The sequence below is a fragment of the Nansenia antarctica genome (assembly GCF_963989245.1).
Source record: "Nansenia antarctica genome assembly, chromosome: 12".
Lineage (NCBI taxonomy): Eukaryota > Metazoa > Chordata > Actinopteri > Argentiniformes > Microstomatidae > Nansenia > Nansenia antarctica.
Genome location: NC_137682.1, coordinates 27,984,634 through 28,116,689, shown reverse-complemented (window position 1 = coordinate 28,116,689; position 132,056 = coordinate 27,984,634). Strand labels below are relative to the sequence as shown.

General features: G+C 43.2%; 4 protein-coding genes across 5 annotated transcripts; 2 read left to right on the top strand and 2 right to left on the bottom strand.

The window, feature by feature from the left end:
• Positions 1–4,095: 4,095 nt before the first annotated feature.
• sacs (sacsin molecular chaperone) lies at positions 4,096–41,024 on the bottom strand (the record flags this gene model as incomplete). The annotated part of the gene is made up of 10 exons (XM_080542969.1): positions 4,096–15,718; positions 18,931–18,961; positions 21,778–21,869; positions 22,074–23,556; positions 23,690–23,836; positions 24,334–24,445; positions 24,762–24,847; positions 25,000–25,090; positions 35,467–35,617; positions 41,002–41,024. The coding sequence occupies 10 exons, from the start codon at positions 41,022–41,024 to the stop codon at positions 4,168–4,170; spliced, it is 13,767 nt and encodes a 4,588-aa protein (XP_080399095.1). The 3' UTR covers positions 4,096–4,167.
• A 15,372-nt stretch (positions 41,025–56,396) lies between these two features.
• On the top strand, positions 56,397–71,321 carry tnfrsf19 (tumor necrosis factor receptor superfamily, member 19; the record flags this gene model as incomplete). Its single annotated transcript, XM_080543382.1, has 7 exons — positions 56,397–56,462; positions 56,730–56,843; positions 62,054–62,232; positions 62,343–62,428; positions 68,958–69,122; positions 70,950–71,075; positions 71,215–71,321. 7 exons carry the CDS (start codon positions 56,397–56,399, stop codon positions 71,319–71,321), a joined length of 843 nt encoding a protein of 280 aa, XP_080399508.1.
• A 4,050-nt stretch (positions 71,322–75,371) lies between these two features.
• Positions 75,372–125,572, bottom strand: LOC308168318 (mitochondrial intermediate peptidase-like). Of its 2 annotated transcripts, none has more exons than XM_080542866.1 (19): positions 125,318–125,572; positions 124,117–124,290; positions 122,799–122,887; positions 122,626–122,712; positions 122,330–122,393; positions 122,031–122,213; positions 120,935–121,091; positions 120,404–120,452; positions 120,012–120,072; positions 111,162–111,214; positions 105,778–105,931; positions 105,587–105,664; positions 105,041–105,248; positions 102,390–102,499; positions 102,036–102,110; positions 101,350–101,466; positions 88,220–88,341; positions 87,017–87,090; positions 75,372–76,359 (listed from the first exon to the last, which is right to left on the bottom strand). In XM_080542866.1, exons 1-19 carry the CDS (start codon positions 125,507–125,509, stop codon positions 76,259–76,261), a joined length of 2,148 nt encoding a protein of 715 aa, XP_080398992.1. In that variant the 5' UTR covers positions 125,510–125,572; the 3' UTR covers positions 75,372–76,258. The 2 variants fall into 2 exon arrangements, with proteins under 2 accessions (XP_080398992.1, XP_080398993.1); XM_080542867.1 differs by lacking the exon at positions 75,372–76,359 and adding an exon at positions 78,875–79,010.
• LOC308168497 (pre-mRNA-processing factor 40 homolog A-like) lies at positions 115,917–117,943 on the top strand (the record flags this gene model as incomplete). The annotated part of the gene is made up of 2 exons (XM_080543097.1): positions 115,917–116,985; positions 117,909–117,943. The coding sequence occupies 2 exons, from the start codon at positions 115,917–115,919 to the stop codon at positions 117,941–117,943; spliced, it is 1,104 nt and encodes a 367-aa protein (XP_080399223.1).
• Positions 125,573–132,056: the final 6,484 nt, after the last annotated feature.

The following is a 132,056-nucleotide window of genomic DNA, read 5'->3' as shown; positions in this document are numbered from 1 at the left end:
AGGGCCGTCAAGGCCCTGAACACAGAAAAGGCCTAAGTTCTGGGCCCAGGACAAGTCCGGACGGATTGTAAATGGCAGCTAGTGCTGAGGCACAAACATGTACATTTTCAAGCCTGCAAACTGTGACACTTTAAAAAAATGTGAAAAAATACTTTCTTGTGCAATATGACAACCCTAGTTGACTATCTGTGCAGTATAGTACAGTGGATTGTGTACATAGCCTCTATTGATGTAAACCAGCTCCTTATCTTCTTGTGATTTTATGCATCTATGCTTTTTCCAAAATGTGTTTCTTTTTCCTTTCTTAAACACCAGGGGAGCCTCCCCTCCTAAATTTCGTTGTTTGGTACCTGTACTGTAACAATGACAAATAAAGTCTATCTATCTATCTATCTTTTTGCCTAAAAATGTTATCTCACGAAATCAAATGCATGTTCAATTGGATTTAAATCTGAACTTTCCACTTTTTGGCCCTGAAAAACTCCCTAGTTGCTATAATGGCAGGATGTTTGATAACTAGTGGTTTGCACCTTGCAGTGAAGACAGTTGTAGTTCAGCTGGTGATGTATTCTGCGGTTGGTATTCTCTGAAACATTCACGCCTACCTCCTGGAGAGTGTTCCTGATCTGTGGGTCATTTGTTTTGGGGGTTTTCTCAATTATGGTGAGTATTCTTCAGTCATCCACTATAGACTTCTTCTTCTTCAAACAGTCGTTTGTGACTGCGGAACAGATTTTTCAGCCTAATAATGTCTCATGTTGACAGACTCCAAAGGCAAACACAAAGCCTAGAATCAATACAAGACATTAACAGCTCCCTTATGTCTGCACATGATGTCATGGAACACACCTGACTAACAAGAAACCCGTCAAGCCAATTGTCCCATTACTTATGTGCCCTGAAATAGGGGGACTATGTATAAAAAGTGTTAAATGATGAAACCAATATAACATTAAAAAATCTCTACTTTTACCTCAAGGTAATTGTTGCAATTTCAAATTCAAACTTTTGGAGTATGGAGCCAAAAAATGAAAAGATGCTTTATTGTCCCATTACTTATGCAGGGCACTGTCTGTTTGGAATGCAGCTTTGTGACTACAACCTTTCCTTTTTCACTAGAAAGCCCATAGTGAATTTCCAACTTTTTGGTTACCATAGTGTGTATTGGTGGTATACTTATACAGAAAGGATCGACACAATTCACTAAGGGGAATTTTATTTAACTACAGTATGGCACTGTGCACATCAACACAAGATATACAAGGTTTTCCTCAGCTAAGTTTTGTTAAACATATCATGGGAATTATGTTGGCTGCACACCTCTTTGACAATTACTATGTAAGAAAATAACAAAATCTGGATCAAAATCAACAGTGTACTTTTACTTTTTAAAAATCATTAATGAAAATGACGTACAAACACGTTGTAAACGTGTGTGGAAGAAACAAGCACTACTTGAGGATGCCACCTGCAATGTTCCTATAAAATGAAAAGATCAAACCAAATGAAACAGAACGTTGAATCAAATGTCTGCAAATAAAAATGTAAATCCTAAATAGAACCCCATGTTAAGAACCAGTTTTTCTCAATTGCTTAGACTCACACCGGAAGCGTTCGAATTCCAGAAATCTGAAGCCATGCTTTCTCTACTGGGTTAGATAAATACAGTTTCCCCATCGACCCTCACTGCAAATAGCCTACTGTTGGCCTCTTTAAAAATAATGGGGGAAAAAATTGAAAAAAAGCTGTTGTTGTTATTTTAATGTTTCAATAAACCTTCTCTTGTGGTTTAGGGTGTCATTATCAAAGTTGTCATCACCATCAATCACGTGGACTATAAGACAGTTGTACCTCATAGACAAACACATTGGAAAACCCCATCTGAAACCACCTCCGTACGTACCCCAGAGGTGTGGAACGCCACTATGACGTTGTCAGATTTTATTTACAAATTGACAGCTACATGATATAATGTAGGCTATTGCCCTGAGGACAATAGACTGCAATGAAGTAGGTCTAGGCCGAAGTTACGGCCAACGGAGAAGGGCGGGTTCATTTTCAATGTTCTTAATAAATATGAAGTGAATTGAAATTGCATGAGCAAAAATATGTTATTGTATGTAATAACTGAGAAAATAAAGATGGAAAATGTAAATCATTATCATAATTATCTTTAATTGTACTCAATGAAATAGTAAAAAAAAATGTCCAGAGGATATTTTCCAACTATAATGAAAGGCACTGTTTGAAAACCAGGTATACCATTAGGCCTGATATAACCTTGGTGAGACCAGCTGTTCCTAGTTTGGAAAAGCCTGGTGAAATCCATTGTAGAAAGTAGCTACAAAGGGATGGACCTCGTCACACGTCAAACCAATCAAATACCTAATGCCTTCTTCGACTACTGTGTATATAGCACACATATGGCAAAGCCAATTAAGTTTTTCCATAAGGATTTCTTCCATTTTCTTCAGTGTTGCAAGCTATAGCATCTAGCAACATCTCTATGCAAAATAGTCCTACCCGGTCAGAAAAGAGTCAAGATGACTCACATAACAACAAACATCTACATCCATATAAATGATGATGATAAATGAGATAAATGAGATGATAAATCATCTACAGCCATGTGGGGGAGGGGTTTTGGAATGTAACATCCAATGAAATTGCAAGCACATTGTCACATTGCTGTCCAGGTTCAATCCAAGCCAGATCGGTTCATATAAAACTCTCCAGACATCCAAACGACACATGAAAACAATGTGTTTTGGAGGTATGACTAAATGAGAATAAGCTTCCACTGATGTTTGGTAGCAACTGGATTATCAAATAAGGAGATGAGTCCCAGGTGTATACTAATTGATGCTCTAGTCGCAGGGGGAATAATGGTTGCAATAAGATTTACTTTCACACCTCTATCTGGTTTAACAAGAGACCTTTACAGTCATCTCGTTCAGAATGTTGGTGGCAATTAACCCCTAATGTTTAAGCACCTCTTTTGCTAAACAGATTTTACAACTCTCTACAAGACACAAAAAGTCAATTGACTCAAAAGTCAATTCATGGTTATAGATAGTAACTATTTAGTGTCATTATTAAATGAATGGTGGAAAGTGTGACATGTATTCAAAGTTTTGAGAGTTGTCATGCATTTTGAAAAACTTTTTTTTTTTTTTTTTTAAATGTCTTCATCCTTTAGGGGAACATGTTAAATGTTTTGAAAGGTTTAATACTGTTTCAAGAAATGTGCTAAAGCAATTGCTTTTCTTATCATCAACAACTCAAAAAGTACTTGCACGTGTGCTTATTAGCATACAGAGAAATACAGATATAGATATAGTGTATGGTCTTTAAAAGACACCATTCAAAGTCTGATTACTATAACTCACAGTTATATTATTTGTCCACTTATTTAAACATTATAAGTGGACAAATGATATAATCAAAAGTGTAGACATTAAACATTCTGCACTTCCCATTCACAGTCTTAATTCTCCCAATCTGCTGGGATGACACAAGCGCTCTAAGTGCAAGTGCAAGAACATGAGGTGTATTATTAAAATGCTCTGTCCATTGACAAGGCTATGATACACAAAATATTAAATAATGATGTTTGAAAAATACAAATATGATTGTAATTTTGTTGGTTCCTTTTCAGATTTTGCAAATAGGATACATTGCAGGACGACAAAAGTGACAACATGAGAGATGTCTTTAGATGGTAACAAACAAAGTACGGTCAACTGGTTGTCTATGGCAGGAACAAATATATCTTTATAAAAGGTAAAGTAAAAAAGCAGCATAGTATACTCATTTATCTGAGAGCAAATATATCCAACATGGGACTTTGGTTACAAAAGGTATTGCTGGGGCTTTCATATGTACAGCATTGCAGCTAATGATAATCTGTCTTTGTAAAAAAGCTAGAGCAAGATCAGACAGCTTATTGTTTGAATATGGAGAGCCATACATTTACACACTGTGCATGGACCACAGAACCAACATAGGTACTGCATATCTAAGCTGCCAGCTGGATACTTAATTCTGCCTCAAAACAATAACATACATCAGTTTTGCACACAGCCACTATTACCTTCTATCATTTAGAAGACCTATGCATATTTTCTTGATTGAACTCATCTTATATGTAACAGTAGTACGACAGTATTATAATTTTTGCTGCACAAAGGATTCAAGTTTAATTATAATCCGTGCTGTACATTCCATCACTCTCATTGCCACCTCAGACGTGTATCTGTCATTGGGGATCTGAGGAAAGGGCAAAAGGTCAGGATAACGAGTTCTTAGGCTGTCCACGCCATATCCCTCCAAGATGTGTACATCCTTGGCAAGTCCCGCTAGCTGTGAGTTGTACTCTTCCACTTTCTGTGCTAGTGCAGTGGGTTTCACATCCTTGTCTGATTTACCTCTCACAGAATAATCGGCAGCTATCAGTGCTAGTTTTGTGGCCAGATAACATTTGAAGCACACCCATTCATTGGCATTTTTGTGAAGGTCGTTCCGTGCAGCAGAAAAGTTGGCTCTCGCTTGCCTGAGCCACCTGCGTGCTTCCACAGGATTGCCAACAGACTTGAAGGTCGGTGGTACAAAGAAACGATTAGAATGTGATGAACCTGCATAGCTAGTGTACTGCTCCCTGAAATGTTGCTTCTCAGATTTATGACTTGTCGCCTCTTGATTCCATGACGTGTAAAACCTTTGAAATGAAGACTTCTCTGACTGGAAGCGGGAAGATGTGGAGAAAGGCCTCCTAGATGCTCTCTCTGTGTTCTGCTCTGTCAGAGACTGCTTCTCCATTCTGTTGATCTCATTCTGCAAGTGCTTGAAGACTTCTGTGGCAATGTCTAAATTATCTGCATTTTTGTCTGGATGCCACTTGAGATATAACCGGCGAATGATCTTCTTCCTTTCAGTTTCAGGAAGCTTCCAGGCTTGTTCAATGACTAAGGTCACTTCTTTTAGAATCTCTGGCAATGCATTGATTCTCATTTTTTTGGGAGATTGTTTTGCGGGAGGGGCTCTGTGATTTTCCTTTCCAGTGAAAAGAGGAGGCACCATTCGAGGACCAGGAGAGCGGGATTCTGGGGGGGTTGTTGGAGTCGATGGGGCACTGCTGTCTCGGATGTGAGTACTTTCATCTTGTCTGGAGAACTTATACAAATCAAGGGAACTTACTATTTTGTACTCACTATATCCAATGTCAATTTGGAAGCATTTCCCAAGGAAGCTTGGGTTGTCCTCCTCTTCTTTCCCCACCTCTTGAACGATGATGGCGTATGTGTAGGTTGGCTGGTAGGACCCATAAATGTCTCCTCCTTCAGAGTCCACAAGGTAACCCACATATTCTCCTGGGTAGAACACATTCATGGGATCCATGAGGAGTATATGATGTATCTCAGCTGGTATAGGTGTTCCAGGGAGGGGAAGCTCAAGTTTTGAGGGCTCTGTAGAGTCATATTTGACACCAAGGTTGTCCAGCTTCTCCGTGATTCTATAGATATCATTACAGCCCAGCATTGCAATTAGATAGGAGGTGTCAGATATCAAGTTGTCAGTTGCAGACTTCAGTGTCATTGCCAACGCTAAGAGGAAATTAATGTCTTTGCTGTCTGAGTGTTGGATGTAGAGATGAATAACAGCCGTCCCGTACCTTTTTAAAAAGGCAAGTGTTTCACTACGGCTATGTGGGATGGGACTGCAACCTTTGACTCTCAGTGTTGTCTGGAGCTTTTCGAAACATGACACTTTTAACCCCTCACAAAGTGCTTTGCACAATCTGATGGCTTTTTCCTCATTCACAAGGAAGGTGTTGTCATTTTCGTGCTTCATTATTCTTATAAGTCCTGTGATGAACTGTTCTGATGACAGTAGTAACTGTAGGCGACCTTGAAGTGAACAGAGAGCTCCGAACTGGCACATCCTGGGAGACTCTTCATCAAGCTGCTCCTCGAGAATACTACTCAGGAGTCTTGGCCTTAGCTTCTGTGGGAGCAGCATGATCAGCTTTGTATGGAAGGCATGGTCTTTGCCGAGATAACACTGACTCATGTCCACAAGCATCTGTACCCCAACATTACCCTGAATTCTGCTCTTGAAGTGTGGGGCATCATCAAACACTAAACTATTGGATTTGGCTAATCTGCCATCATGACTTGGCATGTAAAATATCAAATCTCTAAGGCCCTCAAGCTCTTTGCGTATCTGAACTGGGTCATTCTGGAGACTTTTGAATAGCCCTGAGACAGCCCTTTTCACAGTTCTCATTTCATTTGGGTCAAGCTGCTTACCCTCTGAATTTCTGTAAATACGATATAGCACTTCAACGTATTGTTTTGTTGATACAACATCTTCTGTGCCGAGAATCTTAAAAAGCTGATGAAAGGTGCCAAGCTCTAGTGGTAGTTTGTATAAGTAGGGTTTGAAGTCAGATTCATTGTCCAAGTTTATGACAACCTCCTCTGGTTTCAGAAGTTTCCAGCCCTCCTCAACCATGACAAAAGCCACCCCACGTAGTTGGTAGCGAAATTCCCTCTTATCTGCATTGAGATATTCATAGGTGGACCTCAATACTTTATTTCTAGTTTTCACCATGTCATCATCAGCATTAGATATGTTGCAGATATTTTTGCAGTTGCTTATCACTTTGTCCAAGGGTGGTTCCAAATTTACACTTAACATGGTCAACACTAAGTCCAGTTGTTCTTGGCCTGTAAGGGTGCTTCCTTCCTGGTCTTTGATGGCTGATGGTGTGGCCTTCTCTGGAAGAATGGGACATGATGTCCAAAGTAATTGAATGATATCAGTTTGCTTGAATTTAGGATTAACTTGAGACCCATTAAAACGAATCAGAGGGAGAGTGCCACTCATCTCCTGGTATTGAGAATAGAGCCGTATAAGCTCAGTGGGAGCTTGCTCAGGACACAGGAATGGTATCATGGAGAGCTCTTTGAGGAAAGCGCCAACAAAAAGATCTGTCCTCTCATTGAAAATGTGGTTAAGGAGAACATCAACAACAATTTGCGCTTTTTCTTTGGACCAATTCTCTGTTTGGGCTTTGATGCTGACTTCTTTTGCAAATTGAAGAACTTGCTGTGGAGAGACAGTGTGTTTCAGACCTATATTCCTCAGGAATGTGATCCATGAGGTGAGAAAAGATGTTCCATTCTTTGGCTTTGAAACTTGCTCAATTTTCTTGAAGAAATCATTGGGTATGAATGCTTTTGAGGGAAGCATAACATCAAACACTTTCACGGTTTGATCATAAAACATTTTAGTTGGTTTGAGTCTGTTTGTGTAATCATAGATGAATGGCAGGCCTTCCAGTTTCTCATACAGCTGGTCCTTCACCCCACATGACTCCTCTATTCCCAAAAGTCTCCCCTTCAAATAGACAAGGTGTTCAATTCTGGCATCGTATGAAAGACTGTCAAATTTTGGAAGAAGATGCTTCAGGTAGACCTCCAGATCCTCAATTGGCATGCATCCAAGAAAACTGTACAGTTCTTTCAATTGTGGATTGTCAGCTAGAAAGGCAAAGGATGTGGTATGGGCCCATTTTTCCATATCTGCAGATGGAATGCTTTTTGCCAGAATATAGCATGATGTGAAGTTTGCAATGCTGATATATCTTCCACTGACTGCTTTGAAGCATGGGAGCAACTTCAGAGTTTGAGCATCCTCTTGGGACAGGTTGATCAAGTTGGAATTGAAGTACAACAGAAGAGCCTCAAAGTCTTTGTCAGTTAAACTTCCTGTTTTGAAAGCTGATGTCTGAATCATGTACTCCAGTGCTTTCAGAATGCTGGATGGATTGTCTATGTTTGCTGTATGCTGTGCCAGAAAAGGCAGGACAGGATTCTCTTTGCTGCATATTTTGTTAACCGCAAGCTGAATGCATCCCCCTTTCATTAGGGTATGAAAGACTTTGTCATTTTGCCCATTTGGAAAGATAGCTGCATTTATCAAACTCAGGGGTAGCAGCACATCCTGCTCAGGGACAACCAATTTGTTGCTTGAAACCATGAATTTGATTCCTGGGAGCAGTGCCCAGTCTTTCAGAATGTCAAGTACTGTCTCAAAATTGGGTTTGATGTCTGCCTGGTCTTCCTTGATGGCAATGTTCTCACTGATGAAGTGCCATGCACTTTTCAGCCAAGATTCACTGGCGTAGTTGTCTCTCCATTTCACAGAGGTCCTTGTTCGATACTCTCGTGGTAGTACAGATGCTAATAGGTCCCCGAAACTGTTTATGTCAAATACCTTTGCAACACCTGATTTCATCAGGATGTTGCTGTACCTCATGTACAGTGTGTTCATGAACAGCTCTTTCCTTGAAGAGATCAGTTCATGGTGTGTGGTCAAAAATTTCTGTCGCTTCGAATCAAACACCTGGAGTATGTTGTCCATTGTCATTAGCAATGGTAGCCCCTCTATTTTGATTTCATCCTCCTCTACATCCTTAAAGCAGTAGTCAACTAGCAGCTTCAGGCTGTGGAAAAGCTTGTAATTTGACTGCTGGAGTCGACAGGGAAGTTTTCCAACTTGGCAAGATGTGTCCGGCGAGGAGAAAGTGAGAAGAAAGTTGCGCACATCCTCTGGGGTGACATAGCTCACTTGAATTCCTGCATCATCCAAACAGAAGTACAGACTGGCTGTTTCATCACAACTATGGACCAAGTTGAAGCCCACATCCAGAAGCAGGGCCTTGAGTCTGAAGACATTCTCAGCAACAGATTTGCGTGTGATGATGTTGTATTCTGTATTTTTCAGATGTTGAAGTTCGTCCTGCAATAGATTGTCAAAAAATGCTCGACCTTTATTTGCCATGGATGTGTTCACCCATGAGATGTAAATAGCAGCATGTAAATCTGCGTTGTCAATATGAGGCGCCCTGACAACAGGAAGTAGGCGTTTAAGGTCAGCATGAATGCAGTTGTACACTGCTTTGACAAGGCAGTACCAATCTGGCTGGATGTCAAGTCTGTTGACTGGGAAGAAGTACAAGAATTTCTTCAAAGTGTCTTTGACAATGTGAATCGGTGTTCCCTGTAACACAGTCATGGTGGGGTCAGGTCCTGGGAAATATCGTCGTTTCAACTGAATCAACAGCTCCACATATGCAGGAGCTATCAAAGATGTCATTAAGTTGTTGTTCCAGTCACTTCTCACTCCAACTCCATTGTCATCTCTCCATAGATTTCTCCGTGCAGAATCTAGAGCAAAATGCCCATTCACATGAAAGGGCAAACCAGTCTCCAATGAGAGGGGCAGAAAGCAGAATGCTCTGTGAGGTTTTCTGTAGTTGTGACTTATGCAGGCAGCCACACCTCCGCGTGGAAAGAGAGTTATGTCTTCATTTTTGTGGGCTGAAATCACACTTTTTGAGACTGTATCAATGTTGGAGAAGCCAGATCGGTTACAGACCATCCAAGTTGTTAGATTGCCATCAGAGTCCTCTATATCCATAGTGTAGGTTATCTGCTGGACAGGAATATTGGTGAGTGGCTTCTTTTTTGTCACACTATCCACCACTGAGGCGTGAAACTGCTTGCGTTTTAGACGATCACCATCTGTGATTTTAGCAGTCACAGAGTATAGCACTTTAAGGGCACCTGTAGCACTCTCTATTTCACAGATGGAAATTTTCTCCATGTGGTTGAGAAACATGAGGAGTTCTGCCCCATCAGTCTTCAGTTTATCAAGAAGGTTTTGCACCATTCTGTCTGATGCAGGAACAGAGCTGATCTCTGATATTTTGGCCATTTCTGAGGAGCGTATGGGGAATCTGAACATTGTGCAGCGTTCAAGCTTGAAATGAGCTCCCAGGTAAAGATTGAGGACATCAGAAAATTGGGATCTGAAGTCAGAGTCTAAGTCCCTAAACATTCTTCCAGGACTGACAGATGTTGCCCCTGGTGCATAGTGTGCATGTGGATCAAAGATGCAAAGAATGTCATTGTTTGAAATGAAAGATGGGCAGTCAGTGATATGATAAACAGAGTTGAATCCTATTCCATATTGCCCAGTTTTGCCAGGGTTGGCTTCTTTTGTTCCTCTTCCTAGGTTCTGGATTCCTCTGACATCATCATCAGTGAAAGGCTGATTATTGTAGACACAAAGTGATGGGCCTTGCATTGGCACCCATTTGTCATCAAATATTCTGTCTGTGGGGTGGGTTCTTGGATCAAACACAAAATAGATTTCAGTGGCTTTGGCATCATCTGCATTTTGTAGGAGCTCCTTCAGCATCTCTTTTTCAGATGGGTAAGCATTGAGGATACTTTTGATTCTACTTGTGAGTTTTTCTTTCTGTCCAAACTCACTTCCAAGTGTAGTAAAGCAGACATTTGAGGCATATCTCTCCAAGGCTTTATGACGTTTAGGAACTGCTCCTAATTTCACAGCAACCTCTCTTGGAATATCTGCATGGCAATATTTCACAGTTGTGTCTCTGACTTTGATCCAAGGACAGTCATTGTAGCACAGGGACTTTGATGGCTGTAGTGTCAGATCAGTGTCAGGTAGGAGAATCTCCCCATAAGTAGCTTGGCAGAATTCTTGGTTTTTGTCTCTGATTAAGCTCCATATTCCTTCACTAATTATTCTACGAGAGAGCTGAAAGTTATCCTCTGAGAGTGATCTCCGCCCACATTCATGTTTCACTACTTCGAGAACTGCTGAAAAATGTTCAACTGTGAAGCTTGACTGGACCCCAACATTCTCAAAGAGCTCTCGGCAGCTGTTTCGGTACTTGTTGGGAAGCTGGTATAGATATGGGGATGCATCAAAGTTCAGGTGGAATGAAACTTTAGAAGGATCAACATATGTGTTCTCCACAAGAATAGAGCTGAAGGTTTTGAGGTCCTCCATGATTTGTGCCTTTGCAGTGTCATCCTGTAGCATTTCCTCATGTAGATATTTGTAGCAGGCATTTGTGATATTTTCCTGATACAGAGTGACTCCATCAAATGATTTAGCAAGTTCCCTTAGTTGACTGACTACTAGTCCAACGGTTGGCTTTCTTATCAATCCAAGCGAGTCTTTTACAGCCAATGTAATTGGGCCACAACCTTTGAAAGATGGGGAATTTTCATTCAGGATGGGCTTCATCAAACACACTGTGTCCTGGTGGTCAGTTATAAAGAGCTCTCTGGCAGAGAACATGGCAGAGGGGGGAAAATTATTCCCATGCCAAGGTAGTGAAAAACCTGCAGGTTTTGTCAGAAATGGAAGGAACTGTATGCCCTTTAGCTTTTCCAAGCGCTCGACTGTTCCTGGGTCTCTCATTTTCAGCTTTTCATCAATGAGACTGAGCAGTATACTGCTACGAAAACATGCAGCATTGTGATCATTTTCATTGAGATGCAATACAGATTCAGCCCGTTCTTCTATGTCCTTCCAAGAGAGGTCATCCTTCACCATACCCAGCTGTACTAACTTGACCAAGCACACTGGATTCATGTAGTCTTTTGAGGTACCTTCTGGAAACCTTCCATCTTCAGTGTTGTACAGTTTGGCAACTCTTCCCTCTGGATGGATAAGTCTGGATGGTAAGACTAACTGCTGAGTGGGGCCAGAGCAGGGAATGCATGGAGTCTCCCTCAGAATAGATGCAAATTCATCCAATTTTTCATTGAGGACATAGTGCATCAGGGGGTCACGAAGTTCTTTGTTAATGTCTTGAACATGGGGGAAGAAGACGTCTGCAAAGAACTGTTTTTCTGTCATTGTGTTCTCCATCAGCTTTCCCTTGCATCCAGCATCATCAAAGCCTTCCTTGACCCAGTCAGGCAGCTCAACAGCACAGAGGTCTTGAGAGCCACTCTTCTTAAGGTACTTCAAGAATATTTTGAAGGCAGCAGGACCTATGTCTGGTCTACAGAGTAAGGCGTCATCTAGGAATCTGACATACTTGATTGAAACCCAGGTTTTGCCATCTGAGAAAACATTTGCCTGATCATTGTCACCCCCTTTAGCAATTTCTTGGTAAACTCCTTGGCTGATCAATGTGAAGTCATCGTGTACTACACTTGGATCAGGCCATGCTGCGTAGTAGCTATAGTTAAGCAGTTCTCCACTTTCTGCCATTGAACGCAGCATACTGAGTGCGGCTAGATAGGCTTGGACAATCACATGTCTCATGAACACTGAATTCCAGTGTCCTTTAGTGTCTGTCTTCCAGATCTCTTTGCGGTTGGACGTCACAGCAAAACAACCATTAATATGGACTGGCAATCCTGTTTTGATTCTGAGAGGTAAATAGCAAAACACCTCTCCTATTGGGTTTGTGTTTGTCTTCACTGTCCATTTTCTATTCTCCTCCTCTGAAAGCAGAACAGCTACACCCCCACAAGGCACTAGTCCAAGCCGTCTTCCACTCTCACCCAGGGAAAATTTGAGAGCTTCAGTTACATCCATACATGAACAAATGAGCCAGTTTGTGAGGTCAACTGCTTTTTGAGGCATTTCATCAGTGAGTCGTCTGGTCTGGACCCCTTTGGCAGCCATCTCGAAGTATGAAGATGGATCCTCCTCTGAACCTCTGAAGAGCGGGGACTGGAGATCAACTATGCGCTTGAACACATTGTGAAACTCCTCCACCACAATGCGTATGATGCAGCCAGACTTAGGAATGTCAGCTGGTACTCTGTTCGTGCTTGCTACCTTTTTCATGACTTTTGCAGCAGATTTCAGGATGCTCAGAGGTCCATATGCAGCTTTGGATGACCACACACTTTTGTTTATGCTGACAACATCTTGTGCAGCTGCAGGACTGGGCTCTTCATATTTCAGATACTTCAATACCATGGAGCCAACATGTTGAGTGAAAAGAATGAGCCGGTGCCCACACATGCTAAATTCATCAACAAGAGAGTAGATGTCGGTGGTGTTGTAGTAGATGCTACTGATTTCACTCATTGATGCTTCCTGCTCAGTTCTGAAGGGGAGTCTGAACAGGGTACCATTATACTTGTAAGGGGACTCCTGTGCAAGTGGAAGTTGGCAGTTGAAGACATTGATAAAAGGCTTGAACTGATTGGGAAACTTTCTCAGCCGTTTCTGTTGTTTGCTCCAGTTGATTTTGATTCCTGGGTTTGACCTGTCCCTAATATGCTTGCTAATGTGGTTGATGTTTGGATCAAACATGATCATGAACTCTCTGCTCATTATGATGGGGATGTCAGTAATGTGATAAACTGAGTTGAAACCCAGGCCAAACTTGCCAACTTTGTCTGCTTCACATCTCTTCATTGACCCACCTAACCTTGTTATGTTCAGGAAGTCAGTGTCAGAGAATACAGAGTTGTTGAAAGACCACAAGGAGGGGCCATGACATACAATCATGCCAGGGTCAAGCAGGTTCTCTCGGATGTCCGTATTCTTTCTCATATCAATAAGGAAGCTACACTCTGTAGCACTAGCATCATCTGCATTTTGAAGAAGCTCTTTGAAAATATCTGCGACAGATGGATACTCCTCTAGAATGTTCTTTATTCTCACTGTTAGAGGTTCTCGTTGGCCTGATTGTTCAAAGCCAAGGTTCTCGGGGTTTATCAGTCTCGTACTCAGACATGGCACTTTCAACCATTCTGCAGTTTTCATGGGGATGTCATCATGGACTAAGATAATGGGCTCTGACACATCATCAAGCAAATCATTTAAGTCATCCACTTTGATGTCACAGTAGGTGCATTCATGAATGGGCTTCATGGCCAGTTTGCTTGGGTCCTTGTAGCAAAGGATGGGTACATGCATGTCAATATCCACAGAAATGTGACTGTTATACAGCCATCTCAGTATATTTACCAAGAGTAGAAGATCATGCTTACTTTTCTCTTTGGTCATTTCTTGCTCACACCTTTGTCTTATGGTTTTGATTACCTCAAACACATGGCTTGGAACAACCTCTTCTACTGATCCACAAAACTTAAAAAGTTTGTGAAACTTTGCAATGGTCTTCGGCAAAGAGTACAGGTAGGGCTGTAAATCTAGATCAGCAATGGGTTTCAGAACTGTTTGGCTGGGTGAGGAAAATGTCTTGCCAGTCCAAACCCAATCAAAGGCCAATGACTTCATCGCCTCTCTTGCATCTTCAAGGTGTGCTTGCATGAATTCGTAAATCTCAAAAAGAATCTGCTGGAACTGATACCAGTCTTCTGTGGTAAATGCTTGAGATCTGTGCCAGTCATTCACTGCCTTTAAGTGCTGTAATACTTGATCAACCTGTGGCTCCATGGATAACTTCAGGGACTTCTTCATGCCTGCAGATGTGCGCTCCACTAGAGCTACTGAGGATCCCACTAGCACTGCATGAGATATATCACACATTTCAGACAATGAGCAGATATTAACAGTGTCTCCCATCCAGGCAAGGGACTTCGGGTAATTAAGAGGTCTTTCCTTGCAGACTGGCACCCATTTCAGTTTTAGCAAGGACATCTGAGCCTCAGAAGACTTAACCAACTTTGTTTGTCTGTTCAGTATTTGGAGCAGTGTTTTCGCTTTCTTTACTAATAGGTCCCACTCTGGCTCTTTGCCACCTTGTAAGTCCTCTATCTTTCGTGCCACTTGGAGGACATCTTTTTCACTGAGTTGTACTTCATTTTTAAGTCCAAGTTGTCTTAGTGAATGGAGAGTATCGGGGGACGTTGTATATGTACTTGTGGGAAACCTAATATTCTCTTCCATGTAGAACAGATTCTGCAGAATCTCCAGTTCGGGGTCAAAAAGTTCTGTGGCTGCAACAGGTTTTCCTGGAGCAGTATGAATGAACTTAAGAGTGGAAAGCCATCCAATCACAGATGGGTTTTCATTCTTTAGGAAGGACAGATGCTTTAGGGCCCAGAGCATGATTTTAGTTATCTCATCTTTTGAATAAAAACCCTTCTCAATATCTTGAACAACCAGCTTCAGACATTCTGTGGTTTTCACTTGTTCCACATTCAGCATCTTAATGAGACGAATGGATGCCTCATCACTGCAACTCACAACATTGACAGACAACTTAACATCTGGTGGAAACTTAGCTGTATGGTGTAAAGCTCTGGCTCCTTTCAGAGAGGTATATGTTGGTGTGCCTTTGTCAGAACATGGCTCAACTTTCTCAAAGATGCTCAGCTCGTAGAGAATACGCTTCTCTTTCTCTGTAACATCAGACAGCCCAGCCAGGAAGTTTCTCAATACAACCTTTTGTTTGACAGAGAAGGATGAGACCTGGCTGGCCACTCTCTGGGTTGATGTCCTGTCCATAATTTGCAGCAGCATACTGGGAGAAGATGGATGGATGTAATTCTTCAGCAGAGGATGCTGCAAGCATGAATCCAGCTGTTTAATCACTACTGCTCCAAGCTTTTTCATGATTTCAAGTAGGCTTTTAGAAAGTGGGGCCTCCTCTTCATCCACACGAATAATGGGGGATGGAGTTTTGAGACGTAGGAGGTCGATAGGTTCCTCACTTTCTTCCAGCGGCACATTTGGGATCAAGGGCATGTCTTCAAAGGTAGATAGATCATCAGAGAAATTCATATACAGATGCTTCCATACCATCTTCAGCCAAGAGAGTGTAGGATGCTTTTTCTCTCGGTTCCCTGGGTCCCATTGGACCGTGAAGTCTCTGGTAGGCCAGGCAGTGGAAAGGATCTCCTTTATGAGTCGAGCTGATCGTTCAGGTGTGAGTACTTGTACCTGAGTGCAGGGTCTACCTATAGAAAATACAAAAACACACACAAGTTATTGTTAGAACTATGATTCACTTACTTAGACAAATGTATTTGTTGTAAGTCGATTTGGATAAAGGCGTCTGCTAAATGCCCTTTTTATTTTTTATTTTATGTAATGTACTATGATTCACCATAATATAACCCAAATGAGGAGAAAGCACAGGTGAAATTATGACAGAGATTCTGATATGCATTTTGGCGTTTGTAAATATTTATAATTAGTTAATAAACAGTTAAAGACCCCCTCGAGAGGGGTGAAAATGGTTGTGTGTCACGTGGCAATCGGATCTTTTCAGGTAAATTACACTAATGAATATGTAACCCAGTGGTCGGCAACATCCCCTGATCTGTGGTCAGTGAAACAATGGTCAACAGCAACAGAGCAGCTCCAACAACAACACTGATGTAGACAGAGCAGCCTCAACAATGTTGATGTAGACTCTAATTAATGAAACTTCTCTCCTGTCATTCTGCCTGATCTATGTTTTTACATTTTAGCATTGTTAGAATTTCAAAATGACAAATAGGCCGCCAGCTTACCGCCAAGTAACTAGAACGCAAGCACACATCTAGCTCTCCTCACTGATGATAATGCTATCGAAACTAACATTGGAATGGTTAAAGAAAAACATTGCACCAATCAAGGCAGAATAGTAAGGCAGGAAGGTTTGTTTTATGCGGGCCCAGTCTGGACGTGTCTCACTAATAGGCTAGGATTTAGGAGGCCGTAGGGAGATAAGGCACAGATACCCTTCTCCCAACTTCAGCCAGGCCCCACATGGAAATTCTGTTTCTCATAAACATAATGTAATGCAGGGTACAGTAGTGTCCAATATTATGAACAAATAATTTATCTGGTTGTATAACTTATCTGTATTTAACCATATATTCCTAATTTTACACTTGTACTTGTTATCAAGTGTTATTGGTGCTTCTATTTATGCCCTGGTCAAGTGAAAAAAATTTTTGGGGACTTTTACTGAGATCAATAACTGATAAGAACACTTACAATGACCACAAAATGAACGCTTTGGGTGGCTGTGTAAACAACCAGATGAACATATCCCTTTGGCTATATGCAGTGTGTAAAGGATGGCCACATATCATTCTCCTCTTAAACCTGTTCTTCATGTAGAGTGGCAGACATGGTACAGATTTGTTCCATCACTGCTAAAATGTATTCTCCCACAACACTGTAGCATTTTTGCTTGGTGAAAGAATAGTAGGACAATGTTATATAACTGTTTCCTAATCAATGTAGGATTTTTTTTCTTGTTAGCCTATTGAAAATGTATTTTGACAAAGTAAAAAATATACTGTATATGTTAGTTCCTTTGATCAATGCCTTTCAACAAATCATTTGGTCATCTTCATAGGAATTGACTTACTGTTACAAAAACCTTAGCCACCTTAGCTGATTGTTAAAATATGGAACAAATTAAACAGACTATGAAATAACAACGCCTTGTGAGCACAGCGGTAGCTCTGTTCAGACCTTACACACTACAAACTTTGATTTGAGTGGGGTGTTACCTGTTTCCAAAAAAGAGTTAGGACGGAGCGTCCAGAGAACTCACCTGGACGACATCAGATCGATTGCACATCATCAAATAGACTAAATCTGTTAGGGCTTTCACACTGTCAAGGAACCGTTGCGGTTTGCGTTCCCGAACCTAGTCTGGAACTGGCCGGCACGTTCACACTGAAAAATTGGTTCTGAACCTGAAAAGTTGGTTCGCAGCTGGAACCTGAAAAAAGTGGTTCTCAGCGCAAACCGAAAACTAGAACCGTGACGTCGTCAGTGGGTGTATCATATTCTAGGGTGCAAAGACTAGGAAGAAGGAAGGAGACAAAATGTAATCTAATCTATAATCAAAAATTATCAAAAGTTTCATCATTCTCTCTATCTTCCTCACATGCTCAGCAAACACAGACACACGTACATGCGCGAACGCGAACTTCGTAAACCATTTCTATTCCAGTAACGGAGCAGCTGGCTAGTAAGAGAACGTGTTTAGAAAGTGTCTAGTTTTTTAAATAGAAAATAGTTTTTTTCATAGAAAATGTATTTCAGATACTGTAGTGGAAGATATTATTCTAATTTCCAGTGAAGTAGCTGCCATCTTGTTGTGACATTTTAGTTTATCCCGCCCCTTCATCACCCAATGTTGATGACGCTGATGGTTCCAGCTACACTGGTATGAACGCGGACTGGTTCACCAGACAGCACCAAGGTTCGGAGGTTCCAGAATGGGAATGGGAACGGTTCCTCGTGGTGTGAAAGCCCTATGTGAGGAGTCCTCCTTATCCTGCCACTTCCCCTTCTGGCCACCATTGGCTGCCAGAAACTCCTTATTGTTTACTTATTGTTTCATCTCTTTTAGTTAATTGACATCACCTGTGCCTAGTTATTTGGCCAGCATATAAGACTTGTTCATTTGGTACTTTGTGCTCGGTCTTTTGCTGTCTTTTAGCTGTATGAACCCTAACCCTTACTAGTCCAAGGGGTTTAAGACCAGAGAAGAGGGAACCTAATTTGCCTCTTTTAATATTGTTTATGGAGGAAGGATAGGACATTACAAATCACAATTCAATTGGCCTTATAATCAGGGAATGGAAACAATTCATTGTCCATTTCAGGACGAAAAATGTCTTGTTATTAACCTTAGATTGCAGTATTCCAAGATTCAAAGAAAAAAACAAAAAAAACATCAACACTACCATGCATGGCATGGCATGCACAACACACACTTGATTAGCTGTTAGAGTACTTAGTAGGCTTAACACACAGTCACACCACAAGACTGCCATCAAATTCTACAATATACACATTTTAGGAATTCTGAACTTGATTGTTGGAATTCCTGCAATGAGCAAAGTGCATTCCAATGACATTAAAATCACACTGCTATAAAGAATACAATTGTCAGGCAACTCACATGGTTAAACCAATACAAATGTATAAAGGGCATTATAAGTATCAGGGTTAGAATAAATGAAATACTGTAATATTCACATAGAATAGAATATGTTCTATTCAAATGTTGTGATCATTTTACTTCCCCCCTTAAATCTGTGAATGAGGTTATGTGAAACTTCTTAGGCTCCGGTTGTTATTGCCCTGGCTCTGTATTGGTTTGGGTTAATGAAAAAAAAAGAATTTAGGACACAACACTACATGTCAAAATACCTACCTGAACACCCCCAAAGAAACTGTTGCACTGCAATTCAATTTAAAATTGTTTTAGACACTTGGGCAGCACATCCTTTTCTATATCATAAAATAACCAGGTAAACCTATTTCAACTTAAATATAACTTCACCCTGAAATGTGACATATTGCATAATTTCATATATTGTGTATAAAGTCTCTTTTCAGAGATGTTTATACAGTCATGGACAAATGTTGTCACCCCTGCACTTCTGTCAAATAATAAACCACTTCTCCCAGAAAAGTGTTGCAATTACAAATGCTTTGGTATTCATGTTTATTTCTTTTGTTTGCATTGGAACAACACACAAAAGGAGACAAAAAAGCCAAATCTGATCATTCCACACAGAACTCTAAAAATGGACAAAAACATTTTTAAAAACATGTGGATTTCAAGCATGTAACACTCCTTTAATTGTCTATTCGAACTCACCTGTGGCAAGTTACAAGTGCTGACAATATAGAAATCACACTTGCAACCAGTTAAAATGGAGGAAAGTTGACACAACCTTTGTGTTGTGTGTCTGTGTGTACCACACTGTGCTTGGAAAGAAAAGAAAGAAGAGCAAAGAATTGTCTGAGGATCTGAGAACCAAAATTGTGGAAAATCATTGACAATCTCAAAGCTACAAGTCCATCTCCAGAGATTGTAATGTTCCTGTCTCCACTGTGAGCAACGTCATCAAGAAGTGTCCAGCCCCATTGCACTGTAGCTAACCTCTCTGGACGTGGACGGAAGAGAAACAATGATGAAAGATTGCAACGAAGGATTGTTCGAATGGTGGATAAAAAACCTCAATCAACTTCCAAACAAATTCAAGCTGACCTGCAGACACAGGGTACAACCGTGTCAGCTCACACTATCCGTCGCCATCTGAATGAAATGGGATGCTATGGTAGGAGATCCAGGAGGACCCCACTGCTGACACAGAGACATATATAAAAACTTGGGAAGCCAAACTCATTCTGGCAGAACATCCTGTGGACAGATGAGACCAAACTACAGCTTTTTGGTAAAGCACATCATTGTACTGTTTTCAGAAAATACAATGAGGCCTTCAAAGAAAAGAACACGGCCCCTACAGTCAAACATGGTGGAGGTTTAGGGGTTGCTTTGGGGGTTGCTTTGCTGCTTCTGGCACCGGATGCCTTGACTGTGTGCGAATGAGAGAATTTTGGGGCGCAATGTCAGAGGCCGTCAGAGGACATGGGTATTCCAGCAGGACAATGACCCAAAGCATACTTCAAAAAGCACCCAGAAATGGTTTAAGACTAAGCGCTGGAGAGTTCTGAAGTGGCAAGCAATGAGTCCAGATCGAACAGCTGTGGAGGAGGCACTGCTCAAATGTGAGAGACCTGGAGCAGTTGGCAAAAGAAGAGTGGTCCAAAATTCCTGTAGAGAGGTGTAAGAAAATCATTCATGGTTACAGGAAGCGATTGCTTTCATTTATTTTTTCCAAAGGGTGTGCTACCAAATATTAAGTTGATAATAATTGCCAATAATTGCCAATCATTTAGAGTTCTGTGTGGAATGATATCAGATTTGCCATTTTTTTCTCTGCTTTTGTGTGTTGTTCCAATGCAAACAATATAAATAAACATGTGAATACCAAAGCATTTGTAATTGCAACAGTTTTCTGGGAGAAGTGGTGCATTATCTGACAGAAGTGCAGGGGTGCCAATATGTTTATCCTTGACTGTACATGTATTTCAGTTCATTCACTAGTCGTCTGCGGTAGCAGAGCCCACTATCCATCTCCCACCAGACAGTGATGATGATGTGGCAATACTGGGGTGGAGTGGCTTGCAGCATAAAGCAGTAATGTACTGTACTGTACTGTACCAGTCAATGCTTACAACAGCCAATGCAGGGTAGCGATTATAAAACACAACTGAGGTAGGGGAATTCAAGTGTATCTCCCTACAGCTCATACATCCATCATACATACATCATGAAGTGTGATATGAATGATAGCAAACTAGATACAAGCTGTCCTTGCTGACAGACCTGCAAAGACCAGTACATTGTCATGAAAAGTATGGTTGTAGAGAAATGTAAGATGTATCATCTTGTAGAATCTTCAAAAGAAATCATTATGTACAGATATTTATGTTTGCAAATGTATCCAAAATCTTTTTCATTTTTTCATTGAACACATTTGTGAATGTAGCATAACGCCTCACCCATTTATACTAGCCTTTATACTAGACACCCCTGGCAGTCAGAGTGACGGAGTGGGTCCACTCAACGGTTTTACAGACAACTCCTAGCACAACAGACAGAATGCCTGAAAGCCATATGCCCAGGTAACACACACTGAATAAGATGTTTGATTCACACAGTGAAAAATATGTATGCTGTTTAGGCTTCCTTGGAGCCGATAACTGTATACCCCATTTTAAAAACGTGTCAAATAAATTCATTCATTCATTCAAGTGTGCTGTGCAGGATCTGATTCATTTGAGTGGAATGTACAAAACCGACTCTCCCATCTGCCGGTTCACACACACAGCAGTCATAAATTATCAGTGGACCAGGTTCAATGACCCTCTGGTGCAGGAGAGAAATGAAGTGAACAAGAGTTAATACCATGGTTATTACAACCTGGCCTCAACCCTTATATGAACTCTAAATCATCTCTATGAGGGAACCGTTCTGCTTGAATCTGTCCCATGTACTTTAAATTAATTTACCTAATCCTAACCCTATTTTGTAGAAGAAATGTTGGTAATATTAGTGAAAGTGGCTCCAATAAAAGTAAACCCCAGAATCAGTATTTTCATCTTAGTGTGAGACATTTATGTCAAATGTCAGAATGGCTTTACCTCTGCTTTTGGCTGCATCCTTCAGAGTGGTCATAACTGATGGTTTCACGTTCTCCAGTATGAATCTTCCCTCTAGTCCAGGGTACAGAGATCTTAGGAGATAAACAAACATTGACAAATTACTCCATTGCATCTCGGGCTAACTTAACAATAGATTTAATCGATCAAATCACTAACAGTAAAAAATTATTCCATCCAAATGTTCCACATAATGACATAATGAAGTGTAGATACCGGCCTTTTGTGGTGTGAGACATTGAGAAAAAGTCACAATAGGCAGGCGTTTCATTGTGTACCTGGGGTACTCGTCTGAGGCGATGTAAACAGCATCCTTATCACTGACGGAGGAGGAGAAAGGGGCGAATGTCTCGTCCTGCAAAGGCAGCAGCTCCAGACCGATGAGGTCACTGTAACAGGCGTCGCTGAGGACAAACTCCAGCAGGAGGAGCTTCTCCTGGGAGGACCTCTTGTGCTTTGCCTTCCTCATCACCTGCCGCACGAGAGAAGGAGTCACCTTCTTCACACAGCCGTTCCCAGTCACGTACGTGGCCAGGACCGCGTCCACAGCTGAGGGAACCGTGGCCACCTGCATCCCTGAGCTTTGAAGGTAGCTGATCACCGTCAGCGTGATGTCCTCATCCATATCCAACTCTGAGAAGACAGCCTCGTCCACCTGGATCCAGCAGTTACTGAGAGAGTAGATGACCGGTTGCTGCAACAAGTCGTGAAAGAGAGGCTCCAGTATCGGTCTCCAGCGCTGCCTGATCCGGCCGGGGTCTGGCCAGGCTCCGTAGGTGCCTCTGGGGGAGAGGGGGAAGTCTTGGTCTTTCTTGGTCTGGATCCTCTTGATGGCCTCCATGATGAGGGTGAAGTAGGCCCTGGGGATGACGGTAACAATGAGGAGCTCATTCCAGAGAGCTGCGGGGTCTCTCCACTGGTCCACCTCTCGCCATTTAATGCTCCTGCGGTTGTCCGTGAGGCCAAAGAAGCCGCTGACGTGGACCGGCAGCCCGGTCATGCTCTCCTCCCCGGGGGGGAGAGGGAGGAAGCAGAAGGCACTCCCTGAGAAACCAGATGTGGCCCCTTTGTCCTCGTCAATAAGTGTGAGAGGCAGTGCGATGCCGATGGTAGGGATGAACTTCAGGTCATCCGCCAAGAAGTCAAGGTCGCTGCACATGCCCCGTCCCCCCACTCCATTACAGACCAGCCAGGTGGTCCTAAGGGTCTCCTTCGCCGTCTCATCCTGGGTCTCAATGTTGACCTGGTAGGTGGCGCATGTGATGCTGCTACTGGGTACACCGTTGCTGTAGCTGTCTATGGCCAGGCCCAGGGTCTTCAACGAATTGGGTCTCTCCAGCTTGTCCTCTGGGTTTTCTCCTGCCATCACCTGGAAGAGCACGCGTTCTGTGCCATCTGACTCACGCACATGCAGGGAGACCTTCTGAACGCTCTTGAGGAAGAGAAGCACTGTGTCAGCATCAGCCTTGAAGGACTCAAATAGTTCCAGCACCTTCTCTTTGTTGTAGATGTTGGAGCTCAGCTGGGAGGGCTTAATGCGGAGGGGGAAGCGGAACAGCGTTCCAGGGAAGCTGCCGTCCTTAATGGTTTTCTCAGAGCTCCCGAATAACCCGATGTAGGGGGAAAACTGGTCAGTAAGCTCTGTTATCTCTTTTATGTCTGTTTTCAGGTTCCAACATTGCCCTGACTCATGAACTCCAAATAGAGTCTGATGAGGGTCCAGTATACCAATCTGTTCTCCACTGAATATACTGGGGACATCTGAAATGTTCAAGTGAGAACAAAGAACAATTAGCTTTAAATGTTGTAAGTCACTCTGGATAAAGACGTCTGCTAGATGCCAAAAATGTAATGTAAATGTAACTGTATTCTCTCAATTATTTAAAAGCCTTACCTGTGATGTGGTACACAGAGTTGAACCCAATCCCAAATCGTCCAACTTTCAAAGGATCCTCTCTCTTTCTACTTCTTGCAATCTCCTGAATGCCATTCCAATCTTCAGTTGTAAACACTGCATCGTTGTACACATACAAGGCCGTTCCTGAAACCAAAACAATAACATGCATATAGTAATAGCTTACATGAATTGCTTTATAATGCATAGTAATGGCATTTAGATATCATAAAATGCTTTTCCCCTACTCCACTAGTATAATAACACAAACCGTTTAACTTAACGTGTAATTAGTTAATTTCTTAAATTATTTTAAAAAAAATCTTGATAAAATGTTGTTGAGAATATAATAGGTGTTACTATACAGGTATTGGGGCAACCTAACATATTGTTGCAAAATGGTCAAATACAAACTAAAGAATCAGTCATTTTTCAATGCAAAATTTTTTTTGTGCACATTGGCGGTTTCACAGACAAGGCCTAAGACTAATTCTAGACTAAAAAGCATCTTCAATGGAGGTTTTACATTGAAAGTGTGATTTAGTCCAGGACTAGGCTTAAGCCTTGTCTGTGAAACCGGCCCGGTGTGTTTATTGGTCAACTTAGTTATCAGTGTTATCAGTTATCAGTTATTATAAACCTACCTTGATATTGGGCCATGTCAGGTGACCAAAGTGACTCCACGCCATACTCTGTCTCATCGTACATGAACTTCACCTCGGTGGCTCCCGCATCCTCTGCATTCTGAATCAGCTCCTTGAGAGAGAAGCAGATGAACCATCACCTTCACGTTAAGGTTCAAGCTTGAGCAGCCGTTCCTTCCCTCAGAGGTATTGCTTCTTTCAAGGGAGTGTGAGATGAGTGGAATATCACTAGGTAATGAACCTACATTGCCTTAGCAATGAGAGTGCGTGCCAGGCCTATTTTTGTCTGAGCTCCTCTCAAGAGTAATGGGTGCAATACCAGGCATGGCTGCTTATTATCACAATAACTGAGAGAGTGTGTAGACATGTGCAGGCCTCTACTGTACAGTATCTCATAGGTAAACACCAGAATACTACTTCATACTTACTTTCAGAATTTGTCCACCTTCCGGATACCTTCTTAGAATATCTTTCAAAAATTCAACCAGGGGTGGTGTGGTCTGTCCAAACCTCCCTGTACAAGTACAGATATATAACTCCATGAATAAGTAGCATTTGAGCATGACTGTGAATCATTAAGAAATCTAGATGATTATTACAGTAATACTGTGAGAATGTGTTAATCCCAGCACTATTTAAAGTTTGTTAGCTACACTGCAATCCTACCTCCCCCTTTCAGGCCCCTTCCTTCCAGTGTGATGAAGACCTCAGGGCTTCCAGTAGGTACCAAGCCCCCAATCTGCACTCTGTCATCAAGCTAATGAGAGAGAAGAGTTAGAACAGAACATAAATACTATTTATACGTACATGTCTCTTTACTCCAATACATTTACACCAATTCATGTGATAGCTTTGGTAACTGTACTGGACCTATAATCAACTTATTGTGTTAAAAAAAAGTATGTTTCAAATGTTTCAAATTATGAACCCGACCAATATGAAGTACACATGCAAATCTTCTTTATTGCAACCTCAAAAAAGATCTGAACATAATACATTTCTACATAATATAATTGAACATAATACATTTCTACAGCTATCTAAAAACGAGCACACCATCCAATTTCACAAAGACTAATTCTGCCAAGCATCAATCTCACATTAAAACCAGGCTAAATCTTGAGAGCAGCATTATTGCACATGTCACTGTGATAAACAATCACTCTCTGCGTCTAACAGGATCAATACCCAGCAGCAGCCTGCAGGCTGGCCAGGCTGGCCCTGCCCCACCTCCCAGACTGCTGTCTGTGTCTCTGCAAGGTGAACACTCTCATCTGCATGGTCACTCACTCCCTTCAGCGTATCTGGCACATGAACAAGTACCATGGCAGAACGACCGTGCTACCACATCATTAGCTAACTTCACATCATTGATGCTGACTACTCACATGGCCGACTGAACATACTGACTGCCACTGTTGCTTGCTGATAATTGGGACTTAGATGTTTACAATGTATCTAATGTTAGCTATACTGTAGTCACGTTATAAGTCAGGCTGTTATCAACATAGATCTTTATCAATATTTTCATATAACATTGTGTGTGATTCCTAACCAGCAAATTACTGTCCCCTCATTGAGCCAGCATTAGAATAATAATAAAAAATATAATGATGGAAAGAGTTGACAAAGACTAGATGAAGGATGCAAACACAGCATCTGCTGACACAACATATAGCGATACTGCTACAAGGCAGGTCCAATGTCATACTACTGGGTTTAAAAGCTCCGAATTAATATTAAGAGCTGGAATCATTCATCGCTAACTGTTTGGATTAAGTCATCCCGCTAATCCAGTCAGTGTTCAGCTATCTTTCCCTTATATAACCTTTAATCATAGTTATATAACCTTTAACCATAGTTAGTTGACATTCAAAGTGCTTTTCCGACTCTTAACTCACAAGCAAACATTTTTCAAAAATGTTTTAATTTTGAGAATCATCTGACTGAGAGGCTCAGTGAAGAATGTGCTTGGAGCACATGGGAGAAGACTAAACTTCTCACTGCCTTGAAGTGTCCCCCAAAGCAAGACATTCCCAAGCCAAGTATGGACGCTGGAACTGTGCCAAACCTTCAGCTTTTTTCAACTAATTGTTTAAAGCAGTACTGGAACTCAACTTGCATGAAAAGTCAGCAGTACAAGTTCTCAACTGTTGGTCTGGGTTGGGGGAGGCCTGAGGTCCTGGTGGGCACTGCAGTTGATCTAGGGCAGTTTATTGGAGTGGCCTGTACCTAATTTCTGAGTATGACATCAGGGGGACTGATGAGACGCCCACCTGTTCCTCCTTTCCGTCAGGCAAAAGTGGGGTCCACTGCGGTCATGTTTACCATTGGAACTATAACAACCACTGACAAAGTCACAAACATATCCCCTTATTCCCCAAACAAAACTCAGACAAGACTGTAATGTCAAACTAACAATTCAAATTAACTACAAAAATCATCAGAGTACATGTTAGAATTTTTTTGGCACACAAAGCTAAGTTGCTTAGGTCAGTTTCCTGTACTGACAAATGCTTGCCTGTAGTGCAAGCAGTAAGTAGCCAATGAGTAAGTTGCAAGTTACACACCCACAGTAGTTACACACCCACAGCAAGTAGACACTCAGAAACGTCCTGAACATTTTGGAAAAGCAAATTCAGGCAGAAGGGCAGAGTCTTGGAGGTGCAGAAGGGCAGAGTCTTGGAGGTGCATGCACCGTCACAGACTGCCAATGCATAATAACTAATTACTAATTCAGCATGCTTATTTTCAAGGGGAAAAGCTACATATTGCACATTTAATGAATGGTCCCCAAGGGAACCTACCTTTTTATTGTTTTACTTTGGCTACACATGGTCAGAAGATGGCTACACATGGTCAGAACATGGCTACACATGGTCAGAACACATGGTCAGAACACATGGTCAAAACATACACATGAATTGCTTCAGTGAAGGCAAGGAAAGAGCAAGGAAAGTGCCCATCCTGTGAACTGGGCTTTTAGACATACAAAGAGCAAAAGGAGTTTAACAGGAGCATACAGGTGCTGATTCTGAAGCATGACACAAATTGCATAACCCTCTCCTCGACTGAAATTGAAAACCCCACGACCCCCCCCTCAATTCCCTCCATGTACCACCTATCATAAATAATGGTTAGTCCCTTAGTATGCAAGTTAGGGATTGAACTGTGCTTCCATGTAAAAATGTGAAATTTATTTCTCAGCCGTTTGAGCACTGATTTTTATTTATTTTTTTGCCAGGGGAAGACGGGGGTTTCATCGTGGTGGACGGTCGCAAACTTCAGAAGCCTGTTATATTATCTGCATTGGATGAGGTTTGCTGTCATACAATGATCAATCAATGTAGAATTATATTGATCACTACTTTGGATGATGTGATGTGTAGACATATTGCTATGCGCTCTGCACTGGGGCTCTCCCCGCGCTGACTGCGCGATTTAGGACAGCTGTGAAAGGAGATGTACATTTGATAAGTAAGTAAGCTAGCTAAGTATGTAATCTAGCTAACTATGATTGGAAACGATGTACTATCCAGTTGTGGAATTATATTATCTGCCCCGGGCTTACACAAGCTACTTGAATCATGCATTCAACTGGATGCAGAACTGGACGTAGTAGACATGATTCGAATGACAGGCGTGTGAAACTGCCATATACCATCTGCCATATATCATACCTCCACTATGATTGGAAATGAAGTAGTGTCCAGTTGTGGAATTATATTTAGTAGTAGCGATATTCGGAGTCTGGGGCAGTTCTTATGCGCTCTGCCCTGCTGACGATGCAGGACAGCTGTGAAAGGAGACAGACCAGGCAATGTTCAGTCTTCCGTTCACATTTACCGCAACCCGGGATTTTCCATGGAATTATACATGGTCTCGAGCAGGGTAATTGCCCGGGCGGATTTCCCTGGTCAGTCGCGTTCAGACATGCGCCGACACAGTAAATTCCATGGAATCTACTGGGCCAGGTAGGCCAAGGAAGGCTTCTACAGTGGATGACCGAAGAATGCTCACCATAATCAAGAAAAAAAACAAAAAACTGTTCCATAGAACAGGAACACTCTCCAGCCAGTAGGCCTGGTTGTGACAGTGACTACCATCTGACGTACAGAGGCTTCACTGCAAGGTACAAACCACTAGTTATCCTTAAAATGGATGGTCAGGTTACAGTTGAATAAAAAGTACCTAACAACCCTGCAGATATCTGGAAAAAACTGTGGACAGATAAGATCAATATTATCATGTACCAGAGTGATTGCCCATTTGGAGAAAAAAAGGGTCTGTCCAAGATTTAGGCTACGGCATACAACCTCATCTGTGTAACATGGTAGAAGAGGTATTATGGTTTGGGCATGTATAGCTGCCCCTAGAATTGGCTAACTTGTCTTAATTGATGATGCAACTGCTGATGGCAGCAGGAGAATATATTATGAAGTGTATCAGAAACAGCTTGTCTGCTCGAGTGCAAGCAAATGCCTAAAAGTTCATAGGGTGACGCTTTATCATACAGTAAGACAATGACCAAAAATGTACTGCCATAGCAACTAGGTTGTTTTTCAGGGCCCAAAACTGCAATGTTCTTGACTGGCCAAGTCAATATTCAGATTTAAATCCAATTGAATATGCAGCAGGGCTTGACATTAAGCTTTTTCAGGTACTTGTCCTGAACTTGTCTTTTACTTGGCTGAGAGCTCAAGTTACTTGTCCAAATACAAATATTTTGAAAAAGCAATATATGTTAGTGCAAATAGCCTAACACATTTGTCTACTACTGATTTGATAATGATGTATCCTTTATTAGCTCAGACTGGTGTTGAATACAGGGAAGACCAAAGTCATGCATTTTTCCAATAATAAGCGGGTGCCAAGTGCTCTTCCTGACATTGTATCATGTCAGGGTTCACCTATTGAGCTTGTGCCAAACTACAAATACCTTGGCATTCAACTGGACGACAGCCTCTCTTTTCAACTGCACATAGACAACCTTCTAAAGAAACTGAAATTGAAGCTAAGCTTTTTCTTTAGAAACAAACAAGTATTGTTTCTCAGCTGCTGCAAGAAAACGTCTGGTTGCTGCCACCTTTCTGCCTCTCTTGGACTACGGTGATGTCTTGTACATGAATGCCTCTGCTACCTCTCTTCAACATCTGGATGCAGTTTACCATGGCGCGTTAAGGTTTATAACAGGCTGTAAACCCCTTATGCATCACTGTGTGCTATACTCTCTGGTTAACTGGTCATCTCTCTCTATCCGCCGAACCCTTCACTGGTATACTTTCATTTACAAATCCATCCTTGGTCTGCTCCCCTCCTACCTTTCTAACCACCTGTCACGCAAGCAATCCGTCTACGGCCTTCGCACACAGGACATCATCACATACTCCATCCCCTTGGTCCGGACCAAGAAAGGCAAAAGGGCGTTCTCATTTGCAGCCCCTTCCTCTTGGAATTCTTTACAGCAGAGTCTGAAACTGTCTCATCTGATCCCTCTTTCCAGTTTCAAGCTCTTGCTGAGAGACATACAGTGCGAGTCCATGATTTGTTCTTGCAATTGAGTTGACCCTCCCTTTTGCCCATTGCTGACCCCTCCCTGTCCCTAGCTCTTTAGCTGTCTAGTTTTAGGTTTTGTAGTTTTAGTTTAGTTTTAGATTATATAGGCCAGGTTTTGTTTTAGACTGTTTTAGACTAGTTTTAGTTTTAGACTATGTAGTTTTAGTTTAGTTTTAGACTATGTAGGCCAGGTTTTGTATTGTATTTGTTTGTGGTGGATGTTGTATGCCCGTGAACAGGTCACACTTGAAAATGAGCCCTTGGGGCTCAATGTGTTTTTACCTGTATAAATAAAGGTTAAATTAAAAATTAAAAATCAGAAATACAATTTTACATTTCATTTAAAATGATTATGAAGAGGTAATCAGTGATTTCTTTTAGATTAAGATTGGCCACAAGGAATTAATAAATTAATTAATTTAGGAATTAATATTTAGAAATATTTACCAAAAATGCTTTGGGTAAGTACCCCACCCCCCTATTTACTAGCTTTTGGATAGTATCCTATATTCAAATTGAGAAATCTTCCTCAGCCCCCTCCTAAACTCCCATGGGTTGAATCCTGTTTCGCTGACCGGTGGTCCACCACCTACGGACCACCGTTTCTGCCTCAGATTGTCCAACTCCCGCACTCCACCAAGGACTTAGCCGTCACACTGGGATGTGCATCCACTTTCTCCAGCTTCTGTCCTTTCACTCTACCAGCCCTCTCCAAGATGGCCGCTGCACTGAAGCCGGCCTCATCGTCTCTGGACCCCATCCCTACCCCCCTTCTCAAAGAGGTGTTCGACACGATAGGGCCACACATCCTCTCTATAATCAACAGCTCGCTGGCCACTGGCATTGTTCCGCCCAGCCTCAAACAAGCTGTGGTCCAGCCTCTCCTCAAGAAACCTAACCTGGACCCCTCCAACCCCAGTAATTACAGACCTATTTCCAAGCTCCCAGTCGTGTCCAAGCTCCTGGAAAAGGCTGTCCTCAGCCAGCTGTGGCCCTACCTCCAACAGAACAACATCCTGGAGAAGTTTCAGTCTGGCTTCAGACCTGGCCATAGCACTGAGTCGGCACTTTTAAAGGTTTGGAACGACCTCCTCCTCATCGCAGACTCCAGGAAATGTGCTGCCCTGGTCCTCCTGGACCTCAGCGCAGCTTTTGACACCATAGACCACGCCATCCTCCTCGATCGCCTCCAGCAGGAGGTTGGCATCACCGACACCGCTTTGTCATGGTTCAAGTCCTACCTCAACAATAGAACCTACGCCGTCCACATAGCAGACTGCTCCTCCAGACAAGCCAACCTCACCTGTGGGGTCCCTCAGGGCTCCATCCTCGGTCCCATCTTGTTCTCCCTCTACATGCTCCCCCTATGTCTAATCCCTCAACGCTACAATATCTCATTCCACTGCTATGCGGACGACACCCAGCTCTACCTGTCAATCAACACTGACGACCCCGCCGATCTGAAGCGCCTGATGGACTGCCTCTGCGATGTGAAGGAGTGGATGGCCCAGAGCTTCCTACAGCTGAATGAGAGCAAGGGGGAAATCCTCCTCATCGGCAACACCACCGCCATCACTCAGCTCAGCACCAACATGGGAAGCCTGTCCACCCTTGTCAGACCACATGTCAAGAACCTCGGTGTCATCTTTGACTCCGAGCTTAACCTTGACCGACAAGTGAGCTCCGTCGTGAAGGCATGCCTATACCAACTACGCATCATAGCCAAGATCAAGTCCTTCCTCACCCCCAGCGACCTGAGGAGGGTCGTCCTCATGCTAATATCATCTAGGCTTGACTACTGCAACTCACTATATGCGGGACTTCCTGATAAGACCATCTACCGCCTGCAGCTAGTCCAAAATGCCGCTGCCAGGCTGGTGTCAGGCACCAAAATGAGGGACCACATCGCCCCTGTCCTCATCTCCCTTCACTGGCTCCCAGTGAAGAAGAGAGTGAAGTTCAAAATCTGCACCTTTGTTTTTAACGCTCTCAACAGTCTCGCCCCACCTTACATCAAGGACCTCCTGGACCAGTCTACCTCCTCAAGGCCCAGACCCAGGCTCAGGTCCGACGCCCAACTCAGCCTGAGGGTCCCACGTACCAACCTCAAGAGGAAGGGTGACCGTGCCTTTGCAGTGATAGCACCGACCCTGTGGAACGCGCTCCCTTCTGCCATCAAGTTTGCCCCCACTCTGGACTCCTTTAGAGCCAAGTTAAAAACCCACCTCTTCCAAAATGACATTCCCTAAACCTACTCCCTATTTGTTGTGAATTGTATGCCTGAGTTTTACGTTTAAGTCGTCTGTGTCTGATTGCTCTCTGTGTTCCTTGTCTTTGTCTTTATCTGTTCCTTTACCCGGGCTGCGCCCCGGGCCGATGTAAAAGTTGGATGGGGGGCGCATTATAAATGAAATTAACATAACATCACATAACAATAGAAGGTTGTCGGTGTTGTGCTGTTTTCAGACTCCCCCTTCGTATTACTTATAATATGACGTATTTAAGTGCTCTCGTAGTTCATTATTGTGGATGTTATAGCGTACATTGTTGGTTGCCTATCACTAGTCCCACCACTTTACCATACTTATGGAAGGCACTAAGGCAGTGTATTTAACAGAGTTTTGGGGAAACCTGGTCACATTAACAGAAACAGGGAGATTTCATGGACATACTACATACGTGTCAAAGTAAAAAGTCAAGTCCCAACAGTAATGTATGTTACTGTGGAATTGCCCTGTGGCTATAAAGAGTCATCAAATACTTTGATTTATTGAGCTATAGATATTGGCCACCGAAGACATTCATATTGACATATATGACATTCATATTGACATATATATTCATATTGACATATATGACATTCATATTGACATATATGACATTCATATTGAGCTATAGATATTGGCCACCGAAGACATTCATCAAATAAATACCAACTATCAAATAAATACTATTTTCCCTGCAGCCACTGTAATGACTTGTGAATGGAGAAATATACTTTATATACCAGGTCAATGCAACTTTATGAAATGAACAGGAAACAGAATGAGAAGTAAGATAATTGAGATGACAATTCCAATTTTCCAAAATGCATGTGTTGGGAAGAGACAAGCTTCATTGCAATGCACGTCATATAGCCTACACAAATAATTAATTTTCACAATTTTGTGAAAACCTGCATGTCTTGAGCTCTAATCTTGCCCCAGCAACAAATGATAACACACTGGTAACATGTACTCAGTACTGGCTGCAATCTCACTATATCACTTTATTGTGGCCAATTATAATATTACATTTCCCAATGTTATTATGTAATCAAACAAAGTGTCCCTGATTGTTGTTTAGCAGTGCAACACATATTCACAGGGCTTAAAGTGGGAAAAAACCCTGTGCCTGAAACTTTTTCTTGGGGAGGGGGGTCACAGTTTGAGATATTGGGAGAGCGGGTACAGAAGACAGCTTCTTGTCTCAATGTTTAAATGCATTAATACTATTTTATAGTCAATACAAAATATATGTCTCAATGTTAAAATGCATTAATACTTTAAATGAATGTGCAACAATACTATGTGCAATATGACAACCCTTGTGTACATAAGGTTCAGATATAGGAAAAGTTAGGATATTTATAGCATAGCATAGAGTACAGCACAGTGTTTTATTGTATAGTATAGTAGTATAGTAGATAGTGTACATAGCCTTTATTTATGTAAACCAGCTCTTTTCCCTTTTTTATTTTACCCTTGGCCCTCGTGTTTTTAGTCTTTTTCCAAGCACCAGGGAAGCCCCCCCTCCTAAATTTCGTTGTATGGTACCTGTACTGTATTACAGTTTTTCTCAATTGCTAAAACAGATTTCACAAAACTTTCCTCCATTTTCCCAAAACTCTAAACACAACACACTTTTCTAAAGCTACATAAGCAAAACCACACCTTCTCTCTTCAAAACTCACTCAAACCCTACCCCTAATCCTAACCCTAACCTTACTGTAACCCTAGCACCTAACCCTAACCCTAGTTTTCCCACATGTATGATAGTCATGCATAAAAATAAATCTGCGCTGTTGTCCTATCGAGTTTTACGTAAATAAAGGTTTGAAAAATGTTACCGTATTCCCACATGTACCGTAACATGTACAATACTGTACTGTATCACAACTCAATGCAAACACTACAGAGGATCCATTACACACAACAATACTCACTGAAAACAATGTTCAGGGTGTGATGTTTTTTTATTTATTTATGGAACTATACCACACACACACACACACACACATACACACACACACACCACAATCATTTGCAAGTGTCTTAAATTTTGAGTCGTTATGTTTAATGAATGAAGCCAGGTGTGTTCATTGTGTTAAAATGTTGCTGACTGTGGCAAGCATTTTGCATCACATGAGCTTTAATTTGAGAATTTGACATTTTGAGCAGAGTTTTTTGCAACTTGTGTTTTAGCAAGACAAAATGTGTTTAGATTTATGAGAAAAGGAGGATTGTGTTTTGTGAATTGTGTCTTCATGTGAAATGTGTTTATGGTTTTGGCAAATGGGAGCTAGTTTTATTAAATGTATTTAGAGAACTGGTCATTTGGTTTAGAGAATTGGCTTTTGTGTTTTATCAATTGGGAAAAACTAATGACAATAAAGACCATTCATTCATTCATAATACTGTTTTATACTTGTAAAATAGATGTCTTTAAAAGGCCAAACTGATTGCATCACTTATTAAGCCACTATCACTATAACAATACAGAATAAAATATATACATGTCTTTAAAAGAACAAACTGATTACTTATTAAGCCACTATCACTTATATTCTCCTTCTTGGCACCACGTCCCATAAGGCTTCCCGTCACTACTCAGGGTTTTTCCTGGCTCAAAATGAGGCGGAGGTGGTACCAGTGGTGTTTGACATCGGGGGGGACCCATGAAGCAGGGTTGTCTGGGGGTCCTTAAACGAGCATCAAACACTTAATTTCTTGCATTCTGGTGAATTGATATGCACCAATTTGTGCCCTTTCGCCATCAATTTATGGTGGAAATGTCATTATATATGTAAAGGAAAAAACAATATTCAGGCACCAGATGGCCATTCAAAATATTATGTAATATAATGCAATATAAGGCTCTCAGGCATTCTGTACTTTCAAATATGTATTCTCCTTGAGCAGTCAACATCAACTATCAGCTGTTTCGCTAGCAAACACGAAAGCTAAGTTATTTGTGAAACAGCGCCCCTGCCACCACGTCGGCGCAATGCCGCAATTGCAGTTTTTTTGTTTTTTTTTATTCTCCCGCGCCGGAAATCCGGCACTGTGCCGGAGTACTTTAAGCCCTGTATTCACATATTCTGTCAGTCTGTATTTACTCTGACATTATCAGAATGAAGCATTTTAACATATTCTATTAAGACCTATTATATACTGTAGAGTATAAAGCAATAAACAAAGGAGGACTATGAGGAGCAATGAAAGAAAACAATTGTCTCACAGACAGGATGTTGGCATTGCAACTGTGTGCTACGTAAAAAAAAGAAAGATTGGCTAATAAATGCTTTTCATTACTTACCACTTTCCCATTGTGAAGCAGCTGCTGCTCAGTGACAGGCAGGTCCGTGTCTTCGTAGATGCGTTGCTTGAGGTCTTTGACGGCTGTAGAATGAGGGACCTGGTAGGCCCTGTGGCCGATATACTCATGACGAACTGTCACCCATGGTATCCTAAAAACACACACAAAAACACACCGTTTTTTAAGTTTAAGTTCTCTGTTTTGCCAGGGAAGACCATGTGATTAAGAAGACAATAGAAAGCCAAAAGCACAGTGACAGATGGCATTCTTTATTGTGAAGCTTGGTCACAGGCATATAGCAATGTCCACTGTATCATGGTGATGTTCCAAAAGACCGGGGCTCGACTCCCGCATGGGGCGAGTTACTCTCCCAGTCACGGTACCTAACTACACTGTAATAGGCCAGGAACACACGTGTGGAACCAGGGGAGGCTGGTTCATTAGGGGCAATTGGACAATGCCCCACCAAAGGGAGAAGAGAGAGATTTTTTTCCTATGACTTCTAGACAGTGTTGCTTCTGAATATCATAGTCCAATCAGCTAGTGTTCTGTGGAGTATAGTCCAATCAGCTAGTGTTCTGTGGAGTATATCATAGTCCAATCAGCTAGTGTTCTGTGGAGTATGTTCCAATCAGCTTCAAGTCCCGCCCCTTTCAGGGCAACTTTCAATCTACTCGAAATTGCACTAGGCTGTTCTCGTAGACTTGCATGTAAAATCTATTTTGGTAACTTTAGGCCATTCGGTCATTTGTCTATGGGGTTTTGGGACATGCACAAAGAATCGTACGTGCTTACGTCATGTCATACGGCCGGCGTAGCTTTCAGATCACGTTCGTTCACCTGCTTCACCATGGCTATGGCGGCTAGTAATGTTTGCTTCGTGTTTTTATTTGTTTTGTTCGTTTTGTGTTTTGTGTAATATGTCTATTGGCAACATTCTACTGCTGGTCTTAATTATCAGCGACCGTCTCCGCTGCCGTGCGACCAACACGCAGGGGGAATATGGAACTATACAGCAAATCACACAGCAAACCACTACCGGACTTTGTAAACAAATTGAACAAATGGATTAGAAGGAGGCATCTTTTGTTCCCAACTTGATGATATTGCAACTGGACCTATTACCGAAGTCAAACTTGTGTAAGTAAGTGAATCATCTGTCCTTCAGTCATGATAGGAAAACCAAATCGATGCTGGGAGAAGGAATGGCAGACTGTATTCTGATTGTATCTTCTATGCTCTTTGTATGTTTCTATGCTCTTTGTATGTTTCTATGCTCTTTGTATGTGTCTTGGTGTAGGAGAAACGTAGGACCACGTTGGAAACAAGTGTTTCGGTACACGTTGACGTGTAGAAACTGTAGAGAGAAAATTGTAGAAATTGTAGAGAAAACTGGGGGGGTAGAGGTGATGAAGAGGTCTGTACAGGGGGGGGTAGAGGGGATGGAGAGGTCTGTAGAGGGGGGTAGAGGGGATGAAGAGGTCTGTACAGGGGGGGTAGAGGGGATGAAGAGGTCTGTACAGGGGGGTAGAGGGGATGAAGAGGTCTGTACAGGGGGGTAGAGGGGATGAAGAGGTCTGTACAGGGGGGGTAGAGGGGATGAAGAGGTCTGTACAGGGGGGTAGAGGGGATGAAGAGGTCTGTACAGGGGATGAAGAGGTCTGTACAGAGGGGTAGAGGGGATGAAGAGGTCTGTACAGAGGGGTAGAGGGGATGAAGAGGTCTGTACAGGGGGGTAGAGGGGATGAAGAGGTCTGTACAGGGGGGTAGAGGGTATGAAGAGGTCTGTAAAGGGGGGTAGAGGGGATGAAGAGGTCTGTACAGTAGGGATGCTCCGATTTATCGGCCACCGATTTAAATCGGCCGATTTCACTCCAAATGACTCGATCGGTGATCGGCAAAAATGGCCGATCGCAAAAACCGATCTTTTTTTTTTTTTTTTTTCCTGGGGAAGACAGATAACTGAACAGAAAACATAGGAGGACGTAACAGTATGTAAACCATGAAGGCCACGTTTATGATGTCTTTTATACAGCCATATCGACTGACTTGGGCTTCAGGCCCTAACTGGGTGATAGGCCAGACCTTTACTATGCCATAAAAATGGGTCTGCGTTTGCTTGGTGCCTAATGGATCAAAACTTTTGTCTAAAAAGCAAAAAATATTTAGGCTATCCAGTCAGTTATGTATTTTTTTAAAAATCGGTATCGGTATCGGTTGATCTTGAGGAAACAAATCGGTGATCGGTATCGGCCCCAAAAATCCAGATCGGAGCATCCCTACTGTACAGGGGGGTAGAGTGGATGAAGAGGTCTGTACAGGGGGGTAGAGGGGATGAAGAGGTCTGTACAGGGGGGGTAGAGGGGATGAAGAGGTCTGTACAGGGGGGTAGAGGGGATGAAGAGGTCTGTACAGGGGATGAAGAGGTCTGTACAGAGGGGTAGAGGGGATGAAGAGGTCTGTACAGAGGGGTAGAGGGGATGAAGAGGTCTGTACAGGGGGGTAGAGGGGATGAAGAGGTCTGTACAGGGGGGTAGAGGGTATGAAGAGGTCTGTACAGGGGGGTAGAGGGTATGAAGAGGTCTGTACAGGGGGGTAGAGGGGATGAAGAGGTCTGTACAGGGGGGTAGAGGGGATGAAGAGGTCTGTAGAGGAGGGTAGAGGGGATGGAGAGGTCTGTAGAGGAGGGTAGAGGGGATGGAGAGGTCTGTACAGGGGGGGTAGAGGGGATGAAGAGGTCTGTACAGGGGGGGTAGAGGGGATGAAGAGGTCTGTACAGGGGGGTAGAGGGGATGAAGAGGTCTGTAGAGGAGGGTAGAGGGGATAAAGAGGTCTGTAGAGGAGGGTAGAGGGGATGAAGAGGTCTGTACAGGGGGTAGAGGGGATGGAGAGGTCTGTACAGGGGGTAGAGGGGATGGAGAGGTCTGTACAGGGGGGTAGAGGGGATGGAGAGGTCTGTAGAGGTGGGTAGAGGGGATGGAGAGGTCTGTAGAGGTGGGTAGAGGGGATGAAGAGGTCTGTAGAGGTGGGTAGAGGGGATGAAAAGGTCTGTACAGGGGGGTAGAGGGGATGAAGAGGTCTGTACAGGGGGGTAGAGGGGATGGCGAGGTCTGTACAGGGGGGTAGAGCTATTCTCATGCTAAAATTGACTGTAAATCCAGATTTTAAAGTTGATATTCTTCCCCGTGGAGCATGCCCCCATAACCTGTGCCCCACCCAAACATTTTAGCACCAGCCGCCACTGTGTGGAACAGAACTTTGTTTCCTTCACTCTTGCTTGCAGTACATTCATTAGTATTTAGATCACTTCACTAATGGCATGTCATTAATGTCAAGTGTTTACTTTTGGAGTTTTGGAGGCCAGGTGATGTTCTTGCTTTTTGATTAAATATAAAGGACATAGAAAAGCACTTGAACATGGTGAACACTGAGTTTAGAGAGCCTTGCAAGCAGTCTATTGACTATATTAACTGACTATAAACTATGTCTATACCCCCAGAGGGTGCGGGTGGGCCCCCACACCTCCACAGCCCTCAGCCTCAGCACTGGGTCACCCCAGGGCTGCGTGCTAAGCCCCATCCTCTACAACCTCTACACCCACGACTTCACCCCCGTCCACCCCAGCAACTACATCGTAAAGTTTGCAGACGACACCACCGTGGTGGGATGTATCTCGGGGGGGGACGAGGCGGCGTACAGGGATGAGGTAGAGCAACTGAGCAAGCTGTGCAAGGTTAACAACCTGCTGCTAAACAAGTCAAAGACCCAGGAATTCATCGTAGACTTCAGGAGGAAAAAGTCCGAGATCCAGCCCCTGCTCATCGACGGAGAGAGCGTGGAGAGAGTCTCAACCCTCCGATTCCTGGGACACAACATGCGGGATGACCTGGCCTGGAAGGACAACACTAAAGGCACCATCAAGAGGGCACAACAGCGGCTATACACCCTGAGATGCCTCAGGAAACAACACAACAAGCAGGAGATACTGGTGGCCTTCTACCACGGCGCAGTGGAGAGCATCCTCACCTTCGGCATCTCCAACTGGTTCCACAGCTGCACAACAGCGGAGAGAAACGAGCTACAGAGAGTCGTGAGAACAGCACAGAAGATCACCGGCACCCCCCTCCCCTCTCTGGAGGAGCTGTACAACACACGCTGTCTCAGGAGGGCCTCCAAGATCTCCAAGGACCCGACCCACCCTGGGCACGTACACTTTGTCAAGCTGCCCTCGAACAGGAGGTACAGGACCCCGGCCGCTAAGACAAACAGACTGAAGGACTGCTTCTACCACAGGGCCGTCAAGGCCCTGAACACAGAAAAGGCCTAAGTTCTGGGCCCAGGACAGTCCGGACGGATTGTATGGCAGCTAGTGCTGAGGCACAAACATGTACATTTTCAAGCCTGCAAACTGTGACACTTTAAAATAATGTGAAAAAATACTTTTTGTGCAATATGACAACCCTAGTTGACTATCTGTGCAGTATAGTACAGTGGATTGTGTACATAGCCTTTATTGATGTAAACCAGCTCCTTACCTTCTTGTGATTTTATGCATCTATGCTTTTTCTAAAATGTGTTTTCTTTTTCCTTTCCTAACACCAGGGGAGCCACCCCTCCTAAATTTCGTTGTTTGGTACCTGTACTGTAGCAATGACAAATAAAGTCCATTCCATTCCATTCCATTCCATTCCATGTCTGCTCCATCTGTCGTCTGTAACATTAGTAACATTTCAATAGTATCTGCACTACAGCTGAGACGTTCATATCAGAAATAATCAAAATCCTCATCAAAGATTTTCAGGTTGGTAAAATATTACCATAATAATGTCGTTCAAGTATGGTGGAGACATGCCAGCGTGAGCAGAAATGACTGAACTGCACTGCATAGATTGCATGGCTTGTCTGGTGAAACAAGGAGATGTTTTAATCTCGATATGCTTTGCCTTGCAAAAAGCAGGATAGTGTACTTATGCTGTAGTTATGCACATATCTAGTTTTAAGCACAGACTTTTAATTACAGACAGTTTTCTATAATAACAATATCACACAAATATGTCAACATCGATATATCTAGGCTAATATTGGCCCACCCATATTGTGAGGATGTTTTTTTTCTTATGCAACACTTAGGCTATTGATTGTTTGTATTGTCAGCAAATTATGGCCAACAAAGAAGTAGCTTTGCCTATTCAGCAAGCCACTTGTGTTTCAGTATTTCCACTAGATAGATAGATAGATAGATAGATAGATAGATAGATAGATAGATAGATAGATAGATAGATAGATAGATAGATAGATAGATAGATAGATAGATAGATAGATAGATAGATAGACAGACAGACAGACAGACAGACAGACAGACAGACAGACAGATAGATAGATAATTTGCTAAGAGCAATTCTGACATGATAAAGAGGATTTGACTGACATGCACATTATTAAACACTTGTAAACCAAACATAAACGTATAGGCTACTGTTGTTTTTGCATTCAGGAGTTGGGCCTAGGTTAAGGCAACAATAGGATCTAACTCACCATGGGTGTGGACAGTTTGCCATGGCTTCCGAGCCTTGTCCTGGCTAGGGCCCCGGGTTAGGGCGCACATCCATGTTGGGGCTTCTGGGCTTCTGCACTGAGGGCAGCAAATTCCACCCGGAGAAAAACTGAGAGAGGACCGCCTGACAGCGTTTTTTTTACTTTGCTTTCATTTAGTTGTTTTTTCTTTTCGTCTTTTTCCACAGTTGTAACGTGTAGTCAGCCCATGTTGAGGTTGCAGGAGGCTTTATTTAATTACCTACAATGTCTCACTGCAGTCCCCCGTTATCCGCTGTTCCTCTTATCCTCTTATCCCTCCAGGACATTCATTTCATGTCATTCGTTTTCCAGTTCTTGGTCGTCATTTACACTGTCCGTGTCCCTGAAAATGGCAACATAGGACATTCGTGAGCGAGCATACTTAACTTTCTAGTTCCTACATGGTAGACTCATCCCTTCCAAGGCACCGTTATGTTTCTAATAACGTGTTATGATCGCATGGGAGAGCTGCGGCTGGTGTTGGTTGGCCCAGTATGCAGCGCTGCACTCTGGGAGTTGTAGTCACGACGCTGATGAGCTCAGAACTACAAGTTGCATTCACTTTATTATCCTAACATCATTAGCGGAAACAACATCATATATAGGGCCTACATACCCGATTGTCGCAAAGCATACGTTCCTGGCGACGAATTCTGTTTATCTGTTGTTCTACATGGTTTAAATCTAACTAGCATAGGCCTGAACATAAACAGCCTATTGCAACTATGACCCATGTGCCGAGGGGATGACATGTTTAATCTGGGTTTCTTATTATCACCTGTACATTGGTCATGCTTTAGCCATCATGCAATGGTTGTCAATCAACCAGTTAGTCCCTCCACATTGTTTTACAGGCCTTTTTAATTTTGTAGATAGATAGATAGATAGATAGATAGATAGATAGATAGATAGATAGATAGATAGATAGATAGATAGATAGATAGATAGATTTGGTTTGTCTTGCCTAATAGGCTATTCTTAAAATAGTTATAAACATGTTCTTAATCCATTGTCAACATCTTTGCATACACTTTGATAACATTGATGATTTTGGTGCAGTGCAATTTGCACCAAGGCAATGAATGAGAATGACATCATCCAACTAACTCAAGGACTTTCAGCACTTCGAACCCACACCCATCTGCATTCGTTGACATTATTTTATGGTTAGCATGGTAAAACCTTATAGCAAAATATATTCGCAATTCATGTCGAAACCAATCCGGTCATCTGATGCAGAGAAAAGTATTACAAACAAACAATGATAGGCCTGCATTCTCGGTGTGGATCAAACTAAGCATCCCAGCATGTTGGCTATATTCTATATTCTATATTGTATATTGTATATTCTATATTCTATATTCTATGCCGCATTCCAGGCATGGATAGGATACTTACATTGGGAGTCTGGAGCAGCATCCCCGCTCACGCACAGTGCGACATCACTGCCCTGCCCAAATAAAATAAATGCATGAACGGACATATTCCGAGAAGAAACTGATAATATGTTACAGAATAAAATATCAAAGGGTATTATTTAAACGTCCCCGAACAAGTTCAATACTGCAGGGTTCACGCACGCCTTTCTTAAAGCTCCAGTAGGAATGGGTAATGGATGAGGTGCATGCGTGTGGCACCGCAAAGCAGTTATGTGCAGTTCACGAATGATTCATTCTTTTTGAACGACTCTTTTTAGTGACTCGAGTGAATTGACTCGCCTTTGTGAGTGATTCCTTATTATTATTATTTTTTTTCTATTGCAGTGAACAAACACACACATAATTGTGGGAATTCATAAACAGAATTATTTATTATTATTGTCTCTCACTGAAAAGTCATAGTTTGGAGTCATCACAATTGCCTGCTGATTCAGAATATCATTACATCTTCGAATAACCCACAGCCTTACAAAGGCTACATTTACAAACCTCACTCAAAGGCTCACTTCTGTAAAGAGGAGACAAAAATATCTCAAAACAGATGTCAGAGACTGATTAGTGGCTGTACCCGACGTTTACTCCAAGTTATCGGTGCTAATGGAGGTGCCACAAGCTATTGACTGAAGAGGTTCACTTATTTTTGCACCTGCACTAATTTCTTTATAATTTAGTTGTCCTACTAAGCGCATGATTCCCTCTAAACCAACATATGGAATTGGTCAATATAAACCGGTTATGTCAGATAAAAAAAGACTGGTTCTGATTAAATAAAGATTTCATGGTAAAAACTAAGAAATTCCATAATTGCAGAAGGGGTTCACATACTTTCAAGCAGCACTGTAAATAGAAGAAGAATGGTAGTGATAGGTAACTATGTAATATACAGTATGTGCAGAAGTAGTATTGTAAACATCAGTATAGTTTAGATACAGTTATGGGCTATATACAGTTATGAGCTATGTAATTAATTTTAACTTAATTAATTTAATTAATTTTAATTTTGCCATTTAGCAGACGCTTTTATCCAAAGCGACTTACAATTACGAATTACAGGGACATTCCCCCTGGAGTAACTGAGGGCTAAGTGCCTTACCCAAGGGCACACTAGTAGTGGTGTGGCTTCAGGCGGGATTTGAACTCACAACCTTCGGATCACAAGTCCAACTCACTATCCACTAGACCACCACTACCCCTACAGTGAGGTAGTTTATGTACAGTATCTAATGTGCAGAAGTATAAAAGAAGCTATATCAGGAGACATGTGCAATGTGCAATATACAGTTTGTTCAAAGGTAGTAATGGAAACATCAGTAGTGCAAAGGTTATAGAGTGATCACATTAACCATGGATGAGCAGCCATCAAAGTATTGTCATTGTCATCATAGTATCGGCATTTGTCATTGTCATAGCCATAGTATCTCAAGGTGGGGGGGGATACTGAGACTCAGTCAAGTGTGTGTGTGTGTGTGTGTGTGTGTGTGCGTGTGTGTGTGTGTGTGTGTGTGTGTGTGTGTGTGTGTGTGTGTGTGTGTGTGAGGGGGGCAATGGTTCAGCGGGGTGTGTGGAGGGGGGGATTGTTTATCAGAGTGAAGCTCTGTGGAAGGCTGCTGGTACGGGACCTGAGGATCCTGTACCTCCTGAGTCTCTTTGAAGGTAGGGAGTCAAACAGTCCGTGGTTGCAGTGGGAGGTGTCCTTGATGATGTTTGCTGCCCTCCGTCGACACCGGGTTGCCTGGAGGGACTCGATGGAGGGAGTTTGGAGGGCCTTCCCATCGGACACAAGTGCAGTTGTCCTACCACACTGTGATACAGTTGGTGAGGATGCTCTCCATGGTGCAGCGATAGAAGTTGGTCAGGATCCTGGTAGACAGCTGGGCAGAAGATCAGTACACTCCTTTTATAAAAGGGTGCTACATCATTAGTGGGACAACATGTTCACTTTACACTTGTTTAAAGTGTACTACAGCACTAACATTGGCAATACAAGACAAATAAGGATTTTTTTTGGTTTGATGTAGAAGCTTTTTTTCCTGACTGTACCATATCATCTTTTGTAACAATCAATTGTCAGTGCAGAGAAAATTATGAAATGCCACAAAACATTTCCAGGTATGTCTATAGTCGGACATTTACACAGACTTTAGCCGGCCACGTTTACACACAATACATGCAAATGAGCATTACCAGCATTCCACTTCTGCCCAGTTTACACAGGCAACATTACCGGTATATTACACAGAAATGCCTCTGTGTGAACAGAGTTTATGTGTATGAGAACAATAATAGAAATAATCCAAAAATGTGTATTGGCATTTTAAATGCAAAAACAGACAATACACACAATCTACGAGCCCACAAATGACATGCACAAGATAGAGAAACAAAACCAACAATTATATGAAATACTTTTACTGTCATTCTATGTTTCCCTCTAGCAAGGAATTCCAAATCAAAGTAGTCCAAAAATGGCTGCCAGACCCTATACAATCTCTGTGTGGATCGCCTGGTTGATTATTTCAGCTTCTCAAGCTTTACATGTGCCATGGCATCCCCAATTGATTGATTGATTGAAAACTTTATTAGAAGATTTGCAGAAGTAGGTACATGAAAGTACATATTACATACAAGGTCCACTAACAGGATAAAAACCCAAGAAAGCCACTGGCTTATTTCAATTGGGGTCCTTGATTCTCAATTCATCGTTACATGTAAGACAGACAAAAAAAAAACTAGTACTATCTACAAGATAATACAGACAAATAACTAGTACTATCTACAAGATAAATATACATCCATCATGGGAAGAACAATACAACAAAACATTAGGTATGTACAGCGGGTAGGACAGGTGGGGACATACACCACAGGTGGGGGCGGGGGACAAAACACAAAGTATGTACAGTGGGTAGTTCGGGTCTTTTAATCTGATTTTTGATTTAGAGGGTCCAGTTACGGATTGCAGCCTCCTGTAAATGTTTTTTGAGAGTGGTTTTGAAGGTGGGCAGTGTTTTGCACTCCTTTAAGATTATAGGAAGGGCGTTCCACATTTTTACTGCATAGTTTGCAAACGAGTTTAACCCCTTGTTTGTGGTGCAACGCGGTTGAACGTGGTTCGTGGAGCTTCCTCTGGTATTGTATGTGTGGACGTTGTTCACTTTTTGGAAGTATGTTGACAGGTACTTGGGTGTCTTTGTGGTGTAGCGTATCTTGAAGACCAGGCCCAGTGCAAGCTGCTGCACTCTGTCAACTACTCGTAGCCAATCAAGGCTCAAAAAATGAGCAGCGGTTAGATGTGTCCTAGGGTTGAGGCCTAGCAGAAGCCTAACCAGTTTATTTTGGGCTGTCTGGAGTCTTGTTTTATGGGCCTTTGTGGTTCTATAGTACCATGATGTTACGGCATAGTCGAAGTGACATTGAATGAGAGCTCCTGATAGGGTCCTCAGTGTGTTTTTACTGACAAGTGAGGATATCCTGTACAAGAATCTAGTTCTATGGTTCACTTTTTTGATTACTTTTGCTGCCATTTTATCTCCGGAAAGATTTGCCTCTAAGATGGAGCCCAGGTATGTAATATCCTCTTTTCTTGTGATATTAATGTATAATCCTTATTAATAATTAAGAATTAATAATCCTTTACATGTGCCATGGCATCCCCAATCCTTTACATGTGCCATGGCATCCCCAATCCTTTACATGTGCCATGGCATCCCCAATCCTTTACATGTGCCATGGCATCCCCAATCCAGCTCCTGTGTGTGGGTAGTGCTTGAGAACAAGTTAGTAATGAGTGTCACTGCAGCTCCAGAAATCCCAATCAACACAGCAACAACAAGTCCCTTTGAGATGTGGATGCTATGTAGCCTACAATCCACTGGATTTATTTTGGATTTATTCTGTTCACTATAACAGTGTTCAGACTGTAGGGGCGGTGGGGGTTTTGTAATTCCAGAGAAGGACATAATGGTAACTGATGCATTGAATACCTGAGTTTGGTTATTTACTCCATAAAGACAGACCATCACTGGGACAGAGCAACAGTCAGAGAGGTGTTGGTGGTAGTCAGCTGTATACGCATGTGTAAAATTATGTATTAGTGCAAATATGCATTTCCTATTTGGCAGGCCCCGAAATGTTCTACCACATAATTGTATTATTATTCATTGGGTAGCATACCCTGCTAATGTCCAGTAGATGGTGACAGAGCATAAACTCTACCAAAGAGTTCACCGTCTTTGACTCAATGGCTGAATGAAAAGATGGGAAAGGCTTACCGGTATGTTAGTGAGCCATTAGTATAGTATTGTACACAACACATTCATACATATGTACGGCTGTCAGTCAATTACGAGAATTAGTTGATTTCTTTTTTCCTATTAGTTGAAAATGTGGATCTTATTTTTAACCTAGCAATTTCGGTGGTCAGATAATTTCTACACATTTCTAGACATCCTAGAAGGAGTTCAGAAACAACGAGTGGGGGAGTAATATGGTACTTTAAAAGTTAACAAATGATGGCCTCAAAATGGTGTGAATTGCCATTCCTATTCCCATAGTTGAAGACAAAAGGGCATTAATGGATTAATGGTTCCTTGGTGCAACAGTCTTGTTTACTTGGCTACATATCACTCATTGTGGCTTTAGCTTCTTGTCATTGGTCTATTAAATCGGATTCATGTTTTTCAAAAATGAGTTGTCAACAACATTAAGCATTAGTTGATTAATTTGTTTGATTAATGAATCTATACAGCCCAAAAATATAGAGTAAGTAAATCATAATCGCACAGTGAATAATATTTTCTTCCTATGGTTCTATACTCCTAAAAGTTTGGATTTGAAATCAAACAATTATGATAATGTTAAAGTATAGGTTGTCAGCTACTATTTTAGTACAGTTGGTTTTTCATTTCAGAGCACAAATTAATATAATGTCCAAATTAAGCCCTCAAGTTAAATATTTGGTGGACAACCTTTTGCATGCAATAACTGCCTGAAGTCAGTGATCCACTGATCCCATGCTGGGCCTCTTCTCTGGTGATGCTCTGCATGTACTGATCCATCTTCAGTTGTTGTTTGTTTTGAGGTATTTTTGCCTAAAATCATATAATCAGGAAATGAAATGAAAGTTCAGTTGGATTTAAATCTGAATATTGACTTGGCCTTTACAGTTTTTGGCCCTGAAAAACTCCCTAGTTGCTATGGCAGTATGCTTTGGGTCATTGTCTTTCTGTATGATGAAGCTCCATACAATGAATTTGGAGGCATTTGCTTATACTCAAGCAAACAAGGTGTGGCAGTTATATCATCAATTAAAAGAAATACAAGAAATAGTACTGACATTGAGAGCTCTCTTATGACTACACAAATTATGTGACGGAACACACCTGACGAACCAGAAACACCTGTTCAATTGTTCCATAACGTTTGGGTACCCTGAGTTTGCACTGATTTATGTTTGCGACATGTATTCCATGTTTTGAAAGTTGTAATGTTTTTGGCAATAGAAATGTGGTGTTTTGGCAAACATTTTTATCTTAACTCACACACAAAACCGTAAACTCTTGCAAAAGCAAACACTGCATTCAAAATAATGTTATGTCTTCTCAAAATGAAATTATGTCGTCAAATGACAACACACCAAATCAAATGAATAGACACTTGTAAGAACCAATTGAACACTGATGTGCACAATGGAAAACACTATGATCAGAGGAAAACAGTACTATGATAACATTATCATGTGGGGAACATGGCGCGTTCTGGCCTGCAGAGGGAGCTAGACTGCTGTTGGAGGGGAATAATGGGCTGATTACGGACAGGTGTCAGTGATCAGACTCGTTGTTCCACTGGTCTATTTAACCTGTGTGTGTTTGTTCCCTCGGGAGATGAGTGAGGCAGGAAGTACCTGCCGCGTGAAGACACACGGAGACAGAGAGAGAGAGAGAGCCGCGGCGAGGACGCACGAGATCCCGAAAGGGGGTGAGGTGCGGGGAGCCGGGCGGACGGAGCGGGTCCTGAAAGGGAGGAGCAGCGCGGGGCGAGAGCGAGGGCTCTGCCGGGAGCGGGCGGACGGAGCGGGTCCCGAAAGGGAGGAGCAGCACGGGGCGAGAGCGAGGGCTCTGCCGGGAGCGGGCGGACGGAGCGGGTCCCGAAAGGGAGAACAGCGGGGGGGGAAAAGACTCGCTCAGCACGTCAGTGACGGGGCTGAGCTGTGCAACTGTTAAATAAAAGCCTATTCTACAACTGTTCCTCTGTGTCGACCTCCCTCTGTGCCTAGAGACTGCTACATCTGGCGACCAACGTGGGGCACAGAGAGAGGGTCGGCACACACGCCCAGAGGACCATGGACTCATCGGCCCATGTGGTGGCGCACCTGGCCCGGATGCTACAGGCGCAGGAGGTGATGGCGGCGGAGTTGGTGCGGGGACAGGCGGAGCAGCGGGCCATGCTCCGCGAGCTACTGGACCGCACCGAGCCACCGGTTCGGGCCCAGAGGAGGGGGGTGCGGGACGAGCCGGAGGCCATTCTCGACCCCTTCCCCGACAACCACCTGCCCCGACCGCAGGTTCCAGCCCCGGGCCCGGGCCCGCGCCCTACCCCGACCCCGGCTCCGCGCCAACGGGCCGGCGGGGCGCGGCCTGGGGTACGGCCTGAGGTGGAGCCGCGGCGGGAGCCACCAACGCCTGCCCGGAGGATGGGGCGGGCCACCGGGGGGAGGAACACACACGGGGGGCCAACCTCCACCCCACAGACGGCCCCACGAGCGGTAGAGGAGGGATGCTGGCGATGCGGACAGCCTGACCACCTCCGCCGGGACTGCCCCGAGATGGAGGTGGGTCAGGTAATCCGCGTCGTCGGCAGTCCGACCCCTCCCCCGCGTCCAGGACAGGCGTTTTACATCCCAGTAAGGGTACAACGCAAGACGCACCAGGCGCTGTTGGATTCTGGCGCCGGACAGACCATGATCCACCAGCGCCTGGTTCGACCCGGGGCATTGTTAGAGGCATCGCGGGTTGGGATACTGTGTATACATGGGGATTGTCACCAGTATCCGGTGGTCCCCATCGAAATTCGTTATGGGGGAAAAAAGTATAGTGTCAAGGCGGCGGTTAGTCCGAGCCTCATGCACCCCCTAATTTTGGGTTTAGATTGGGCTGGGTTTCCGCAGGTATTAGGGGAAACCACGGGGGTGCGTGCACGACCGACAGGGATATGTGAGGCGTGAGCAGTGCTCTGCGCTGATGCGAGGGCGTCCGACGCTGCCGAGGAGCCGGAGGAGGTGGTGGGTCCGGCACCCGCAGATCCGCCGCCTGCGTTCCCTCCAGTAGCCGACTTCCCCCTCGAGCAGTCTCGCGACGCCACTCTACGCTCCGCCTATGACCAGGTGATCAGTGTTGATGGTGTGCTGGTACGGCCAGACGCTGTGCGCGCCCACCCGTATTTTGTATTGATTAGGGACAGACTGTATAGAGTGAGTCGTGACACTCGCAGGGACGAGGAAACGACCCAGTTGTTGGTACCTAGGAGCCGCCGGAAAGCTATATTTCAGGCGGCGCATTATAACCCTATGGCAGGCCACCTAGGATACGACAAAACACTCAATCGGATAATGGCTCGATTTTATTGGCCGGGGATTCGGGCAGAGGTGCATCTGTGGTGCACATCCTGCCGCGAGTGCCAATTAGTCAATCCCCCGGCCGTGCCCAGGGCACCGTTGTGCCCCCTCCCCCTGGTAGAGGCACCATTCGATCGGATTGGGATGGATATAATCGGGCCATTTGAACGTTGCTCACAGGGCTATCGGTTCGTGTTAGTCCTCATAGACTACGCGACTCGATACCCCGAGGCAATACCGCTTCGTACTATCTCTGCAAAGAGCGTAGCACAGGCGTTATTCCAGGTCATCTCCCGGGTGGGGATCCCGAAAGAGATCCTCACCGACCAAGGCACTAACTTTATGTCACGAACACTTAGGGAACTCTACGGGTTGTTAGACATTAAGGCGGTCCGAACGAGCGTGTCCACACCCAGCTACCGACGGGCTGTGTGAGCGGTTCAATCGGACGCTTAAGTCAATGATCCGTAAGTTCATTCACGAAGATAGTCGTAATTGGCATAAGTGGTTAGACCCTCTGTTGTTCGCAGTGCGGGAAGTACCCCAGGCTTCCACGGGGTTTTCCCCCTTTGAGCTCCTATACGGGCGCAAGCCACGGGGCGTCCTAGACCTGATTAAGGAAAGCTGGGAGGAAGGGTCTAGTGACAGTAAGAACGAAATACAATACGTCCTGGACCTACAAGCAAAGCTCCACGCACTGGGGGTTATGTCACGGGAGCATTTGCTCGAGGCCCAGGAGCGTCAAAAACGGCTGTACGACAGAGGGACTAGACTACGCAATTTCGCACCGGGAGACAAAGTCCTCGTATTACTGCCCACGTCTAGCTCTAAATTACTCGCCAAGTGGCAAGGGCCGTTCGTGGTCACACGGCGAATTGGGGATGTAGACTACGAGGTAGTGCGGTCGGATAGAGGGGATTGCACGCAAATATACCACATTAATCTCTTTAAAAAATGGAACGACATGGTCCCTGTTTCCCTGGTGACGCTACTTCCCGAGAAGGATGAGTTCGGGCCGGATATCCCAAAAACGAGTACTAGCGCCCCGGCCTGCTTAGGCGACCATCTCTCGGCGAACCAGCGGGCGGACGTTGATCGATTGCAACATAGGTTCGAGCGAGGGCTCTGCCGGGAGCGGCCGGACGGAGCGGGTCCCGAAAGGGAGAACAGCGGAGGGGTACTGGCAGATACCATTAACGTCGGTATCCCGGGAAAAAACGGCATTCTCTACCCCGCGGGGGTTATTCCAGTTCACCGCGCTTCCGTTCGGGTTGTTTGGGGCCCCGGCCACGTTTCAGCGGCTGATGGACCGTATTCTGCGGCGCACTCTGCGTATGCTGCGGCGTACGTAGATGACATTGTCATCTATGCGGACACCTGGCCGCAGCATATGCAGAGGGTGGCTGCGGTACTACAGTCGCTGAGGCAGGCGGGGCTGACGGCGAACCCGGCGAAGTGCGTGATCGGGCGGGGGGAGATCCGGTATCTGGGGTACATCCTGGGCGGTGGGGAGGTGCGACCGCAGGTGGACAACCACTGCGATCGCCGCTGCCCCGCGGCCCAGGACCCGGAAGGACGTGAGGCGGTTCCTGGGACTGGCCAGCTACTACCAGCAGTTTGCGCCGGGGTTCTCGGAGCTGGCCAGCCCCCTTACCGACCTCACCCGGAAGGGGGCCCCGGATCCGGTCCAATGGAGTGAGCGGTGCCAAGTAGCGTTCGATGGGATTAAGAACGCCCTCTGTGGGGAGACAGTCTTGTATGCTCCTAACTTTAACATTCCTTTTTCTCTGCAGACAGACGCGTCGGATAGAGGGCTGGGGGCGGTGCTGACCCAGCAGGTGGAGGGATTCGACCGTCCGGTGCTGTACCTGAGCCGAAAGCTGTCGGAGCGGGAGGGCAGGTACATCACGGTGGAGAAGGAGTGTCTGGCCATTCGGTGGGCGGTCGGCGCCCTCCGGTACTACCTGCTGGGGCGCTCGTTCACCCTCCACTCCGACCATGCTCCCCTACAGTGGCTCCACCGCATGAAGGACACCAACGCGAGGATCACCCGGTGATACCTCGCGTTGCAGCCCTTCAACTTCACGGTGGTTCACAGGCCGGGGGCGCAGATGGTCGTGGCCGACTTCCTCTCCCGTGATGGGGGGGGGGGGGGGAGTAGGCTATCGGCCGGTTGTGTCCCCGGCCTCGAAACTGGCGGTGGGGATGTGTGGGGAACATGGCGCGTTCTGGCCTGCAGAGGGAGCTAGACTGCCGTTGGAGGGGAATAATGGGCTGATTACGGACAGGTGTCAGTGATCAGACTCGTTGTTCCACTGGTCTATTTAACCTGTGTGTGTTTGTTCCCTCGGGAGATGAGTGAGGCAGGAAGTACCTGCCGCGTGAAGACACACGGAGACAGAGAGAGAGAGAGCCGCGGCGAGGACGCACGAGATCCCGAAAGGGGGTGAGGTGCGGGGAGCCGGGCGGACGGAGCGGGTCCCGAAAGGGAGGAGCAGCGCGGGGCGAGAGCGAGTGCTCTGCCGGGAGCGGGCGGACGGAGCGGGTCCCGAAAGGGAGGAGCAGCGCGGGGCGAGAGCGAGGGCTCTGCCGGGAGCGGCCGGACGGAGCGGGTCCCGAAAGGGAGGAGCAGCGCGGGGCGAGAGCGAGGGCTCTGCCGGTAGCGGGCGGACTGAGCGGGTCCCGAAAGGGAGAACAAGGGGGGGGGGGGGGGGAGGGGGAGGGGGAGGAGAGAAGAGAAGAGAGAGAGAGAGAGAGAGAGAGAGAGAGAGAGAGAGAGAGAGAGAGAGAGAGAGAGAGAGAGAGAGAGAGAGAGAGAGAGAGAGAGAGAGAGAGAGAGAGAGAGAGAGAGAGAGAGAGAGAGAGAGAGAGAGAGAGAGAGAGAGAGAGAGAGAGAGAGAGACTCGCTCAGCACGTCAGTGACGGGGCTGAGCTGTGCAACTGTTAAATAAAAGCCTATTCTACAACTGTTCCTCTGTGTCGACCTCCCTCTGTGCCTAGAGACTGCTACATATCAGTAGGCCTTTTGCATTTTCAGTGTTACACTACATACGTACAGTAGCCTGTTATAAACTGATATGTTTTCATACTCAAATATAAAACACACAGATACAAGACTAGAACGTTTTTTTAAATTCTGAACTACTGTACACATCTCAGCAATGACAGTTGGATTTGTAAACTGTTCTTCATACAGAACAAACAATAGAAAAAATAAAATAAGCCTTCTGCATATACTCTACACACAAAGGCCACAAGACCTCGTCAACATCACAGGCAATGTTCTCCCTGGCCAAGCAGAGGGGAAAGTATCGCCTGGCATGACAAATCCAGCCCTGATATACTTCAGATATATTTCAACACATGAGAGCTCACCTTTGGCCCTTCTATTGCTAAAGCTATGATTGCTAATTGACAAGCAATAGGTGTTTGCCCATACGAGGAGTGTGATAGTGTGATTGGTGGTTTGAGTTTAGCATTCTGAATGGTAAGTTTTCCATGTGAACACAAAAGATTTTATCAAGGAAGATTGTGCCAAATCTAGAGAATTGTATTCAGTGTTTTGTTAACTGTGTGGTTTAGAGCTGCAAAATGAGTGATAAGCAAGAAATGTGTTTGTCATTGTGAAGAACCGGTGTGAGATAAAATAACCAGTTTCAGGTTTTGATTATTGTGTTTGAGGTTCCGATGTTAGTGTTAAAGCGATAGAGAAAAACGGTAATAGGCTCCTCTGAATGCAGAACTAACTTTCATCTTCTCCCTCTGTCTCCTCTCTTTCCTACTGTGTGTGTGTGTGTGTGTGTGTGTGTGTGTGTGTGTGTGTGTGTGTGTGTGTGTGTGTGTGTGTGTGTGTGTGTGTGTGTGTGCGTGCGTGTGTGTATGTGTGTGTGTGTGTGTGTGAGAGAGAGCGAGACAGAGAATGAGAGAGAATGAGAAAGAGAGAGAAAACGAGAGAGAAAAAGAAAGAGAGAGAATGAGAGTGTGTGAGAGAAGAGGGTTAGGGGACTAATTTATGTTTTTTCCAGGGCAGGCCAGGAGAAATAGCAATTACATGGTAATCTGAGGTACCAATGCTAAAGAGATGCTACAGGATTTGTGTCTCTAATTCTTTACACAACATTGGATTAAGTGTTGACTGAAGTGGTCCATGGTTTAAGCAATAATGCCATGAGGCCATGATTTATCATCAATATTGCCAGCGGGCTCATTGTATATGGGGAGTTGTTAGGCATGACATGCAGCAGCGTGCAGGAAAACCCCTACCAAGTCACAATATTGATAAATCACTGCCTTGGTCAATCACAAAGCTTGTTTTCAATTACCATTTTTAGCTCATAGGCACTCATTTTAGACCTAGTAACTCAAAATATATATCAATTCTATAGCATAGTTTTATAAAAGAGTTCTGGAAGTTGCATAGCAATTGCAGTAACAACTCTCAGAATGTTTGCCTAAATCAATGTTAATTAAAAGACAGGATATTTTTAGTTACAATAAATAAGCTCAATAGTTTAAGAAGTATAATGAGTTTGAAAAATATAAATGTAAGCAACTCAAGTTAGATCTCTGCACGTTTTAAAGTTGGACTGCATGGTGTGAATAATGAAGCAAGACCGCTAATGACAATAGTTGGGCTTGATGCTGAAGCACTAATAATGTTGCCTTAACAACATAGGCCTACAACAACTAGCCCACCAAGGTCTACGAACGATATCATCTCATAGCAATTGAATTAAAAGTTGTGTGGTAACAAATACATGCACACATATAAAGGGCATATACACACCACACCCATTACACTCTTAAATCAGTTTGTGACTTGAACATCAGACACTTTTCCTCCCAGGTTCTGGCATTTGCTTCCTCTCAAAAACCGGCAGACAGTCCAACCAATCCGATCCAACCAATCCGATCCAACCAATCCGATCCAACCGATCCCATAACAGTGGGGTGGCGTCATCTGCAGAGATGAGAGGGAATGTTGAGGGCTGTGGGGTGATGTGGGTGACGTCATGGCCTCTGCAGAGATGAGAGGGAATGTTGAGGGCTGGACTCAACTTCAAACCAGACAACCAGACCCTGGCATGAAGCTGCGAGCCTCGGATCAACCAGACCAACAGACCGGGGAACGCACAGAGGGAGGCGGCGCTGGGAGCGGGATGGCTTGCCATGTCACAGCGGAATAACGACAATAACATCTCGACATCTTCTTGCACTTTCTTCTCCAACGTGTACAGTATCTAACTATGCAATCGGATTGAAACTTGGGAAGTTATTGTCATATTATGACCAAAATGACGTGTTTAGTTTGGAGCGCTAATGTCCTGGCGCAGTGGGTTGCGCTTTGATGTAGTCGCTGATCCGAGATCAGATTACATGCTTCAGATCTTCAGATCGCAGCCATCCCCTCCCTGCCTTTGATCTCCGCGCTGGTTCTGTCCTCAACCCGGTGGTTCGTCTGGACCGGAGCGACGCAGGAGAGCACTACTGCAGGGCTGAGATGGGCTGGAACCCGGTGCAGAAGGCACACGGAAGGATATTAGTCTGAAACATTAATCGGTGGACCCGATAATCCAATAATTGAGTAGGCAACAGAACCATTAGTCTACCAGGTAAAACACGAGGGATGCGGCATATTTGACAACTGAACCCATAATTCATTTTTCAGAGACCAGATCATCCCGTCATCGATCTGTAGGCTAATTGTTGACTTTTTAGGCGTAAGCATATGATGCATCATGATCCTGAATATGCATCCAACAATGTTTGACAAGTCGCAGGAGTAGTCTAATGTAAATGTCGTTTTACTTTATGTGTCATACTTTATGTATTATACTTTATGAACACAAAATGTCTTGTGTTTGCATACAAGAAGATTCACAAGTAGTCTATCTATAATAGATACGCCTGTATCTTCTAGCCTTTAGCATCTTATACTTACAGGTGACCATACCACTAGCACCATTGTGATATGTTTTCTTTTCAGGAAAGTGGCAGACAAGAATATTTACTTATTGAGTTTATTGGCAGGCTCTTGAGTAGGCCTATGAGTTGACATGTTTCATTAAATTCTGATATGTGACAGTCAATGCACTTTTTGGGTTGGTTGGTTTTCTGTGAAGTTATGGTCCTAGAAACAAAAGATCAAGTGTGAGTCCTTACTCAAGTTGAAGGGTCTAATAGATTTTCATGAATTATCATTGAACAAAGTAAATTCTGATTTGGATTCATACTGTACCTTCATTCTTCTTAGTAACACTATCTTTCCCCTTTCCAGAATCATCCGACAGCAGCAGCCGCTCAAAATGGCCTGGATGCTTGGGCACACCTGGTTACTTCTACTGACGTTACACGTAATACACACATCTCTGGTTAGTGCTCTGCATATTTACTGATATAATACATATATTCTGAATAACAGAGGTCATGTATTGGCTGGTCACATTAATGTGTATGCATGGACAAATATTGAAGTGTAACTTACTATGAGTATGGTCTATGACATGGATAAACGAATGGCACTAGTATAAAGGGAATTACGCGCCATTCTGGATTCCACATGATCTCTTACTGATGAAAGCTGTGATGAAGCGCAGGAATCCCTAACCGCCCAGTATCAAACTGTTCTTCCCTCTTAGGTCCCTGTGAGGGCCGAGGAGGAGAGCAGAGAGTGCAGGGAGCAGGAGTACCAGGATCAGCTAGGGACCTGTCAACCCTGCAAACAGTGTGATGCCGGACAGGAGCTATCTAAGGTTTGGGACCTAATAATGTCAAGTGCAAACAGTTAAACAACAATGTAACCCTAAGTGAATGAACATCTCCCGTGGTGCTTACAACATTTTCTAAATCTATTTTTTTTTCCTTTAACTGAATAACATCCAAGGAAGTCAAACCCTCAGTGCAAAAAAAGTACTCTCTAGGTTCATGAGAGATGGATACCGTTGTTTAGAATAGTGAATGTTATCCAGGGGAACTTCGTTATTTATTACTTCCTCTCTTTCATGGAGAAAACAGCCAGAGCGTCATTAGCTTTTGTAGAACACCGACCCCTCTTTAATCAGTCACAACCATACTTTTGACCTTCTGTTGTTGAATGGATTCCTTTGTTTTTCCCTAAGTTCCCTGTCCAGCTGATTGTCTCCATTGTTTGAGAGAACCCATGCATAAACGTGCTTTACAGTGAGAGGGGTATGACTTATTTCAGTATTCTTGCCAAAGACATGGATTTATGTATGTTATGTATGAACTGGTATGAAGGGCATGAACAAAGTCAGTTGAGCAATGCTTTTCCACCTAGTTGTGGCTTATTGACCACGAATGCTCAGGTAAAAAAAAAAAAAAAAAAGACCCCACAAAAAACAGCCAACATATTACCCTCTCATAACATCTGTTACACATATGTGACAGGGTCTGGTGAAAAAGTCCCCAAGTAGGACAAGGTCATTTTTCTATTTTTTACAGATTATGAAGTGCAGAATGTAAGCTTTCAAATGATGTGTCATACATTGAAATTTAAAAAGTTTAATAGTATAAGATATGCTTATTTGAATGTTGGTACAAACCAAATACTGGAGAAAATCGTTCTGAATCAAAACAGACACGTTTGCTACCATCACGTTGGTAGCTAGCTAGCAGCTAAGAAAGAACATTGCTATGAACATCTACCTGCATGTTTAGCACATCACAACATGCTGATAGAACCTCAACATGCTAAAAAGACATAACTACACATAATTAGCTGATCACAACTACACGTCCTAAAACCTAAGCTTGTTTACAAGCCATGTATCACTAACCCAGTAGCTGCAAAGCAGGACGGCAGACGAAACAGTGAATCCAATTCACAAATGATATGTATTTAGTGATCCTAAAACTGTTGTTTGTTATATTGAGTGGGCTCTTCTATACTTAAACTTTCATAATATGAAAGAAACGGAAAACACATGAATTCTATTTTTTTTAAAGAAGCTTTTTTGATCATTTGCGCGACTTGAGAATTGCCGGCATATGGACCTTTTCACCAGACCGTGTCACATATGCATTTCTACCAGGTTGCCCTTTATCTTGGTACACACAGACATGCACTCATTGGTGGTATGCTTCAGTAGACCTCATGTCTCTCTGCCAGTTCAACAGTCATGAATGCTGGATGCCCTGGGGTCCTAGTTAATAATTGGCTGCCTCATTCATTCTAAGTGGTAGCGGGATGCCAGCTCAAATGGGAGCTCTGAGCAGGGCTCTGAACAGGGGTAAAGAGACTACTCTGAGCAGGGTAGAGAGACTCTGAGCAGGGTAAAGAGACTCTGAGCAGGGTAAAGAGACTACTCTGAGCAGGGTAAAGAGACTACTCTGAGCAGGGTAAAGAGACACTGAGCAGGGGTAGAGAGACTACTCTGAACAGGGGTAAAGAGTGAGCAGGGGTAAAGAGTGCCTCAGCAGGGAGACTTTTGGGTACTTATGTGACTGCTATAGGGAGATCGGGCCTTCTGCTCGGCTGCTCCCAGGCTGTGGAATGCTCTCCCTGACCACCTAAGGGCACCACAGTCTGTGGATGCTTTTAAACGAGGCCTTAAAACCCACCTTTTTAATAGAGCCTTTTTTTTGCCTTTTAATTGAAAATGTTTATTGTTTTATCTTCCTGTTTATAATTGTGTATTTAACTATGTAAAGTGCTTTTATAAATAAAATGTATTATTATTATTATTTATTATAGACATCCACGTGGAATGTACTTCACTTCATTCTTCATATCTGCTGGTATCTTTGCAAAGAAACCTCACCAAGATCAATAAGCCCCTATCCATGTAGCGCAGTGAGCTACTGTACTGTACCAAGTCAGCAAGGAAGTCCTTTGTTAAAAAGATGTTGCTTTGTATATATATTTTTTTGTATCACTACATTAACATCTTCTTTACTACGCTAGTTAAGTTATATTTGTTGGGTTATATATTTTGGTTATATCAACCATGCAGGAGTGATTGCCTCACAATGCATGCTGGGAACTTTTAATAAGCCACTGGCGTAGAGGCAACATCCCTTTGATGTGCAGACATTGAAAGAGAGTGTAACGTTTCTCAGCCAGCCTCCTAGGGCCAAGGCTGTGAGCTGGCATGGGAGTGTGTGTGCATGGGGCATGTCAGATGGCATACTGTGTTAACAAACTTGCATTGTTTTGGGAGCTGGTTCATTACTGGATCAGATGACTGGCCCCCCTTGGAGACTCTGGTGATTCCCTCTTAATCTCTGAAATATCTCCCCGTCTGAACATGCTTCAACTGCAGCCAGCTCTCAGCTCTCCACTCTCCAGCTCTGCCTCGCTGCTATTATGTTTGGCATACTCACTATAACTAGATCTGAAGATACGGGTAAAATGGGACTTGTGAAGACTAGCCTTTTCTTGTACTTTGAGGGTAGATCATCCTGAGTAAACGGAAGTGATGATGCATTTGAAAATCTAATTTGAGAATCCAATTAGTCAACTTGATATATTTTGGCCATCTATTTTCCTGTAGATACAACAGCACATTTATTGTTATTAATCGGGTCAATTAAAATAGTGTTGTTGTTTATTACGGTTGTTGTCTCTCAGTCAGGCACCTGAACAGGTTAGTGTGTCTGACTATTATATCCTTATATATATTATTATATCCTCTGAGCCTTTATTACCAAAGGACAAAGGAGTGAAAGAGACGACTCCTAGATGTACAGTGCTGCCAGGATGGAGCTGGGAGATGTTAGCTGAGTGCTCCTTTTGTTCTGTGCCCTACCCTGCCCTGGGTACGTGGCAGCCCATCTCCTGCCATGCGGTGCCACATGGACAGAGTCTGTGCCAGCGCTCAGCTTTGTGGAGATGAATCCTCCCAGGGGCCCCTTCATCTGGAAGTGGGACGGCTCCGTCCAAAACCGCTCTGAACAGCTCTGCCGCTGGCCTCGCACTCGCACAGACCCGGGCTCCAGGGTTCATCATCCCTGAATTTCAACTCCACTGCTTTGACTGTTGTTGATTATCCTTTCCGAGAAGGCTATGAGTATGCCTTCTTTATTTCCCCCCCCCTTGTTGTTGCTCATCCATCCCCCTTTTCTCTTTTCTCTTTTCTCTCTCTCTCTGTCTACTGTTCCTTGCCATGCCCCTGCTGGAGAGAAGGGTCCTTATATGGAAAGCTCCGAACAACAGCTGCGGCCCTGCCCTTAGAACCTTCTCTGTTCAGACCCGACCCGCGCTCCAATGTCATCTCATATGTGTTTGGCTGAACGGACCGAATTCCTCATCTTTTGCCTCGACTCTGTGGTGCCATCACCCGATCGCATCTTTGGCTCACTACGGTAATTGCTTTTTGCCAATCTGCTCAACCCCCTGGTTCTTGTGCCCACATTCCAGTGCGACTGCATGCCCAGGCGGTGAAACAGGACACGGCTGAAGAGAGAGACATCCTGTTTGAAGTGACCTTCACATTAATGATATATGAGCCCCCCCCCCCCGCCCCCGCCCCCCCATAACATCACCCTGCCCTGGGAATGCAATGTGGCAACAGTGGTAGAACAGTGGACGGGGGCAGCTGCTGCAGACAATACAATCAGTGATGTCATTCTAATAGGGTCCTTTTACTTGTAATGGGATATGATGATCAGCAGAAATCAAACTGTTTCTATGACCATAGGGGATCAAGGTTGCCAGTCTCTCTCTGTGTACTATATAAATACTGCAGTGAGATCGAATGCAATGAATAGGAATTGCATTAAGGGTTTTGCTTTTGGTGAGCTCCCACACATTCTATCCATCTGTTCCCAGTTACTTTGTAGAAACTAATGGAATTTGCAATAATGTGTTCCAAATTGATAAGCATTTGAAAGTCAAATCTTATCAATAACTAAAGGAAATCAGAAATCAGACATTGTGTCTCAATCATAATGTTAGGGTCAGGTGATATTAGCATTTTCTTATTCACAATATGACTTCATGAATGTCATAAATCATGATATACAATATTATCGTTCATTACAGTTCAAGTATATACGTGCCAGCGTGAGTGGATGTCTGATGTTGTAAATACAAAGACAGAAACATGTTTTCACAGATAGATGCACTTCTGCTTGCAAAACAGCAGATCTGACCTTTGTTATGCACTTATGTATGGGTATGCATGTAGAGTAGTTATGCACATATTGTCTGTAAAAATTATAGTTCAAGTATGTAGTAAAAAAGTGCTACCCGTACATACTTGAACTATAATGAACTATAATATTGTATCATCAAGATATGCTCCAAAATCACAATATTCAGTCATATTGAATATCAGCACAACACTATTACATCTGACTTTGTATGAAAGATGTTGAAAGTAGGCACACTTTCATAGTTTTTGAGGAGCAATGCATCTTGTAAAATTAAGTCTTATAAAATAGAATATAAAATAGCTCTAGTCTTACTTGTTATAGGGGTCAAAGCCTTACAGCAAAGCTGGTTCAGTATTAGATCAATCATTCAGTAATAGGATGCTGTGCAGTACCCATTATATAGAGCAAGAGAGGTATTCAACTTCTTCTGCTTGTGTACTTCTCCATAATCCCTGGCCCTAGTTAGCTGAAACGTTCGTACAATTGCCTCTCAATCTCCGGGACATTCACTGTGTCAGATAAGAAAGAGAGAGTCACACAAAAACCCCAGCAATAAACTTGCAATAATGCAACAGTGGGTGTCCTAGAGGGCCTTTTATCATTCAAATGCTTGGCCATTCTGGAGCCTGCAGCAGAAGGCCACTCATTGATTCGGAGAGAGTCAGTGAGATTATTGCCAGTGTAAAATGGACTCTCAAAAGAGGCAGTCCATTGTTTCCTTCTACTCCTGCTAGCCAAGATCATTCTTTGATTCTAGACCCCTGGTAGTACACATTCAAAGCCTTTCTCCAGCTGCCCCCCCAGCCCCACCTCTCACCCGAGGGATTTCTTCTGTTAATCCCTCTAGGAATGTGGCTTTGGTTATGGAGAGGATGCCCAGTGTGCGCCCTGCAGAAGCAGCCGCTTCAAAGAGGACCGTGGTCTGCAGAAGTGCAAGCCCTGCTTGGACTGTGGCCTGATCAACCGCTTCCAGAAGGGCAACTGTTCCATCACCAGCAACGCCGTGTGTGGAGACTGTCTGCCTGGGTAAATGCCATCTTTCACAAACAACTAGATGAATGTCAGATATTAGCCAATGGACAGGTTAAGTTAAGTTAACATTCAAAGTTAATCAAATGCCATTTTGTGTTTAACAGGTTTTACAGGAAAACAAAGTTAAGTGGATTCCAAGATATGGAGTGCATACCCTGTGGGGACCCTCCGCCTCCATATGAACCACACTGTGAGCACTTTCTCTTCTCTTCATACTTTGTCAAGGAATGTAGCCAGCGATATGTCTGAAACATTTCTCAGATAACAATAGCTTTATAAGAGCATTAATATGAACTCAGACTATTGAACTATTGATGCAAAAATGAACAACCGAGACCCCAAACTTGTCAGGCCATTATGCCACAACAAATGACTTGTGCCATATAAATACAATTCTGAGAGCGACAAGTAACAAGTGTGCCCATCAAGGGTCTAGGAATTAGGCACGTGACATCTAGTCCTCCACTTTATATCACAGCCAGTATAACACGTTTGAAATGACTACAAAACAAAACAAAACCAATAGTCTACAGTGAACTGCGCACTGTTCATTTGTCATACATTTGTCATTCATGTGGAAACATACCTCAGTTGAATAGGAAGGTAGCGCGGTGGTTCTTTGCGTGAGCAAACCACTCAATGACTTTACTGTTGAAACACATCTTGTCCCTGGATCAATGTGTTTTCAACAGAAAGCATGGCATATGCGTTCAGTCACTGTTGTGACTGTTGTCCCGTTGTGTTTCTTGCGAATGTCTCAAAACTCTTGAAACCAGTCGATGACCAAACATGACTTGCACTATATAAATAAAGTTTGATTGATTGATGTATATGCACATTGTGCTGCAGATTCATTGGCTGTATCATTGTTATTTTCACACAATGACAAACATGTGATACATATTTATTTTTTTACAACAGAATAGCAAACGTTAACAACCTTAAATTACACAGATTAATATAGTATACATGCCATATCTTGTATGAAAACGTAATGTAAGTGGAGAGGAGATTGATCGGGACTGCGGGAGTCAACTTTACTACCGAATTAATGAGAATTAATGAAAGCCGATGACCAAACATTCAATGCATGACTTGTGCCATGACTAGCCTACACTTGATGAACCAGTGCTGTGATATTATTGACCGTCTTAGAAACATCGTAGCAAGAGGCAGTTTATTATGCATCGGCTCTTTTCATACAGAGACAGATTTCCATGTTGAAGTGTAGATGCTCTCCTCTATTGGCAGTAGAGCAGAACGGGGTGAAAGACAACCCTCCATTGTGAGCAGGACGAGAGATATCACCGGAAAAATACTGCCCTCCACCTGATGTTCTTTTAACTTACTGAAACAAATAGCGGAAGTGTTGATTTAAAAAGTATATATATTTACAGATGTAGACATTGAAACTGTAGTGTATTTTGCCTGTATGATCTCACGTGGGCTGTATGGCTGCTCTAACCCGTTAACATGGGCTGTATGGCTGCTCTAACCCGTTAACATGGGCTGTATGGCTGCTCTAACCCGTTAACATGGGCTGTATGGCTGCTCTAACCCGTTAACATGGGCTGTATGGCTGCTCTAACCCGTTAACATGGGCTGTATGGCTGCTCTAACCTGTTACCATGGGCTGTATGGCTGCTCTAACCCGTTAACATGGGCTGTATGGCTGCTCTAACCTGTTAACATGGGCTGTATGGCTGCTCTAACCTGTTAACATGGGCTGTATGGCTGCTCTAACCCGTTAACATGGGCTGTATGGCTGCTCTAACCTGTTAACATGGGCTGTATGGCTGCTCTAACCCGTTAACATGGGCTGTATGGCTGCTCTAACCCATTAACATGGTCGCCGAAATGAAACTCACACGCGTTGCTGAGTTTCACGCGAGGTTGACGCTGGATGTGTATTTTGGCCGTTAGAGTAATAGGAACCACAACTCCCATCATAGTTCATTCAGTAAGTTTCATTAAGCCAACCAACTATGTTTTATGGCCAAATAAATGCTTCATTTTACATGCAAAGCCATACAAGTTTAAATGGATACTGCTAGCATAATAGTCAGTATTGCCCAACCTGGATTATTTTAGCCAGGACCATGCTACCCAACATAATTATCTTGAATGAGAGTCCCCATTCACATTTCAAGAAATTTTGAAATACCACTTTTGAAATGACTACATCAGTATATTAGAATTCATCATATACAGTATATCTTAGCGGAGTGGAGTGGACAGTAACTAGAGCATTATCTAGCTGTAGAGAGATTTACTTCCAAGTTCTATGTGTCCATGGAGGTCTATTAGGGATTGGATTCCAGCAGGCCACACATCTAATTACCTTCCCTTTTCAGGCCATTACAACTGGTTAAGTAGAACCTTATGATGTTAGGCACTCCCACAGAGAGAGTGTGCTAGCTAACTTATACCTTTGGTAATTGAGTGTGACTTCCTGATGGTGGAGGCTGCAGCTGTGGCTTGAGAAGTTTTGGCAGTGCGTGTGTCTAACTGGGCCCAGCCAGGTCTAGCACCCCTCTGTTATAGAAATGAAGATGTCTCAGGATATCCCAAAACTCATTCTCCTTTGCTCTTTTGCTCTACCTCTGTCTGTGTTTTGTTGCTAAAACTGAGTCTAGTTTGATGCTTTTCGGTCACACTTCCTTTAATGGGTCCCTATAACTGTGCAGTAACTATAATTACTGTATTATATTACTATTGTATATTACTGTCGTACTCTACTAAGGTTATAGTGTACATTATGACTTCCTCAGTAATGGCATGGACATGTTTGTATTATAGGACAATGAAGGAATCTATTATCATGCAATCAGTGAATGAGTATGTACAGTATGTACAGTATGTACAGTAACAATAGTGTTTTTACTAGAAGGATTACAGCGCTACAGGCACAGGGGAACTTAAAGTAAAAGGTTACCTTCTTTTTGGACTGGAGAATAACCATCACATTTTTTATTATGAAAAATAAAGTAATATAAGACATTTACATGTCTGTCTGTCTGTCTGTCTTGCCATTTTGATTGCAAAGGCAGAGAAACAAAATGGCCATTGTGTCCCAGACCAAAGCTGGTAGTTTAGTTTTAGGGAGTCTTTGTGGAACACTTCCAAATGTTTGAAAGTCTTGCTCCCTCCTCCTTCAGTGTTATCTTGCGGAGGGTGGTGAGAACTTAAAGGGCAGATCATTCTAATAGCCCACACGGGCCCAGGGCAAGGCTGCAGCTGTGCAGGGAGGGAGGCCTCTGTTGGAGGAGACCGTAAATCTGAACACACTTGAGTCTCTCGGCCAGTTTCTGGAGCAGAGTAAAAATTAGATTGTGTTTTATGGATTCCTTTAGCCTCTTTAATGTGTTTCATCTGCTGGAGTGTTTCTATGTTACAGTAGAGCTGTAAAAGATGTCTGGGGAAGCTCCAGAACTCCCCCCCACTCGTCGTCCCTGTTTCATCTTTTTTTTTTTACTTTCAAACGGATTTACGCCGAAGTCATGGGAATTTAGTCTGTTGATTTGGTGATAGTTTTTCTTCTATTGTGGCTATTGTAGCTTGTTTTCTCTGACTTATTGAACCTCTGACATTCATTTGATTTAGTTTGGAAGCCTAAAAATCCTTGAACGTTCATATTTTCAGCCACTTATCTCAAACACGTATCTCAAAAAGTCAGTCCTGTTTTAAGAAATCTGATGTTCAAATAACACAAGCGTGCAGGTCAGCCTGTGGAAAAAAAAATACTCTTATCACCCTTTCATGCTACTGTAACACTTCTCCTAGAGAGAGGACTTGTGGTGAAGTAGACCCCAAGCAAAGACCCCAAAACCTGTGACCTGACTAATAACCACAATTGTCTGATCTTGTTACATAAAAACAAAACAAAAAAAACGACTTTAATTGATATACTTCACCTTCCTCTTCTAATCTTCAAAGGTTAGTGCTATCTCCAAACCACAGAATGCAACAGGTTGGCTGGATGCAGGAAATTGTCTTGATTGAGTTGCGTACCTGAGCAAACCAAGCAAAAGCGGTCAACACTTACAAACAAACCCCACCAAAACAAAGTCACTCTCTAGCCAATCCAAACTTGACTGGAGTGATGTGTTTACGCTCAGGGCAGCCAGAGCTCCTCACCACAGCATTAATCAAGAATCCATGCAAATCTAGAAACCACAACCACATGGCAATACTCGTTTGTTTTTGTGGCGAACATTTAAAGGGGGTGTTGCCTGTAATTATGATAGGTTGGATCTGTTTTATCACAAACACAAACTTTTGGATGGGGGAAAGCATGAATGCACATAGAATCGCCATTTCTTTCAGAAGTAGGCATTTGCATGATCTCTCTCTAATGGACCTGTCACAGACACGTTCAGCATTCTCACAAGTCAACAGGGAGTGAGCTTCTATCAGAAGGAGCAGGTTATTGTCAGAGTGTAGTGTGGCGATAACATCAGCAGGTGAGGTCTCTTCACTGGGCTGGCCTTTCTCTTTGTTTGCTGCAGCTGTGAGGGATGATAAGAGCTGGCAGGGGAGGTGCGGGGGTGGGGGGGGGGGGGGTACAGCTGTGGACGAGGGGCTGGATCAGGGACATGATGGTCCTGACGCGGTTCTCGCTAAATGTGTAGTGGAAAACACTGAGCTGTGTTAGCGCAAGCATGAGTGTACTGTAGTTGTTCAGTCCAATATCTCTGCCAGTATTAGATGTGCTGCAATTGTGAAGAAGGTTTATTGAGGATGTTCCAATATGTTGATAGAATTCCAATTGTTCTATATTATTTATATATTATAAATAATTTTTCCACTTTTTTTTCTCAGGTTACACACTCAGTGTGTGCTTTTGCCTTGATTTGAGCAGTGATTCTATGGTCCAAACTGCTACTGTGGGTCTTACACGTATGAAGACCCGTCTCCACTGAGACAGACTAATCTGTTTTAATCACCTGTGTTTACAATGGATATTGAAATGCTTTTTTGCTCCTGTGTCACACTGAATTTTGAAGTTCAGCCACTGGTTTGGTTTAGATTATTGAATGTAAAAAAAAAAATCCTTATCCCGTATCCGTTTGAATATCAAACCTGGCCAAGGCTAAGGTAATATTTACATTGTATATCAAAGAGCTCTTGAATATGAATAGGCCAAACCCACTTTGCTTTATAATTAATGTACTGAAACGCAAACAGTGAATGAAGGGGCTCATTGGAAAAATATTTTTTAAACAAACAGTCGTTTATGGCATTTAAAAAAAATGTTTTATCTCTCACAATTCGTTTTTCTCAATGCTGAGCGAGTTGTCAGTTTATTTTTCATTGAAGGCATATTACTGGAAGTACCTTGGTTCCGCTCTATTCAAACCTACTGTTCTGTTCTACAGCTGCTTATCTCAACGGCTACTTTGTATTCTCTCACCGTCCTCTCACCGTTGCTGCTCAAGACGACAGAGATTCATATTGATTCAGATTTACGCCAAAGTCATGGGAATTTAGTCTGTTGATTTGGTGATATTTTTTTTTCTTCTATTGTGGCTATTGTAGCTTGTTTTTTCGGACTTATTGAACCTCTGACATTCATTTGATTTAGTTTGGAAGCCTAAAAATCCTTGAACGTTCATATTTTCAGCCACTTGTATCTCAAAAAAGTCAGTCCTGTTTTAGGAAATCTGATGTTCAAATAACACAAGCGTGCAGGTCAGCCTGTGGGAAAAAAATACTCTTATCACCCTTTCATGCTACTGTAACACTTCTCCTAGAGAGAGGTCTTGTGGTGAAGTAGACCCCAAGCAAAGACCCCAAAGTCCATGACCTGACAGAAATGTGTGAATCATTGCTTGGTGTAAGAATGAAGTTCATTGTTACATCAGATAGAGGACTCTAAAACAGCATGCATTGAAAACTGTGGGGTTTTCCGTCTTAATGTAAAACAGTAGAAGTACAAGCTGTCTCAGAGCCAGATCTCCTGATGGGAGAGTGTGTGAACAGTCTGAGGGTGGGGTGCTGCAGACAGTGACATCACATTTCCCTGTGGGCTAGTGTGTGGTAGCAGCTGCAGTCATGGAACCAGAACACATCCACATCACACACACACATCCACACACACACACACACACACACACACACACACACACACACACACACTCACACTCACACACTCACACACACACACACACACACACACACACACACAAAACACACACACACACACACACAAACACACGGTTTTCCACATCTGACCAGACTGCCTCCCTTCTCTCACCTTGATCACAGACTTAATAACAGGGTTGTCTGATGGGGATGTGAGGGTGTGAGGGTGTGAGGGCCTTGGGGTGGAGGGAAATTAACCAAAAATGTAACTCATCATCTGTAGAAAGAGAGAGAATGTAAGAATCCACTCCAGGAATCTCTCTTTGAAACTCTGGGTTAGCTGCTGCTCTAGCATGAGAGCTACATGCCAATGAGAGAGCCTAGAATGGATGCATGGGTATAAAGGACATGTCTTTCCTTGGTGAATTAGTTATCAGTACACTCAGTTGCATATGGAGTCCTACACTATAATGATAATGTAATATGCTTCTAGAATATTCTTTTTCTAATATGGCCAAGGTCTGACCCAGAAATGGCAAGGTCATTCAAGACTTCTAAGTTAAAAAGTCTTGACGTTTCACACCATTGATCATGTGTTTCTCTCTGTCTGGGGTGTTTCTCTCTGTCCCCTGCAGGCAGTGGGCGGGTGAACCTTGTGCCCATCCCCTCAGTGGTGACCAGCCCTCGAGACATGGCCCTGGCAGCGGTCATCTGCAGCGCCCTGGCCACCGTGCTGCTAGCCCTGCTCATCCTGTGTGTCATCTACTGCAAGAGACAGCTGCTGGAGAAGAAGCCCAGCGGTGAGTCTAACTTCTAACACTACTCGTCTGTCTCTCACTGCCATTTCAAATAGGAGGAAGTTGACCCATAGTTGCTGATCTAAGGTCAGTGTCACGTCCCCAAATATTATCCAGGTGGATATGGGGAGTAACAATGGAATAGAACCGGGGGGGACAAGAACAAGAGGCGAACGGGAGAATCTCCATTTTTATAAACCAAGATTTATTGAATAATGGTAAAAAACAAACAGGTTTCCGTGAAACTATTTAACTAAAAACTACTCTCTATAAAAAAAGAGAGCGAATATGTATTAATAAGCAATGTAAAGTAAATAAGATAGTTAATAGATGTACAATGTAGCAAGTAAAGTAATGGCCAAACACAATATTAAAAACACACTGAAAGTCAAAACTACCAACACCGGTACACACTACAACCATTTACATTTACATTTTGGGCATTTAGCAGACGCCATATTCCAAAGCGACTTACAATCAATACATTTGACTAAGCAAGTGAATCATCAATCCACCAGTTGTAGCAGGAAGAGTAATCTAATCTAATCTAATCTCTAAGGATCTGTGAATGGTAACCTGAATCTCGGTCTGTTCCGATGGCCCAAAAAATAAGTGAAATAAGAAGTTGAAATATCTGCATTGCACTTATTATAATTTTATTAATTTTATTTTTTAATAATTTTGCCATTTAGCAGACGCTTTTGATCCAAAGCGATTTACAATTACGAATTACAGGGACATTCCCCCTGGAGTAACTGAGGGCTAAGTGCCTTACTCAAGGGCACACTAGTAGTGGTGTGGTTTCAGGCGGGATTTGAACTCACAACCTTCCGATCATCGAAGTCCAACTCACTATCCACTACCCTGTATATATATATATATATATATATATATATATATATATATATATATATATATATATATATATATACACAGTCACTGAACACTTTATTAGGAACACTATACTAATACTGCGTAAGGCCTCCCTTTGCTCTCAAATTAATGAATTAATTCCACAAGACGATGGAAACATTCCTTTGAGATTCTGGTCCATGATGACATGATTGCATCACACAATTCCTGCCGATTTTCCAGGTGCACTTTCAAGCTGTGAATTTCTCGTGCTACCACATCCCAAAGGTGTTCTACCACATTCCAAAGGTTCTACCACATCCCAAAGGTTCTACCACATCCCAGAGGTTCTACCACATCCCAGAGGTTCTACCACATCCCAGAGGTTCTACCACATCCCAGAGGTGTTCTACCACATCCCAAAGGTTCTACCACATCCCAAAGGTTCTACCACATCCCAGAGGTGTTCTACCACATCCCAGAGGTGTTCTACCACATCCCAGAGGTGTTCTACCACATCCCAGAGGTGTTCTACCACATCCCAAAGGTGTTCTACCACATCCCAAAGGTTCTACCACATCCCAGAGGTTCTACCACATCCCAAGTTATAATGGATTCAGATCCGGTGACTGGGAAGGGCCACTGAAGAACACTGAACTAATTGTCATGTTCATGAAACCAGTTTGAGACGACTTTTGCTTTGTGACATCATGGTGCATTATCATGGACATTAACATTGTGGCCATGAAGGGATGCAACAATACTCAAATAGGCTGTGGCATTCAAGTGATGATTGATTGGTATTAACCAAAGTCAACCAAAGCCAAAGGCACAAAGAAAACATTCCCCACACCATTCCACCACCTCCAGCAGCTTGGCCTGGTGTTCAGGTGGCCAGGTGTTCAGTGAGTGTATAGTGATGGAGGGTTACAGGTGTTCAGTGAGTGTATAGTGAATGGAGGGTTACTTTGCCCTCAGCATCTCTGAGGTCCCAGGACGGGCCGTACAGCGGGGCTGAGTTGTCATGTCTGGACCGGCGGCGCCTCCATGACTTCCCCCAGAGACCGTGCTGCCAGTGTCACCAGGGCCCTGGACACACCTGTGGTAGGTTCAGACTGGTCCTTCCATGTTTACTACAATCACATTGAGTCGGTCATTGGTTATCCTGTGTTTTTTGGGGGAGAGACAGAACTCCATATTTGAGTGTTAGTTTGTCCCACGGTTGTGCCTGTGTCATCTCCAGGCCCAGTGCACCTGATCCCCTCCCTGTGTTGTGACGAGAGCTACATTCTAGGCCGGAGCAGAGAGACCAGCCCCTTCCAGTCCCAGATCAGCCTCAACGAGGGGTGAGGAGGACCGCAGTGCACCACCATTCACCTCTGCTCCAAACCCATTAACCACAAAAACTATAAACCACCATTGTTCATCACTTACCATTTATGTATTGAACTATTCACAAGTAGTCAACAAATCTATCAGCAATACTTCGTGAGCTTAGAATTATAAGGTTCTATCTCCGTTTAGGGTAGTTCAGAGATATTGAGCGTCAACGTTTTTACATTCCATTATGTTTTGTGAGACGGAACCTTTGTATTTTATTCATTACTAACTTAAGAAATTCAACATTTTAAAAATAACACCACACAGGCATTAATAAACACCTAATGGATCAGATTATGTAAAAAAAAAAAATGGAGATAGAACCTTATAATTATAACGTCACGACTTGAGAACCAATACAAAGCACAGCAACTGACATTACGTTCTCATCAAAACCTAGAGAGATCGACAAATGTAGATAAACAGTAAACCATTGCTTATGTAGAGGGCTTGAGCAACATTCCTTTACACAACTGTGCTTTAATGCAGGAAAAACAAAAAACAAAAAACAAGACAGCAGTCTTGTTATGGTGTTAACTTTGGGTCTGTTTGGAAGATTACTGTCAGATAAATGTCTCCCTGGGACTATGGCTGGATCATCATAGCTAGGATAGATTTATGCTGACACGGCCCCCATGTTGCCCTCCCCAGACGTGTGATCTCATGTGAGGAGAGCGTTCCAGCCCGTCTGGGAGACCCACCAGACTGCGTCTCCAGACAGGCCAGGGAGACCTGGCCGCTCATGCAGAACCCTGCCTGTGCAGAGAGCTGCAGTCTGCCGCCCCGCAACCCAGAGCTCCCGGGGAGGAGCGATGTGGAGGAAGAGAAAGGTGAGGAGGAAAAAGAAAAGAAAGACCCAGGTCATCTGACCTAGAGAGACGAGAGTTCATCTGACATAGAGAGACGAGCTCATCTGACCTAGAGAGATGAGATGAGAGTTCATCTGACCTAGAGAGAGATGAGATGAGAGCTCATCTGACCTAGAGAGATGAGATGAGAGTTCATCTGACCTAGAGAGAGATGAGAGCTCATCTGACCTAGAGAGATGAGATGAGCTCATCTGACCTAGAGAGATGAGATGAGCTCATCTGACCTAGAGAGATGAGATGAGAGTTCATCTGACCTAGAGAGAGATGAGAGCTCATCTGACCTAGAGAGATGAGATGAGCTCATCTGACCTAGAGAGATGAGATGGGAGCTCATCTGACCTAGAGAGATGAGATGAGAGCTCATCTGACCTAGAGAGATGAGAGCTCATCTGACCTAGAGAGATGAGATGAGAGCTCATCTGACCTAGAGAGATGAGAGCTCATCTGACCTAGAGAGATGAGAGCTCATCTGACCTAGAGAGATGAGATGAGAGCTCATCTGACCTAGAGAGATGAGATGAGAGTTCATCTGACCTAGAGAGATGAGAGCTCATCTGACCTAGAGAGATGAGATGAGCTCATCTGACCTAGAGAGAGATGAGAGCTCATCTGACCTAGAGAGAGATGAGAGTTCATCTGACCTAGAGAGAGACGAGAGGATGTTGGGGCTCTGACTGGTCTTCTCTCCTCTCTAACCAGAAGCCGTCCTCCCTGGATGGTGAGACATCGGGTAGCTCATTTTATGACTAATATGTAGTGTGTGTCGATTTATATATGTTGATACGGACATATCGGTCTTTCCTCCAACGACTCCTGGTTGAGGAATGTAGAATGCCATCCCACAGCAACTTGTGACCAGGTTGGTCGACCAGCATGAAGACCAGCATCTATTCCAAAAAGATGTGCTTGTAGTCCTTGGTCTTTCACATAAATGATGCATTGATGTCCATGGGATATTCACACAAACATTTTTCAAAACACCTTGAATCGTAGCCGTGGTACTCAGTAGATATACATGAGCCTAGCCATTGAACGATCAAGAAACTGATGCTTCATTAACACTATTAAGCTCAGGAAACTAAAGGGCTTGGGTAAACTATGCTATGAATTAAATGAACTATGAAGAAAAATCAAGTTCTCAAAACAACTTAATAATTCTCCCGTAATTCTCCCCAGGGTTCTCTTATGTATCTCATTTATCTATGAAATTGCACTGATAAGAAATCCTACAGTTCATTAATAAATACACAACCAACGGGGCTTGTTGAATGAGCTTTGCTGGATCTGCCAAATGGAGCCTCAGAGCCAGCAAAGGTTGGCTGAAGGAATTCAGTCAGAGGGAACCAGAGCAACAGTACCCACAGCCAAACACACTGAAGCAGAACGATACAACACAGGCGTCAAGAGGACACACAGAGGAGATACTCTGTTTCCCAAAAGCTTGGTTCAAACAGCGTGCACACCCGCACAAACACCCTTTTCCTGGAGCAATTATTTATATTTACCACAACTGTTGGACTCCCTTTGATCGACAGGGACAGTGGTGTGTCAATGGAAACCGGAACTAGCTAAGAAGCAAAGATAGGACCAGGCAATGTACCAGCTGAGCTGTGTTCTGATGTTGCAAAGCAAATGGGGTAGAAGACGAGGTAGATAGATTACTAATGACTGGGTGTGTGCTTTTCTCTGCTCTTTTTTTCTTCCAGGATGACAAACAGGATTTATCTGGCTTGTGTTCCACCCTTGATCCGTCCTGGACCCGACAACAGCACAGCAAGATCCCGTCTCAGATTACGGCGAGCCCACACACCAATTCCCCAAAAGTATGTGGCACACAATCTAGTCAAGCAGCTGGTGACCGTCTTCCGTCACACATCTGAAGAGGCTATGTAAATAAATGCAAACAAAAGCCTTTCGAGGCAAAATAAAGCACAAGAGCAGAGACTGAAAGAAAAAACTATGCACAATATGAGTTTGCTGGTCCAGAGGTTGAATCTAATGAAGTTCAAATAAAGACATAGGGCCGCTGACTGATCTTCCTGGTACAAAGTGAATAAAAGCAGCTCATCTGTATTCAGTCTTACATCTAAACATGTAGGTGCCTAGCAACAGCACCATAGAAGTGACCGTTGGCATAATTGTCTTTTTCATGAAGCTTTTTCAAGTTGATTATTGGTATCTAATCCTAAAAAGCATGTCAAACATGTCTGTGATATCTGGTGCATATTGAAGACAATCTAGATAATACTGAACAAGACAACAAAAGTTTGTGTGTGATATCAAATTTGTTGTAGATATTGTAAAATAGCAAATAGATGGTCAATATTTTTGTAACTTAGACATGACTGACAATTCTTGTTTTTTTTCAGTTGTAGTATTGGTGGTTGTTGTGCACATATACAGTTCCACAATTAATTTGCATTTGATAAAATGTTGATATTTGTAAATAAACCACTTCAACAAGACACAAGCCTACTATAATATGTTCTGGTTCAGTAGAATCACTAACGTTCTGAGGCTTTCTAAAGATAGTAGCAGCCAGCAATAAAGCTGGAACACAGAAATGGTTCCAGCCCAAACCTCCAACAAAGACTGACTGGATAGAGATGGACAAATATTGAAAGTATGGAGAGAATGTGTGAGAATTTTCACAAAATCAATAGGCCCAGAAATTCTGGAACTATTGGGAAAAATTGATTGTGTTTGAGACCTTAGGTGATGTTTACTGAGTCATGACTGTTTGACCTGATGTGTATTACTATAACATTTGTATGTATGAATGCGTGGATGACCAATTGTTTGTTCCACTATGTTCTGTTGTATTTCTATGTGACTATAAGCATAAAGTATATATATATGTATATGTTATGGTACATGTGGAAAAACTAGGGTTAGGGTTAGGTGCTAGGATGCTAGGGTTAGGGGTAGGGTTAGGGTTAGACATGCCAGCATGTACCAAGTCACCCTAGCACCTAACCCTAACCCTAGTTTCCCCACATGTACCGTATTCCCACATGTACCGTAACATATATATATATATGTTTATGTATATATATATACACACATTCTGAGACTCAGCTGCAAACCTGCACCTATAGAAACTGACAGCCTTTAATAAGCATGTGAAGTCCCACCTCAGTGCTGCCCCAGGTCTCATATCCACGCTAGGCAAGTAAGGACATTGTTAGGAGAGCAGCTGCAGCCTCAGTCCCTGATAATTACCAGGTGAATCTGTTCAAACAGGTGCAACATCTGGTAATACTTGATTTAGTTGTCATGGACTGGATGGCTAATTCACAACACCTTGAGTCATCAGATCTCAGCCCCTAACCCAAGCTGCCTCCCTTCTCTCTCACAGACAAGCCCTTAGACACAACAAAGAGAGGCCATCTGCCTTAGTCAAAACACTGGTCAAATGACAGGAAGAACACATTTTGTATTTTTCCCCACTGATCTGAACAGGAAATAACAACATCATACTTTTGCTGAAAATTATATTTGAAGCTGAGGAATTGTACAATTCTGTATTTTCCATTCCCTGGTGGGCAACGTTTTACAAATGAAAGACAACTTCTGTTCACAGACTTATACAATAAATATTCTTAATTGTAGGATTACAATGTAATGTTTACTCTTCATAATTAATTTGCATAAATGACAAAAAAACAAGTGTAAGACAGCATGTGACATACAGTACCTGCAGAGACTTTCATGAACTACATGGCTTCATGGTTGACCCCAAATACTATTATATAGTAAAATACCATTTATATAGAATACAAAAACTGTATAAAAACATTATGTATGCTACAATACTGTACATTTTCTTGGAAAAAAGTGTAAGTGAGAAGCGAACAGCAAAAAGAAAATATTTCATACTGTATTTGTCTACATTGATTAGCCATCCAGATATGATTGGTATTGGTTTTAAAAAAAGTAATCAGTTGCTTTTTCTGAACATGAATATAGAACATGATGGGGCAGCTGAAATTGTGACTGCTAACATTTGAAGAGGTTCTAAACAGAAGGTCCAGCCGATCAGCCCTCAGAGTCCATGATGAAGGTCTCAAAGTCGGGGTTCAGCTCAGACACCAGCGCCTCCACAAAGTCCTCCACGGTGGGCCGGCGCTGCAGCATACCTGTGTGACATGAACACAAACATGGATGAAGAGAAGCCCCCCCTACTGTACCAACAGGTTCACATGGCATCACTGTCAAGTCAAAGTCAAAGCCCACAACTTGAGGTTATCTGTTTGAGTGAGGATACAAAAGTAGAATTGTCCGTTTATTCTGATCATTATCATTAAAAAAAAACACGACCGACAATTCTACAATTCAAACAACCCTCTCACTAATTGTTTCCACAATATTTAAGTTCAGGCATTACAGGGGTATGTTGAGGGGCAGGGAGGCTGGACACAATGTGTGACTGTGCTGCTAACAAGCCTAATCTCAGTCTGTGTTATGAGAGTCGTGTCTGGTAGAGCACACTAGTTTTACAATTCCGCTGCACTCGTGCTTTGAAGTCAGTTCATTTCCCCTTGTGTAGCTGCCAATGTAAATAGGCACTCTTCCCTCCCCCTCTTTCCTGTACGGGTCACCTCCAACAGACACAGAAGCATATCAATGCCCCCCCCCCTCCACACACACACACACACACTACCTGAGACTTTCCACTTCTAAAGCTGGCTTAGCAGGTAGAAACGGAGCCTGGGCCTGGCCGTCAGTGAGACTAGTTCATGAGAAAGAGACGAGGGCTTGTCTTCCTCTTTCTTCCCCAGTCCCACCCTGCCCCTGGGCTAACGCAGGGGAGGCTTTACTGTGGCCAGCCCCACCTAATAACAGATAGGGGTCCCGACCACACCACACCAACCTCAAGGTAATACGAAACCCACATGAAAGATACGCCTTTTGATGATAGTGGTTTAATAAAACTAGCTGCTAAACAGCATTAGATTACCTTTTTTTTCTAATAGAAAAAACCACTATGAATAACCCTTCCACAGCAACTACTCTAGATATTCAGTATTAAGCCATAACTCAACTATTCATAATCTTGTTCCCCTCAAAAATAAAATAAAGGTCAGACAATATTACAATATTTTGATGTTGAAGCCTAAACATCTACCAGCTATTCACGGCCTGACTTAAATTGCTAGACAGGGAATGGTGAACACAGTACCTAACCTTAGATCTCAGTGCAGTGCAATCACTGAACTGGATCCATAGACTAGACAGCAATTTCCTGACTCTTCTCCACAGGGGGATTTGCAGTGGGCTTGGAGCCTTCTGCAGGTTAGTGTGTTACACTAATCTACACCACCACAGACCGGCTCTCGACATGAAGGGAGCCGCAAGGTAAACGGGCCAGCTCCTCTAGATTAGAAGACTAACGGCAAAGGTTGTCACCTCCTGAAACACACTCCTCTGAGGGAGGAAAGGTTCAACAATGAGAATCCTTACTGGGAGAGTTTCACAGGAATGTGGCGATAACCTGACAGTCATAACATCAGTCCAATATCTGATCTGAGAGGCTCGGCTATTGCGTACAGTCATATTCCAACGAGAGCTACCGGTGGGGTGAGCTATTATAACAATGCCTGTGGAAATCCAATCATCATCAAATAAAGGGGAGCTGGAGTCATTTCTTAGTAATACTAGTGCTATAATAAGGCATTCTAACAAAAAACTAAAAAGGCTTAATAAAACTGTAGAATCAATCTTGATTATAAGAGAGAGAAAATCCCCAGCCGAACTCTGGATAGGCATGTAAACTATGCTTTGCTCCTGCATAGTGTGTAAACAACACTAGAATAAGGAATCTGTCATCCTGCCTGTTGGCATTCTCTGTTCCCTCTAAGTAACAATGCTAGGCTCGTTATGTGTCATTTTCAATATCCTGAAGTTTGCCAAAGTTGCCCAATAAACAATCAAAGTTGGCCAAAAGAGTAAGTAGAACGTCTCCAAAACAACTTACCACATAGGGTGAGGCTGTAGATTGAAAGACACAAACACACGCCAAGATTCAATACTCTTAGCTTAGGTAAACATGTTATTAGGCCACGTTCAAACAAGTTGTCACTGTCACCTCCTTCAAGCTGCTAACGGCAGGTCATTTCACAACCTGCTTAAAAGACTCCCCAAACACCCCAAGGAGCATTGTGCTCCAAAAAAGAAAACAAAACTCATATGGGGCTATGGGATTATATATATATATACAGTATATATATATGTAGAATCCATGACATCCTCTTTGTTTGAACAGCGTTTTCAGTACCAGTATATATAATACATACAGTATAGTGCCTTCGGTAAGTATTATACAACAGATAGATCCGGTCCATTGTCTCTATTGGTCAGTTTGCGTTCCAGCCGTGCCGATATCCATGCTGTACGCACGGCTAAATGGAATAAAGTAAAAAAGAAAGGTAAAGTAAAAAAGAAAAGGGGAAAAGAGTAGTGTACATCGGCATGTAGAGTATACCTAACCTTCAATGATTTTGCCTAACGTCCATTTCTAAAGCAAATGAGTCAATTCAGTAGTATGGACAGGACTATTTATTTACTTAGAGAGGGTGGTGGGAGACGTGTATCCGTTACATGATGGTGTATGTGGCTGGCCAACAGCTCTGAGATCAGTGTAATGAGGACCCTGGGGATATGAGCTCAGCAGAGCTGCATCACAGTGGCAGCCAGCAGCACATCTGTAGATCAGCTAGTAATCCCACTTCCACAGGGCTGCTGTTTTATCTGTTGGGGCGGCCACACCTTGAGGTTTCCTCAGTCCTGACTGCAGGGGGTTAGGAGCAGACAGCAACAGTGTTGCATATCATTTCAAGAGTTTGTGAAGACATTGGTTAAAAACAAAAATACTATGCTTTTTTTAGCGACGCACATGTTCTCACTGCAGCTTATGTTGGTAAGTATTATCTATCTACATGTATATCATTATTCTGAATGCATCAAATGCTTACAATATACTATATACAGTATACAATATACTGAAGAGAACACTTTGACCATTACAGGGTTGAGTAACACTCATACACATAATCACACACTTCAAAACAGATCGAGTTTCTCCAGCACTTTAATTTTTTGCTCATAACCATTTGAAACATGTCAAGGTGTGTAAGCAATTACCTCTTTCTAACCTGAAGGCAAACTATCTTCTCACTGCCTCTATAATTATGGCTTTGAAGTTAAGGAAGCCCGCCTTTTTTGAAAAAGCATTTTAGAAAGACAAAAAAAAAAAGCCACTGGAAGAAGCAGTTGGGAGGAATGCTTCTTGTTTGAGGTGGCAAATAAATCTAGAGAGCCTTCACTGAACTTACAACTTGGTAGACATACCTTTGCATTCCACCACAGCATACTGGTGGGGTTTACAAGCCACAACAAACGTACAACTCTATATCACAATATACAGGAAATGGCACCATATTCAACGCAAAAAGAATTTGGGACTTCCACATTAAAGAGGATTCCTACTTCAGAGATGTCTGATAAAACCTCAAGAAGACAAAGAAGTAACAGAGCCAGTCAGACTCATGAGGTTTATTAAGTTCAGAACAGGGTCGTTATACCTAACCCTGATTGAGCCGACTGGGCCAGGCGGACTTATGACAAAGAGCTATCTGGGTCCTGGGACCTGCTCCAGGTAGTCTATTGTCCCCTGTGCACCTCCTGATCCGTGGTGGGCAGTGGGGCTATGGGAACCGGCGGGGCCCATGAAAGCCCTCTCTGTGGCAGGGCTGGCGGCCTGGGCCCGGGAACAGAGGGCTTCAGTCAGTCCATCACCTTTCACTCTCTGCTGCCATTTAATCCTGGGGCTGCTTTAGAGCCCCGGCTGCCTGTAGGCCTGCTCTAGTTCCCCTACTGCTCTCCTGGCACAAACCAGAGGGGACAGCAGGAGAACATTCGACCTGTTCAACCGGGTAGGTGTCTTAGAAGGAATCGGGTTCATTTGAAGTGTTGTTGTTTTTTTCCGAAAGGTAATTCCGATGGAGCTGGGTTTTATCCAATTACGATTGACACTTTTATTACTCAAAACATTGGTTGCTAAGAACTGCCATTTAAAACCGGTTCAGTTGAGTGTTTTAGACACTTATAATCTACATCTTTATGACCGTGACTTATGTGCTAATGATGATATGGTTAATCATGAGGACAGTCATCAAAATGGCAAAAACAATGGATGTGCTCTCCCCATTGTCTTACGACAGATGACGTCATTCCTTCGTGACACTCGGAGCCTCGACCAATCAGACGTGAGTCGTGGAGTCTTAGACGTGAGACAACGGTGCTCTCCCATAAGAACCCAATGTTAAAGCAAGTCTCCAACAACAATATGATATGATAGGGGGGGGGGGGGGAATGAAACAAAATGTCTATTAAAACAGAACCACTGCTAGAGAGGCAACATAGATGAATGTTCTGGGGGATCAGAACAGAGAATCCCAGCAGTTTCATAAACAACAGTCAACTGAGCAGCAGATCTAATAACAGAGAGCGATGGCGGTTGTAATTTCATAGGCTGGCACAAACTGTCAGGACAATCAAATGGAGTGACCCTGCGGGAGAGATTTTCAGTAACCCGTCGTCACCTGATATTCCGCTCCCCTTTGGGCCCACATTGCACTGCCTTCTGTTTTCATGTCCCAGCGTGCCACAGTGAAGGCTGGAGGAAGGTAGCGGCTTTGAGCAAAAGCAACTCATAAGGCTCCAAACAGGAGCTGCTAATGAAATGACAGGAACCTGACATAAGAGTTAGAATCAGGCAGGTGACCTTGGCTAGGGGGGGCAACTAGCACAGACAGTGTCTGGGGTGCTTGTATGGCTAATTGCTACCCAGGACTTACCACAAGACGAGGGGCTATGTCTATGAAATGACACAGCCCCTGTAAACTAAACAGAAGAAACCCAGTGAAGCATGCTAGAGAGCTAAACATCCCCCATTATGAGGCCCCTACCACAGACCAGACTATCCACAACAGCAGCAGGTGTGAATACCTGAGTGAAGGAGTTCTGAACAGACTTTAGTGGACTACTGCTGGCTCTTTCTTTGTAGTTATAACAAGAAGTCACAGCAAGGCGCTGCTGCATGCCCCTGGAACAAACTCCCTGAAGAAATCAAACAGGCCCAAACCCTCAACATATTTAAATCTAAGATAAAACCATCATGTTTTGCAGCAGTTATGATTAAACACAAACACTTCTATCACTGTCTTTTTCCCATTAACTATTGTCTTATTAAATGTTTTATCTATTTACTTCTTATAGTTGCTTGTATTCATTGTAATTGTTATTTTCTTACTATGCTCCTCTTGCTGTATTTTTAAATAATGTATGTAAAGCACTTTGAATTGCCCCTGTTGTATGAAATGTGCTATACAAATAAACTTGCCTTGCGCCTAACTGAGACATGGCAAAGCCCAACGATCTGCTCAACCAAGCTAGCCCCTCTGGATATGTTTACTTTGACCAACCCTGTCCCTCAAGCTGCAGTGGAGGGCTTGCTAATGTTCACAGACATCATATGAAACGCAACCACATTTTCAATGACATCCTAACATCATTTGAGTGTCTGGCTGTGAAACCTTTTTTCCCCCACCAGCCAGTGTTGATTCTCTCCATCTATCATCCGCCCAAACCTAACTAACCTAACCTAACTCATATTCCTCACATCTCCAGACCTGGTCACCTAACCTAACTCATATTCCTCACATCTCCAGACCTGGTCACCTAACCTAACTCATATTCCTCACATCTCCAGACCTAACTAACCTAACCTAACTCATATTCCTCACATCTCCAGACCTAACTAACCTAACCTAACTCATATTCCTCACATCTCCAGACCTTGTCACCTCACCCTGCCCTGTCACATTGTAACTTGGAGACACTCTGACACTACTGTAATCTGACTTAAGAGTTATGTGCTCTTTAACCAACTTATTGACTTTGCCACCAATAACCGTGGTCATACATTTGACCTGGTGTGTTCAAATGGCCTCTCTGTCAACAATCTGACTGGTGCTGACTTGGGTCCCCCCTGACCACAAAATAATCACCATGGACTTTAAGCTGACTCACACCCTGCACCATGGGTTTCCGTAGCCTGATTTCTATGGCCCTTACAATCCCTCCCATCCCCTCTACCCAGCTCACTTGAGGATGCAGTCTCACTATACAATGGCTTTCGCAACTGTATGAGCTGGCCCCTCGGAAGACCAGGGTAGTCTCATTCAAGAACACCGCGCACCTGTGCACCTAAGCACTGCGCTCTGTAAAGATGGCTGGCTGGCATCTGGAGCGGCAATACAACAAGTCTGGATTAGTTGTCCATGCCATAATGTCTGACTCCCCCCAAAAAACAAACCTACTGTCATCAAAGTCATTTCTAGCACGCACTCCATCACGTCTGGTCAAAGCCTTCGCCACAGTCAATCATACAACCTGCTGAAATGACCTGAGAGCCTTCGAATCATATCATCCATTACCACCTGACAACAGTTTTTTCACCATCAACAGTGTTCAGTCAGCCCTATCCACTGGTCTCCATGGGTGTTCCACAAGGCTCTGCCTTGGGCCTCCTGCTGTTCTGTATCTACCTGCTCCCACTTGGATTATTATAGTCATGGCCTTATCCATAGCCATGGTCTTAGCTAGGGTTGGGTACCGAAAATCGGTACCGGTAGGTACCGGTTACTTTACATTCGGTATTTACCGTACCGAATTGCAAAGGAGATTTCGGTAACTCATTTCGGTACTTTTCTACTTTTTTTCCCCCTGGTGTCCGGTGTCATGCAACAGTCAACCACACGTGACTGAGTCGTGACGTGACATCGCCTGTTAAATTTCATGTCAGACTTCTTCTAGTCTTCGGAGACTACTTCTCCGCTTGCTGAAGTACTAAAAGTCGGAACAGCGCCACAAAACGAACTAGTGGTCGAAGACATAAGAGTTTCAGAGTAACTCTTCCCGACTCCGGAGGTCCCTGGTTCATGTCTCATGTGCAGGTCATGCAATTAGTCAAGAGAGGTGTCGTATTTTGCCAGAGAAGGCAAATATGCTGATCTTTTTGCAAAATAATTGCTGAGGTGGGAGTTTTATTTTTATTTATTTTAATTTGAGTGTATATTTAACTGTAATATTATCCATATTGTGCCTCAGTCAGCAGGAGTTTGATTTTCATTTATTTTAATTTGAGTGTATATTTAACTAATATATATTGTGCCTCAGCAATAAAAAAAGTGAAAAGCTGTTTAATGTTGTCGACCGTGTTATTATTATATATATATATATATATATATAATATATATATATATTATTATATATATATATATCAGTGGAGGCTCCTCCATAGAGGTGGAGGAGGCCTGGCCTCCCCAATAATTTGAGAGAAGAGAGAGAGATTTAAAAAAGCAATAATTATATTTTTTATTTTTTATTTATTTAACAAAAAAAATATTTTTCATTGTTTTATATTAATATTATTTATTAATATTATTTCCGTTTTGTTCATAAATATTTTCCATGGCTAAAACCCAATATTGCAATTGTAAAGCACCTACAGGCCAGAATCCCTATCCGTTTCTATTGAAGGAGGCCAGGCCTCCTGTCGAAAAGTCCAGGCCTCCTGTTGGAAAGTGGTTTCTCATAGAAGTCAATGTAATGCAATTTTTTTCATGGCAATATGTGATTGGCCCATCACTGAAAATGGGTGGGAACAGGAGGCCTCTCCTCCGTGTAGTACCTTTTTTCCGCCACACGCGTGTATGAGTGCTGTTCTGCGCAATGAAAACCAATGAACTGAGCGAAGCAATGCCTGGACTGTACAGACTAATGTGTCTCGTTGCCTCTATCGGGGCTACGTCTGCCGAGGTGGAGAGGAGTTTCTCTTGTCTGAAAAGACTGAAAACGTATGCAAGGAACACAATCGGACAAGATCGACTGATGAGCTTGGCTATCATTGCACTTGAAAGAAGGATTCTAAAATCTCTGAGAGAGAATCCACAGTGGTATGAAAAGACCATAGACATCTTTGCAGCACAAACGAACAGGAGAATGGACTTTACTTTTAAGTAGGCCTAAATTGTTTTTCTAGACCTAGGCTATATTTCATTTTCTTTTGTACTTTTTTTTAAATTGTTGAAATCCTGCAAGTTGAAATCCAGCAAGTTGAGTTGAGTTGAGTTGAGTTAAGTTTTTTTTAATTGTTGAAATCCTGCAAGTTGAAATCCAGCAAGTTGAGTTGAGTTGAGTTGAGTTAAGTTTTTTTTAATTGTTGAAATCCTGCAAGTTGAAATCCAGCAAGTTGGCTTGCTGATATAACTTTAATATTGGGACAAACCTGTGGAGTGGAGTCCTGGAGAGAGCATGCCGCCCCTCAGCTAAACCAGAGGTGAGTTGAACTAATCAGATGTCTCTACCAGTGTTACACCACTAGTTCTCAGTAGTAATAACACTCCATTGCATGTCTGTGTTTCTCAGCAGATGAAGCCAGCTGGAACCAGTACTGTCCTCACAACATTTAAACAAATAAATATTTATATTATATTGAATAAAACTACATTTGATAAAGAAACTGTTACGTATCTTTTTTATATGCTAAACGTGATTAAATTGATGATTACATGTTGAAGCTGTAGAAGAAGAAGAATGAAAAATGTAGGCTAAAAATTGTTTTTTAACCACATAATTATCAAATTCCTGCCTTTGACACATGTTCACTGGGCATTTATATTACATCCAAATGTCATTTCTCAACTTAATTATCAGGCAGGCTCATAGACTTACAGCAATGTCATTTCTTCAGGCAGGCACATAGGCTAAGCTCTGCACAATGAATTCCATCAATCAGAACTTTCTGATTGTAGCTTACACTCCAAATAGTATGCCTTTGGCCAGCACAAAGACAGATAAGAAGAACAGGGAACATTCCATTGCGAGTGAAGCGAGCAAGCGGAAAAAAATTGGCCTCCTCAATTCTGGAAGTCACCAGCCTCCACTGATATATATATATATATATATATATATATATATATATATATATATATATATATATATATGTCATTTAAAAACATCTAAAGTACCGAATTAAGTACCGTTTCGGTACCGGTACCGTTTTTTAAAGTATCGGTTAGGTACCAGTACCGGATAAAACCCAAACGATACCCAACCCTAGTCTTAGCTACCACCTCTACTCTAGATGACACCCAAATCTACATCCGCACCAAGCCTAACACCTCACCTGCACTGAACACCCTCAACAGTTGCCTATAAAGTAGGGGCGGCTGTGGCGCAGGAGGTAGAGACCCGCCGTCTAATGATCGCAAGGTTGGCAGATCCCCGAGCCCCGGCTGGCCACATGTCGAAGTGTCCCAGTGAGCGGGGCCGGCGCCTTGCATGGTAGCTTGCCGCCAGTGGTGTGTGAATGGGTGTCTGAATGGGTGAATGAGAGGCCGTTGTAAAGCGTTTTGGATATATATACAAATAAGTGCAGTCCATTTACCATTTACCACAACCTGGTGCACAGGAGCTTTTTAAAAACCTGTTTGATAAAACAAAGTTTGTCGCCATTGGTTCAAAATCAAACATAAACAACGTCAATAACTTCTGCCTTACCACTGACCATGTGACAGGACACAGCCTGAACCTAGGAGTCCTCCTTGACAAGACTCAGTTGAGATCCACATCAATACAACATAATTTATAATTTAAATTTTGCCATTTAGCAGACGCTTTTAATCCAAAGCGATTTACAATTAGGAATTACAGGGACATTCCCCCTGGAGTAACTGAGGGCTAAGTGCACACTAGTAGTGGTGTGGTTTCAGGCGGGATTTGAACTCACAACCTTCCGATCACAAGTCCAACTCACTATCCACTAGACCACCACTACCCCTAACATGACCGCTGTCCTTCTCTCAGAAACATCGCCCCAATCCGCCCATTTCTCTCCTCTTCTGACTTACGCGTGGGTTCATCTCCTCACGTTTTATTGCAACATAATCAGAATCAGAATCATTCTCTGCACTATGGGTAACAACCCTTCCTTATACGCTGCTCCTCATCTGTGGAATGCTCTCCCTCACTATGTCAGAGATGCTGACAATGCTGACTCTTTTAAGACCTTGCAAAAAAAAACACCTGTACTGCTGTTAATGTATAGGGCTGTAGGTTATGTATATTCTCTGTGACTGTCCTCCTATATTTTTTATTGACATATTTTAGACATGCGTGACTCATGAGAAAATGCTATACAAATCTATAAATAAAGAGAAAAACTTCCACGAAGGACATGATAAAATAGTTCAAATGAGGCCTGCTGAAAAAACACTACAGAGTCTAGAATGAGTGCAACCTTCTGGCTATCTAGCATGCCAAAGCAATTTCAACATTATGTAATAATAATGTTTTTGGAATAATACAATTGTTTTCCTTGAGTTAGGAATATAGTTTATAATATAGAATTCATAGCCATACTTCAACCAATACACTGTCACACACTTCATAATCCACTAGCTTTATGAACGCTTTTAGTTTGCTAAATTATTTTCTTGATTAAATATATCTAAATTCTGTATGTAAAATAGTGAGCAGAATTATCTTTGACTGTGATCTAACAAAGAATGCTACAGAACGTGTCTGACACCCTCGTTCCTAATCTGGTGGATACTCATGAGCTTGGGACAGTCTAAAAAGGTTCAAAGGACAATTACGGTACTATGACGTGTCTCACAGTAGTGGGTGATGACCAGTGGTCACAAGGGAGATCACATGACCGTAGCTTACCTTCCAACATCAACATGGGCTCCTTCCCACCCCCATGGGCCAGCATCTCCCTGCGGTAGCGCTCTCCCATGTCCCTGCCGAAGGAGAAGAGAGAAAAGAGAGATGGAGACAAGATTACAACCACCTGCGTTCTCCTCCACCAGCTCCTCTTCCTCACCCTGGACCCTGGACCCTGAGCCCTGGACCCTGAGCCCTGAGCCCTGGACCCTGAGCCCTGACCCTGAGCCCTGGACCCTGGACCCTGAGCCCTGGACCCTGGACCCTGAGCCCTGGACCCTGGACCCTGAGCCCTGGACCCTGGACCCTGAGCCCTGGACCCTGAGCCCTGGACCCTGGACCCTGGACCGTGGACCCTGGACCCTGAGCCCTGACCCTGAGCCCTGGACCCTGAGCCCTGGACCCTGAGCCCTGGACCCTGAGCCCTGGACCCTGAGCCCTGAGCCCTGGACCCTGAGCCCTGGACCCTGGACCCTGAGCCCTGGACCCTGAGCCAGTCTGAGCTCTTCCCCTCAGAGCCGTTGACAGGAAATAGAGATCAAACAACTAAAACAACTTCAGATGGAAAGGAGAGAAAAGATGGGAGAGACTGCTGCACGACAGGAATTGTGTGTGTGTGTGTGTGTGTGTGAGGGGGGGGGGGTCGCTAAAGAAAATCATTGGGAAGTCCAAAAGCTGTCCAGGGCTGGTTAGATTAGATTAGATTAGATGATGTAGGTGGTAGTGTGGATGGTGGTGTCTCAGACACCTGCCGGGCTGGTGTGGATGTCATGTTCAATGTCAGGAAGAACAGACGGAACACTACCCAGGGAAACCTGCCTGCCACAGAGCATCTGACTCAGTCTTGAAAATGCAAACGCGTTTTTAGAGCTTTTAGTCAAATGTTGCTTTCAGCAATAACAATAGACATACTACATGCAGCCAACACTGTGTAATTCAACACATACAACATTTTCCTCCCAGGGACATTATTAGTTAAATTGAGGTATGGTATTGCTTAAAAATGTATATCACCATAAGAATACCACTACCTTAGTGTATAAGTTACTGTATGTAGGGCAATAGGTTAATGGGTTGTACAATATAAAATAGGGATTCCCTATGTAGTCATGCCCTACAAGATAAATTCAGGGTGCTGACAAACCATAATATTGTGACTTAGTCCTAGGTAGGGCTCTAAGAGGACAAACTGAATGACTCTCTCACCTGTTAAAAGGATCTTGAACAAAGCACTGTTTCCACACCATGGAGGCAGCAGCTCGGGACATGAGATAGGAGTAGTACTTGGCCCCGTAGCCAATCAAATGGCTGAATCTCAGCTGCCACGCCTGCAGATGAAAAACAAATAATTTCACAATGTAACATCTTTACCAAATGAATCAACAGCCATCAACAGGTTTCACTGTTTCCATCTGGATGTTTCCCTTTTTCCTACCACTGATGGATGAACATTGGCTCTCACATCGCCATGACAACAAAAACGGGGCTTTGCCCACCTGCATGGGTTTGCACCATAAATAAATACCAGAGGAAATGTTGTGGGCTTGCAAAGTCTCATTTTGGTAGTGGAAAAGGTTTAAAGATGTTTTTCGATAGATAGATACATTTACTGGGGAGTTGAAAGAAAGTGTGAGTCTTATTATGGTAGGGGATAAAGTTACAGATGGTTGGGTTGCTTGATGGGACGGATGGTTGGTTGTTTGGCTGGTTGGATGGATGAAAGTGAGGATGGATAGATGAGAGGTGAGGATGGATAGATGAGAGGTGAGGATGGATAGATGAGAGGTGAGGTATAGATAGATGAGAGGTGAGGATGGATAGATGAGAGGTGAGGATGGATAGATGAGGTGAGGATGGATAGATGAGAGGTGAGGATGGATAGATGAGAGGTGAGGATGGATAGATGAGAGGTGAGGTATAGATAGATGAGAGGTGAGGATGGATAGATGAGAGGTGAGGATGGATAGATGAGAGGTGAGGTATAGATAGATGAGAGGTGAGGATGGATAGATGAGAGGTGAGGATGGATAGATGAGAGGTGAGGATGGATAGATGAGAGGTGAGGATGGATAGATGAGAGGTGAGGATGGATAGATGAGAGGTGAGGATGGATAGATGAGAGGTGAGGATGGATAGATGAGAGGTGAGGTATAGATAGATGAGAGGTGAGGATGGATAGATGAGAGGTGAGGATGGATAGATGAGAGGTGAGGTATAGATAGATGAGAGGTGAGGATGGATAGATGAGAGGTGAGGATGGATAGATGAGGTGAGGATGGATAGATGAGAGGTGAGGATGGATAGATGAGAGGTGAGGTATAGATAGATGAGAGGTGAGGATGGATAGATGAGAGGTGAGGATGGATAGATGAGAGGTGAGGATGGATAGATCAATACACTTCATTATTGGGGTACAGTGATCGAAGCAGTAGTGACTAGCGAAAGAATGATGCTAAGATAGTTGAAAGGTTCGATAAATATACGGTTGGAAGATCATAGATAGCATGTTATTAAATACTAAGTGTGTTGAAGAACAAAAGTTGGATTTGCTGAAGCAAGCCCACTAATTAGTTTGTTTCTGTATGTGGTGCATAGCCAATTCAGATTTGAAGGCTTATCAGTTCCTGCTCATAAAGGTTGCTGAGGGGAAAAAACATTTTTCTGTCATCATTTCCCCCAAAGGCATTCTGGATCGTTAGATAACAGGGAGTCCTTATCAGAGCATTTTTGTGTCTATTGATGTTTGTTCTTGTTAAATGTCAGGTCACTCGTCTCTGTTTAGAAATGGACCTTTAAATTGGCCTCTGATTAAGTAGAACACAGATGTAGATTGTTTAGAACTGTATAACCCTAAACTTTATAACCCTGTACAACCCTAAACTTTATAACCCTGTACAACCCTAAACTTTATAACCCTGTACAACCCTAAACTTTATAACCCTGTATAACCCTAAACTTTATAACCCTGTACAACCCTAAACTTTATAACCCTGTACAACCCTAAACTTTATAACCCTGTACAACCCTAAACTTTATAACCCTGTACAACCCTAAACTTTATAACCCTGTATAACCCTAAACTTTATAACCCTGTACAACCCTAAACTTTATAACCCTGTACAACCCTAAACTTTATAACCCTGTACAACCCTAAACTTTATAACCCTGTACAACCCTAAACTTTATAACCCTGTACAACCCTAAACTTTATAACCCTGTACAACCCTAAACTTTATAACCCTGTACAACCCTAAACTCTATAACCCTGTATAACCCTAAACTCTATAACCCTGTACAACCCTAAACTCTATAACCCTGTACAACCCTAAACTCTATAACCCTGTACAACCCTAAACTCTATAACCCTGTACAACCCTAAACTCTATAACCCTGTACAACCCTAAACTTTATAACCCTGTACAACCCTAAACTCTATAACCCTGTACAACCCTAAACTCTATAACCCTGTATAACCCTAAACTGTATAACCCTGTACAACCCTAAACTGTATAACCCTGTACAACCCTAAACTCTATAACCCTGTATAACCGTAAACTCTATAACCCTGTATAACCCTAAACTCTATAACCCTGTACAACCCTAAACTCTATAACCCTGTACAACCCTAAACTCTATAACCCTGTATAACCCTAAACTTTATAACCCTGTACAACCCTAAACTCTATAACCCTGTACAACCCTAAACTTTATAACCCTGTACAACCCTAAACTTTATAACCCTGTACAACCCTAAACTCTATAACCCTGTACAACCCTAAACTTTTAAGGAACAAAACATGGAAATTCCTCAATGGCAAAGTGAGCACTTTTCAATTTACCCTCGTTGCCTAGAGGCTCCCACTTCATATATAAACACAACCTACTAGAGGCTCCCACTTCATATATAAACACAACCTACTCTATAATCAGAGGTTCATATATAAACACAACCTACTCTATAATCAGAGGTTCATATATAAACACAACCTACTCTATAATCTGATTATATCATATAACCCCCTCAAAAAAAGTTCGGAAACGCTTTTTTTGTTGATTATTCCTCCCCTTTAATAATACCAATTGGTATTGTATTTTATATCGTTGGAAAGCCTGATTGGTCACCTTTACAATGAGGTACAACTTGTAAGGATCATACATTCATGGAATGAGTAACACAGCTAAACGTGTGGGTAGCGGCCCAATTTTTGGGGCCAAAATCCCCTGCAATATTCTTCTGTTGGTATTCAGTCTCGTTTTGAGCTTCAAGTGCTGGCAGGTGTATGTCAATTAGTTAATTAATTAATTAATTAATTAATTAATTAATTTAATTTTAATTTTGCCATTTAGCAGACGCTTTTATCCAAAGCGACTTACAATTACGAATTACAGGGACATTCCCCCTGGAGTAACTGAGGGCTAAGTGCCTTACTCAAGGGCACACTAGTAGTGGTGTGGCTTCAGGCGGGATTTGAACTCACAACCTTCCGATCACAAGTCCAACTCACTATCCACTAGACCACCACTACCCCCCAATGTGTGTGACTGGCACCTGAATGGCACCTAATTGACAGGAATGGTATTCTGGGGCCAGTGGCGATCCCATATCTCCAGAATCTGGGACCTAACTCCATCCTCCATGATGACAACGCTCGCCCCCACAGAGCCAGGATCATCACAGAGCACCTCCAGTATTTGGGAGTGGAGAGGGTGGAATGGCCTGCCGTGAGTCCAGACCTCAACCCAAATGAACACTTGTGGGATCAGCTTGGGCGTGCTGTACGTGCCAGAGTGACCAACGCAACCATGTTGACTGACTTGCGGCAAATCCTAGTTGAGGAATGGGATGCCGTCCCACAGCAGTGTGTGACCAGGCTGGTGACCAGCATGAGGAGGAGGTGCCAAGCTGTTGTGACTACGTATGGATCTTCCACAAACTACTGAGGTCCCTGACAATGTAAAATTAATAAAGTGTAAAAATGGCCAATATGTGTTGTTTTTTCCTTATTACTGTGGGAGAGTGCAATCATCCAATCCACCAAGCAACTCAAAATGAGAGTGAATACCAACAGAAGAATATAGGGGATTTTGGCAAATATTTTTGGGCCGCTACCCACACGTTTAGCAGTGTTGCTCATTCCACGAATGCATTATCCTTACAAGTTGTACCTCGTTGTAAAGGTGACTAATCAGGCTTTCCAATGATATAAAATACAATACCAATTGGTATTATTAAAGGGGAGGAATAATCAACCCAAAAAGCGTTTCCTAAGTCTCATCTGGGATTTATGAATGAATGAATGAATGAATGAATGGTCTTTATTGTCATTGCTATAGTACAGGTACCAAACAACGAAATTTAGGAGGGGTGGCTCCCCCGGTGCTAGGAAGAAAAAAAAAAAAAAAAAACACAAGAAGGGAAGGAGCTGGTTTACATAAATAAATAAAGGCTATGTACACTATCCACTATACTATACTGTACAGATAGACGACTAGGGTTAATGACTTTAATAAGGGTAAACACTCCTGAGAGAGGCGATAACTCAGGAAACAAAAACATTGGGAAACTAAGCACAAGTAAGGAGGAGAGAGTTCAGTTCACCAGCCCAGCAGCAGCATAGACTCAGTCACCTGGTTTAAATTCACTTTCACGTGTGCCCCGCGGTGGTGTAGCGGTCTAAGCACTGGCCACTAGTGCAAGTTGCCCACCGGGGACTGGGATCGTATCCCAGCTCGCCAGATCCGGATATGGCTAGGGCACACACGGGGAGCGACATATTGGGCGGCCGCTCCCGAGGGCGGTATAGGAGTAGTTCCGGACAAGGATCCGTCGCGCAACACCGCCCCCGTCTGGTGCTGGAGTAACGGTACTGGGCTTGAGGAGCCAGTTAGCTAGTCTGCCTGGCGCCCTCCTCTGGGACTGCCGGCCACGGGGTCGTGCGGCGGATCCTACGCAATAGGCAGGGGATAATTGGATGCTAGGTTGGGTTCAATTGGCTACCAAATTGGGTGAAAAAGGGGATAAAATCTGAAAAAACAAATTTATAAATTCACTTTCACCTCGCTAGGATGTGGTTGTCTAGAGCTGGCTTTACACTGACCAGTTAAGCCCAATGCACACAGCGTGCGATTTTGTCGCACGACAACATTCGATTCTCAATTCACACCACCGAAGTCGGACCAGGCAGGCTGATCATCTATAGGCTCTACCAATATTGCTTGCCTTGCTTCCACAATTTCTACAAGATACAACTGGGCATATTATGCCTACATGCTCGATTGTTATTATTATGTAATATAGGTGTCTTGTAATCCCATATGAGATGGGCCGTGTTGTTGACTTCGGTGGTGTGAATTGAGAATCGAATGTTGTCGTGCGACAATCGCACGCCATGTGAATTATCTCATTAAAAACAATGGAATCGAATTCGGCGGTGCGACAAAATCGCACGCCGTGTGCATTGGCCTTCATGGTGGCACAGAAAAAGTAATGGGACATTTTTTCTTCTTTTGGCTCTATACTCCAAAGTTTGGATTTGAAATCAAACAATTACTCTGAGGTTAAAGTACAGATCAACTTTCATTTGAAGGTATTTGTGTACATATTGCAGGGCCCCAAAAGTCCAAATTAAGCAGTCATATTTAGTAGTTGGCATATTATAACTGCCTGAAGTCTGTGATCCATTTAGGATCTTCTCTGTTAATAATCTGCCAGGCCTGTGCTGCGGTCATCTTGATGTTGTTGTATGTTCTGAGGTCTTTTAGCCGAAAATCTTATTATCAGGAAATGAAATGCATGTTCAATTGGAATTAACTTCTGAAGATTGACTTGGTCATTCAAGAACCTTTCACTTTTTGGCAAAAAAAACAAAAACCTCTAGTTGCTATGGCAGTATGTTTGTGGTCATTGTCTTACTATATGATAAAGCGCCATCCAGTGAATTTTGTGGCATTTGTTTATACTTAAGCAAACACTATGTTTCAGTTACATCATCAATTAGGACATGTTAGGCAGGTCTAGTGGCAGCTATACATGCCTAAACCATAACACCATGTTTCACAGATGAGGTTATATGCTGTAAATCTTGTGCAGATCCTTTTTTCTCCAAACTTTCCACTTGCAATCACTCTGGTGCATGATCATATTAGCCTTATCTGTCCACAATACCCTTTTCCAGATATCTGGAAGCTTTTTAGGTACTTTTAAGCAAACTTTAACTTGACCATCCTTTTCAATGATAACTACTGGTGTGCACCTAGCAGTGTAGCCTATGTAGTTGGGCTGGTGACGTATTCTGCGGATGGAAGTATCTGTCACATTCAAGCCTAGCTCCTGGAGAGTGGGGTTTGTGCTGTTTCTAAATTATGGTAAGTATTCTTCGGTCATCTGTAGCCTACTAGCCTGTTTGCGATTTGCTGAGCTCTTTTTCATTTGAATTATGGTCCAATATGTTAATGGAAATTAGGGGTGCAACGGTTCAGTTGGCCCACGGTTCGGTACTGTTCGGTATTTTGGGTCACGGTTTTCGGTACGGTTCGGTTCAGAAACAAATGCTACTATTTATTTACAAACTGTTACTTTACTTTATTTTGCTTATACATAATATGGAACTTTAACATACACATGTATACACATACACATGTATGTATGTTATGTATATAATGTATATATAATTGTATATAAACAAAAAACACTTTCAAATGTCCCAAAATAAATAAACACTTTCGAAAGTAAAAGTGCACTTTAGCCTTGACAGCTGGTAGCCCGTATACAAACAGGAGGAAAACAAATTCACACTACAAAAGTAACACTTTCCACATAGCGTTCCAACATGTCATGTGTTGTATTCCAACGAGTTGCGACATCGTGGATTAATTTGTGTTTTGGTAAGTCTAACATATCTTGTTTAATTGTCAGAATATGGTGGGCTGTGGTGCTTTTGTGGAAGAAAGTGACTGCATGTCTGATCTTACCCAGGAGGCGGGACACCGGGGTTATTGCCACTGCCTTCTTGGCGGCGAGATTTACGACGTGCGCAAAGCAGCCGATCTGTGGCCCCAGTCCACCAGCTTCATGGATCGCATTTACGATATTTGCGGCGTTGTCTGTTGTTACGGGAATTGTTATGTTTGGCCTCTCCAACTTCCACTCAGTCACTGCATTTGTTAGTTCCTCTGCCAGGTGCGCGCTGGTATGGCTTTCGTATAGTGGACGAGTTTGCAGTACTGCGCTCTTCATCTCCCAATCCGGTGACATGTAGTGGACCGTGACAGTGAGGTAACTCTCCGTTGCCCGGGAGGTCCAACCCTCCGTAGTCAGTGCAAAGCTCTTTGTTTTTGCCAAATCGTCTTCAATGCCTCTGCGCGTTGTTTGGTAAATACCGGGGATTATTTTGGTGCTGAATGATGTACGGGAGGGGACACTGTAACGGGGCTCGAGAGTTTTTATCAGATTTCGAAAACCCAAATCTCCAACCACCGAAAAGGGCTGCAAATCCGTTGCAATGAACATCCCCACTGCATTGGTTATTTTTTTGTGTTTCTCTGAAGTGGTAGTGTACGTCTGTCCGAACGCATCAGAGAGAGACTGCTGTCTGCTCACTGACGCTACCTGACTGGCTTTCCTGCTCCCAGTCAGTGTTATCGTTGAGTGGTAGCGGCGAATATGCTGGTTCATGTTAGAGGTGCAACCATTTGCATATGGCACACGCTTTAAGCAGAGCTTGCAGACAGTAATATTTCTGTCCACTGTTTCCCCCCCCTTATTGTCGTATTCAACGGGAAAAGCGAAATGACCCCACACCGCAGACTTGTAGGAATCCGGGGCTTCCTCAAACTGTTGCGGCGCTCTCAGAGCTAATTTACGAACGCAGCCACATCGCAGCATAAACCGAAAACCGTCACGGTTCACTAGTGAATTGAGCCGTGGAACGCAAACCGTACCGTCCGTAAAAAAACCGAGAACCGTTGCACCCCTAATGGCAATGATATGGTTTTGATTGTTCAGCCTAATTGTTAAGTATTATTATTTGATGGTGCCCTTAGTCTCTGTACTACGGTAGCAGACACACTGTTATTCTGTTGCAGAAGGTACGTTCTAAAGTGCCGTACGTTGACTGTCGAGTCTGTTATCAGTCTGTGAATAAATATGCCAGAGATATTCTGAAGAGAAAACCGAGTCATGCTTTACTTATTCTTCATACGCAATCAATGCTCATCCAAGTTGAACAGGTTATGGGCCCAGGCAGAGTTGGACACAAACCAACTTGGAGATAAGTGAGGGTATTATCGGAAAAAGTTTTACGCGACGTATTAAGGGTTAGCCAATGAAGCTAACAAGCTATCTTAGCGAGTGAAGTATAGCAAGCTAGTAGCCCTCGCGGTAAAGTTGGCACGTTAGCAAAATGGCAAGCAGAGCAACAGGTCTCTTGGCACAGCAGCTTCTATTGAATGGATGTGAAGAGAAGTATGAGCTTTGGGAAACAAGATTCCAAGGCTGCTTACATACTCTGAAGCTAAAAGAGTATGTAATGGGAGCCCACCGGTGCTAATGAAGAACAGCTAGCTGAAGATAGAAAGAAGAATGCTGATTGCTATAGGGTTGCCACCTTTCAGTCAGGGAAATAAGGGACACCCCTCCAGTGTTTCCTCCATGATTTTTCACATTAGTGGCGGAGTGCTCATTTTACGCACGCGCATAAAACGCGCACTGGCGCTCAAAACAAAGACATAATTTCACGAAAAACTAGAGGGTGGCAACAATTATAATTTCTTAAATAGCGGTTAAGTCATTTAAGCCGAGCAGGTGATTTTATATAGAAGGTGATCAAATACCAATATATCCTACAGCTGCAGCGGAACATGTGGAACGCGCATTACACACACACACACACACACACACACACACACACACACACACACAGAAAGATCAATACGAAGTAGGCCTACATGAGAGTACACGCACAAAACCGGCTAACGTTACTCATTAACTGTTTACACAAGTAAAATCACAGTGTCATTTAGTCATTTAAGCCGAGCAGGTGATTTTATATAGAAGGTGATCAAATACCAATATATCCTACAGCTGCAGCGGAACATGTGGAACGCGCATTACACACACACACACACACACACACACACACACACACAGAAAGATCAATACGAAGTAGGCCTACATGAGAGTACACGCACAAAACCGGCTAACGTTACTCATTAACTGTTTACACAAGTAAAATCACAGTGTGACAGTCAGATGGAGCATTCGGTAAACAACAACAGCAAGGTAATGCTATCAGTTGAGTTAAAGAAAACCAACTCTTACCTTTGAGGACACCAACATGAGCCCTGCTTATCCGTACCTCCGCCGTTCTGTTCGTGGTGATTTTAGAGGCAATAGATTATTTTTGCCCCGCGCATATTGCTATGAATAGTTCGAAGCTAGGTGCTTGCACGTTAGGTGCGAGAATGCTCGGTTAACCCATTAGCGGGAACATTATTTGTTTCACAAAATAGGCTGATTTAATTGACCATGAACATCAGAGACATACATTACGAATGTTCATTTAAAATACTCTATACTGAGCACTGGTATAAGAACATGAACCAGAGAACAGCAGTAAATGCAATAACCCACAGTCGTCGCTGATGATGTTGCATTTTCGATTAGGATACGTATGGGATTAAGGCCCTGTCCACACCAATACGTTTTTTTGATAAACGTGGATTTATATATTCGTTTTGGGGGGTTCGTCCAGACGCAAATGAGTTTTTGCCCCATGAAAACGAAGATTTTTAAAAACGCCTGCCAGAGTGAATAATTTAAAAAACGCTGTATATTTTTGACGTGTGGACGAGATAGACGGAGTTTTTTGTATTCGTCACGTCATCATGCGCGTAGATTTCTATGATCATGCGCACTACAGCTGTTTGCTGTTCCCTCCAATGTCATATCCTAGCACCAGTAACTACTTTGTTTACAACAGGCAACGGTGGTCGAGGCTACACAAGCGAGGAAAATGCATGTGTACAAAGTGCTTCTAGTTCTTTCACTGTTAACTGGACTTTTAACCTGTTTACATATAAATGCACGGTTAATGTTCGAGAACATTGAGAGACAGAGGCGTCTGATTGGCCAGCGGGGCTATGAGGTTAAAATTATATCGCCGACTACTGGTGTGGAATGCTCAATTACAGCGTTTATATTGCTTTTAAACATGCTGGTGTGGACGGTCATATTTTTATATACGAAAAACGTTTATCAAAAAAACGTATTGGTGTGGACATAGTAGCCTAAAGGGACGGGCGACGGGCGATTTCCTGAAATCCAAATGTCCCGCGAAATTCGGACCAATCACAAAACTCGCCTCGCGCCGCGCGCCTGTTGAGAGCGATTCAGTCTCGATTGCAGTTCGGGCCGCCACGAATCAATGCATATAGAGGAAACACTGATATTGCCCAGCGCTGCAGTAAGATATATTGGAGGAATCACGCAATGCGGGTGGATTGAAAATACGGAACAAACAGCGTTCCGTATTGGTTCAAAACGGAACGCATCTTTTAACTGTCAAATAAGGAACGATTCCGTATTTCAAGGGACGGGTGGCAACCCTAGATTGCTATGCTGAGCTAATAAGACTGATAGATGATAAAAGCCTGTCGCTGACGAGACACGAGGCCGCTGATGACGGCAGGAAGGCTCTGAGAATACTGAGAGAACATTATTCAGGGAAAAGCGAGCCGAGGATAATAAACGTATACACGTCGTTGACGAGGCTGCGCATGGCAGACAACAAGAGTGTTACCGACTACATGATGAGGGCAGAGAACGTGATTACAGCCCTGAGAGATGCAGGCGAGGACCGTGAGCGATGGACTGACCGTAGCCATGATACGGGTTACCAGGGTTACCAGACTCCTTCAAGCCATTCGCCGTCCACGTTAACACAAAAGGAAGCTAGCGTTAACACGTTCACAGACTTGAGAAGAAGATAACGTTACGTTCACAGACTGGAGAAGAAGATTTACGGGTCTATGAAGAGTCGGAGAAAAAGAACACGGCAGCATCGACGGATAATGTGATGAAAACATCAGGCCGAGGCACCGAGACGTACGCTAGCAACACATTTTTTTTTAAAGGTGTGGTGCAGTTACTGCAAAAAGGAATACACACAATGAATCCCTGTGTAAGAAAAAGGGGTGAGAAGATGGTGCCAGAAAAGACACAGAGGAACAGAATGGCGACCAAGACCATCTCTTCAAGGACAAGCACACAAAGAGCAGGAAACCACCAGACAACGTGAAGATGAAAGGCATCACGGTTGACATCAGGAGCGACATCCCACATCGTGAACTGAGTGGAGAGGAGATTGATCAAGACTACGGGAGTTGACATGACTACTGAATTAATGGAAATTAATTAATTTCTATGATTTTACGGTACTCTTTCAATTATACTTGAATCATTTCCTGGGTCTACGCGCATGCCCAGTACCTACTTGAATACGCGATTCCATGTGGCCAGAGATTATTTTGCGGTACAAAAACCCTTGGGTGGCTAGAGATAAGATCGGTGTCTTGGTGATCATGGTGTAGCCTAGGTCTAAGAACAGATACCAGATAAGAATCATCACCATAGCCAGGGGAATGTCATGCTTTGGCTTTTTCCAAATATTTATCGCAAGCCCAAGGGTTTACATACTGGACTACACAGCTGATCCTATCTCTCCAGTAAGAACTGATACCCCTGCTCCATTAAACTATACACAATGTCACAATCACCCCAGTGTTTATCATTTGAGTCTCTCTGTAACATATTAGCCATCCAAATGTTGAGTTTACTGTAGAAGGTTTTGCCTCACTGCTTTTTTGAGAGTACAGGGAGAGAAAAATATAATATGGCCCCTTACAGCAGAAAATAAACAAACTGTTTCACTTGTTAAAATCCCATGACTGATCCTTAAGAGCTAAACAGAGCTAAAGTGATGCATCACAACCAAAGAATAGCATGACAGCAAAAATATGGAAACAAACAGACCAAGCTTGTGTTGAAAATTCCATATGATACTGTAAACAGCTATTTTAGCTAGATTGATGAATGTGATTAAATATTTGTATTTGATATTCGATTTGTGTGCTGCTAATATAGCTGAAAACCCCCAAATAAAATGAATCTTCTAACCTACGTAGTTTTACACACTATCATTTGATCAATGGTTGATTTATCATGGGATGATAGTGAAAGCCAAATAATGTAGAATATTAAATGATATTATGATGGGACTACATTTAGCAGCCACTTTTCATTTCTTCAGTTCAGTTTTGCTGCACTAAATGTTTGTTTGGTAGTCTCCAGCTTCATCAGCCGTAGGCTTGTTTTCAGGTGGCAAAAGATGGAGAACTATCCTGTAACATCTGTAACTGGGGTAAAACAATCTTCAGTATAAGTTTGGTTTTATAGTTGAAGAAAATGACTGAGATAGGAAGGAAAGTATATAACATTAACATACTCCCCTGAGGTGTACATGCTTGGATACAACTGTAAGTAGGACTTTAGTATGGGTAAAGCTGCTTTAGTATGGGTAAAGCTGCTTTAGTATGGGTAAAGCAACTGTAAGTAGGACTTTAGTATGGGTAAAGCTGCTTTAGTATGGGTAAAGCTGCTTTAGTATGGGTAAAGCAACTGTAAGTAGGACTTTAGTATGGGTAAAGCTGCTTTAGTATGGGTAAAGCAACTGTGGCCAGAGAAATTAAAGACAAGGGGAATATAGTACTGTATATAGTATAGAGTGCTGATAGTCCACATAATTATAGCCTAGGATAAATGCCTTTTGAGAACCATTCCTGGCTAAATCATGTCTGTGTTTTAGGTTCTCTATTCCCTTCTGGCCTCATCCCCTCTCCCACAGCTGCAAGAGAGCAAAAAAACAAAACAAAAACAATCTTCATTAAAGGACCACAGAAAGAGGAGTTTCAAATATTTCCCCCAGGGAGTGCACATTCAAAGTATACCTCTGCTTTGTTATTTTAGCAGGGCCTGCAAAAAAGCTTTAATCTCTTAAATGCTGCTGCGCCAGGGTAGGAGATATAAAACCACAGAGGGAGAGAGAGAAGAAGAGAGAGAGAAGAAAAGCTAGAAAAGAACTCTCAGCTCTGAACTGTTTTTCTCCCTCTGTTGCATGGGAGAAGGCAGACAGTGGTAAAGTTAGGGGATTAGGCAAAGAATGTTCCTCAAACATTCTTTAACTTTAAAGGCTGTAATTGCGCTCATAATCTAAGTTCTAAAGACCACCAACTCAGTAAAAGCCATGAGTAAAAATACAGATTTTGATAGAGGTAATCACCGTGTTGGGTGTGTAGGGCAGGCCATAGAATTTCTGCTGCATGTCCATCAAGATATCAGTCGTTGACCGGTTTAGGGATTTTCCATGGTAAATTTGATCCAAAACCGCATAGAAAACCTGTGCACAGAAATTCATGCTGAATCATTCATGCAGTTTCATAGAACCATAAAAACGTTTTAAAAAAAGTATTCCACTTGAGTCAAGGAGTTTTCTGGTGCTTCACAAGGTTGATGTCTGATAAGTCGCTACACTTATCTTCCATCAGTCACTCAAAACACTTACTGGACCCATACGCCTATTATGCTTAAGTGAGTTTTTAAAGCAGTGGTAACAATATAGATACCTTGTGATAACAACTATAAAGATTAGCGGATAAAGTGTTTGCTGGTGTGCCACCGATCGTAAATGATATTACAGTTTTGAAGAGCAGGTTGATGTCCCCCCCCCCCCCCCAGAAGCCTTTACATACACATGTGGTGTATTAAAGGAAGCCATTACATACACATGTGGTGTATTAAAGGAAGCCATTACATACACATGTGGTGTATTAAAGGAAGCCATTACATACACATGTGGTGTATTAAAGGAAGATTTTAAAAATACAGCACAACAATTCAGATTCAAATCCTGATCAGTAATGATTCTATGTGAGGAAAGATCTACCTGTAGTTGAGTGAAAGATCTACCTGTAGTTGAGTGTCTGCAGCCCCACAGACCTTCTTAGACTCACACAGACGATTCACCATAGTCTGAGGCAAATGCTGAAAAGACATCAAAAACCACATTTCATGTGGCACGCTGCAACATATTTTCCCTCTCGGTTCATCCTCATACGATTGCCATTCATTGATATCTCTGCAAAATTGTTCAACCATATTGAGAACCATTCCTGGCAAATAAATAAATAAATAAATAAAAAAGTAGCCCGACAGTATTGGCTTTGGGTAATCAATACAGTATTGGCTTTGGGTAATCAATACAGTATTGGCTTTGGGTAATCAATACAGTGAGACTGGTGAAGAATTGGTGATATTGTGTACCTGTCCTGTTTGATAGTGGCGGGCAAATTGTCTCATGACGCGATAGTCCATGGCAAAGTACTCCATCAGGATAGAGGGAACCTCCGCAAAGTCAGTGGCACATCTGGTTCCTAAGGAAAACAAAGGCACAGTCTCACGTTTCTATATATATTTGATGTTTCTATATATATTTGATGTAAGTGGATATCTCTCCTGATGAAATGTACATGAATGTACAGAATCTTGTAATGAAGAAACATTACCTGCCAAGATGTGTCCCTCCAATTATATTCTGTGTCATTGTGTAACTTTCTCATCTAATGTTATCCTTCTAAATAGGATTCAACTGCCCTTTTTTGTGTACGTCTTCACACCATGACAAATGCATAAACACACCCCTTCACCACAGCATCTATGCATGTCATTGTAAAATTGGTAACAAACTAGCCATCATTATCTTGAACTCTCTGACAGGGAATGCACTGCCAGTTTACATTAGGGATGCAACCTCAGCACATATGTTCAAGTCAAGACTAAAAACCCATCTTTTTAATATTGCCTTTAAATGACTAAATAATTAAATTAAGATGATAAAAACCCATCCTTTTAATATTGCCTTTAAATGACAAAATAATACAATTAAGAGTATTATAATGATTAAAGCACTTTGAGCTGCAACGTTTGCAGGAAAAGCGCTATACAAATAAAGTTATTATTATTATTATTATCTAGGTTTCAGAGATCTTCAATTCTAAAGACATATGACATATCTACCAACTCATAAAAGCCTTTAGTAAGCATACTGTGTATGGCTAACCTGTAGGGCAGGGGTCGGCAATTAGGTTTGGCCTCGGGCCAACATTTTTTTGAGCCACTAGATGGCGGGCCAGAACATAATCAAAGGCTAATTTAAGTAATTGATTGTTAAAAAAATGTGACACGTTCTAATACTTGTACACATTGCTAGTCAACTAACACAGCTTGTTTTGTGAGCCTGCTAACAATGTAAAGTAGTGTTATAGTTAACTAGGTAGTAGTCCAATCCATTACGTTGCAGTATTAGGCTTGACTAGCGAGTTTGTGTTGTGATTCTCAACAACGTTGAAACGTAGTTTCACCCTCTTCCATAGTTTTGAATAATAAATGTGTGGACTGACGATGTATCGCAGCCTAACTTATTCTAATAATTATTTAACATAGTTTTATTCAGATAATTATTCCCCCCTCCTCCCAGACAAGGTCACATTATTATTGGATTGGTTGTTTGAGTGTCGGGTGAAGTTAGCTAAACATTTAACCTGCTAGCAAGAGAAACATAATGTCACTCTCCAAAGGTCTAAAGAGGAAAGTTGACGGTGAAAACAGGGCATTTAAAGAGGAATGGACAGCGAACTATACGTTCATCCTACCTGGTTTCATCAATGCAAAGCCGTTGTGAGACTCACATTTTCCGTGCTCACAATGTTCCCTTTCTATACATGCGAGTCGTCCTTTTCGTCAATGAATGTGATAAAGACGCACGAGAGGAATCGATTGATGCATAAAAAATAAAATTAAACTGCCTGCGGATGGCGGTATACCCTTCAAATAACAAACAATCTCTGCATGTCTCGCGGACATCTCAACATGGATCCATGTCGTTATCATAATGGTCTTATTAATTAGTAATCACTGAGTATGAAAGCATAGTGGGACTGTGAAATTAGTCCAGAAATCTCCTCAGTAAAGTTTTGTGTCAATCCAGGAGGAACTCCAGACAGCTCTGAACCCCTTACAGGAGATCGTTGCATCGTAGAAAGAAGGTTGCGGCGGTGCATAAACTATAGAGTTGCGATAGTTGAGACTCTCTCTAATTAATTTGAAATACAGTGTCCGTTATTACAAACCTGCCTAAATGTCCCTTTGAAAACACTCAAGTTATCACTATTATCAATAATCAAATCAAGAATATTATTAGTTTTCAAAACAACCGCGGATTAAAGTGACGTCAATATCACCAGATATCAAGCAAATACTGACCGATGGGAGATGCCACTTTTCACATTACGTGAGTACCAAGCCTGTCGTTATTGTATTTAATAACCTAATTGTATTTTGTATATTTTGAATGAATGGCTTATGGCTCATTGTACTTATTATCCCTAAAGCGCGTTTGCTCTGTCGTTTCAGGAGCATAGGCCTACCACTACTTTTGCGCCGATTTTGTTGTCAATGTTTTTCAGAAAATTAAACAGAATTTGCTTTGTTACGTAAACATTACGTTTGAATGATTTAATGAGCTGATGTTATTTTTTTCAAACCACACACTCTATTTCAGCACCACGCCTTGTCCACCTACTTATGATTCACTCTGAGGGGTTCAGCGTCAGTGCGCTTCGCTGCCTGATTGTCTGTCCCTGTGTCATTCACTCTCAACATGAATAAAAGTACAATACGCATTATTCAGGTGGAGGTCGATTCTCTATTCGGACATTATAGGCGTGGTGTGGGACTGTCGGTCCGATATTGTAAAAAAAAAAAAAAAAAAAAAAAGTGGATTCTCAGAATAATCTGCTGGGCCAAATATTATTGGTGACGGGCCAGCAATGGCCCAAGGGCCGCCTATTGCCGACCCCTGCTGTAGGGCATGGGTGTGGCTGAACTATGAGCCTGTTAAGTCTGTGTGACTTTACCTGTGACGTGTTGGTAGCGTGTGCGGCCCAGCATGGAGTGCATGGCATGGCCCATCTCATGGAACAGGTTCTCTATCATGCCTGGCGTCAGCAGGGTGGGGGCGCTCTTGTAGGGGTCGGGCAGGCTCAGCATCAGAACCACCACAGGGAGCTGATACTGTCCACTCTCCTGGCACTGCCGCCCTCCCCGGATGGTGAAGTGGCAGTCCTAAGGAGGGTGGGGGAGGGGGGAGGAGAGGGAGAGAGAGAGAGAGAGAGAGAGAGAGAGAGAGAGAGAGAGAGAGAGAGAGAGAGAGAGAGAGAGAGAGAGAGAGAGAGAGAGAGAGCGAGAGAGAGAGAGCGAGAGAGAGAGAAGAACTGATACAATACCTCTCTGGCTGATCAGATATAATGTCAGAGTGAAATAGAGTGTCACATTTCCAGCAGAGAAAAGCAGGTGTGGGGCAGTTTGAAACATGTCATTTCATTTTCAGAAGCTACTAGACGTGCTTTATAACACAACTCTAGGTAGTGTTAAGTGCTGGGTTGGGGTGTGTGGTGTTCTACCTGGTGAGGTTTATCTGTCCTGTGGAAGAAATCACAGTAGATGTATCCTAGCAGCCCCTCTGTCTCATGAACCACAGCCTTGAGAGACAACACAATAAAAACACACACCAATTACAATTGAACCATGGTAAAAAAATATACCAAAGCATCAACACTAGAGGAACACTAGCATAATTTAAAGAAGGTCTTACGAGTTTGCGGACGTCTTCGCTCCACACCTCTCCTGCACTTGTATGTTCGGACATAAGAGAGACTCCATAGAGCTGACTGAACAGGTGGTTCAGGCCCTCCATACAAGCCCCTAGGGAGAAGTAGGGGCTGTACAGAGTGGGCTCAATGTTGTACCTGCAACCAAAGCAAACAAAAGTCAGCCATCTGAAAGACATAATCAACTGTGTGCTCATTTATAAAAAAAAAGAATTAAAAAAAGAGGGGTTAAGTGTCTCCAAAACCACCATGTAGCCATCTAGGAAATCATAAATGTTCATACATTTACAGCCGAAAACCACTTGATGCTCTATTTAAGAAATGTCAGGCTAACTCTTTGGACTTGTCTATGTTGTCTGTGACTTCAAGAAACTAGAAAGACAGGAGAAGCCTGCCATACCATTTGAGAACCCACACTAACCCACACTCTTGATTTGGTGAGGTTTGATGAACTTCATTATAGTACTATCACACTATACCATGGGTCAGCATTGAGCTTTACCTTCATGACAGTAATCAAATGGTCTACGGTATGTACACACAATGCCACTAAAGAGAGTTCATACTTTTGGCACACATGCACACACACACACAGTAACCAATCAGTCAGTAGGGGATCATCAGCATTCTCAAACCATGTCCTCAAGTAGCTCCAAACCACTAATGGTTCTGAGGGAGGCAGATAAAGTCTGGGCACCAGAAGCCATTGGCAAAAAGCCCTAGGCCTTTCACACCGCCAAGGCTCCATGCCGGTTCCGTTTCCTGAACCTAATTTTTAACCGGCCGGCACGTTCAGACCAAAAGTAAATTGGTTTGGAACCTGAAAAGTTGGTTCTCAGCAGGAACCAAAAACTAGAACCGTGACGTCGTCAGTGGTAGGCCTTTCACACAGGCAATGCTCCGTGCCGGTTCCAGTTCCCGTTCTGCAGTCTCAGAACCGTGGTGCTTTCTCGCGAACCAGCCCCAGTTCATACCAGTTTAAGCTGAACCATCAACGTCATCAATGTTGGGTGACGAAGGGGCGGGATAAAGAAAAATGTCACCAAAAGATGGTGGCTACTTTCACTGGAAATGAGGATAATATCTTCCACTACAGTATCTGAAATAAACACTATTTTTAATGTAAAAAAATAGACACTTTCTAAACACTTTCTAATGTTCTCGTGTGTGTATGCTGAGCATGTGAGGAAGATAGAGAGAAATACATTTAGTCTCCTTCCTTCTTCTTCACATCCTAGAATATGACACACCCACTGACAACGTCACTGTTCTAGCTTTTGGTTTCCCCAGCTAACTTTTCAGGTTCCGAACCAATCTATTGGACTCAAGGATCACCTAAATCAAAACCACCTCTTTGAGTTTTTTCAGTCCGGCTTCCGCCCTGGCCACAGCACGGAAACGGCTCTGGTCAGGGTCACCAACGACCTCCTGATGACAGCAGATACTGGCTCCCCATCCCTCCTCATTCTCCTGGATTTAACAGCAGCTTTTGACACCGTGGACCACATCCTCCTTCACCGTCTGCACTCCACCATTGGCCTCTCTGACACTGTCCACAACTGGTTCACCTCATACCTCACTGGCAGAACTGAGCACGTCACCCTGGGAAAGGCGAAATCCCACACCCACAACGTCACCTGCGGTGTCCCCCAAGGCTCGGTGCTGGGCCCCACCCTGTTCACGCTATACATGCTCCCCCTTGGCTGTGTCATCGGCAGGCATGGAATGTCATTCCATTGCTATGCGGATGACACACAGCTCTACCTCAGAGTCAACCCCACCTACTCTGCACCCCTGCCACTATCCACACTAACCACCTGCCTGGAGGAGATAGAGGCGTGGATGAAGCTACATTTCTTACAACTTAACAGCTCCAAGACTGAAGCCATCCTAGTCGGCACACGACACCAGGTCCGGTCATCCACCATCACCAGCATCACCTTCTCTGGCCAGAACATTCCCCTCTCCTCATCTGTTACCAACCTGGGCGTCAAAATGGACCCTCACCTCACCTACGAGACCCACATCAAACATATATCCAAAACTGCTTTTTTTCACTTAAGGAACATCGCCAAACTCTGTCCCGCACCCACTCTGGCAGATGCAGAGAAGCTCATCCACGCCTTTGTCTCCTCCAGACTGGACTACTGGGATTCCTAGCAGCTGCCTCCAGAAACTTCAATACATCCAGAACAGCGCTGCTAGAATCCTGATGAGGGTGCGCAAATAATCACATCACCCCCATCCTCAAATCACTTCACTGGCTCCCCGTCTCCCTCAGAATCGAATTCAAGGTCTCCCTCCTCACCCACCAGTGCATCCATGGAACTGCCCCCCCCTACCTCAAGGAACTCCTCCATACCCCTCAGACCTCCTCACGCACCCCATCCATTCTACTGCCACCAACCTCCTCAAGACCCCCAGGACCAAGCTCTGCACCATGGGAGATCGGGCCTTCTGCTCGGCTGCTCCCAGGCTGTGGAATGCTCTCCCTGACCAATTAAGGGCACCACAGTCTGTGGATGCTTTTAAACGAGGCCTTAAGATCCCAGAAGATCATCGGCGCCCCCCTCCCCTCTCTGGAAGAGCTGTACAACACACGCTGCCTCAGGAAGGCCTCCAAGATCTCCAGAGACCCATCCCACCCTGGGAACGAACACTTTGTTCGGCTGCCCTCAGGCAGGCGGTTCAGGACCATGTCCGCAAGGACAAATAGACTGAAGCTCAGCTTCTACCCTAGGGCCATTCAGGCCCTGAACACAGCAAAGACCTAGGTTCTAGGCCCTGGACAATCTAGACAATTTGATGGCAGCTATTAGATTATAATCAAGTGCAATACTGAAATACAACTGTGAACATTTCAGACCTGCAAACTGCGACACTTTAAATGTGTCCCCATGGGAAGAGGGGATGGAGGCTGCCTTCGAGAGAAAGAAGGAAAAGTACACAGACTTGGCAGCTGCGTGCTCGCAAGCAGGGTGGAGGGCAGTCACCTATCCTGTGGAAGTTGGGTGCAGAGGCTATACAGGAACATCTACACAGCGGCTCCTGAGGTCGCTGGGGATCACAGGATCCAAGCTGAGAAAGGCGCTCAAAGACCTGGCGGAGGAGGCTGAACAAGGGAGCTTCTGGCTCTGGCTCAGAAGAAAGGACAAGGCGTGGGGGAAAGGAGGATCCTAGGGCTGGCTGCAGGGAGTGGCAGGGAGACGTCCCTGTCACTGCTCCACCACCTTGAGATGTTCCGGGATTAAAGGAGCGAAACATCAGTGAAGGGTGGCTCCCGGCTGACGACCCTGCAGTCAGCCCACTGGCACCGTCGGAGGTGCGACAGGCAGCAATGCCCAGCAGGTATACCCACCTGTGCTTTCATCTATGTGCAATATGACAACCCTCGTGTACAGAAGGTTCAGAGATAGGAAATGTTAGGATATTTATAGCATAGCATAGAGTACAGCACAGTGTTTTATTTGTATAGTATAGTAGTATAGTATAGTGGATAGTGTATATAGCCTTTATTTATCTAAACCAGCTCTTTTTCCCTTCTTGTTTTTAGTATTTTTTACCTAGCACCAGGGGAGCCCCCCCTCCTAAATTTCGTTGTATGGTACCTGTACTGTATTAATGACAATAAAGACCATTCATTCATTCATTCATTCATAAAACCCACCTTTTTAATAGAGCCTTTTTTTAGCCTTTTAATTGAAAATGTTTATTGTTTTATCTTCCTGTGTTTAATTGTAGCAATCTTCCTGTGTTTAATTGTAGCACTCTGAGATTTCCTATGTAAAGTGCTTTAATAAATTAAATGTATTATTATTATTATTATTTTCGGTCTGAACAAGCCGGCCGGTTCAAAATTAGGTTCAGGAACCGGAACTGGCACGGAGCCATGGCGGTGTGTGTCGTATTCTACACACACATGCGAACGTGAACTTCATAAGCCATTTCTATTCTAGTAACAGAGCAGCTGGCTAGTAAGAGAACGTGTTTAGAAAGTGTATTTTTTTTATTTTTTCAGACAAAATAGTGTTTATTTCAGATACTGTAGTGGAAGATATTATCCTCATTTCCAGTGAAGTAGCCGCCATCTTGTTGTAACATTTTTGTTTATCCCGCCCCCTTCCGTCACGCAAGTTGATGACGTTGATGGTTCCGCTTAAACTGATATGAACGCGGGCTGGTTCACCAGAAAGCACCACGGTTCTGAGACTCTAGAACGGGAACCGGAACCGGCACGGAGCCTTTGCCGGCGTGAAAGGCCTAAGATGAACTCTTCTAAACCCAACTTCACAACCAACACAGCACTGTACAGCACATGACGCCAGGAGATGGAGAAAGCTGAGGGGAAAGTGATTCAGAAGCAGATTTTCCTCGGGGAAAAAAAAAACAAAAAACCTCCACCACTCCTACTCCTCAGACAGAAGTCCTGCCAAACTTAGGGTGGAAACAGCCATTGAGTCCCCCCCCCCCAGGACGAGGAATGTCTGCAGTAAAGCTTTAATAAACCCTTATCCAGCACGTTTGGCACTTCAGCTTATTGGCCTCTGGTGAGCGGCTAGGAGGAAGAGCAGTTCATTAATAATGTCTGTAAAAAGACGATGTGAGGCCAGCACATCACTAGAGACTCTAGATGTGTCCATTCACTTGTACGTTCCCCCGCAGAATGGGTAATTCCACTTCTCCATCTGTGAATAGTGATGTTTATGAATTATGCTTACAGCAATAAAGATCCTAAGCTCTCTTAGATCTCCATACCTCATTAATCAGGGTGAGACTGCAGAATATACTATACATGTTGAAATGTATAGTGTCCCTAGATACAGGCCTAATACAAGACTTGTGAAAGCCTTTGCTGAGAGACTAAAATGGGATGGAGTTCTGTATTGGGGAACAAACAGAATCAGTAGGCCTAGCTGTATTCAGTTTCACATCTGTCTAACGCATTCAAGTAGGCCCAACTTTCTCTTTCCATAGCATGACAACAGTATTTCAGGTTACATATTCTAACCATTGTTTTGGGCACGCTTCATCACATACGTGACAGAGATTTTTTAGACCAGGATAATTTGTTGACAGACATACATAGGACAAAGTGGGCAGGGTGAATGGGTGACAGTGCCACTGAGCAATGGAGGATCGTCAGGTTGTATTGTCTAGCATCAGAAAAGATAAAAGTACACATTTACAGCTCCCATACTTCTCTTATAACATCAATTCAAACATTTGATACCTGAGGAGGAACAAGTTAACAATAACAGTATGTGTTACACTGAAATATGGGGTTGTTACCTAGCCAAGTTAGAGAGATACAAATCAAGCAGGAGTATCTAACTGACCAACAACAGCCATATCCTTTTCAAATACTCACCTTTCTGCACGTAAGACAGCACTGAAGTATGGATGATCCCATGGCATTAACTCCTGCAGAAGAAAACCCTGATATAATTTGTGACAATGATATATAATATACAGTGGCAAGAAAAAGTAAGTGAATCCTTTGGAATTACATTTATGTATACATTTTAGGGATGGGACAGAATAATAGATTATTCTAATAATCATTCCCAAGGGTCAAAGTCGGTTTTTAATAACACTAATGTCGGTTCTGTAGCACTATTTGATTTGTTGTTGTTTTTGTATTAATCATGGACAGAAAACCAATATACACAATACACAAGCATAATATTAATATCATTCAATTAATGTCATTCAACTTGTGTAAGTGTTTACAGTTGGGCTACTAGGTTGGGCTACTACTTGTTTTTAACTTAGGCTAGCCTTGTGAGGGCTACGTTGCTAGTGTAGGAATATGCGTGTTTTGTTGGTCTCTTTGTAAAAATGGCAGTGTTTACATCTCCTGGCTCTATAGTAGATCGCATGCTGAAAGTGCATTCAGCTCGTCTTCAACTGGAGGCGCAAGAAGGAGAGAGAGAGTGAGAGAGTTTCACTTGAAGCTGAAGAGATTGGAGGCAGACATGGCTATTAAGAGAAGAGATTGGAGGCAGACATGGCTATTAAGAGAAGAGATTGGAGGCAGACATGGCTATTAAGAGAAGAGATTGGAGGCAGACACGGCTATTAAGAGGCGTCAAACGTCAAGTTTCAGAAAGTTTTTCAGAGAGTCTGAGTCTGGACAGCTATACAAAATGCGCACAGCGCTCTAATGCGAGCGCAGGGTATTAGCTCTAATGCGAGCGCAGGGTATTAGCTCTAATGCGAGCGCAGGGTATTAGCGCATGCCTTTTTTCTGTTCTGCATTATTATGTTAATTCCCCTTGTTGTGAAGGCCCACAGTTTAGAGCCAGTTTAGTTTCCCCAAACCAGCCCTATTTTGCCCCTGTTATTTCCTTTATTATTTTCTATACTATTCCTGTACGTTTATGAAGGTGTATGTATTGTTATTGTAATGTTTATGTATATGTTTAATGACGTGGTATATCCGGGGTGTGTCCGTGACCCGGATGCTAGGTTCGGTGGTGTATATATAGGAACGGAAGTGCTCTGTGCGTCAGTGTGATGAGAATCCGAGTGATGAGAGCAACGAGAGTGAGAATAAGCAAAGAGAACACGAACTCGATCTAAGATGGCGGAGTCAGTAACACGCACACCGTGCTGAAGCTGACGACCCGTTTAGTGATTATCGAGTTTACAACTGTGATAGCCCGTTTAGCTGTGTCCCCGTTAGCCAGCCTTGCCAGCAGCCGGCTGCGAACGTTGGACCAAGCGAGACGCCAAACTGGACAGAACCGTCGCCTCCACGAGCGGACTGCGACCGAACGCTGACTCCATCGGAGCTTACCGTGAACCACCCGGACCTGAGCCCTTCACACCTCGGCGTGGACTACGAAGAAGGCCCTTTCCCTTCTAGTTGCTACGTCACCCCCCCCCCCCTTTGTCTGCTACCTTCCTCGACGCACATGTGAGCTCCACCCAGGCCTCAACGAGCTCATTCTCAGTCCGGGACTTTAAGCCTTTTCCAGGCCAGGTACTGTGAGTGAGTGAGTGTGTGTGTGGCCGGCGGGGAGGGAGTATATTTTGGGAGGTATATATATATATCATTTGTATAATAAATGTGTTTGTTCATCTTTGCTCCATTACCGTGTGTTTAGTTGTTTGTATGCTAAGGCTAATGCTAATTCCAATGCTAATGCTAATGCTAATTCCAATGCTAATGCTAACGATGGTAATGCTAGTCTAAAGGTTTGCTGGCGCCCCCTACCTCTATCCTCCTACACTGCCTATTTAGCTCAGAGTTAGTTAGATAACCAGCCCTTCCTAAATTCTACAGTCCTTTTAGCTACTCCCTGGTTACAATTGGTCCTTCGAGCCGGATAGGTTGTGTAGTGATAGCATGGCTGAGCGCAGCCAACCAGACAAGACAGTTACCCCCCCTTCTCCGCCCCCTGAGCCAGAGCCACGACCACAGAGAGTCCCGCGGTTGCCTCCGAGGTTACAGGAGTATGAGCTTGAGCTCGAAAGCTCACTGAGTGGTAGTGAGGAGCACACTCCACGGGATACAGTGGTCGGAGAGGCCGAGGTGTCCGCCGGCGCGCGGGTGGCTAGCACCGAGACAGCCCTCAAAGAGCACCAGCCTGAGGATGAGATGGCAGAACAGCAGGGTTTTGCCGTAGAAACGGAAGAGCAGGAAGGAGAGGCCCGGTCCGACAGCGCCTGCGGGCGGAAGAGGGAGGGCCTCAGCCTTAACGATCTGCCTCCCAGTACGGCGCGCTCGAGACCTAGCTCCTGCCGTTCAGTGGCTTCCTCCCGGTCCAGGGTTTCCGTGGGCAGTTCTGCCTCTGGGGCGGATAGCCTGCACTCCAGAGGGAGTAGTGCCGCGCTGTCAGAATGTATGCGCCAACAGGCCGAGATGGCGTTAGAGCGGGAACGCCTCCAGTTCGAGCGTGAACGCTTCCAGATGGAGGGGGCGGAACGCGCGGCGGCGAGGCAGCGCCAGGAGGCGCTAGAACGTGAACGCCTCCAGATGAACGGAGCGGAACGTGCGGCGGAGAGACAGCACCAGGAGGCGTTAGAGAGGGAACGCATCCAGATGGAGGGGGCGGAACGCACGGCGGAGAGGCAGATGGCGAGAGAGCAACTGCACGCGGAGACGATAGCGGAAATGATGCAGACCATGCGCGACGTGTGCATCAGCAGAGCTCCGTCGGCCCGTAGCTCCAGAGCATCATCCGCACGGCCCTCTCGAGTGCCGTCTCCTGAACCCCCCGCCGATGGCTCCATGACCCCCGCCATGACTGTCCAACTACAGGCCCAGCTGACCACCTGGAAAGAAGAGGACCAGGGACCCGACCGCTACGCGGCCCAGAGGGAGCCAGCGTCGCTGCCCGGGAGGGGAGCCATTCCCCAAGAGCGTAGCACACCCCTAGGTCCTCCAGTGAACCAAGAGGCATGCAGGCCGGACACCCAGACCGTCACTCCAGCCCCGATCATCCACTACAGGATGTTTCCCCAGGTGGAGGGACCCAAGTTCCCCTTCTTCAAGGACGAGGACAGGAGCCAGTATGTGGAACTACGCATCTGCCTAGACACGCTCTTGGACGACTCCTGCTCAGAGTCCTACAAATATGCGATTCTCCTTCAGCATGTGAGGAACCCCCGAGCCCACAACATGGTTCTGGCCCATGCCTCCGCACCGACACCTTACACCAGAGCGCTCGCCGACTTGGATGCCCGCTACGGTCGTCCCTGGAACCACGCCCTTGCTGAACTGCAAGCCCTCGAACAGCAGGCCCCCATCAAGGATGACCGGGCGCTGGATGACTTCGCGCTCCGCGTGCACACCTTGGTTGGAATGCTGAAGACGCAGGGCCCAGCTGGCGCCAGCGAGATCAACAGCACCTCCAACGTAGAGCGGCTGCTCCGCAAGATCCCACGCTTCCGGCAGGAGAGGTTCCGGCGACAGCAGCGCGTTCGTAACCCCGGGAAGTTGGGTCTGAGCATGGCTGCCTTCGCGGAGTTCCTACTGGAGGAAGTGCATGACACCAACGTAGACGCCATGGGTTACGCTGAGCCGAAGAAGGAGAGGGAGAAGGGAGACCGCTGGGACGGGCCGAGCTCGAACAGAGGACGCCCAGTAGGAGTGCTGCACACGGAGGAGGAGCCTCGGAGAGAGAGGAAAGCCCGACCTGAGGGAAAGGATTCCTCTCAACCCCCTCAAAAGGGACGGAGAGGTCCACCGCCATGTCCGTACTGCACCAGCGAGCACTGGTTCAATGAGTGCAGTGACTTCAACAACCTGAGTACCGAGGCCAAGCAGAGGTGGCTCGAGGAGAACAAGAGGTGCTGGAACTGTGGGCGCGACCATCTGGCTAAGAACTGCACCTTGAGGAGAAAGTGCAACCGCTGTGAGGAGGTCCACCTCAACATCCTACACGAGGTCTCCCTCGCCAGGTCCACGGAGGGCACCAGAAGCCCTAGGTCCGGTAGCGCACCGGAAGAGGCAACACCTGTCTACTACCTAGACCCAGCCCGGAGCAGCGGCTCCAAGGTCCTACTGAAGGTGGTGAAGGTCCGACTTCACCACAACAACGCTGTGTACGACACGTACGCCGTTCTAGACGACGGGTCGGAACGGACCATCCTTCTCCAGGGGGCAGTGCGCCAGTTGGGGCTCCAAGGGACTGCGGAGAAGCTGACTCTGCGCACGATACGTCGCGACCTTAAAGAGGTCACCGGGGCGAGAATCAACTTCTCTATCTCCCCGGCGGGGCGGCCGTCGGACAGATATCGGCTTCGGAATGTCTTCACCGCAGACCAGCTAGCGCTCTCCCGCTACGACTACCCCCTGGAGAGATTACGCGCAAGATATTCCCACCTACGGCGAGTAGACCTACATCCGATAGAAGGAGCGGAGCCAACCCTTCTCATCGGCTCGGACAACGCTGAACTGATCGTGTCGCTCCGTCCTCCGCTGAGAGGACCACGAGGCTGCCCGATGGCTGTTAAGACTGCGCTTGGGTGGGCCCTCCAAGGCGCTACCGAGTGGAGAGATAGAGACGGGAGAGCTACGTCATCCCTCCATGTCCGAACCGAAGAAGCAAACCAACCAACCAGATCGCACGTTATTGCGGAGTGGCCAAGTCTGGACGCTCACTGTTCAGTCAACATGACAGGACCGCCTGGAGTGGAATCTATTGCTGCCAGTGCACCTGGAACAGTTAGTACCACAAATGGTTCACCACAGGATGACCAACCAAAGAAGAAGTCTCTGTGGACAGAGCATAAGTCTCTGGATGGGAAGACCTACTTCTACAACACAGAGACTAAACAGTCCTCATGGGAGAAACCAGACGACCTGAAATCTCCTGCTGAGCAAATGTTGTCTAAGTGCCCGTGGAAGGAGTACAAGTCTGACACGGGAAAGCCTTACTACTACAACTCCCAGACTAAGGAGTCCCGGTGGACCAAGCCCAAAGAGCTGGAAGATCTTGAAGCGATGATCAAAGCGGAGGAGAATGGGACGGTAGAAGCTGCAGCTCCTGGCACCGCCCCCGTCCCCACTCTTCAGGTTGATCCTGCTGCTACCATGGCGACCATGATGGACATGGAGGCCATGGCGGCAACAGCTGTTGCCGAGGAACACCTGCAGGTGGCCATGCACCCTCACGTGGCCGAGGTCAGCGTTGACGCACCCGTCAACTCCGTCGAGTACACGTCAGCCATGGAAGTCTCAGCCAGTATTGTAGACGCCTCCAAGGAGGAAAGGCCGGAGTTGGCGAAGAAAACGTACAAGTGGAACCCAAAAGAGGAGGCCAAGCAGGCCTTCAAAGAGCTTCTGAAGGAGAAGGGTGTTTCATCCAACGCGTCATGGGAGCAAGCCATGAGAATGATCATCAACGACCCACGCTACAGCGCCCTGCCCAAGCTGAGTGAGAAGAAGCAAGCGTTTAAGGCCTACAAGGCTAAGAAGGAGAAGGAACAAGCCAAGCAGCTCAGGAAGAGGAACTGGGAGGCGCTGAAGAACATTCTGGACAACATGGCCAACGTCACCTACCGCACCACCTGGTCCGAGGCCCAGCAGTACCTGCTGGACAACCCCACCTTCGCTGAGTACGAGGAGCTGCAGAACATGGACAAGGAAGACGCTCTGATCTGCTTCGAGGAGCACATCCGCGCCCTGGAGAAGGAGGAGAAGCAGAAGACTCTGCTGAGGGAGAGAGACAACTTGTCCGAAGGTGCCGTGGTACTGGTGATCGACCAGTCCCTTCCACGCGCCGCCTGGCAGACAGGCAGAGTGACCAAGGTCCTGCCGGGTCCGGATGGAAGGGTGCGGACGGCCATCGTGGACGTTGGTGGTCGCACTTACACCCGACCTGTGGCACGCCTGATTGAGCTCCCTCAAATTACTAAGGACACTATCACCTCCTACCTCACGCTGCTAGAGCAGCCTAGCCAGTGTGCCTTCCCTAGTTAACTGAAACCGAGGGTTTCATGGGGCGGCTGTTGTGAAGGCCCACAGTTTAGAGCCAGTTTAGTTTCCCCAAACCAGCCCTATTTTGCCCCTGTTATTTCCTTTATTATTTTCTATACTATTCCTGTACGTTTATGAAGGTGTATGTATTGTTATTGTAATGTTTATGTATATGTTTAATGACGTGGTATATCCGGGGTGTGTCCGTGACCCGGATGCTAGGTTCGGTGGTGTATATATAGGAACGGAAGTGCTCTGTGCGTCAGTGTGATGAGAATCCGAGTGATGAGAGCAACGAGAGTGAGAATAAGCAAAGAGAACACGAACTCGATCTAAGATGGCGGAGTCAGTAACACGCACACCGTGCTGAAGCTGACGACCCGTTTAGTGATTATCGAGTTTACAACTGTGATAGCCCGTTTAGCTGTGTCCCCGTTAGCCAGCCTTGCCAGCAGCCGGCTGCGAACGTTGGACCAAGCGAGACGCCAAACTGGACAGAACCGTCGCCTCCACGAGCGGACTGCGACCGAACGCTGACTCCATCGGAGCTTACCGTGAACCACCCGGACCTGAGCCCTTCACACCTCGGCGTGGACTACGAAGAAGGCCCTTTCCCTTCTAGTTGCTACGTCACCCCCCCCCCCTTTGTCTGCTACCTTCCTCGACGCACATGTGAGCTCCACCCAGGCCTCAACGAGCTCATTCTCAGTCCGGGACTTTAAGCCTTTTCCAGGCCAGGTACTGTGAGTGAGTGAGTGTGGTGTGGCCGGCGGGGAGGGAGTATATTTTGGGAGGTATATATATATATCATTTGTATAATAAATGTGTTTGTTCATCTTTGCTCCATTACCGTGTGTTTAGTTGTTTGTATGCTAAGGCTAATGCTAATTCCAATGCTAATGCTAATGCTAATTCCAATGCTAATGCTAACGATGGTAATGCTAGTCTAAAGGTTTGCTGGCGCCCCCTACCTCTATCCTCCTACACTGCCTATTTAGCTCAGAGTTAGTTAGATAACCAGCCCTTCCTAAATTCTACAGTCCTTTTAGCTACTCCCTGGTTACACCCCTAATTTAAGTATTGAGAAGGAGAAATTCACGAGGATTAATACCAGAATCAATTATATTTTTCACTGTGAAAGTTTTTTTTTTTTGCTGTTTAAGATATTATGTGATTTCTTTCAATGATCCATTGGTGCCTTTGTGAATGTCGGCACACATCGAAAAATGTATTACTCGTTCATAGCACCCACCGATTATTCGAATATTATATTTTTTGTTATGCACATCCCTAATACATTTGTCTTCAAATATGGTCTGATCTTCATGTAAGTTACAATGAACAAACACAATCTGTTTTAACTAATAACACACACATTATTGTATTGTTCTTGTCCATATTGAGTACATCATTCAAACATTCACAGTGTAGGTTGGACAAAGTATGTGAACCCCTGGCTAATGACTTGGAGTCCAATCAATGAAAGGAGTTTGGAGGTGTGGGTTAGAGATACTCTGACTTGTAAAAAACACTCAAACATTTGGAGTTTGTTATTCACAAGAAGCATCTGCTGATGTGATCCATGCCTCGCAAAAAATAGATCTCAGAAGACCTACGGTACACTTGTTGACTTGCATGAAGCTGGAAAGGGTTACGAAGTAATCTGAAAGAGTTCAAATATTCATCAGTCCACGGTTAGATAAATTGTCTATAAATGGAGACGATTTGGTACTGTGGCTACTCTCCCTAGAAGTGGGTGCCCAGCCAAGATGACTACAAAGGCAAACACATAATGCTCAATGAGGTGAAAAAGAACCCTAGAGTAACAGCTAAAGGCTTGAAGGAATCATTGGAACTGGCTACCATAGGTAAAACATTGAACAGGCAGACTTCCTTCCTGGTTTTGAGAAGAGTAGACGTGCTCTTCCTCGCTCCCCTCTCCGCGCTGCTTTCTTTTTTTCCTTAATTCTCTAGCTTTTACTATATTTATTTTTGCTCTCCGCTATTTTTACTGTGGCTACTATCTATCAGAGAGTAGATTTATTGGAATATAGCCTACAAAAGAGACCCGCCTGGAAACCTGCTATTCTAATGGTCCTCCGCCCACGCAAGCCTTTCTATAGGATCAATATTATATTAATGATATTAAACCCATTAGATCCAAATGCATCTCTGGTAAGCAAAAAGCTCCCTGGAGAACTGCCCCATCCGTAAAAATAAATTAAAAAAGAGAATGTCAGAAAAGAGAATATACCTCTACTGTATGTGTTTCTTTAAAGTATTGTATTGTTTTGTCAATGTCCGTTTTAATAATGATAAGTTATGAGATCATGTTTACAGCGACAGACGCGTAGACCGCTGGGTTCCGTGGGGTTTCACAGATTTGTGGATATTCCTACTTTGGCTCCGTTAAACTCCGGCATTGTCATGAGGGGGTTGAGTTTATACCATAGCCTTTCCTTTGCAACGGTGTGAGCTGTTCTGAACGAGTAGCACGGATAGTAGGCTACCTTTCACTCCGACTCAAGAGCAGTAGCTAACATCAGTACGGTACTACGGCCCGGTACGGCCCAGTTGGCAGTGGAGAAAGCAAAACAAAGCGGGAGCACGGGTTCCGGTACGGGACGGTAGTGGAGAAGCGCCAGGGTTCACATACTTTTTCTTGCCACTGTAATATAATCACATCCAAGCTACAATTAATCTTTTCCACTTAGCTAAACGTAGCTACTTCTCCAATTGTGCTCATATAATGGTAAAATATTAGAAAGAAGACCAAAGGGCAATATTTACAGCATTAAGAGGATTAAGTTTCGTCTTCATGTCTCTCATCATCTGAAAGTCTTTTGGTGTTCTGTAAGAAAAGAGATATGGAGACACAGCTTATGTGACTGCTGACTTACCTACGGTAATTCAAATACAACTAAATATGTGTATTATGACATTATGCACATTCATATTTTGCATGCATTATTATAACTTTTGAAAACGCATACACCTTCAACTCATATGGCTTATGACTAAGTGATCCACTATCCTAGTACAAGGTTAGGCTTTATTGTCATCTTGTGGTTGAAAAGATTAATGACAGGATTTCAAGATATCCCATTCAACCACAGTGGTTCCATCTGACCTCAGATGAGCAAATCATATCTGTTTAGACGTTGTTATTTGACTTTATGTACCTGTCAGACAGTTTGTCTGTCAATAACTGGAGGAAATTCATCACATACTCTGTAAACACAGGGAGAGGAGGCCATGTCACTGCAGTCACACACATACTGGCCTTATCAGTCTGAACATCAACACAGCATCACTACAATAGTTTTGACTGAGTAACAAATATCACACATTTAAGTGTGCCTGGGCCTACTCCTAGACTAGATTCATTGTTTTCAATAGAAAATCTCCATTGGAGATGGATTTCATTCTAGGATTAGGCTCAATCTGCATCCAAGGCCCAGTTGTTCAAAACTGTTAATCTGGATCAGAATGATCCTGATTCTTTTTTTTTGCTATCCTGGATCAGATCGAGCTGGCTGATTTCCCCCTATACGACTCAGAATCAGCCAGCTCGATCTGATCCTGGATAGCAAAAAAAAGAATCAGGATGATTCTCATCCAGATTCAACGTTTTTGACCTATTTAAAGACAGTTCACCTTAACTGTGAGCGTTCTAAAATGTTCTATTGCTGGTTGTCATGGGAACACATTACCTGGTGTTTTGGCCATCGTTCCCTGTAAAGCTCTGTGAGCATAAGACTCATAGCCCAACAGTTTGGCCAATTTGTTTCTGCATTTCAAGAGCTCCTGTAGGCACTCCATTAGATCTGCATTTGGGTAGAGGAAGATCTTATAGGCAATCTCCCGAACCTGAAAATAATGATGATGATAACACCAATATACATTTCTGTGTTACTACTGCATTCATATGTTCATATTTTGTTCCTGTGCTACTATTGTGTTCTTTTGTGTTATCGACGAGAAGAGCTTCCGGGTAAGAATTTCAGTACTGAAATTGCAATATGATGTATCCCAATACATGACAATAAACACTTGAATTTGTGTTTGATTAAGCTACACACTGCATTGGGCACTAAAACAAAAACAAAACATCATAAAACGTAATAATTTAAATAGGGTAGACACAGGATGACTATTTCCCAGCTGGCAGCACATAAAGGAGCACATAAAGAGCACTAAGGAAATATCTAAAAAGCAATTCCGCCAGCCAGTCAGACTCTGCAAATGCAGAATATATGACGTTGGCGCCTCCTGGTGGCAAAATAAAAGTAGTTTTCAGTCCTTGTGTGATGTCTGACACTTGTTGCTCATGGGGGGACGCAAATATGAACCAAATGTCCTGACTATCAAATATGTACCAAATGTCCTGACTATAAAATATGTACCAAATGTCCTGACTATCAAATATGTACCAAATGTCCTGACTATCAAATATGTACCAAATGTCCTGACTATCAAATATGTACCAGATGTCCTGACTATCAAATATGTACCAAATGTCCTGACTATCAAATATGTACCAAATGTCCTGACTATCGCTCAAACAGTACAGACATAGGCTTGTTTAAAGTTTGGAATTTCAGTTGTTTATTATAGCGCCCCCCTTGGGCCAATCAGTGTAATTTTGTAAATGCAGGATCTCTAAGGCAAGGAGCATCATTCACCCGAGTTTCCTTTAAATTGTCCCAGTGGTGTCTGAGAGAATGCATGTGACATACAAACAGATGAAGACAGGTCCACAGCCCCCCCCCCCCCCCCCCCAATTTTGTTGTTAAATAAATCACATACCAGGTCTTCAGGGGAATCAGCATGTAGATCCCCAATCTCAATGAAACTGCCCTCCTTTGCGAAATGACGGTGTAAGTGCTCAGGAATAGCTGACTTGGCAATTCTGTTTGGTAGGTGAGAGCCAACCAGAAAGTCATTGCTTAGGTCTAAGAGCTTGACATGAAGGGCAACAGCCTCATCTCTCTGCCAAGGAAAGAAGGGACAGATAAGAACAAACACATTTTTTATTTTACATGAAATGAAATGAAATGAAATGAAATGAAAAAAACATGACAGCAGGGTTAAGAGGTTTATCTGACCAGTTTTTCATCCAGATGAATTCCACTGATCTCAAAGTCAAACATGAACAACTCAGCCACTCTTCTACAAAGAGAGAACAGAAAATAGACCGTCAAATTCAAATTACTATGTGCCCACAAAATCTTCATCTCTTGCCCTGCCCATTTACAAAATCACTACACATTCATGCTTGGCAGTGATGCATGCATGCAGGCAGTGTTGTGTGGGTCAGGTTCAGATCGCATTACAACGTCGCATTACGACGATTAAACTGACTAAAAGGACTAGACTGAATAAAAGGGTTACTGAAGCATACCTTGTATCTGGGTCCAACTTAGCCAAAACATCCTGGTTGTCTAATACGTTCTTTAAACTCTTACAAAGGTCAACATTGGTGTTAAGCCTGTAAAAAAAACAAATACATAATTTGCACCTGTCACATGCCACTCAACAACATTTCTTACACTGTCTTAGCTGAATGGGCCTTACTTTTCCACAACAGTACCAATCTTTACACAAGTCTTCTCTGCTGCCTCGCGGAAGGATGGGTCTGGATGTGCCACTTTCACAAAGTCTGCCTGAGGAGAGAACAATGGTAGAATTAGAAGTATCATTTACTGTTGGGACCCTCTCCTGTTGTGTTTAGTTGTTTTAACCGACTGGGTTTGAAACAAAGACCTCTTGCATGGAGGCCACAGACGTAAACTGTTATACCAGGAGCACATCCTGGTAGTGGTAAAAGGTCTACAGTGCATTCGGAAAGTATTCAGACCCCTTCACTTATTTTTTTGTGTGTTTTTTTTGTTGTGTTATAGTCTCAATTTGAAATGGTTTAAATTAAAATAATTTGCCATCAATCCAACCAATACCCCAGAATGACAAAGCGGTCAGTACATTTATTAACATTTAAATACAGAAATACCTCATGTACATAAGTATTCATGTACCCTTTCCTATGACATAAAATGAGCTAAAATCACAAAATGTCATCAACAAATCACTCAATAAGTTGAACTGAGTCCATCTTAATGCAAGGTTAATAGTTAATGCAATTGGAATTAATATATTTGTTTTTATAGGGTCTCTGATTTGCATAGGAATTAATTACACTGTGTGGATCAGGTTGTCATTACAAACTGAGCAAATGGAGAGGAACAAAGCTGCTCAGAAATACTCAGTGGTGTAGTCTACGTGATACACAGGACTACGCCGTATACCCACTAGGAAAGGCCAAGGATTTCCGTATTACCCACTTAAAAATGTGTGAGGATACGTAACAGCGTTTTATGACAGAACTTTCACCCTTTCATTCATAAAATTCACCCCGTCTGTGTTACGAAGCACTTGACTTTTGGACCAGTGGGACCTTATAACATGTAATGTTAGATAGGCTATATAACGTTAGACAGGGAGCGCAGATGTATTTTTATACCGTTCCGAAATGAACGATATGAGGCTGGGAGGGGAAAATCACAGTATACCCACTAGAAAAAACTAGACTACACCACTGGAAATACTACCCTGAGGCCTTATAAAGTTATATATACAAAGTTGAAAATGTGTTTTCGCTTTGTCATTCTGGGATATTGTGTGTGGACTGATGGCAAATTCCTTTCATTTTATCCATTGTATAATTTGAAGTCTACAACACAACATAATATGGAAAAAAAGGGGTCTGAATACTTTCCGAATGCACTGTATAAAGACGCAGGGCTACCTCATCACGTGAGCATGATTCCCAAATCACCACCACTACAGTTAACAATCACATTGGTTAAGGATTTGTGCATCTTCAACTTGATCTTACCAGGTCTGCCACTTTGCACAAGCCATCTGAGAGTTTGTCGAAAGACGCAATAGTGACAGCTCCAGGGGGACTGCTGCAGGTTTCATCCACCATCTGCTCTGTGCCCTTCAGTACTCTGGTAGTGGCCACCTCGAAGCCAGCAGGGGAACTCAGCTCTGGAACTCCAAACAACCCCTGAGCCAGGGGGAAAAACAACAACATGAGAGATTCTTACTGGATGAATGAATGAATTAATTAATTAATTAATTAATCGTTTAATGACCACACGACCTAGGTCGGTGGAATTTGTTTTCGCTACAGGTGGAAAGCTCAATACAGCAGTGTCCAAAACATGTATGTATAATATGTGTATACACACATTGCACATAACTATCACATGGACACGTACACACATAACCACAAGACAAGACACAATATTTACAATGCCTAAAGTGCAGTACATCTGGCAGGGTTAGTGCAGTGAGTCAGGTGTTGAGAGTCCTTATGGCAGAGGGGAACAAAACTGTTTTTGAAACGGGATGTTTTGGTGTCCAGGGGTCGGCAGCGCCGTCCAGAGGGCCACAGTGTGAACATGGCTAATCCAGACTCACGAGCACCGCGTTTGCTCTTCAGAGGACATCATTAATGAATGGTACTACTTTCTCTACCGCGTCACGACTCAGGGCTAGTGTTGTTGTTGTTTTGGTTGCAGACTTCAGAAGAGCCAGAACAGCATTATTAGGTAGCTGAACAACTAGCGCCTGCCAGGCGTAGTCCTAGTATACTGTACTTCAAAATGGTTTAGCATGGGGGGTCAGGTTCAGTACTAGATTTGGGCCGAGGTCCAATAGTGTCCTACCTACAAAAGGTTTTGTACATATAATAATTTTGTTCATATAATAATGTTATACACATAATAATTGTGTGCCTATTTATAATAGTTCCTGCAATTTCCTGTAAATGTCTTTATCAATTAGTAATCCACAGTATGATTATGTATTTGTGTATGTTGTTTTTTAAATAATAAAATGCTGAGACAATACTATGACATTATAAGACATCTTCATATTTCCAAGACATCTCAAGACATCTTAAGACCCATGCCTATAGACACGTCCTTAGACGTGTCTCAAGACGTCTTGACAAATGTGTCTTAAGACGTCTCGAGACAAGGTGATGGCTGGGTATGTGCCAGCTACAGGAGACAGACAGCATGACGTACCACGTTGTGTCCCACCTCAGAGCCTCCTCTAGACTCTTCTCTTCTGCGAGGCTGAGCGTTGAAGGCAGCCCCGACAGGGGACCAGGAGGTGACATGTCTCCAGGTCGATGTCCATGTCCCTCTGGGCTTTAGTCTCCATGTCGATGTCCCTCTGGGCTTTACAATGTTCAGTAGCTGTCTGCAAGCCGACATGGTTTGTTTAGCTGTGCAGCTGAGCTGTCTGTGGCTGTAGCCTGCTGGTGTGGGTCGACCAGGGAGGACCTTCAGGACATGCTAGGCGGCTACAGCAGTCCACCTCGGCAGGGATGGTGTTATTGTTGGGTAACCAGAGTGTTCTGTGAGTGGCTCTGAGTCCTGTCAGGAACACGTGACAGTTCAGGAACACGTGACAGTCCTGTCAGGAACACGTGACAGTTCACATGTTCGCTTGGTAGCTTCAGATTGCAACTCGCATTTTCGCGTCAAATGACGGCAAATAATGTTCCATTATTCCTCTCTGATGAAGCTTTTCAGTATTGTGTTCAACATATCATGACCCGCTGAATTAATATTTCCAGATTGTTTAGATGTTATTAAATGGTTATAACACATCTGTATAAAGTACAATGTAACGAAAGTAATGACTAAACAAACTAAAACTAAACACCAGCTGGCTAACCAAGACACACACCTCAGCCCTGGTGTTACTGTTCATGTTTAGGCTGCTGGCCAAATATGAATGATTTAGCAGTTGTTGTTATTATTAGGACACCACAGGCACACGAGAAGGTTTATTGAAACATAAAGAAAGGAAAAGGGGCTAGACAGAAACAGACTATTCCTAGATGACTGAGGAGCCTGTCTAATGACCGGTATGCATATCTATTAACTAACTAAACTAACTAACTAATGACCGGTATGCATATCTATTAACTAACTAAACTAACTAAATAATGACCGGTATGCATGTCTATTAACTAACTAAACTAACTAACTAATGACCGGTATGCATATCTATTAACTAACTAAACTAACTAACTAATGACCGGTATGCATATCTATTAACTAACTAAACTAACTAACTAATGACCGGTATGCATATCTATTAACTAACTAAACTAACTAACTAATGACCGGTATGCATATCTATTAACTAACTAAACTAACTAACTAATGACCGGTATGCATATCTATTAACTAACTAAACTAACTAACTAATGACCGGTATGCATATCTATTAACTAACTAAACTAACTAACTAATGACCGGTATGCATATCTATTAACTAACTAAACTAACTAACTAATGACCGGTATGCATATCTATTAACTAACTTAACTAACTAATGACCGGTATGCATATCTATTAACTAACTAAACTAACTAACTAATGACCGGTATGCATATCTATTAACTAACTAAACTAACTAACTAATGACCGGTATGCATATCTATTAACTAACTTAACTAACTAATGACCGGTATGCATATCTATTAACTAACTAAACTAACTAACTAATGACCGGTATGCATGTCTATTAACTAACTAAACTAACTAACTAATGACCGGTATGCATATCTATTAACTAACTAAACTAACTAACTAATGACCGGTATGCATATCTATTAACTAACTTAACTAACTAATGACCGGTATGCATATCTATTAACTAACTAAACTAACTAACTAATGACCGGTATGCATATCTATTAACTAACTAAACTAACTAACTAATGACCGGTATGTATATCTATTAACTAACTAAACTAACTAATGACCGGTATGCATATCTATTAACTAACTAAACTAACTAACTAATGACCGGTATGCATATCTATTAACTAACTAAACTAACTAACTAATGACCGGTATGCATATCTATTAACTAACTAAACGAACTAACTAATGACCGGTATGCATATATATTAACTAACTTAACTAACTAATGACCGGTATGCATATCTATTAACTAACTAAACTAACTAACTAATGACCGGTATGCATATCTATTAACTAACTTAACTAACTAATGACCGGTATGCATATCTATTAACTAACTAAACTAACTAACTAATGACCGGTATGCATATCTATTAACTAACTAAACTAACTAACTAATGACCGGTATGTATATCTATTAACTAACTAAACTAACTAATGACCGGTATGCATATCTATTAACTAACTAAACTAACTAATGACCGGTATGCATATCTATTAACTAACTAAACTAACTAACTAATGACCGGTATGCATATCTATTAACTAACTAAACGAACTAACTAATGACCGGTATGCATATCTATTAACTAACTAAACTAACTAACTAATGACCGGTATGCATATCTATTAACTAACTAAACTAACTAACTAATGACCGGTATGCATATCTATTAACTAACTTAACTAACTAATGACCGGTATGCATATCTATTAACTAACTAAACTAACTAACTAATGACCGCCGACCGGTATGCATGTCTATTAACTAACTAAACTAACTAACTAATGACCGGTATGCATATCTATTAACTAACTAAACTAACTAACTAATGGCCGGTATGCATATCTAATAACTAACTTAACTAACTAATGACCGGTATGCATATCTATTAACTAACTAAACTAACTAACTAATGACCGGTATGCATATCTATTAACTAACTAAACTAACTAACTAATGACCGGTATGCATATCTATTAACTAACTAAACTAACCAACTAATGACCGGTATGCATATATATTAACTAACTAAACTAACTAACTAATGACCGGTATGCATATCTATTAACTAACTAACTTAACTAACTAATGACCGGTATGCATGTCTATTAACTAACTAAACTAACTAACTAATGACCGGTATGCATATCTATTAACTAACTAAACTAACTAACTAATGACCGGTATGCATATCTATTAACTAACTAACTTAACTAACTAATGACCGGTATGCATGTCTATTAACTAACTAAACTAACTAACTAATGACCGGTATGCATGTCTATTAACTAACTAAACTAACTAATGACCGGTATGCATATCTATTAACTAACTAAACTAACTAACTAATGACCGGTATGCATATCTATTAACTAACTAAACTAACTAACTAATGACCGGTATGCATATCTATTAACTAACTAACTAATGACCGGTATGCATATCTATTAACTAACTAAACTAACTAACTAATGACCGGTATGCATGTCTATTAACTAACTAAACTAACTAACTAATGACCGGTATGCATATCTATTAACTAACTAAACTAACTAACTAATGACCGGTATGCATATCTATTAACTAACGTTAGCTAACACATTCATATCTATTAACTAACGTTAGCTAACACATTCATCTCTATTAACTAACGTTAGCTAACACATTCATATCTATTAACCAGTGGTGTGCCGTCAGGGCCAGCAAGGCCTTCTCTGCTGGCCTAAACATCATCAGAATATACATTTTATTTTAATATATTTTTTCCACAAATATGTAATCATGATTCCCCATAGTCTATTCTCTTCATTTCATAGCTTTCCTCTTGGTTGCGCTGCTTCCAGTCTCCGATTGAGATTTGGAGGGCTGGCCTTTATGTTAGAGCTTTTATCCAATCAAAATGTGTTGCCAGGGGTCTCCAAAATCTGCCCGCCTGCACAATAAACCGTGCCGCGGATACGACCTGTAACTTAACGTTGATCGAGAAAACCTGTGGCGTTCCTAGTGGAAACCTACGTAGATTTCGAGTTGGTGAGCAATAGCAACAACGGCGCCTGCTGTAAGGCTCAATGATGTCAGCACCCAGCACGTCTTTTGATTGGATACGCACTATTGATACGCACTATTGATATTCACTATTGAGATGCGTAACTATGCCGGTAGATGTGGGATTTTTGAACACCTTTGGGGACACGCGAGTGGATTTACAGCTCAACGAACAAGTGTCACCCTTTCGTTGACTGATCGATAATACTGATCGATTGTGTCCTGTTTTTGGGTAAACAATAACTTTCATTTAGGGGACACGATGAAAGCCAGATTGACATTACCACCTGTCCACAAACAAAGTGTTTACTGGGACGTCAGGCAAAATACAAAACAACCTGATTTTTGCTATTGCTGAAGTGATGGGAGAAGAGATCAAAATGGAGATTAAAAAGGCACCCTTTGTCGCTATTATGGTGGACGAGACGACAGACGTGGGTAATGTAGCGATCTTAAATATGTTAGTTTAACACTCTTCATTGTAAATGCGGATTTATTGATTAAAAATGCTTCGGAAATGTTAATATAACTCTGTTGTACTTGTCTGACTATGTTAAGGTGATGCAACGCCCGGTTATACTGTGTTTCTGTCTAGTTTCTAGAGCCATGGCGTCATAACGATGTTATTAAGAGGTAGAATAATTCAGGTAGGAATGTGTCGGACATCACTGAAGGCCTAGGTGTGAAATGCACCGCCCGCCACTGCTATTAACTAACGTTAGCTAACACATTCATATCTATTAACTAACGTTAGCTAACACATTCATATCTATTAACTAACGTTAGCTAACACATTCATATCTATTCACTAACGTTAGCTAACACATTCATATCTATTAACTAACGTTAGCTAACACATTCATATCTATTCACTAACGTTAGCTAACACATTCATATCTATTAACTAACGTTAGCTAACACATTCATATCTATGAACTAACGTTAGCTAACACATTCATATCTATGAACTAACGTTACTAACACATTAATATCTATGAACTAACGTTACTAACACATTCATATCTATTAACTAACGTTAGCTAACACATTAATATCTATTAACTAACGTTAGCTAACACATTCATATCTATGAACTAACGTTAGCTAACACATTCATATCTATGAACTAACGTTACTAACACATTCATATCTATGAACTAACGTTACTAACACATTCATATCTATTAACTAACGTTAGCTAACACATTCATATCTATTAACTAACGTTAGCTAACACATTCATATCTATTAACTAACGTTAGCTAACACATTCATATCTATTAACTAACGTTAGCTAACACATTCATATCTATTAACTAACGTTAGCTAACACATTCATATCTATTAACTAACGTTAGCTAACACATTCATATCTATTAACTAACGTTAGCTAACACATTCATATGTATTAACTAACGTTAGCTAACACATTCATATCTATTAACCAGTGGAGGCTCCTCCATAGAGGTGGAGGAGGCCTGGCCTCCCCAATAATTTGAGAGAAGAGAGAGAGATTTAAAAAAGCAATAATTATATTTTTTATCAGACACACAACATACAATTCAGAACAATACTTCATCCATTTCTAATATTTATCCTGCAGAACAGCACTCATACACGCGTGTGGCGGAAAAAGGTACTACACGGAGGCCAGGCCTCCTGTCGGAAAGTGGTTTCTCATAGAAGTCAATGTAATGCAATTTTTTTCATGGCAATATGTGATTGGCCAAATCACTGAAAATGGGTGGGCACAGGAGGCCTGGCCTCTGTGTAGTACCTTTTTCCGCCACACGCGTATGAGTTCTGTTCTGCAGGATAAATATTAGAAATGGATGATGTATTGTTCTGAATTGTATGTTGTGTGTCTGATTGACATAGTGTTTGAGTGCTTTTGACATGTCATTGATTGTATGTAGTATGTTGTGGTGAATGTTGTGAGCCTGAGCAGAAGGAATAATAGCTGCTGCAGGCGGACCAGAGATTCATGCCAATTGTTTTGTTTATTTGATGACCCATTGTGCAGGCAATAAAAGCTGCTTCATCCACCATCCTGAGAGTGTCCCAATCCCTTCAGTACCGCCAAACACAAATTAATAATTTTTAACAAAGACAGATAAGAAGAACAGGGAACATTCCATCGCGAGTGAAGCGAGCAAGCGGAAAAAAATTTGGCCTCCTCAATTCTGGAAGTCACCAGCCTCCACTGCTATTAACTAACGTTAGCTAACACATTCATATCTATTAACTAACGTTAGCTAACACATTCATATCATATCTATTAACTAACGTTAGCTAACACATTCATATCTATGAACTAACGTTACTAACACATTCATATCTATGAACTAACGTTAGCTAACACATGCATATCTATTAACTAACGTTAGCTAACACATTCATATCTATTAACTAACGTTAGCTAACACATTCATATCTATTAACTAACGTTACTAACACATTCATATCTATGAACTAACGTTACTAACACATTCATATATATTAACTAACGTTAGCTAACACATTCATATCTATTAACTAACGTTAGCTAACACATTCATATCTATTAACTAATGTTAGCTAACACATTCATATCTATTAACTAACGTTAGCTAACACATTCATATCTATGAACTAACGTTACTAACACATTCATATCTATGAACTAACGTTACTAACACATTCATATCTATGAACTAACGTTAGCTAACACATTCATATCTATGAACTAACGTTACTAACACATTCATATCTATGAACTAACGTTACTAACACATTCATATCTATTAACTAACGTTAGCTAACACATTCATATCTATTAACTAACGTTAGCTAACACATTCATATCTATTAACTAACGTTAGCTAACACATTCATATCTATGAACTAACGTTAGCTAACACATTCATATCTATGAACTAACGTTACTAACACATTCATATCTATGAACTAACGTTACTAACACATTCATATCTATTAACTAACGTTAGCTAA

Coding starts and splice junctions, on each gene's coding strand:
- LOC308168318 (XM_080542866.1), bottom strand. CDS start 125,509: ATGTCGGCTTGCAGACAGCTACTGAACATTGTAAAGCCCAGAGGGACA. Junction 122,888..124,116: donor TGTGCAAAGTGGCAGACCTG/GTAAGATCAAGT, acceptor TTCTCTCCTCAG/GCAGACTTTGTGAAAGTGGC. Junction 88,342..101,349: donor TGCCCTACACACCCAACACG/GTGATTACCTCT, acceptor TTTCATCTGCAG/GCGTGGCAGCTGAGATTCAG.